We start from the raw sequence: 144,179 nt of genomic DNA on the forward strand, positions 1-144,179 counted from the left end.
TAGCCCCCAAACAGGCCAGCAGATCACACTCCGGTGTCCTCTCACCTTGACCTTCACACACTTATATCATTCTTTTCAATCTCTTTTAGTAGCATGCAGCCTTTCGCTTACTGAAACACAGTGTGTGGCTAGAACATAAAGTACCAGTATATTTAAATCCCAACGTGGGTTGGGGCTTTGTAATAGGCCCCATTATTAGGGCACCCAAAAAGTAGGAGTATTGAAACATGTTTTTAAAATATTTTTTCCATTGTTCAATTTGGAGCGATTCGGTTCAATTTATTTTTATAGAGCGCTAAACAAAGGCAGTTCATAATATTCAAGCAGTCTTTAACAAATGATTCTGTTTCTACTGCGCAGATCTTTGCCGACCTGCTGCTCGAGCCAAGGGGACAAAAGCCTGGATGGGGGGGGGCGGCTGCGCAGACGCAGCGCAGGTGAGTCGAACCCTGGACTGTGGGCGGGGCCTCAGGCAGCGCTAAAGGAGACCTGCTTTGCAGTGAATTTGTAGTCGTGCTTTTACCGGCAGTGATGGAGTTTGCGTGAAGAAATGGCCGCTTGCGGTTCGGTAAGTAAACCGAATTTCTCTGCGCGCGCGCGCTCGCTCTCATTCCGCGCGCGCGCGCTCGCTCTCATTCCGCGCGCAGCAGACCCCCGTTAGGCGCCGCGTTATTTGCGAGGTCGTTTTTCTTTCGCACCCGTTTTCCCGACCGGCAGTTTGCTCTGGAAAGCCTCGGGGCTCCAGGGGAACTTTGCGTGGCTACTTCATCATTTCACGTGTTTTGTGTGCTCAGTAACAGGACGCACATGAATGATCATGATGAGGCGAGAGGCGAAGAGAAGAGCTCAGAAAAAGAGTACATTCCTTAAAGTTCCTGTAACGACCGCGTTCCCATGTTTAGGCGGGAAGATTTGTTTATTGTAAATAGTTGCATTATGGGAAAAATGTGAAATGTAAGTGTGCGAACACTGGGTGGGGGCACATCTGGGGGTAATGATGGGGTGATGTGTTTGCCAGTGTGTTGAGGAGCCCCTGAGGGTGCTAAGTAGGATGGGAAGGCTGGCTTGAGCGGTGCAGGTCCTTGAAGAAACGCAAACGGGTTCTCGGAGCGAGAGCATCATTTCCCTGTGTGCCGGTGTTCTAATAAAACGTTCGACATGAACGCTGTCTGTGCCTCCTTCGCCCCAACCAAACCCACAGCACTGCAGGCCACGTTCCCTTACGTCACACATACCTTAAGGTTCTGAAAGGGAGGTAGCACAGCGAGTAAGTTAATGAATAGGGAATAGCTGAAGAATCTGAAGAGGGACAATGGATGGTGCAGATGGAGTGATGCTCCCTCAAAAACCATGTAGTGGTGCATCTGCTTCCCTACCTTCAACAGTGCATGTCTTACTCTGGTAAAGTCACGATGGCTGTGGTGTGGGATCCTCTGACTGCACTTGTTGCTTTATGGTGTAATTGGAGTAAGGCAAGTCATCTCTGCTTGGACCTGGTATGTGTCTTGTTGAAGGGGGGGACTTCAGACTGAATAGTCAAATTTCCTGCTTATCTTGGAGGGAGGCGAGGCTTCTGCACAATTACTAGTCCTGTCTGTCCTCCCAAAATTTGGAAGTCGTCGCAAATATGCAAAGCGGTGTAAGCTTTGACATCCTGCAATACATCAGACTCGAAGTTAACGCTCCAATATGGTGATGTCTGCACGTAGCTTTGAGAACGCTATCTGCACAGAGGTCACACTCGGTCCACTGTGTTCTGCATCACCCCTCACAGATAAACGTAGGTGAAGGCTGCTGTTTTGCCAACCCATGTACTGTGGCCCTTTCAGCTGACTGTGAGTCTACGCCCAGTCATCTTGACACAGGAGTTTAACAAGCTGCAGATAAACTGTCTCTCCTCCCCTTTGTTGCAGGATGTTTTCTGAAGAGAGGGGACTGCTCAGAGTGTAAAGGGGAGCAAGAAGACCAACAGAGCATTGCTTGGGTGGTCGATTTTGTTGTACTTGCCTTTTGGCATAGTTCTTTGCACGTGTTACTGTGGGGTGTCACTACTGGCAGGGGACACGGTTAGCGGTCCGCGGCCACGTTTCTATCCCGCTCTCTTCAGTTGGGTCTCGGCCTGCTGACATCCAGGCCATGGATGGCGATGTGGGATTCCTTAATGCACAGCCGGGGTGTCTCTCTCCTTCGCCGGGCAGACAAGGCTCGGGGCAGTTGCCTGTGCCGCAGCCACCCCCGCCACCTCCTCCTCCGCCGCCTCCTGGACCTCTTGCGGCAGACAATAGCTGCGATGGGGGCCATTTTGCCAGCACTGTTCGTCGGCAGTCCAGGATGCGCAGCTTCAACTGGGACACCCTCCCGCGACACAGAGTGCTAGGCAAGCGCAATGTGTGGACGGCGTGCCGCGCCCTGGAGGACTTCCAGCTTGACACCAAGCGTATTGAGGAACTGTTCAGCCGTAGAGAGGCCACGCAGTCTGAGGATGGCACGGGAAGCCTCAGGAAGAGCATGTGGGGGTCCTCACTGCCTTCTCTGTCAACGGAATGGGTGAGTGGACCCCCCCCCCCAATTGGCTTGGTCAGCGTGTTGCAGGTTAGGTGAGCTCTGACTGGTCAATTTCCCACAATGACCAGGAAAACGGGTGACAATGCAGGATATGTATGCTAATAGTAGCAGTTTATAACAAATTAATGTACTACATATGTCTGGGCCCAGCAGATAGTGTAGTTAAGTCTCACCTTGCAATCTGAAGGTCCATTCCTGCTGTACTACCTTTGATTGAGATACTTACCCTGAACTGATAAAGTAAGCATGCCATGCTTTATAAATGGATCAATAAGTGACCCATTGTAAATAGTGTCTCTAGCAGTGTAAGTCACCTTGGTGAATTAAGTGTGTGAGCTGATAACACTACATGGTATCCATTAGAAGTTGCTTTGGAGAAAAGCATTTACTAAATAAATACATGTAAATAATTGTAAAAGCTGGTCTGTCAGCTTAGACAAAGGTGTCAGTTAAATAAAGGTTAATAGTAAATTATTTGCATGCTGCCATGTCCTGCCAGTTTGTGTAAAGGCTGAAAGTGTGGCTTAATGAGCAGTGGAGCTCTTTTCAATGCCCATTTCCTGTTGTCATACTGTCTCCTGTGAGGTGGCAGTGACCACTCATCCTAGAATGTGACATGTCTTTGTTCTACCTTGTTTCACAGCTGTGAGTGGGCCTTGACATTCTGGATATCTGGAGCTTTGGCATTTAACTGTGTGTTGCTTTGTATGCTTTTGATTTCTGTAAAAGTCCATTTTAAAAAAGCCATGTTGCTGCACGTTTCCTAATTTTCAGGCAAAAGTTAAGCAACTGAACTCCTGCCTTGTTTACTCATAGGATAATTCTGGAAGGGGGAAGATATACAAATAATGTGCTGTTTTAATCACTTTATGTATTGGTTTGTGGAAATCCTTTGTGGGGATTGCCGTTTTTGTTGATATTAGTCACAAAACTAATTTTAAGTTGAAAAATATATTCACCATTCTGTGAAACACACACATGTTGCTGAATTGAACATCATTGTAGCAAATGCTAAATATGTCGTGCATTATATTCTTTTCTTCCCTGCAGATCTCCATTCTTAGTTCCAAACGGAGCATGAACATTGGGATTTTCCTGAAACAGTTCAAGAGGTAACAGCAAGTGTTCGGGCAATGGGGAGTAAGTCCAGATGGATAAAATATAGGCTTATATCAGAAGGTCAGACTATGGTCCTTGAGTGGCAGGTGACCCTCACGTCTACTGCAGCAAGTGAAAGCACATGGGGTTTCCCATACCCAGAAGAAAACCTGAGATTTCCTCAGTCACCCTTCTACATACCTGTTTCAGCTTTGAGATCAGTCTCTTGCTCATAATATCCAAGAAATTGCAATTATAGAAGCTATGGCACAAGGAGTTATCATTAACCTCAACTGGTAAATTTAAATTACTTTGTGCTTTGTACTTGAATCTGCAGTAGGATTAGATTCCATAAAACAAGAAAAAGCCTCTACAACCCATGTGCAGCTTCACACATCTCCTAATTTAGATTTACTTTGATCAGGGTAAACATGGCATTGCTTTCTGAAGCACTGTAGCATCTGAAATGATGACTAATCAATTCTAAATCTATGCTAATTTTTATGCTGTGCAGGCCAGTGAGGGATATGGTGAAGGACATCCGGCAAGGTAACTGGATGGCCTTTGGGACTGGAAAACTGAAGGAGCTGTGCAAGCTACTTCCTGAAGAGGAGGAGGTACATTGACTTCTGCTTTTGCTTTGTTTTAATCTGCATAATGAGCTTTTTCCTTCATTCGCTGTGCTACAGTCATGATTGGTCATAGTTTTTCAACTCCGTGTACCACTGTGTCAAAACATCAAAATCAAAAAAATGGCCTACATCATGGACTCTTTTACATATAAATATCAGTAAAGTGAAAGGATCTACATTTCAACTGAGTAGTCCCTTCAGAGAGGTACTGGTGTCAGATTGCATTGCGCTTGCCTACATTACATGTCATCTGTGAATTTGATGTATCTCTGATCTTTTTTGGATTTCAGGTGAAGGTGTTGCATGCATTTACTGGCAGTCTGTCCCAGCTTGCCGAAGCAGATCTGTTCATGACTATGTTGGTAAAGGTGCCGAAGTGAGTTTACTTTATCTTTATTATCATAATCATGGCCATAACATTACTTAAAAATCTCAACAGACAAATGAAATTACTTGATGTTTTGTACTTGAACAAAATGAATATGCTGTTGGTGACTTCCCATAATGGTGGCTTTGAACAATTGACTTATATGATTGAAAATGTGAACACCTGCTGATCAAAAATTCCACCTATGTTGCTTAACAAACATGTCTGAGCCTTGCTGTTGTGACTGGTGGGTTGAGTTTGTTGCTGGCTTTGGGTGCGACTCACTGTGATTACCATGGCTGATTACAGCTATGAGGAGCGGATCCATGTCATGGTCCTCAGGGAGGAATTCTTCCCTGTCATTGAAGACTTGAAGCAGGCCATTAGAACCATGACCATGGCTGCAAATGGTAAGATTTTCATTCTGGGGAATGAAACACTCAGGTTGTGACCCTAGAAACCAGTTTTTAAGCCAAGAGCTAGTTTTGTTTGTTGTCCAGCAAAGCAAACTGATTTGACATCAAACTGCTTTTGGGAAAATGTAACCCTGCTTGTTCATTCCAGACCATCTAATGTTTTTATTATTGTTACACAGCCCTTCACATTTGCATTTATCTCTTTAGCACTTGCACTGTGGTGTACTATTATCTTCCACTGACTACAGTTCACTTCATGAATTTTTTGTTCCTCCCTCCCCCAAACACTGATAGTATTTGTGTCCTTTACCAAATGTGTTTGTCCTATTCCCAGAACTGCTAGACTGCGATGATCTGCACTCTGTCATTCGCTTGGTCTTGAAGGCGGGCAACTATATGAATGCAGTGAGTGAAAGGACTGGGACTACTGGTTGTTTCTGTAGTAAGAGATCAGTTGCTGTGGTCCAGAAAATTTTGTATGCATAAAACTAAGCATGTGGGTCACATCTGTGATGCATTTAAAAAAAAAAAAAAAAAAATTACTTTGATGTTGACTGTAATATTGGAGTTTTATATTTGACAGGATTTTAATGTAAGCAAAAGTTAATACATGCATCATTGCATGTTTTTACAAGTTACATTTACATATTTAGCAGACACTTTTCTCCAAAGTGACTTCCAATTAACTCTGTGTAGTGTTATCAGCCCACACACCTTATTCATGAAGGTGACTTTCACCTCTAGATACACTTCTTACAATGGGTCACTCATCCATACATCAGTGCAACATGCTCTCTCCATCTCTCACACACTGTTAGGTTCAGTTACAAAATGCAGAAAAGCAATCTTAAAAAAAAAAAAGTCCCATCCTCCCCTATTCACTAAGTGCCTCTTCAATCCACAGTCATATTAAAAGTCAAACTGCTGCATGAAAAGTCATTTTAGAATATCCAAAGAATGCCATTCATCCCTTAAATGGTTGGTTTTTTTTTTTTTTTTTCCACTTCCTGATCAACAATGAAACACGTGATACTGCTACAAATGTGTGGAAAAAGCTGAATTGAGGACAACTTGTACTCCTGTTTTGGGTGTGTTATCCTGCCAGTTAACAGCTGGCTATGAAGAAGCAACGTGCTTTCCCTCTAACAGGCATAAATATAAAAAATGGAATGATTACAAGCTGGAAAATGTATTTTTGTAATTAAAATGTTTGGAACACAAGTCAATGTATGTGGGAGGATGTTGGTTGTTGCCCATTCCTTCATGGTCTGATTTTTAAACTGTTTTGGTACACAGGGTGGCTATGCAGGAAGTGCAATTGGCTTCAGGATGTCTTCCCTGCTGAAGCTGGTAGACACCAAGGCCAACAAGCCAGGCATGAATCTGATGCATTATGTGGCCATGGTAAGGTTCTGGAATTGTTGGCTGAGTTGTAAATAGCATGATAATGAATATCGTTCTCACTTCCTTGCGCCCCCCCCTTTTATATTTTTTATATTTAAAAAAACTTCAGCAAGCACAGGAGATCGATGTCTCTCTGCTGAAGTTCCCAGATCAGCTTCCTCATATTGGAGAAGCAGCAAGGTAAGCTTAGCAAAGGTGTCTATGTATTTAAATTGACTTTTATTTCTAAACATGCTCATAATGAGTCTAAAGCTGTAGTGCTGACTTTTTCAGCTTTTTTTGTGTGCTTCTGGATGATTAGTGAGCTTTGTCTGGACTTCAAAGCTGTCACTGAAAACACAGCTGACTTTTAGAAGTTTTTTTTTATATTTATAAACAGAACTGTTGTAGCTAAGATATGGTACATTTAGGCATTGATTACTTTTGTTTGTGAGAACTGTCATAAAGGCTTGCCCTGTCATTTGTGTTAGGATCAGTAAACAGGAAGTAGAGATGGATTTCCAGAAGGAGGCGGAAAAGGTTCTGGAGGCACAGCAGATCATCAGGCAACAGAAGGAGCTACAGGTGCAAATGGAGGGCTTCCTTAAGGTGTGTACCTAAGCAGTCAAGCTGTATCCTATGAAGTTGTTGATGATGTGTTGGGTCAGTGCAGTAAACTTTTAATTTTGATCTGCATTAAAGTATTGATTAATACAATGTGGTGATGGGTATGTGTCATTTATTTGGGCTGCCACAGAGAGCACAGTCTAAATTGGCTGAAGTGGAGGCCTCTCTCCAGACCCTGAGGTCAGTGAGCAATGCTGTGGCAGAATACTTCTGTGAGGACCCCACCCTCTTCAAACTGGATGAGTGCTGCTCCATCTTCCATTCCTTCTGTGAAAGGTTTGCACGTGCCCTGAAGGTGAGTCTGTACCCTGTAAGATCTTGAAGGGCTGTTCAGTTCTATTCAGCCATGACATTAACAGTTTGGATAACAGGAGCCTCATCTTACAAGATGCAGGGCCACCTGTTCCTTCCATTACAAAGAAGCAGAAAAGGAGTTGTAACTCTTTATAACCTTACAACTTTGGTATAATGGTTCCTAGAATTAGACTGCTCTAGTAAGCTACCTTTGGGTTATTTAGATTGACTGTATAACTGCTACAAACGCAAATTTTTCCTGCAGGAGAACCATGAACATCAGGCAGCAGAGGCTCGTAGGAGGCAGCAGGAGCGACAGCGCTCCATTGCCAAGCGCCGTTCCACAGCCACCTGCTCTGGCACAGACAAGGATGTGGACGGTATGGCCCTGGAAGCCCTTCTGCACAGCTTCTTGACCAACCAAGGATCTCGTAAGAAAGCAGGGCAGCACTCACAGCCTGTGGTCAGCAGCCTGAAAGAGTTCTGTGAGGTAGAGATGACTGCTGATAACCGGGAGGCATGGCTTAGCAAGTGGTGTTCAACCCAGGATCTAGCAGATGGACAGCATACTGGAGATACAAGTGAAAAGTGGAGAGTGAGTACAGGACAAGAGAGATTGTCCTCTATTAATGACAAGCTGACCCCTAAATGTCGTGACCCACGGGGTCAGGGTTTGCTGCCCAGGAGGAATGGCAATATGCCCACCTCTTTCTCTTTGGTGGAGGGGGAAGAGGAAGTGGAAGAAAATGTAGAGGAGTGTTTTTGGATGAGGGAGACCCCTAGCAAGACATCACACCACCCTGGGCCAAGCAGCTTGTTTCTTGAAGGCTCACCCCTTTGTACCTCAAGATCTCCCCATGGAACTGTCCTTTTTCCACTTTCCCATCACCAGCAGGAAGACAACAGCCCTAGGACCATCCTCAGTCCCTATCCATCCCCCAAAATCACTCCTAGATCTGCCCGACGCCACACCATTGCTATGACACTTTCGCCTTCCTGGGCCTACATTGATGAGCACCATAACCTATCAGCAATACCTTGTACCCCAGTTCGAGACAAGTCCCCTCCCCTGACACTTGTGGGGGAAAATAAGTCTGCGGATAGTCTCTTGTCTGTCACTGCAGTGGATTCCCCCTTGAGCCCCCCTACATTATTTCCAACCAGTGATGTCAACCAAGGGGGCCTTCCAGTGGATGTGGCAGTCTTGTCCAACCCCCAGGTTGAGGGTGGTGCCACAGAGACTCTGCCCAGTTCCCGCCTGGGCCACTTATTCCATAGACGCTCAAAACCACAAGTTCCAAGGACAGAGCGGCAGGAAAGCTCAGCCTTCATTTCCTTCTTCAGGCGCCTTGGAGAGCGAGGAAGCCGCCATGGTGATGGTGAGCTGGATTCCTGTGGCACTGATTTCTGAAGGATTGTGTAGGTTGTAGACCATAATTATCCCCCCAACTGCTTTTGTTTTAACTCTTGTGGTTTGGAATGATTTTATTAAAACCAGGGAAAACTGGACTCTGGTTTTATTAATCAGCGAATCATGTGGGAGGACATAACTGGATAGTTTTTACTATTGGTGAAGGTACCCAAACCATTCCGACTCCTTATTTAGACAGTTTTTAGAATATATTGATACAGCGTAGTTTACAGGGCACAAACTCATTTTTCCATGGATTCAAATTTATATCTCAGGTTGAAATTCCTGTTCATTACATTGTTCTTCATGTATTTCTTTTTGTGATGCGGTCAAAAATTGTTTTATATATGTATGCACAGATTTAAAAAAAAATAAAAGTGGTTTTCACCAATCTTTCAACTTAAATGGTTTTGTTACATGAAATCCCATTGAGTAAAATTTACACTTTGAAGGCTATAACATTTTTTTTGGTCAAATTCAGAAGCAGTATTAATTGGAACCCATTAAGTTGTGAATGAATCGTCTTATTTGGTGTAGCTCTTCATATGGAAGAGTGAGCCTGGAGCACGCGGTGGCCATCACTGCTTTAAATACGGGTGGGGGCCTGTGACCACTTCGGTGAACATCTGACCCGGACTTGTGACCACAGCTCAAGTGCACCTACTGGTGCAAAAATCTTGGAGGTGCAGCCAGTCAGCTGCTTAAGGAGGAGCTTCTGCTCCTGTGTGATGAGTTAACAGAGTACCGGCAGAGAACGTGGTCGTCCAGACAAGGCCTGTTTTCATTCTGCCTCATCCATTATTTCTCGTCCAAGGCAGATGAAGGCTGCTCTGTTTCCTTGGCTCCTGTTGTAAGCAATGGGGCTGGAAAGAGGACCAGACTTTTTTCCCAGTTGCCTAGGAAGTGGTGTTTATTTACAAGCCTGATCTCATTCAGGCTGGTGCCACAGTGAAATAATATCCTCTGAAACAACTGGCACCATAGAACCTAATCATCCCTGCCCAGATCTCTCTCTTACACACACACACACACACACACACACACACACACACACACACACACACACACACTTTAAGCAGAAGCCAAAGTGTTACTTCTGGGTAGCTACTGAAAGTACTGTCTTCCTGTTTTCCAGCAATATGGCCATGGCCACTTCATAACCCATGTCATTGTTACCATACTGTGGGGCTTCCATTCCTATGCTCTACCATGTTTGTCAAAATTAAATTTTGTGTTCAAATGCATTCCTCCCGGGGGGGCAGTACTCAATATTAAAGTGTGTTGTTAATGATGCAGAACTGTCCATGCTGGTAGACCACAGTTTCTCCAGCACCCGAGGGGTTGAGTAGCCTCTTGTTAAGAGCTCTCATACCCCATGGGATAGAGGTGTGTGTGTGTGTGTGGAGACTGGTGATGAGAGGAGGAATAGGATCTGGGAAGGAGATTGGGGGGGTGGAGCAGGCATGAGGATGGAGCACAAAGGCTCTCAAAGAGAGGGAAAGGGTGGAACTCGGATGAGAAGGAATGTGAAGTGTTCTCTAAACTGAATAGGAGACTCGAAAACCGTCTCTGCACAAGTGGACGTCCATTCACAGGGAGCCCCACAAGAACCGGGAGCTGGTGCTGCACCCTTACACCTGCCACAGGGTAAGCCCTCTTCGGCCTATTCGCCTCAACTGCTTGTGGGGAAACGGCCAGGGGCGGAGGTCAGAGATCAGTACTCTAGCCTCGAACAGTTTCTTAAGTTAATGGCCTGACTTTGTGTGACTCACAAGTACGAAATAAGATGTTTTCTCGCATCTAAAACAAGCAGAAATATAAATTCATTAGTCATACCTACACAGTTTGTATAATTTATCAGTGTAAAAAGTAAAAGGAATGTACAAAATAATTTTGAGAGAATAAAGGATTGAAAAAAGCTTTTGAGTAACACTACAGGTAAGAGCTGTAGTAGTGTCGTCGTAATGGACAATAGTAAGACATACAGTGTATAAAGTATGCAATCAATGTCTTGTTAATGTGTTGTACTGTATTAATCGGAAAAAAAAAAAACTAAGTATCTTCACAATTTGTAATTTTTTTTCAAGCTGTGGCGTTTAAAACGCAGGCACAACCAGAATTACACCACAATTACGCGGGTAAGTTGCGGCATGTAAAACGTGGTTGCTTACTGCCAGTATGTAATTTGAAGTGAAAAGTATGCAAGACCTTTAATGTAATGAGTTACTCCGCAAAACGCGAGCTTCCTAAATGAAATGTGGAAAAGAACAGATGAAACCAATAACAAAACAGAAGCTTGATGTCACAAGACAAAGTTTTCCGCGTAACACTGTTTTAGTCGTTCCTGTGGCCTTAAATATGAGTGAATTACGTCACCGTCGAATGCTGTAGGTGAGCTTCCAGGTTCGGCCACCAGGGGGCAGATGGCGGCTGACTCGGCATTTTATAACTTATAAAATGCGCGAGGGAAACGTTTCCTGCTTTACTTCCAGAGCTGATCATTTCCCTCCTAATCGGGATTCAGGCTGTATGAAATTTATTTGAATTTAATTCATCTTTGCGACAGTTAAACCACTAGTGTTTTTTAATCCCCCTTTGTTTAGACATCCTAATTCGGATGTGCCCAGGAATCAAACTGTACAGTGCGTTAATACCCGGGTAGAGATGTGTAGAAAAGCAGCATGAATCCATAAACCATCATCAGCGCCACCCTCTAATAAAACCTACCACAAGATGGCGCGCCTCAGAGCGCTGTAGATGGAGGAGGCCGTAAAAACGGATTGAAACACCTCACTGAGAACTCGCTTGTTGTACCTTAACGTTTTTAGAGATTGCGTGTTTTTATGTGAATGTTGGAGATAGGTTTTATGGACAAGTTCACAATCGTGTGACTAACAGTGCTTAATTTGTCAGAATACAACATTGTCACGCAGTGTTTTCCATGTTTAGGTGGAGCACGTCCCTGCTGTGAATGTCGAACAACAACTGGTGAACAGTGAAGTCGAAGCACGAACAGTCAAAATGACTCGGTAAGTAGTGAGGAACTTGGGGAAAAAAGAAATAAAATTCTTGAAACTACAATTCAACTAAAATTCATCCATCCCGCTTTTCTAAAATTGTCACAAAATGTGTTTTTAAAAGGTTCGTAAGTGCACATTAACGAGCATGGGTGAATAGGACAACTAAGATGTAATGACATGTTTAAGGTCTGCTTTTTTAAAAAAAAAAAAAAATTCTTAAACAGATAAGCTGATAAAATGGATGCCTTTGCCTTTGAGTATTGGGGACAAAGAAGTTCAATACAAAATTATAGGATATGTAAGTATTGTAACGACCCGCGTTACTGCGTGTTTGGGCGCGAAGATTTGTCTCTTGTACAGAGTTGTATTATGGGTAAATTATAAAATAGTGTACAACCACTGGGGGAACTTCTAGGGAAAAATGATGGAGTGTCCCACTGTATTTCACAAGAACTTAGGGCGCTCAAAAAGTAGTTCAAAAAAAGAGTCCAACTGAATAATACTGTTTTTTTTTTTTTTTGGATAGTTGGAAATTTTAAGTGGGGGTATATGTGCATATGTAAGTACTGTCTGTAGAGTACTATGAGATGTGGTCTGTTCTTGTTTTTATGAACATAACCTTGCACTTTCTTTAGAGAAAGAAGAGTAATAAAGAATTATTGTTAAATGAAGGGGTGGGCTATAGCGCAGTGGGTTTCACCAGGTCCTGATCTTTGGCGAGTCTGGGGTTCGAGTCCTGCTTAGGGTGTTGTGACGGCTGGTGTCCCACCCTGGGAGTGTGCCCTCCCCCTCCAGCCTTACGCTCTGTGTTGCAGGGTTAGGCCCCGGCTCGCTGCAAGTCCGCTTGGGAGAAACGGCTTCAAACAGTGTGTGTGTGTTAAACGAAGACAAGGGATAAAACCCAAAATTCCACATCCAAAGGTTTTACTTGGTTTATTTCCCAAAGCCTAAAACAGTAGTACAATTGTAATGGAATTATCTGGGTCAGTGTCAATGCAGGATAAAACCAGGGACCAGCCTCCTTTTTACAGAAAGTTAAGGGGGGTTGAGGGACTTAATCCTTGCATAGACATGCTTTGGGGGGGGTGGGTGTTCACTGGAGAGACATGTAGTGAGTCACCCATGCAGCATCCCTAAAACAAACTTGTACACCTCAGCTGTCTCAGCTTCAGGGCCAAGAGCTTGAAAAGGGAGACTCTTCTGATGGACCCCTCGCCTGTGTTATTTCTGCTGGATGTGCAGCTGCAGTAGCCTGTGAGGTCCAAGGACTCAGTCTATAAGGTCATGTGAATTCGAAGCTGGTATAAAACAAAAAAGCTCTAGGAGGGCCTGATCTTTTTAATCTGGGCATTGTTCTGTGCTTTGTGCTGCAGTCTTGAATAAAGGCTGGTGAAAGTACCATGAGTCTGCAGGGAAGGCAAACTTGTGCTGTTGGGGTTTGAAGCAATGTATGGGGTGGCGGTGGGGGTGCTTTGTTTTTTTAAACGGTGGTCATTTCTGTTACATACTAGAAATATACACACACATAAACCATGGTCTGCAGTAAATATTGTCAAATATAGTATTCATTCTCTAATGTGTAGCCAGTTATGAAACATCAATCTTATTAAAGGAACTTAATGTGTGGGAGATGCATTATGGAGAATTTAGTTTCATTGCCTCAAATATGTAATGAATGCTGGATAAGGAGTGGCGTGTGGGATGGCACTGTGTTGGACTGTTGCCTGTGAGCTCTGGAGAACCCAGGGGCGCGAATGCACCTTGTTAGTGGTTTCAGACAAACTGCTGATGGCAGATGTGCAGGTGGTGGAGTTAGCAGCGGGGAAGCTTTTGGGTGGATAATGCAGTGGAGAGGATATAAAACGGGCAACTCTGGATGCGGTTTCCATGGCAACCACTTTCTCGGGCAGTAAAATCCCAAGATGACGTCTGTAACGTGCCACTCCCCCAGCTCGTATCATTCCACAAGTCGATTTGTCAGTTTGTTCCTGCTCTCCTTCCTTTCTGCTCTGTATGTTTCCTATCCTATTGCTTTCAGTGTTGCTCATCCATTGGTTGAATAAATAATGAATGAAAAAACAATGAGGGAAGCTGGGAAAATGGCTGGAGATACACTGGCAGTGCTGTCCTTGCTCATCTCTTTTTCTTTCCCAACAGACTATTTTTAGCCTTTCTTCAAGCCTGGAACCCTTGTGTACTACTTCAGCCTGGCCCACACCTCCGACTCACTTGCACTCTGTCTATCTCTGTCTTTCAAGATATGTGAATTCCAGGTGGACCCCTTCACTGATTTAACCCTACTTTTACCTCACTTGTCCCTGAGCCTACTGCCTTCTCTGTTTCAACAACTCACTTCCACGTCCACTATAAGGGTCCTTCCAGAAGAAAATCTGCTTGACATTGCTTCCATCAGCTGTGCACATAATTTACGTTTCTCTTGTTTGCTTCAGCATAAAAGGTAAAACGTTAGGAGTTCATTTGCCGTATTATTCTTTGTTCTGAAATTCCACCCCTTTATGATTTTTACATAATCAGTCACTATTCTTCTTTCTGACACTTGTCAAGGTAAGAAGACAATTTTATTTTTAAAATGTATTAATTTATTTGCTGGCAGCTGAGCTTGCACTAGCTCAAAACCCAGTTGCAGCTGCTCTTTCAGTGTCACCATCATCACAGCACCTCTGAAAAGATGTGTTTGGAGCTGCCATTTTGCTTCTGCTCTGTGCCTTGTTCACGGCATTGGATACCCAGGCTCCTCCCATTTCTCTGTCTGACCAATGGGCTGCATTCTCTTGCCTTCTCTATACCTCTCTCTTTCTCCCTCTCTCTCCCACACAGGAGTGTAAGTGTGCGCGCGCACACACACACACACACACACACACACACACACACGCACGCACGCGCCCCAGTTCTTGCCCATCTATGTCTCTTCTGCTGTCACTCCCACTATTGCTGCATGGATCGGTGTTTCCGGGATGTGGGGATCTGACAATGGACTGCCCTCAATGTGCTTTGGGATCCTGAGGCTGCCATAACCCCCAGTCATCACCACCACCACCACCACCACCACCAGCTTTTCCCTGAGAACTCGCGTGAGTAGAGGCATTGCGTTTCTTCCTGTCTTATTACAGCACCACTATGCTCTCCCCCCCAAAGGGTGCTTCGTTGCCATGGTGTGCGACACTGCATGCTCCAACAAGATGTACCCGTTGAATTATGTAGATTAATAATTTGCTTTGATCTTTCATATTTGACAGCTCTCTATAAGACAGTTAAAGGGTAAAGCAGTTGTTATAAACCATTTAGGGCTGTCATGATTGTTGTGGTTTACTGTGAAGTTGTGAAAAAAGACTATGTGTGTCCGTCCATTTGCTCTTCTGCATTATCCCTGTTTTGGCTTGGTTGTGACTCTGATGCACCTGCAGTTAGGGCTGGGCGCAGTCTGACTCCTTCTCTCTCTCTCTCTCTCTCTCTCTCTCTCTCTCTCTCTCTCTCCGAGACTCGGGTAGCAGCAGAGGTGACGTTTTGAGGAGTGTTATCACATGTTTCACACATTCATCAGTGTGATGGGCGATGTTGGTGAGGAGGGTGAGGGCTGATATGTCCATGGTGTGACTGGAGATGCTGCTATCCAAACTGTAACTACTCATAGATCTGTTCTTCCTTGTCCCTCTGCTATCTCTATATCCGATGTTTATATCTGCAGAGTGTTTGGTGTGCACCCGGGCTGTAGTGGATCCTTTCTTGTTTCACAGAGAAACACAGGTTTGCGGCATCTGGCGATTAGAGAGATAAGCATGGATTATGTGGAACAAGACATTGAAAAAATGTGGAAATAAATTTCCCAGGAAGGCGGCCGCCCACATGTCGCCTCAACTGTCATGTATGCATTTCTATCAGTGCGCACCCTCTGTGGGAGTGATTATAGAGGAATGAAGCAGCGGTCAGAAATCACTGCCTCCTTCAGATCAGATTATCAGTGGCACTGCAGCTTGTAGTCCTCCAGTTTTTAAGTTTACACAACACATTTTTTCCAAGTGACTACAGCCAGAGCACACTAAAGTTATTGGGTTAACATTCCAAGGATGTGATCATTCAATATTCTGACTTGGCATGTCACATTCTAACTGTTTTCACATTTTGAAGACCAGTTTTCCAGTTTTTTTTTGCATTAACACTGAAAAAAAGTCTGTTTATAGGCATGCAGTGGCTTATAAAGTGTTCATCCTTTGACTCTTTCACATATTTTAGTGTGTCCAGTGTCTCCCTCTTGGCTGTGGGTTTACCACGGTTGTCAGAAACAGTTCTCAGTGGCAGCCTAGACAAAGATGGGCAACATTGTGGGGTGAACAATGAATGGAAGGTAGTTTTGGCCACAGAATATGTTGCAGATGTAGTTTGAAGGATCATACAAAATGAATGGCTGTATTCTTCGCTCTTTATAAGGGTGTCAGCTAAATGAATGAAAAACAGAATGTACAGATTTTACAAGGACCAGTAGGAGTTTGGTTTAAAGGTAGGCTGGCAATCAGTCTGCATGTGGAGTCTGAGTACTTTGGTAGACTTGTACATAGTCCTTGTTATGGGTGTAGCAGTATTCAGTGTTTTTACCTTGGATTCATAAGTACTTGTGAGGTAGCAGGATGGGTGGAAGTTATTGCCTGTCATCCCATGGCTTTTCATCAGAGCTGTGATTTGATCTTGTGAGTGAAGAATGTTTGCTGTTCAAGGGCAAAGAGACTGCTCTCTGCTATTTTTCTAATCTTGCTTGACCAGTCACATGGCTTTATGTGGAAGGAGGAAAGCGATTTAAGAATGATGCAGTGTGACTTGCAATCAAAAGTGGTGTAAGACCTGTTATGCAGCAATTCCAAGCAAATGCTATCTTAAGAAGATTGCACAGCTTGAATTAGTGTGCTGGCTCTAATTCCAAATCAGGAAACTTCCATCAAACTCATTTTTTACACATGACAAAATTGTGGATTTGCTTTTGCAAAGGTTGGAGGATCTCACAAAACTAGGGTAGATAAGTTTACCATCTTTTTAGAATGAGAGACTGATTATGGTGAAAGGACTGTTTCCTTTACAGATATCAACAAGTGTCACTTTACACTAGTTTTGTCAGTGCTTTGTCATTTTTTATACATTTACATTTATTCAGCGCTTTTCTTCCAAAGCGACGTACATCTCACCAAAAAATACAATGTGTGAATTTTATGTAATGTATTTTTTGTATACCAATGACATTTCATTACATATGCCTATTAGATAACTGTCACAATAAAATAACAAAGGACCATGTTCTGCATATCCACACATGGCAGGAACACCAACAGAATTAACTGTAGCATCAGAATTGCAGTGGTTTCATGAGATCCAGAGTGAGACTCATGCTTCCTTGCTTCTACGATAGTGAGGTGGCAGGGGGATCCACTCCGAGGGCCAAGCTCCATATTGAACACCGCTTCCAGGTCATATTAATGGTGGGGCATATGGAGGAGAGAAGTTAAGCAGGGGTGCTGAAGTATACCCCGTATAAATCGCAAGGTAGAGAGACAGACCTTCTCTTTCACAACGGAGTCAATTTTAACTGCAGCTGCCTTCAGCTTTATCAGTCAGTGCTGTTACTGCACACAGTATTTACCCTTAGCAATAACTGCTGTGGTGGTGCAGTGATGCTTCTGCTTGATTCTGCAGGCTGGAACACTTCTGTAGTCTTAAAAGAACATGGACTGTGGATGAATGTGACAAATTCATCAGTACACTACTTTTCACTGCTTGCAAAGTGCCCAGAGCATTTGCTCGTGTGAGAACAAGAATGCCAGTTAGAGGTTGAGAATGAAAATAAAAGGTTCATTTGCAATGGTGGTACCCAACTAGGTTTTCCGGTTTTGGGATTACATTTTTTTTAAAGTATCGGGTTGCAGGAACCATTGCCTCAGGCTGTTTGATTTGGTTTGCAGCGCTGTCAGCCTCTAAGCAACATCTTTATCCTTTAGTGGCAACACTAGTGTACAATTATACCATCAATATTTTCACCTCGTACCACAATTTTAATTCAGGGTATTTCGACTACAGGTGAAATCGTTCTTCCTACTGTTCAGAATCTGCTCCATCCAGTGGCTAATTTAGCCAGTTTTACTTCCCGAACTCACACCTGGTTTCTAGTTGAGATCCATAAAAGGGAAAAAGTCAAAACATTCTGATTTCTATAACCCAAGTAACCCAGCAGTGAGTCATTGCTCAAGCAGATCATCAGAACTAATCTACAAGCCTTTCTGTAGCTCTGGCTGCCCTCTGGTGATTTATCAGCAGCAATTGCGCCACTGGCACTTTTGTGGAAATCAGTTCTGGTGGTATAGTCCGTAGAATGCTTAGGGTTCAGCGCATTTCGGAACAAAGGCTCAAGATCCTTTCCCTTCTGTGCTGTCATCCAGGAAGTCATTATATCAAAACAGCTAACATGGGCTCCCACTCAAAATGTGTTCATGAAAGACATGAGTCAAAAATAAATACAAGCATGGGTTTCATTTGTCATGAATGGATTGTTAACTTTCCCAGTTTGCTTTCTTTAGAACTCTTATGCCACCCATAAAGCTAGTAATGCAGAAAAGATAGAAGGTCTGTGTATATTTCCCTTTATTTCGCCATCATGTGTCATGGAAAGAGAGAACAACATACTGTAACTAGTCTGGTTAGGAGCTGGCAAGCCAGGCTGTGATTGACTCATCAAGCTCTGAGGGAGTTGACAGACGTGTCGTGTGTACTTGACAGCAGTTCCCTGGATTTTTCCCTAAATGCTGCTGTATGCCATGCCCAGGATTTTTCACATGGTCATTTGTGTTGTGCTTGTACATTTGGCTGCAGAGATTTGCCCTAGGTCAGCTGACTAATGGCATGAACCTGGTTCTTGTGGGTGGGGCTCTGCTGATGGGCAGTCCTTTTCCTTTTATGAGTCTCTTCCTTTGTACTTGCTTCTGGGCGCACACATGCACATATCCCCATGTACTCTTCATCTGTCGGAGTCAGTCTGTATCTGCCATACACAGATTCACACTTATCTCTCACAGACACACACACACACACACACATTTTACGTTGCCCATCCATTTCATCTTCTTAGAAATAAAGCATGGAAAATGCAAAGTGCAAAACCCACTGAAATTGCCCATTCCTTTTTTACTTTCTTTTCAGTGTTTTTAAACCCACAAAATCACACATGCTACTCCCCCCTCCCCCTCCCTTGCTCCTTCTCCATCTCTCCTTGTCAGAACTGTCCCTGCTAAATGTGGTTGCTGATGATTACTGTCTGTCTTTGTCTTCAGCTTGGATCTTTGGGAGGTCTTCGGTAATTACTCAGCAGCTGAAAAAAAATGGAATAACCTGTACCTGCCAGGCAAGCAGACAGTTGAGGAAAGTGTTGATATCTCTGGATAAATCCTTCAATTGATGCAAGCATCACTTACATTTTGAGCAAGTGTGTCTATGTGTGTCCAATTTACCTTGACTAACAGTATTTCTGCTTCCGCTTTGTGAACCAGTAAAACCTCCTCACTGAATGTGTTGGATTTCCACATGTGGGCTCCCTTTGTTGTCCTCTAGTGCAATAATAGTGCCTGTGTGATGCACTACCAAGTAGGACATCATCTCAGTAGAACAGATCTGAGCAGGCGTTGCAGTCCAGTGCTGCCATGCTCTGTGTAGGGTGATGACTGTATTCATGTTTGGTAGTTTTTCATGTTTTACTGAAAGGAAGTCATTTTTGTCATGCTTCTGTATCTCAGGTCACTTAGACTCACTGCTGCTTCCTCTCTCTGCCCATATCTCAGTTGTAAAAGCTCTCATGCAGAATATGCCAGTAGTGTGGACCCCCCCCCTTCCTATGTGTTAATTGAATGATTTCCTGTTGGTCATGCAAACCCCATTCTTGTTGCCAAATAAGGCTCTTTTGTACTTATTTTATTATCTTTATATGTAAAAAAGCATAATTTAATATAAAATAGATTTTTATAGAGTGGCTGTGATTGTTATACTTGATTTGCAAAATGTATTGTGTAATCCCACGTGTATTAGTATTGTAATGAGTATATATTACTTGAAAAGAAATTAATTTTCCAGTGCTGTACTATATTTTTAAATATATAAAGCATTCTTTTCCTGAAGACTTTAAAAATATTGCTTTTATATAAGGGTGGTTTTTTCTTCTTTTGTTTATCAATGTTGTCATAACTCTGAAGTCTGTTGAACCTTCCCAAAAGATCAGAGTTTTTTTTTTTTTTAAAAGAAGGGCCACTTGACCTTCTTCACTAATCCTTAGTTTCTGGCTCTGCACCTGCTGGAACTGGGGTTAGATGTTTCTTCTTTGTTGTTTCTAATGTCTGGTTAGAATAACTTGAGGTGGCACGTGAATCTCAAATCCAGTGGTAAGAAGTGAAGCCACTGGCTGCCCCTTATACTGAGAGGTGACAGTGATGATGATGGTAAGGCTGATAGAAGAAACCAGACACCGTCTGGATTAGACGTGTGTTGAACGTTGAGGTTTTCAGATCTGAGTTTCTGGTTTAATAAAAGGGAACGTGAGACAATTGAGATGGCGAGAGTGTACAGCTGAAGTTCTTCCCCTTTGATGAGGGTCTCCCAGTGAACAGGTACTTTATCAGTTAAAGTTCTGTATTTGTGCAGCAACTTTCCAAGTACTTGCATCATGCCCAAATGGTCCCAGGAAAGATGTATTCCACTAACTAGTTTGCACGTGGATGCTTCCTTAGTATGGATATGCAGTCCCAGATGATTTTCTCCCAGTAGTGTGGAATGAGTGTGAACTGCTTTGGCTCAGGCCTGTGAAAAGCTGCAACCTTTTAGACATGTAAATATTTATCATGTACAGAGGGAGTGACCTTTATTTTAAGGGCATGGGGAGATGTAGTGCTTACAGAAGAAAGTATGAACAGTTAGTATTCCTTTCAAAATACTTATGTAAGAAGTAATGTTCTTACACTGGTACACATGTACACTGATGCATTAACCATTTATGGTGCATGTGAAACATGACTAGCGGGTCATCAGTGTTAAAAGCTTCATTCAGACAAAATGTGATCACTTCTTATTTTTTCTTTATGTTCCGCTACATTCAGCTTGGGGGCACGGTGGCGCAGTGGGCTTGGCCGGGTCCCGCTTTCTAGCGGGTCTGGGGTTTGAGTACCTCTTAGGGTGCCTTGTGATGGCCTGGCACCCCATCCTGGGTGTGTCCCCACCCCCTCCACTCTTGCTCCCTGTGTTGCCGGGTTAGGCTCCGGCTCGCCATGACCCCGCCCGGGACAAGCGACTTCAGCCAGTGTGCGCGTGTATACTTCCAGCTTATATTCAAGAGCCAGGTTTCCAACACAAGGGGTTCATGCATGGGTGCAACTGCCCATGAGAATAGTGCAAATCAGAACAGAATCAGTGTCTTTATCCTTTATGTTCCATCGGGAAGTGTGTGCGCCTATGCACGTGCACTGAACTCTTGTCTTTTCTGAATTATAGGCATGACTGCACAGATGCATATGCTGTAACAGACTCAGACCTGAGGGCATGCACATGCAATCACGACCAACCACACAAATGTGCCGCAAAGTGTGCACCCCCTTCAGTCACAGAAGAGCCGTATTTGCAACCAACTGCATGTGAACAACAATGAAAAAATGTATCTTTATCACAAGCAAAAGGGAAGCTTTCAGAAATAGAAAATGTTGTAGTACAATGGGTTTTTGTTTTGGTGGGCTAAGTATGGTAAATGTGACCATTTGACTGCTACTGTAGAAAAGGAAGTAATTTTTGTGTGGTTATTGATGTCGGTCTGGGTAATAAAGCAGAGTACATTTTCCCTCTGAGGTAATTAACGCACATTTTGTATCTTATTTCATAATGTCAGTCGTCTTAATCTCATCTTAAATCAGCTTTCAAAAAGCATCTCCCAAAAAACCAAATGTATATGTGCCTAGTAAGCATCACCAAATCTTGTTAAAACAGCCTAACGAGCATAAAGCCGAAGCACCACACCGTCAACTTTGTTAATGCAGCCAGGCTTTTTGGAGTCTGTGTGGTTAATGTTCCACTTTTTCCTTTGTGTACTCCATGTTCTCTGTCCTTTTGGTCCTTTCTCTCTCTTTATAATTTCTTCACCTTGTCTCTCTTCCACCTTCTGTTTTCCTCCTCCATTGTCCTTTTCCCCCTCCATTTCCTCAGTTTCTTTCTCTCACTGGCTAGAGTCTCCACCCTCAAGCCATCTCGCCTCAATGCCCCTCTTGGTTAGAGCATCTCTTGCACTTCTGTGATGCCACATTACATAATAAATGTAATGTCATGGTGTGTCCAGGGAGATGGCTGCACACACTTTTCTCTGTGTAATGTTTTGGCTTGAAGCAAATGCTTATTCCTGAAATTATTCAAAATTTTCTGTGCTTGTCACCCATTATCTCATGAAGTCAGGAAACAAAAACATACCAGCCAGCAATAGTGGTCTGTCCCATCAACTAAAGGACCTGAGGTTGGATATTTTTTTTAAATCTTTGTCCTAGTACTGAGTCCATCGATTAAATACCCATCACCTTTTGTACAGCTGTGAAAAATGTATTGACCAGTCAGCTGCTAATTTTCTTGTACAAACCCATTAGATGTTGTTTTCTATACAGATAACTTTCATTTTCCTTTTGACCATGGGTATACATTCCACTTCAGATGCTGCTCTTGTCTTGTTCTGCATGTTTGTAATTGCTGAATTTATAGGTTCTAAGATGAAAATATTTCAAACCCTTTGAATAATTACTACTGCATTTACATGCAGTTACAGGACAGCCTTAGCTAAAGTGATTTAATAGGTGTAACTGTTAAATTTAACTACAGACAAAATTATGTAGTAGAAATCAGTCCAAATCAGTAGCATTGCAAAGGTTAATGAATACCAGAATGCAAAGTCAGTGCCTGGATGGTAAAGCCACAAAAAGCAATAGAAATGAAAGTTACTCCAAGGTCTTTCTCAGCCTCACTTCCTCTCCATAGACCATGCAGCTGGACTGTGAGTCAGTAACCTGGGGAGGATTTGGATTGGGTGGGGGCAGCTGACTGTCCTCCTTTTGCGGCGGTGAAGACCCATCAGTCTTCAGGGGCTCTTATACAACCCTGCCCTCATTAAGACATTAGTAACAGGCATTAGAAGCTGCCATGTGGTCTGGGATGGCCACCTGAATCATTACAATGCTGAATGCAATTCTCACTGTCAAATAAATGGGAGGCTTAGAAAAGGGTCCAGAAAAGAAACTGTTAAAAGATGTCATAGATTAAGGAGAAAGTTGATAATTTCATTATTAATGGCATTGTGAATTTAATTTCACTGGAATTCATGATTTGTACTTTAACCATCAGAGTCAAATCAGAGGACAGATGAAGGGGCTAACCTGTGGGAGCTTTGGTTGTTGCTCTTTTTACCATGGTATAGATTAGCTAACATGGTCATTAGCTAACATGATGGGGGCAGCGAATCAGAAATACTGCAGGGAGCTGAATTATGCAACTGGAGCAAATCTGCCATCTCAACCTGAGTGGTCTGTGAATTTGATCAAGGGAGTAGGATGATGTGCTATGCGCAGTTTTGTAATATATTTCATTGTGTTACATAACTGCAAAAATCAATGGAATGAATAAGTATGCATGTGCAGAATGGCGCTTGTTAGTGCTGTTCTTCACATTGAAGAGCTCATCCTGGAGTGCCCGGAAACAAACCAGCAGACTCTGACCTCCATAGATTAACTGCACATTAATGTTTTCTCATAATCTGGTCAGATTAAGTTCAGTCCTGCTGTGGGGATGAGTGGTGGAACATGAGTGGTAATTTACGACCGTTGTTTTTCCAACTTCTTTCAATACTGGGAGCCATTTCCAGCTGTTTGTCTTGTCCCAGAGTATTCCTGAGGGACTATAAAATTACTGTTTAATGGAATCTGTTTTAATAATTTTTCAGATTTATTAGATTCGCCCCATCTGTATTTTCAACATTGGTGGTCATCGTGTAAAGCTGAAGTGTGACTTATATGCTCACTAAATGCGTTCTATAATGGGAAATATGAAACAGACTTATTTGTTCATGTTTCTAAGGAGCATTTTGTAATTTTTGTAATTTAGATGATCTTTTTTGTATTCCGTACACATATATAGTGATGATCTTGAAAAACAGATGTGCTTTGAGACTACAAATCACCCAGGACAAATGCAGCTGAACTGGCAGAAATTACGGTTTCTGAATCTGTCTTGACATGTAGATCTCTGTTGAAAGGGCACATCATTTTCACATCGTTAGATGCCTGCTGTGACTCAGACTGTGAAGGCGCCCCCAAGAGTTGAGATGTTGCTGGTTATAGTTTCCATTTGTCTGTCACTGGTGAGACTGGAAGTTCTGGAATGGAAGATTTAGAACAGCAAAGTTATATCAGGCTGCCCACTGAACCTCATGTGGATTTGTTCAAATTTGGCCTCAATCCTGGTTGAAAGGGTGATGTTTTGGCTCTAACTAGATGTGATGGTAGTGGTATGATTTTCTTCCAAAAGCAGCTAAAACAGTGGGCTGTAAGCACTGACTATCTCGATGACTACTGAAAATTAAACGTGAAAATCTTAATGAAAATATTAACTAGAAAAAGAAATATAACCTTTTTATTTATTCCTGTGAATATGTATGTATGGAAGTGCCACCGAGTTGAGTCCAACTCATAGCGACCACTCGCATGGTTTCCTAGACAAGGGAGGAACTGAAGTGGTTTGCCAGTGCTGCCTTCTGTGCATATTTGCAGGATCCAAACATGGGGAGAATATGCAAACTTCACAGACAGTAAGATGGATTTGAACTCCAAGTCCACCATGTAGCTCAAGAACTACCTTCCACTGGCAGTATAGAGCTTATGCTTAAATTGATCAAATTGAAGCACTTCATCAAACAGTAGTTACTGATATTGAATAAGCAAATTAAAAACAGTTATATGCAAATTAATATACTGTAAAGCAATAACATTTTGGTTATATTTGAACAGTTCTTTTCTCAAACATTTAGATATTAACATGCTGAAATGTACAAAATGCCACTGTCGTAGCATAGTCCACACACTTACATTAATAAAATCAAAGCACCTCACAAAATAACATGGTTCAAGAATAGTGTTTGTAAATTCTTGCAGTTTGGGGGGGGGGGAGTATTTTTAAACATATTACAATATTTAAATTCATATCTTCAGAGTCCTGCCAACCCTTTCCACACCAATGATAGAAATAGGTTGTCGTTTATGGTGGGACAAATTCAGGGCTAAATCCTGACTGGTCAACATCAAACCTGATTGGTCTCGTTTTACAAAGTAATGTTACAGCTTTATGGAAATAACATTATGTTCATATGATCATTATGATATGCTCATCATATGATCAGCTCATTCTGTGTGTAGTTTGCATGTTCTTCCCATGTCTGCATGGGTCTCCTCTAGGTGCTCTGTTTTGGGGCTGTGAATTTTCACACTAAACTGAGCTGCTTGGCAAGTCTTCTGTGGCATTCAGTGTTGGGGAAAACTGTGACTGAAAGCCAACAACAGCCAATGCAGTCCACTGAAGAACATGGTGAGGAGTTGTTGTTATTGGTGTGCAATAAAACTGTTTTGATTGGCAGAAACTGTGGGTAACAGCTAACAGTTTCCATAAAATCCACTGATAGTAAGGAGAATATGCAGTAAAAGTATACTCAAATACAGGTTTATAAAAAAAAAAAAAAAAAAAAAAAAACTGATTCCATACACGACTGTGCAAAGTAGAAATTCTCCAAAGGAAACTTAAGTATACGTAACAGAGTAAATATGATGCTTTACTACCCACCTCTGGATGGGCAGCCGTCAATTATTTGTATTTATTTCATTTATACCTTTCTGCAAAGCAATTATGATTATCCATTTTTATAACTGGATGATTTTTACTGGAGCAGTTCAGAAGAAATGCTTTGCTTATGGATATGACAGGAGGAGCAGGCATTCAAACCTGGGTACTCCAAGGTGACAGTTCTAACATCTTCACTACCTAGTTATGACATCACTTTTGAACTATTTATGCATCTGAATATCCATCAGAAGCAAGAAAGGTAACAGAGTTCAGTGGAACAGCAAGACTGCTCTTGGGTTTGAAAACTTTTGGTTCACATCTTACCTTTAGACTGGAGACATTTTGTGCACGCCTCTTTCTTTTTCTGTGGGCATGCCCAGGAGGGCCTTTCTGTCCCTGCTGAGTCCCCTGTGTGTTGGTGTGAATATTTTATCTTGTAGATCCTGTTTATCAGACAAAATATATAGTGGAATTGGAAGACATTTAAATTGCTAAATTTTAGGTGTAATTCTTTTTGGGATAGGGTTGAGATTTCTATTTTTCTGATTTGTGGGTTAGTCATAAGTTCTTTTTCGCCTGTTGTTCTCTCTACCTTTTTCTTCAAACCCTCTCATGTCAGTTGAAATTGTTCTCCTGTGAGGCAATCTGTTTCTCAAGCAGGTCCTTTTACATGCCAGGATCAACGGAGCCTGTTGTTAGAGTGATCTCAGAAGGCCTAGAATAGAGCTGTGCAGTAGGGGTGTGGCCTCAAGGTTTGGGCTCCACCCTCTGCCTCTTGACATCACTGCTCAGCTGTTCCCATTCAGCGCGTGTGTTTGTGTATGTGTGTGTAAAGAAACTAGGCGGGGACAGGCAAATCGGGTGGAGGATATGGAGCTGGAGCACAGGGAGTGAGCAGCGAAAGGATTCTGTGGTGCTCTTCGGTCGCAGGGCCCTGAAACCTACGAGCAAGAAACAACAATGGGGGATTCCTGAAAGATCACAAACACTTGTTGTGCTTGTAAGTGTGCCTTTCTCTCTTGCCATCTTTTTCCATTGTTCGCTATGGGTTTCTGAAGGCTTTGCTTGCTGTTTCCTGCCACTCTCTGTGGTAATGTGCATTTTTGCACGTGTGTGTGAGAGAGAGAGAGAGAGAGAGAGAGAGAGAGGAAGGCCATTGTTCCAGCTGCTGTCAGCCACAGGGACAGCAACCCCGGCTGGCGATCTGAGCTGCAAGAAGGACTAATTTCCTGCTCCCTCCCTCTCCTGCTTTCCTCCCCTTCTCCCTGGCAGGGCCCTTCTCCTGTAGCCTGTAGCAAGGCGGCAGTTCCTCTTTTCCCTCTCTGCTTGGCCAGCTGGAAGTATGGAGAGAAACTGACTTGGAGATGAGAATTTTAGGAGTGCCATTTTAAGTGCCCCCCACCCTTGCCACTGGTGCTTTGAGGTTGGTAAGACATGCTTTGCTTGCAGTGTCATTGTACAGCATAGACCACTGTGTGTATGTGAGAAAGAGAGGAGTAAGGAGAAACATTTAAGGATATAAGGACCAAGCGACACACAGGAGTGTAAGAGATCACTGTAAAGTAACTTGTGTAGTTTTGTCACTTAGAATCAGTGAATTGATGAGAATTTAGTTTTCATCATTTGCTGTCAAAGAATTGCTCTTTATTATCACTTATATAAGTACCAGATAAAGTAGTACAACTATGATGAGCATGGAATAAAGAGGTTTGTCTCCATGATGAATGGGCCTTTTTTTTTGTGCATGGAAACTATTTGTGTCTTTGGAAGGCATAACTACACCAGCCTGCAATGCTCAGAAGTACCACAACTGTGAGGTACCACATGTTTGGTCATTCTCTTTTTGAGGAAATATCTACAGAGTTGCTGGGTCGAGAGCTGTCAGTTGTGATCACATGCTCTGGTGTCTCTTTGTGTCACTGTTACAGCAAACACTACCTTCTTTGTGTCCGTATTGGGCTCCATTTTCACCGATAGCTGGCTATTTATGTATTATGGCTTTTCGATTGTAAACTATCTTCATGTAGTCATTACTGTAGATTTGTGCTTACGCAGTCAGCAAGTGTGAAAGCGTTTCCTCAAGAAGGCTGTGCCGTCTTTACTGTGTAAAAGGTGGGTGTTTTAGGAGCTTGTGCAAACATTGCATCTAGTTTTATCTCGGAGTCTGTGACGTGCAGCTGTGTATCCATCGCTCTCTGTGTGGTGTTGGCTGAAGGTTTAGCATGTTTACCAGGTGTATTCCCCACCTGAAGGGATGACCTCCACTCCGCTGCAGTTGTTTGGCAGGTGTGAATGAGTTGCGGCTTCCATGGTGGTGTACACACTGACTGATGCTGGCACTGTGGTGGCAATATGACTGGTACTTGAACCTCTGTTCCTCATTTGCCTGTAGAAATTAGACAACGCTGGTTTTGTTCACTTGCTACTTGTAATGTCCTTCAGGAGACCGAGAGACTCTGAATTGAATTTTGAACTATGAATTCTGGTTCATGTTGAAGCTGGAAATACTTTAAAAAGAAAAAAAGTCATATGTGTTTACCAGTGTATATCAAATGACAGAGAGAATGTACTGCTGGCTATTTTATGGAAGTATTTTACAGTGTACTTCAAAATGTACCATGTAATATAGCCATCCCATAAATTCAAATTGTGTTCAGAAGCCTGTGCTTAACTCACGTAGCTTGTGGCATTGCAGGACAGTCAGTGTCTGATCTCAATTCATGTCTGATTGGCTACATCTAAGCAATCCAGGTTCATGCACTTCCTCTCCATCTGCTGATCTGTCACTATCAGCCAACATGGAACACAGAGTCTGTGTGGAAATTTGTAGCAACCTGCCAAATGAGATTTTATGCCCCCATTTTTCAGTGTAGACCTCATAACCTACCTTAGAGGTTTCACTAGCACCTCAACATGTGTTCGTACAATTTTGTTTTAACTGGCTTTCATTGAACAACATGCCGCTTTTTCAGCAAAGACAAAGGCTTACAAGACACCAGCATCCATTAACAACAGTGTGACCGAGATGACCAGTACTTAGGTGAAGATGATGTCAGAACCACAGGATGTCAGGGTGCAGCTGGAGCAGGAGGATTAGAGGTTCCCACTGGTGGGTGCTCCACCTGATGTACATTGAGGGAGAAAAAAGTGTGTGGGATTACACTTGGGCAGACGTCTATGCAGGCAGACTGGTGACTCAGCTCCCACCCCCATCGCTGGAGAAACGTGACACTTTGTATGCCTTGAGCGTCTGCGCAAGAGAGAGGGGCAGAGAGGCTGTTGCAACTGTCATTTCAGCAGAGCTTCATTTCACTGTACACGCAAGCCTCTGCGTCACAGAATGCACAGACTACACGCTGTTATTCCTCCACGAGGGATTACATGCAGTTTTACACGTCTCCCCTCTGTAACCCCATCTGGATATTCAACAGAAAGTATCTTAACACCAAAATAGTCATGTGGTTCGGAAATAGTGTATTAACATCAGTGCTGTCTGTGTAACAGATTAAGGGTAATACTTTAGGAACTACTATGAAGAAAAGCATAATTTAGCAGAAATGGGTTTGCTTTCAGCTGCTTTGAAAAGGGGGGGCTTACAGAGAACTCACACCTAGCCACCCAAGAACCATGGAGATACGGGCAACCTTCCACATGCTAAACGTAACGAACTGAAAACGAATGTTTTGTAAACATTCATTCAAGTGTCTCTGCCTTGACTTCTCTTTAAGAGTTGGTGGTGGTCTGCATGTGGCAATGGCTTCTTTTACACACAGGCTGAGAGCGCTCTCTTGGGCCCCATTTGCCTGCAGACTCAAGAGTTGTTTTGAAGTAGAGGGTCTTGTGGTAGTTTGGGCATTAGATCAGACTTCTTATTTTAGACTGTTCCACCAGAGTGCTGGCAAACTCTGACTATGACACGTGTGTGACAAGCTGTCACCACTGTGGTAACCACAGTTGTTGTGTCATGGATGCAAGAACATATCTGGATGTGGATGTTTTTAAAACTGACTACACAGTCATTGCATGATTTGTACCTCTGTTGGTGTTTAGTCAGGTATGTCGGTTGTCACCAAAATGTAGTAATACCCAGGATAATGTAAATACCATTATTTTTAGACATTGCTCTTAAGAGTCATGCTGCTATTCGGATAGTAAATTGGAATAAATTAGAGGGGATGCCATGCTTAAATTTATAATCTGTTAGTGTTTGTGTCTGAGATGTTGGGGTTCTTGAGTGGTCTTCACAATGCCTGTTTAATGTACCTTTTTATACAAGTCTTTTGGAAAAATGAATGGAAAGTGAAATTAATAAAATTACCATTTTCATCACGTACTTTAAGGGGTCAAGTTAATTTATAATTCACAGGAAGAAACAGTTGAAATGAGGAGTAACTTAGAATACATTAATTGGAAACAGCTTCCTTGTTAAATATGAGGGGTAATATCCCCTCTCTTTTTAGTTCCCATGGCTATTTAGTATGATAATTTCAGTTTAAATTATGTACACCTGAATTTTGTCATCCTAGTCTTGTGTGCATCTGATTAGTGCAACACATAAAATCATCCCAAAATAATACAATGAGTGTAATGTCCTCTTGTGTTCTTTCCTTCAGAAAACCATTTGTATTTGTTTCTTTTTGCACATTTATTACTATTAGTACTTTTTCACATCTGCTGTGTTTTGCGGTGGGGCTCCGTGGGTGTGACACATGCCCAGATAATAGTTTTCGCTGTGACTTTACAGCATAGCCTCACCCTGGAAGTGGTACTGTCCACAACCTCTGAAATGCTCCCGGCAAGACATGGTCAATACAATTACTACGTTTACTACTTGAGTTAAGAGTAAAGGGGTAGAGGCTGAATTAGATTAGAGGAGATAGGAATGTGAGATGGCGAAGAAATTCAGGCCCTGAGCCAGCTGCAGCTGTCAACCGTCTCTCTCACCACAACTCAACAATGTCGCCTCAGCATGAAAAGTGCACTCACGCTTTTGAATGGTGTGCTCCAACCAGCTATTATCCTCTTACAGAAGAACATCTTGCCACTGTTGACATTGGTTATACTGTTGTTTAATTTTTCCCATTGTCTGCTGTGCATTACATGACGATGGAAATCCCTTCTACATGCAAGGTGTGTGCTTTGTGAATTGGCTCACAGATAATGACTTGTGTAATCTTTGTATTAGTAGAGGAGCAGCCTTTCTTGAAAAACATGAGATTTGTCTATACAGTAAATGGTCTATCTTACACATGCTGCATGTAGCGTATACTTATGAAATGACACAGTGCGAGTACGCTTCAGGGTGATGCGACAGCACAAGTTCTGTTGCCATGGTGCACAGTGGAGAATGCTCCAGTTCAATCCACAGGCAGCATGTTGATAGTGCTTTGTGGGGTATGAAGTAACCAGTATCCCTGATGGAACCTGATGCTGATGACTTACATGTAGGCTGTTGTGGAGATTCCCTGTGTCTATTGGCCAGTAATAGTGTAATTATCTTGAAGAGAGAATCTTTTCAAGGTCACTGCTCACCTAACAGAAGCTACCTGCGTATTTGGTAATGGCCTGGTTTCTTTTTTTTTTTTTTTCCCCTCCCTTTCTCCTCTTGACAGGTTCCCTGGTGCTCAGACTCCTGGCTCTGGCCTTGAATGCCCATTGCCATGGCCAAGCGTGAAAGTGGTAGTGCCAGCCCTGTGGTGCGGCAGATAGACAAGCAATTCCTAGTCTGCAGTATCTGCCTGGATCACTACCATAATCCAAAGGTCCTGCCTTGTCTGCACACCTTCTGCGAAAGGTGGGTTTCTCCTGCCCATCTACACATCATTGCCATCTGTCCATGATCATGTAATGGGCTGGCTGTGAATGACACTGAGCCCTGTGTGCCTGGGCATGCACATTGATGGCCTGGGGTCGGAGTTCATAACCTCTAGGTGCAGAGTCCAGGGCTCTGGCTCCTGTGCCACAGGAAGGGAACTACAGCATGGAGCTGAGGGCATACAGGGTCTTGGAATCGGCCTACTTTTCCACCATAATGCAGACGCTCACGGAAGAAGATTGTTACACAGCGGGAAAAGTCTCCTCTTCAGTTTAGCCAGTCACCAGAGGTATAAGTGAAATCCATTTGCTGATTAATTTCTTTTTTGACAATTGGGAGATATGTGGAGGGTGGAGTGGGGGGATGCACTCTATGGTAAGTGACATTTTCTGTAATTTCTGTAGGGACAGGACAAAGTCCTAGGAGGTTATGGTTTTAGGTGCTTGGTGTTGTGCATGTATTTTGGACAATGCATAGCAATTGCATATTTTATGTCACAGTTTTTCAGATTTATAGACACGCATACTATGTCCAGCACTAGTATTTGTGTGCCCAAAAGGACAAGGATGAGTCCAATTTGTTCGGTGCCCGGGGACAGACTGGGTGCCTGGGATGCCAGTGCCTTTCCTAATTGCTCTATCTGCCACTTGACAGACATCCCCTGAGCGCACTGACATCACCTCAGATTTATCCAGTGTGAGGCAGTGCTGCCATCCTGCTTTGCAGTTACTCCCAGTGCTTCGCCTGCTCATGTGACAGGAATTCTTGCACTAGTTCAAGCCCGCACCCTTCATTTTCACACTCATTACCAGTAACTGGGGCATACCCCAATACCTCAATCACACCACATGGCACATTTTATCTAATTTACATGCATTTATTTCAAGAAGGTACATTTATTCACCTTGCTGGTGCTGCTGATGACATGTGTTGTCACTGTGGCCAAAATTTTATTATGTGTAATATTAAGTGTCTGTGCTACTGATACAAAAAATAGATTAACTGAAACTATTTATTTTGAATTACCAGCCAACTTTTTGTGAATTTTGTGTATTGAGAAACAAATGACGTGAGGAATATTCTTAGTCAATATCTTCTGTATTAAAGAAACTGAGATTAGTTTTAATCTATTGCACAACTGAAATGTACAGGTGGTCCTCAATTTACAATGGGGTCCATTTCAACAACTTTCCAAATTACTAATCCCCTTATACTGTATTATATAAACTGTAAGGATATACAGTTAACATGCATGAAAACTTCATTGTATAATAGGACTTTGTCACATTTTTTCACTAATTTCATACAATATGTATTAAAATAATGCTTGTATAGAATAATAATTTAAATACAGTATAACATTTTCATGTGCCACTGTTTTCATTTTCACAAGTTTTCTTTCACTTTGTGTGCCATTTTTTTAGTCATGTGTTTTGTTTTGAGAAAAGTTTGTTGAATGGAATCACAAATGAAATATTTCATAAATAAGAATTCCTGTAAATAAAATTCGATTTCTGATAGATACACTGACTGAAATATGGGTGAAATATGAATATGAGTGCCTTGTGGCGGCATGACCAGCCAATGTTAACATGTAGCAGGTGGAGCGATTGTTGTTGCATGTTACAACAAAACATTGGGACTCCAAAATAATTGATTGATGGAACAGCTTTGGTAAACCCTGGTTTTCAAAGTCACATATACTGTAAGTTGTGGCCCTCTAGTACATCATAAATGAAACCTTCATACATACTGGCTTTTGCTGCTCTTTACAGTTCTCCCGCTCTGTTTCCCACCTTGTGTTTTGCTGTGCAGGTGCCTGCAGAATTACATCCCTCCACAGTCCTTGACATTATCCTGCCCTGTATGTCGGCAGACCTCCATCCTACCTGAGAAAGGCGTATCTGCCCTGCAGAACAATTTCTTTATCACTAACCTCATGGAGGTACTTCAGAGGGACCCTGAATGCACGCGTCCTGAGGCCTGCAGTGTCTTGGAGTCGGTCAGTGCTGCAGCTGCTGGCAAGCCTCTCTCGTGCCCCAATCATGAGGGAAAGGTAGGTCCCCATTAATGCCTAACTGCAAGCATATGGTAAAAACCGCTTCTTGTTCAGTCTGTGTAAGGTAGCTACCATCCCAGAGGTAAGCTGTTCTGTTTCTTGGTCTGAACTCACTCTTATCAGATTCTATTTGCTCATAGTTTAATTATATTGAAGACTGCAAAACTGGAAGTGGACAAATTCCCAAATGTGACAGGTTCCCTGAACTAGGAGTATATTTGTTTTTTATGATTCGAAATGTTACCTTACAGCCGTTTAGTAGCAGAGCTTAGTTACCCCTAGAACTGTCCCCCCTGCAGGTGATGGAGTTCTACTGTGAGTCCTGTGAGACAGCAATGTGTTTGGACTGCACAGAGGGGGAGCACCGGGAACATGTGACCGTCCCTTTGCGGGATGTCCTAGAACAGCATAAGGCTGCGCTCAAGAACCAACTGGATGCCATTCGCAGCAGGTGGGTTTCCACTGATGCGAACCGACAGTTCTGCCAACAGTGTGTCACATAATGGTTTGGCAAGCAATCCAGAGATTCTGATATTGGACTGAATGAAAAATGATATCCATGGCAGTTATTGTCTTACTGTGAATGGTCACGGAATGTTTAAGATGAAGTATTGCTAGCATCACATGTTGGTCTTGGGAAAAGTATATTGTATGTGGCTATTTGTCTGGCTAGACAAGTGTTCTCTCAAACCCCAAGGCTCCCTCAGCTAACGGCCGCCATAGAACTGGTGAATGAGATCTCCAGACAGTTGACAGAGCGCAAGAATGAAGCAGTGAGTGAAATCGGCGCTACCTTTGAGGAACTTGAGCGGGCACTGCACCTACGCAAGTCTGCACTGATCACTGACCTGGAGAATATCTGCAGTGCCAAGCAGAAGGTCTGTACCATTGTCATTCCAGGAACTGTCTGCCCCCTTTCACTTCTTGTATTGGAAACCCGCACCTCCTTTTCCTTCCCCCTTTCTCAGCCTCCTGAACTGCTTTCTTACCAATAACCTCTTTTCTCCTCTCTGAGATTTTCCACCCTGTCTACCAGTTTTGCATTGTACAAATTGTGCTCTATAGAACATGTAGGTAGTGTTAGAATGTAGCTTTTATAATCAGTAGTAGTCACACACATATGAATGCCTTGAGTATGGCATTATGACCCCCTCTTGTGCCTCACATTCTCTGTCAGGTGCTGCAAGCCCAGCTGGCCTCACTGCTGCAAGGCAGGGAGCACATCCAGAGCAGCTGCAGCTTCACGGAACAGGCGCTGAGCCATGGCAGTGCAACTGAGGTCCTACTAGTTCGCAAGCAGATGAGCGAACGGGTTGGGGCTCTGGCCAGGCATGAGTTCCCTGAACAACCTCATGAGAATGCCCACCTGGACTGTGTGGTGAGCCCACACCTCCCCATCCTTTACTGGATCATGCTGCAAATCCATTACCAGACTGAGCCCAGCCATGGGCAGTCAAGCATTGGTTGCATTACTAGTCCATTAACACTGGAATTGGTCATATTGCCATTCTTTGGAAATAGGAGCGGTCATTGTCATGAGTTATGCTAAAATCACACACGCTGTCCGAAACCGCTTGTCCCAAGCGGGGTACGGCAAGGCAGAGCCTAACCCGGCAACACAGGGCGCAAGGCTGGAGCGGGAAGGAAAACCCCCCGAACGGGACACCAGTCCATCGCAAGGCACCCCAAGCAGGACTCGAACCCCAGATCCACCAGAGAGCAGGACCTGGCCAAACCTGCTGTGCCACCATGCCCCCCCATCACAATACTGTATATTTAAATATATTCTAGTATATTTCTTTCTTTATCATTTTATGCTACCTCACTGTGCCACCTCGCGCCCCTGCTATACTAAAATCGTTAAAGTACAGGGCAATGCCAGGTTTTAATGGTCACTCTAATCTCTCTCCTTCAGGTTGAGACTGAGGGCCTGCGTCGCTCCATCCAGAACCTGGGTGTGTTGCTCACCACGGCTGCTGTGGGACACACCAGTGTGGCCACAGGCGAGGGGCTGCGTCATGCACTGGTAGGCCAACCCTCCACCATCACAGTCACCACCAAAGATAAGGATGGTGAGCTGGTGCGCACTGGAAACGCAGTGCTGCGGGCTGAGCTCACAGGACCAGATGGTGCTCGTATTGAGGCTGAGGTGACAGACAACAAGAATGGCACCTATGATGTTGGTTACACACTGCGCTGTGAGGGCGAGTATTCCTTCTCACTGCTCCTCTATGGGCGGCCCGTACGAGGTAGCCCCTTCCGTCTGCGTGCCATCAAGCCCTCTGATGTGCCGCCATCACCAGACGACGTGAAGCGTCGAGTGAAGTCGCCTAGCGGGAGTGGCAGCCATGTGCGGCAGAAGGCTGTCCGTCGACCCTCCAGCATGTACAGTACCAGTAAGAAGAAGGAAAACCCTATTGAGGATGAGCTCATCTACAGAGTGGGTGGGTTCCATCATGTATTCCTCTCCCCTGCAGTGCACTTCACTTGTTTTACCCAGCGTGTTCTTCCCTCCTCTCCCCTTGTGCTCTTAAATTTATTGATTAGAACTTTTTTCCAAAACAAAAGTCAGTTATTTCAAAGTAGTTTTTTAGCTGACATTTTTATCCTAGGCAACTAAAATGCTAGAGACAAATTTTTGCTGTCATTCATCCATCTGTATAACAGGTTAATGTAACATACACACAGTATAGGCAATTTAGATTCCCCACTTTACCTAAAACCCATGAAAACATGGGGAAAACATACAAACTTCATATAGATTGAGCCAGATCTGAGTCCATGTCGGAGCCCATTAGCTGTGAGATAACAGCATTGGCCACTGCACCAACATGCCACCCACTTATCTCTGCTCTCACCTATTGCACTCCAGTTGCACAATATATTCTAAACAGCCATCTATACTCATAAATTCTGATGCTCGAAATACAAAAGAAATGGAAATTTGTGCCATGAAGATTATATATAGTTTAATAGTCCACCCTACCAGCTGATTCCCAAAAACGTATACAATTTCTTTAAAAAAAAAAAAATAAAAAAATAAATAAATAAATAAATAAATAAATAAATAAAAATTAGAGCTCCCTAGAATCCTCACACATATTCTACAAAGTTCTTTGCTTATGAATTCGGTTGATAGTACCTTAATATGCTATCTTAATTGACAATGCTTTACACTCTTGGTCTTACAGGCACTCGAGGGAGAGAGAAGGGAGAATTCACCAACTTGCAGGGTATTACAGCCTCAAGCAATGGGAGGGTTATCGTGGCTGACAGCAACAACCAGTGTATCCAGGTGAGTTCAGCTGATGGTTAGAGTTAGGATTCTGTAATTGTTAATTCCTAAAAAGAGAAGTGACCACTGTGACACTTTAGGTAACACAGTACTTTTCAAACAATTTAAATTTAGAAAACATTAATTTTTAACTATGAGTTTTTTACACTTTCAAAACTATATTTTAAAACAAATTTTTTTTGGTTATTGTTTGGAAGGTGTTCTCCAATGATGGACAGTTTAAGCTGAGGTTTGGGGTCAGAGGTCGATCTCCTGGGCAGCTTCAACGCCCCACAGGTGTCACTGTGGATATGAATGGTGACATCATTGTGGCTGACTATGATAATCGATGGGTCAGCATTTTCTCTCCTGATGGGAAGTTCAAGGTGGGGTCTCACTTTTCGAAACAGCCCATACCAGTTGAGCACACTTGTGTGCAATCTCAGTGTTTTGCTGTTTAAATCCACATCTGAGGTTGAATGAAAATCTGCATGCTTTGTACATCTTAGATCTCTTGAATCCTGAGATTATTCATCTTGATGCAGAGGGTCTTCATTAGTCTCCCTGTACCTTTAACTGATATTTTTTTTTTCCCCTTCACAGAACAAAATCGGAGCAGGTCGTCTCATGGGCCCCAAAGGTGTGGCTGTAGACAGGAATGGTCACATTATCATTGTTGACAACAAAGCCTGCTGTGTCTTCATCTTCCAGTCCAATGGGAAGCTGGTGACAAAGTTTGGTGCCAGAGGGACTTCCGACAGGCAGTTTGCAGGTACACAAGTAGTGGCGGAGAGGCCCTAAACTCGTCCTGTGGTAGATAGTGGACCCCGACACCTGCTGGTCCCTTTATTGGCCACGACCAGTAGTGATCATGATCATGTGATCAGAGTGATCATGTGACCTCTGCATGCATGATGCTCTCAGGTGACAATAAGCCAAAGCATCTCCTCACAGCTTGCTGGCTTGGCTTTTCAGTTTCTGCCTGTAGCATTTGCATCGCTAATATTTTGGGCCTTTGGCACCAGCCTCGCGCTCTACACATTAACAATACACATTAACAGTTTGACATGCAAAGTTGTCCTCTTTTTACCAGCTGACCCAGTAAATATTTTTTCTCCAGAAATGCTTTTTGAAATGTCATACGTGCTATTTACCTAGCCAAGGACATTCCATTTTAACTTAAAGATGTAGTTTTTTATGGCCTAGATTACCCATTTTATAAAATAAACCAGGAAAGGTTTCTTATTACACGATATATGTGGTTTGCCAGATTCACCAGACCTTGAGTTCCAGTGTTGAAAGGATTAAAATGTTGTTTTCTTCTTCTAGGTCGTCCATTTTTCAGTTTTGTTCAATATAGTTTTATTTTGCACTCTGCATTTGTTTGCTCCCATTTTCGTTTGTTGTTGGTCATTTGTTTCATTTTATTTTATCAGTAACAAATTCCCTACCTTTGTCATGCCAAGCCTCTTTAGCTGGCTTGTCATGCAGTTTGGGGGTGGAGAGCAGATTGTTGGTTTTCTCACCAGGATCCTCAGCCCATCCTGCCTTTCCCCTTCTCTCTCTCTCTCTCTCTCTCTCTCTGTCTCTGTGTAAAACCTCCATTAAGGATCAGTGCGATTAACTACTGTCCTACAATCGCCACTGCCCAGGAATGTACACACTTAAACCCTGTGTGTATGCTTGTTTTCACACTCTCTCTGTCATATATCTGTACTGTCTGCTTTTTGCAACCCTGTTTTTGCTGGCATGCAGTAAGCCTTACACACAATATGCAGCCCCCCCCTTCTATGGGCCTCTTGAGGGTGCCCTGGATTGCTGATACTCTGCATGGAAGAAGTTGCAGCAATGAGGAGCACTGAAGGTTTGCAAATAACCAGTCCTGTGCTGGATACAGCAATATTTTGAAGCTCCTGATTGGCTGAGAGGTTGACCAATGAGGATTCTGCTAATGCTGAAAGAGGGCCTTCCCCATCCATTTTGCCCCAACCATTTTGTTTTCCCTCTTTTGTTGATGTTTAATTTCTTACCATTGTTTTGTTTTTTTTTTTTTATATATATTTCCCTTTAGAAAAAAGTGGTGCAAACATTGCACTGGAGCACAAGCTCGGTAAATCTGGTCCCACATTCAGTAAGTATTGTGTGAGTTTCTCCAGAAGCGCCCAGCTAACCTACTCTGAGTTTGCTCCCTGATGGTGCCAGATGTGTGATCAGCCTGTCAGTCCTTGGTTTTATCCTGGCTCCTCAAATCTTGAATTATTCATCACTGTGATGATTTTCTGAATCAATGTCAATAAATTACGAGACTCAATTATAATGGTATATTTTAAATTCTTAGTATTTGATCTCCATTCTAGAGTTTTCTCTTGTTTTAGTATAAATTTGTTGTAAATTTCATTAAATTAATACAAAGATCAGTGTCATGATTTCAGATCATTAATGTTTGATTTTTGCTGCCAACTTCTCTGGCAGAATAGAAGACTCGGAAAACAGAATCAGCTTAAATCTGACACGCTGCTTTCTCTGACAAATGTTTCAAGATTTTACTCAACAAAAAAACAGCTTGTGGGAGGAAGTCCAGCCAGGCCCCACTTCCTATCACTCCATGTGATGTCACCAACTATTGTCTTTCTCTTTCTCCACCCCTTTCCCTACTCTATCTAAAGGTCCACACTTTGTTGCTGTGAATAACAAGAATGAAATTGTGGTTACAGACTTTCACAATCACTCTGTTAAGGTAAGGGGGGGTCATTTTTATGTGTCTATGACTGATACATGTGAAATTAATAGCTCAAGAATATTGCTTCTTTTTATATCTTTTCAGTTCCTTAAATATTGATACATGAAATATGTGGACCTGTGTAGATGGTCTTTCATGATATAAGATCTGATATCTCATGAAATATACTCAAGTAAAATATATTACGTTTTTCTTGTCAAATATTAAGGTAAATTTATTTTTGTAGAGCATTTTTTTCACCAAGGTGACACAAAACACTGAACAAAGTTAAAAATACGGTACAGAATACAAAAAAGATAGAATACAGAGTAGCAGCAGTTAAAGTTAGCTATTAGCAAAACCAGCTGGCAGCTGAGGAGAGGAAAACAAACCTCTGGTGGTCCAATTACCACTGGTTGTCAACCCATCCTGGGCATTCTAATGTGATGCCAGGGGACCTGTATAGATACATACAGTCTGAAACCGCCAGTCCCAAGCAGGGTTGTGGTGAGCCGGAGCCTAACCCGGCAACACAGGGCATAAGGCTGGAGGGGGAGGGGACACACCCAGAACGGGACGCCAGTCTGTCGCAAGGCACCCCAAGCAGGACTCACCCCAGATCCACTGGAGAGCAGGCACAGGCCAAACCCACTACGCCACTGCGCTCCCTCTGTGTGGATATGCTGAGAACAAAAGACTGGTATCTCTGTTAGACAGAAATAAATATACTCCATGGAAGGTAAAGTAGGTGTCTAGGCCCCTCATTGCTGATCTCATTGGTTGAGGTTGGCAGCTCCTGGCAGTAGGTCATTTGTCCAAAGGGCAGTAATATGCTAGTGCTACTGAGGGCCTCATCGGATTCCTGGTGTTATCAGGAAAAAAGAAAAAACAACAGCTTGTGGCATTAGTTGGGATCAGCTACCGAAGTAGAAGATTAAGGAAATGTGTTTTTAATCAAGCTTTAAAGACAGAGACACTGGGGATGTCTTTCATTGTATTAGGCAGTTTAGTGGCACTGTGGTTAAATGCTCTACCACCTGGAGTCTTCATGTAGATGTCCATTACCACAAGCAAATCAGCATCCTGTGAACGCAGGGTGTGATTTGGCTTGTAGTTGGTAGGATCAGCAATGAAACCTAATTCCAAACCCTTGAGCTTCTTGTAGGTTAGAAGCAGTTTTTTTTAAGTTGGATTTATATGGAATGGGTAGCCAGTGAAGAGAACAAAATACTGGAATAAAATGGCAGTAGTTCTGGGCTCCAGTGATACTCCTGGGTGCAGCATTCTGGACGAGCTAACGTAGTGAGATGATTTAAGCAGGGCAGCCAGACAGCAAGGAGTTGCTGCAGCCAGGCCTGCTGGAAATGAAAGCACAGACTAAGTAAGTTGTAAGTATCTGGTCCAGAGAGAAATCAGTTTAATTTAGAGATATTCCTCGATTGCAGGAAACAAGCCTCTGTAAGTGCATTGATATGAGGTTTGTAAAACAGCTCTCTGTTGAATAGAAGGCTGAGATTGCTTGCAGATGATGGGATGCTGAAATGTAGGACCTTGATATTCATCTGAGGGAATATGCTCCTGGGAATTTTTGGTCCCTGAAGGATTATCTCTATGTTCCATTTTGGAAACCCACGATATCATAAGCTCCCTATATCCTGGCGGCAGTTTAACGTGCAAAAGATGATTTTGATGTTGGTTTAAAACTTTAAGCTCGGAAAAGTTGTTGAACATACGTGGGTTTCATCTGCGCTCGAGTACATCATTCTGTCAATGCTTTTAATAGATCACTCATTCTGGATTTAAAGGCAGTCTTTATAACTCCTGATGTAATTTGTATGGCTTGTGTAGGGTAGTGTCGTAGTCATAATAAGAGAAAACGTAACAACCAGTGAAAATTACTGTTTTGTAATTGTCAGGCCCTGTATGTATTTTGCATGTGCAGGCCTTTCAGTAAAAAATACCAGCTGACTGGAAGTCCTTGCTCTCATCCGCTCAGGTCTATAGTGCTGATGGTGAGTTCCTCTTCAAGTTTGGCTCCCACGGGGAGGGCAACGGGCAGTTCAATGCCCCCACAGGTGTGGCCGTTGACACCAATGGGAACATCATTGTGGCAGACTGGGGCAATAGCCGAATCCAGGTGAGTGGATCCCACACATCCTTGTTGAGCTTTTATATCAGGTCACAAAGCAGGGAGTTCAAACATCAAAACATCTTCCACTTCTCTCAACCAACAAATATTTTTATTGAAGTATTTAATCTGACTACACTTCCATTGTAAATTTTTGCAGTCACCCATGTTCATCGATGTCAAATGAGTTTGTGTGTGGTGGCATGCTGTGCTTGGAGAGTGGCTGATTTATAAGGAAGGTAGTGACAAGTCATGATAGGGGTACCTAAGGAGAACTGCAGCCAGTCACCAGGTATAGTCAAAGAAGTGGCAAAAATCATTTCAAGTAAGCTCTTAAGATTCAGCAGTTGGTCATGCTGAGCTTCATGGATGGTTGACTGCTAATAGCAAGTCTCTGTTTCTCCAGGTGTTTGACAGCTCTGGTTCCTTCTTGTCCTACATCAACACCTCAGCAGACCCACTATATGGCCCCCAGGGGCTGGCGCTAACGTCTGATGGCCACGTGGTAGTGGCAGACTCTGGGAACCACTGCTTCAAGGTCTACCGCTACCTGCAGTAGGATGGGCCATGCTATGGAGAGCCGAGATGTGGACGTGGTGCATTTATGCTTTGGTCCCTTTCCATCTTCATTATTTCTTTGCACATCAGTGATGCAGATCTACTGAATTCCAGCCAGCACTCCAGTAAAGGAGACAACATGGGAAAAGGAGAAAAGCAACAAATCAACATCCTTGTGCACTGTCAGTTTTTGGCTTGCTGTATGTAAGAAGGAGACAGCTCAAGGACACTAAAATAAAAACAAAATTCATGTAACTGTGCATCAACACCACTGGGCTGGAAACGACAGAATGTGTATAAAATGAACCACACCTGTCAAGTGTGAAACGAGGAGAGAAAGCACACTGGACATTACTGGGTGGCAGTTGTCTTCAGATGCATGATGTTGTAGCTTATTGGAACAATCCTGTTGAGAACATGTGCTGTTTTTTGGTTGCTTTTCCAGGTTGTGAAAACTTGTTGCCCTGGACTGTGAGTGCAGCTTTTGGACAGAATCCCCATTTCTCAGCCTTTCCTCTATGACAGCACATGTGAGTCAGCCTTTGCAATAGTCCATGATTCTACACGACCATATCACCATCTGTGCATTTTATTCTGTTGTATATTTATATTTATATACATGTACATGTGGTTGTATGCTCACACACAAGCACAAATAAGTATGTATGTATACATTGGTTTTTGGTATATATCCATACATATTTAATGAGTCCCCTGTAAAAGTAAGTGGTGACTGAAGGTTCAAGCACGCCATTGAGTTCAGTGTTTTGATTGTCTAGTTGATAAGCATTAAAGCACACATACCCAAGTGGGGCGAATATCAAGTGATTCTAAGGGTTTTGGTGCTGAACTGACCAGCCCTGGTGTTCCAGAACAGGTGTTTGTAGTACTGTATTTATTCTGAACTGCAGCAACACAGTTGCTCACATTTTTGCTTATGCTCTTTTAAATGAATAAGATTATTAAATCAGTTTACTTATTCTTAATTTATTTTCTTTTTTTACATGATTTTACCTTTTACAAATTATTTTTCTAAATTGAGACATTAGATCTTATCTGCCAAATATCAAGCCCATGCCTTGACACAATCCAGCATTCAAGGTCATGAACTCTGCCTAATGAACCCACCCTTTGTGCTTATCTATTTCCATACTTAAAAGTGGAATTCATGGCAGATGCTGTCCCATTAATTTGCCAGTTTTTAATGGGTAACTATGATGTTGAATATAATATAAAATAATTACTGTGGAAATGTGTAATATCTATATACCCAATTGGTTATGTAAATACTATCATACTGTATATCTATAGAATATCATTGTAATTAATGCAGTAAGGACATTGTTGCCATCAGTTCAACAGTATTTATGTTTGTTGCTCATTTGCATGTGTTGAAGAATTGTTTTGTGTTCACGGCCCAGCAGTTTCCAGGATTGTTAAAAACCTCTTTTAATATCTTGTTTCTAACAAATACCCCCTATTTTTTTCTGTCCAATGGAAACTGAGTGTCCACATAATATAAGGTATCCTGTATCTACAACACTATCATGACATTTTGTATTAGATTTTGTTTGGCTATAGGTTTCAGAAGGATGGAAAAAAATACATTAATATGAAAAAGTCAGTATTTTATTTCATTTTAGAAGGTTTTTTTTTTTTTTTTTTTTTTGGCATGTTGACTACATCCAAAATCATCCGGAATTTATTGTTGTTGTGTGATCTCATTATCCTGATAATTTTGTTCCGTACAGCAGATATTTCTGTGTTTAAAAATGTATCTCTTTAGCAATCACCATTTAAGTTCCACTTTCATCTTTCCACAAGTAACTGAACATAACGCATGAAACAGCCCTTGGGCTGAAAGCTGTCATCTATATCCCAAAGGCTCCTGTAGAACACATTAAAAACCTTCACTGTACTTCTGTTTGCGTCAGTTGATTTCCATTATGGAGTTAAAACAGTAAAAATTAAAAACTGCTGGAAAGCCCATATGGCGCTGTCTTTTTGTTTTTTTTAGCTTGTGGTTATTAGGTAAAGGTAATTTATTTTAAAGGAGATTAAACTATGTGTGACATACACATCATGTAAATTGCTTTAATAGTAAGATGTTTCAGCTGGATCACTGTTCTGTTATTGGAGGAATATATCACAGTTTATTCCTGTGGTAAATATACTTTAGCATTATAGGACACATTTCTAAAATTGCGGTTTTCTCCAGCCAGTGGTGCACTTGTCAGTGAAACTGGGCACTATTTAGAGTGCTGTACAGGAAATTTGTGGGCACCACAGAAAGTAGGTACTAGCAGTCATGGGAACAGCTGTAATGCACATACTTACACTTGCTCCAGCTGTGACTGTCAGTTGTTTACATCTGTAAAGAATATGGTTTCCCTTAAAATTGGTTCGAATTTAGTTTCACAGCTATCACAAAGTCACTCAAGGTGCATCTTTCATGCTGTTTGAGAAGGTAACGCTGCCTTTCTGTAAAGCAAAAATCAAATATCGTGTTTTCCTGTCGTGTACTTTAAAAACTTGCTTCAGTTGCCCTTTTTAATTTATATTCGTTTTTTCAATTTATTTATCTATTTACTAACTGTAAACGAAGCTCAGAAAAGAAACCACCATTCTTCAAATGATATTCAAGCAGTGCAAACGACGATACTCCTGCTGCACGATAAAATGGCCACAGCTGTCTCCTAGTGGACAGCAACCTAATACCTGGACAAATGTTTGTGGTTTCACTGAAATTATGTTCTGAACAGCACTGCTATTTGCATGGAAAGTAATACCTTTGGCATGCATAAAGTAGAATATTTTTTTTTTTTTTTTTACTTTCCAGAATTCAGACTTGTGTCCACAATGTGATTTATACTTGAAAAACATAATTAATACCAAAATATGAGAGTTGAGCACACACAGTGAGCACTCCTGGAACATCCCCGTGCAGTGAAAAACTGATATAGCAATCGCTTTGTAAAAGTATATAGCCTTTTTATTTTTATTTATTTTTTCTGCCTGTTGGTGCTGTCATTTTGGTGGAAGAAGAGCTGGAAAGAGTAGTCTATTGTTTCTACCAGAGGAAGAATTTAGTCCCAGTACAGTGCAGCTGCTATGTGGCTCTAAGGCCACCTTGTCCCTTGACGGGAAGAATGCGTAAATAGTGCAGGCCATAAAAATGATTAATAAACGAAGGTCAGTTTCCCGATTTGGAGTGTTTCAACCGTTAGTTTTTCGAGACTTGTCTTTTTACACTTGTGGGCAGCGCAGTTGTTGTGCAGCTTCCAGGCTTTCTGCGGGATGGTATGCGCACAGCGCAATAAAACAAAACAATTTAGCAATGTGCTCTTTTAAAAGCCAGTAAGAGATTTTCAGTGTCTCCACTTGTGTTTTGACAAAAAATGTTATGCACTCACCTTGGATGGCTACTGTAAAAGCATCCCCGAAAACACAGTTTAAAAGGAGCTTTTAAATGGCAGACGGGAGATGCGCATCTGCTGCGCAAAAAGAGCCTTTCTGTAACTCGTTTTACTTCAAAAAGAGGGAAAAGGGACACAGGGGTGAAGCACATCTTCCAAACGCGATACACGGTGTAAAACCCAGGCTCTCGTGGTACAGGTTAAATGAACAACGTTCTTCAAGACTTATGAATAAGGTGAACAAGATGATAAAAGGAGACTTTTACCACCTTCCTTCAGCTGGAGTTCAAACTGCATTTACTAAGTCATAAAAATCCAGGCCAGTCTCTCCTACTGGAGAAATGGTAACAAACGAATGAAGATATAGAGTTCAAAGTCAAGCTATAAATAATTTTTCTTTTAATAAAATATAAAAATATGTTGTCATACAGAAATACCTTTTATTTTTGTATCTTAATTTAGGTGACACTTTTTGTGGGAGAAACGACGTCGGCAGGAGCCCCATACAGTTTGCTGTGTGAGCTTTACCAAGAGGAGGACAAGTCACAACCTGACAGGAGTAAATGTGTAAAGAAACACAGTTTTGCATCTCCGCATGAATTAACAATTCACTTTTAAGACTTTTATTACATTTGATGGGAACATTTGATTTGCTCAGGTTGGCTCTGAGCGCCCTCTGCTGTTTAACTTTCAGCAAAATTTCACTTCATCCAGTTTATTCAAAATTTCCAGAAGTATGACTGTAGGTAGAAATATGAAGAAAGCAAAAGAGAATTTTTTTTCACTTTTATACTGTGTGGAAATACAGCATTTTATGCCAGCCCTCCCCCTTCTTTTCCTTCCTTTCCCATTTTGAAGATAAGGACCCAGATTGGTCAGCATGACGTATATACAATTTGAAACTTCTTATCTGAAATTTACCCACCAGTGTCACAAGAGCAGCCATCTCCCCTGGAGTGAAGTGGTTTATTGTTTGAAAAAAAACCACAAAAATGGTGTTTTAAACATCATCATACCGTAAGTGCACCTACAGTAGCAGCCTTCGCCTGCTGTGCCACTGTGCCACATTTCTACTAAATAAAGAATTAAACCATTGATTTCCACCAACCACAAACATACTGACAAAGGAGTTCTTCAGGAGGGAAGTCCTGGGACAGGCACTGCTTGATGTCCCCAGTAGCCACATCTATGATTCTAATGTCATACTCCATCTTCTTATCAACCGAGGAGACAGACACCACCCGATCAGCATCCAGATTCTCCTGGGTTTTATGTGTTTGCATTCAGCAGGAACTGAATCATCTCAGTTTCATTCTCTTCTCTTTCAGCTCCTCGTTCTTGAGTTATGTTCATCACTGGACTGGTGGTGATGCATTTACACTTGAAATATAAGACTTTTTGTCTTTCTTTCTTTTTTTAACCATTTTCTTATCCTGGTGAGGGTTGCAGTGACAACAGGCCCAGCAGGACAGATTGTATTTCCATTTCAACACCTCTTGAGTGGTTCCCATGCACTCCCAAGATACAGTATCTCCAGCATGTCCCAGGTCTGCCCTAGGGCCTCCTCCCAGTGGGATGTGCCTTGTAGACCCCCCATAGTTAGTGTCCCGCTGGCATTCTAACTAGGTTCCCCTATCAAGGGGCTCGTCGGTGTGGAGGAGTAGTTCTCTACCTTAGAACGAGCTCTGAACTGTGTCACTGAGTGTGAGCACCACCACCACCCTGGGGAGGAACCACCAGGACAGGCACCGACCACCTCCCACCTCTAGCCTCTATAACTGCAGTGTTAAACAGAGTACATGTGGGCTCCTCCTGAGGTGAGTTTAACTCATTGTAAAATCATATATCAATGCTTAGGCTCAGTTAATCCATTTTTCCTAGTTACAGCCTTCAACCAGTTTTCCAAGGATGATCCCACTGGGAGTCCAAGGCTACAAACAACACAGCTCTCAGGAGCCCCCCGCCACAGGAAGGTTGCAATCATCCCCCTCGGCTCACTCCTCTGCGTTCTGCCATGGTGCGTTTCTCGATCATCTCTCCTGGTATGTTTCTCTCTACTTTCAACTGGTGTAACTCGGCTGTCCCGTCAAAGTGCACCTAAACTGGTTATACACTTCAAATTTTGAACAATTATAAAATACTTGAACTACATTCAAATGTGAAATGTACTTTATGCCAGGGAGATATATTAAGTGAGCACCGCAGTGGTGCAGCGGGTAGCACTGCTGCCTCACTCACCCAAATGTTCAGGCGTAAGTTGAAATCCAAGTCTATATGGAATCGTGTTTTCTCTCTCTGTCTGCATGGATTTCCTCTGGGTGCTCTGGTTTCGTCCCCCAGTACATTTGAGTGAATTGGTGATGCTAAATTGGCCTTTGTGCGTGCGTACGTGCGTGCGTGCGTGCGTCTGTGCGTCTGTGTCTCCCATCCAGAGCATAGCCCTCCATCCCGTGTGTCCCATCCAGAGCATAGACTTCCTAGCCTAGCGCCTAGTGATTCCCGGATAAGCAGTTAACAGAAGTGAGTTGTGTAAGTGAGATATACAGTATGTTTTAAGTGTTTTACATGGTAAGTAGTGCGTAGTTTGCAGGACAATGATAGATTCTCAGGAAGGTATAGAATTTCTTTAAGTACTGTCTGGTTTGGCGCTAAAAGAGGTGAGCTGCTGGAGCTTTTGGGACCACACTCAGCCCTCACGTAATGGGGTCCTTCACAACGGAACCAGTGCAATCGCTTTGGAAAATATATTCCCTTTTAAACCAATAAGCTTATTGTTCATAACAACAACATTTTGGCCTGTTACATGGTCATTTTACTTCCACAAATGTTACTTGTGTACAGTCGCTTGTATCCCTTATGATCTTCGTCCTCCTGTGGTGTCCCTGTGGTGTCACTCTGGTGATTTTCTGGACAAATTTAGTGTGTCATCCTCTACATATTGCTGGAAACAGTGACTGCTAGTGTCCAGGTAGAATTTAAATGGTGTTAGCTGGTCTCCCCTCTTGTGGTACAGGCACTGGATGGAGACAAGTATTCATTTCTTACTTTTACTGGAGCAATTCAGGACAACTACCCTTAGCCTTGTGCCCAATGCTACTGGATAGGCTCCGGATCACCGTGACCCTGCTCAGGACAAGCAGTGATTGAAATCAGATAAATGAAATTCAAGATAACTACCATGCTCAGTGGTACTACAGGAGCAGTGGGGGCCAGGCCTTCATTATCAGTGGTGTACAGCATCTCTTACAGCATAGTATCCGTGGGCTTGGCAGCATGAAAAACAGAGGCCGTGATATTTCTTTTCATCTTAAACATCAGTGGGCTTAATTTTCAAAATTTCTCCTCCTAGGGTGTTCCCCATCTCATGCCCTCTCCTTTCTGGATATACTCAGGACTTCCATGACTGTGGATTAATTAAAATATAACATTAAAAGACATTCTAGAAATAATTTTATACAAATATAATATGTTGATATTGGAATTGTCATACATAAAATATATTCTGGTATTTTACTTAATTTTAGGTGACAGATTTTTTTTCCAATTTTTTCCATAGAAAATAATGGTTATTTCTATCCATTCACAGTGGGAATTTTCCCAATGAATTGATTTCATGGAATAAATTAACACCATTATGTGAGGAAGAATAGGTTGATTTTATCAGAATGACATGTATAAAAGAGTTTATTTGTCACATGCCAGTGTAACCCACCAAAAAAGGATACAATGTCAGATAGAAGTATGTGCTCTGTGTTGTTTGTTGGTGAAATAAATCTTTATTTTGCAGACATGAATTTTGTGCTTCAGAGGTCTATGTTACAGATACTTACAGTACGCTGGCAATATTCAACACTGACCATTTCCCAAAACACTTATTTCATAATACGTATATATACATAAATACACAGACATATATAGGTGAAATTCAGTTTTGAAATTCTTAATACATGACAAAGACCTCTATTTCAGGCCTTAGCATAACAGGGGAAAAAAAAAAACAGTGACTTGTGACTTAAAACTGTTACGTTAAAATTGCATAGCATTCATATTCACAAGAGGTGAGAAATGTTCAGCTTCTTTTTGGCATGCAACACTTCAAAAACTTTGCTTTGTACGGAATGGCTCGCGAACGGACTCCTGTGAACATACTCCTGTGACTGCATTCTGATTTGGCTGCACATGTCAAACTGGCCTTTGTGCAAAGTGTTTTACAAGGTTGACATCCTACATCCTATCCCATTTCTATGTTGAGTGACAAAACTCATTACTACACTGCAGTTTTTTTTTTAATGTTTGTTTTCAGATGGTAAAATGTTGAATTTAAAAAAGTAGTTAAGAGGTGAGGTTGTGGGGAAACCTGAGCCCACTAGTAACTCAAGAAAGCTTCTACTTTAATATGAAAGTGCCCTGCAAAGATACTGTGTTGGTTTGCAGAGAAACCAGATCCCTCTAAATGAAATAAGATCTCTACTGGGTAAACCAAAACTGTTATGTAATAATTGTTTTGATGATGTCCAAAGTTTGTGGCCTGGCTTGTAGACTTTTATGGGGCCAGCTGGAATCCCCCCTAGATTCAGATTACTGTCAGTTCAGAAATGAGTAAACTGTTGATTTACAATGATTATTAATAAACACTACAATAATAAAGACTAATAACAAAAATTAAACAACAAAGGGCTGTCAGGAAATATTCTGATCAGCTGTCGCTTCTATCCACTTGGCCAGTTTACAGTAAATCATGGCTACTCTAAAGGTACCACCACCATTTACAACAGGTGCTTCTTTAAATTTATAAAACAACAGGACGTGACTGCCAACATGCAACTCCCTCACTTAATGGAAATGTAGGGACTTATGACAGAAATGTGGAAAAATTGTTTGATAAAACGTTTTGATATGTTTCGACATGTTCGTATCTCACTTTTGAAAAAACCTCTGCTACTGATATACTTCTGATAACCTGTAAAAAAAAAAAAAAACAAAAAGTAAAATAAAAATATAAAAAGATCATGCAGAGTGGTATACGACACAATGCAAAAATTTGTGTTTGGAAGTGTGACAGCTGGTGGTGCATAATATTAGGACAGGAGGGAACAATAGTTTTAACGCTTCTGAGGAAAGGCTTAAATAAGGCATCTGACAAAACGCAGGAATTCAGAACAGGACTTTGTGCCATATTACAACATGCTCTTGATTTAGGGTATAAAAGGAGAAAGGAAATGAGTGCAGATAATGGTTGAAGAGACCAAGAGTACAAAAATCAAGTGTTTCTCCATGTAGTGGTCACTCTAATGAGAATTATTTGAAATCGTAGACTACAAGGACACAAAGCCTGACCTTTATGTTACAAACTGTGTACTTACATGAGAAGTTCAGTGTGCACTTGCAATGTAAATATTTTGTCACCACTCTGGCATAATTAAGAAACATATATAATTCACTGGATACGCCTTACATGACGATAAAAGAAGAACCCTAGCACCTTTGGATGAATCAGAACATTCTGCCTGGGGATGACAAACACTGTAAAACAGAAAATGACTGACAGGTATATCCCTCTTTTCACAAAGGACCTTTTTCCCCTGCTGGACCGCTGGATGGCAGCCATGCCTTGCTGCCCAATTTGCAGTGGAGGATCTGTGGCAGTTTTTTCAAGTAAGTTTTTCAGGCAAATAATTAGGCACGCGCTGGAAGGACCCTATGCCTTCTGAGCTGGTGCTGTGACACATGTCCCTGTATGCCTTACAAAACCAAAGAATAAATGCTAGACTTTCCCAACCGCCACCAGGTTCTCCAGTATTCGTCAAACCTCAGAGCTGTCAGTAATGCTGCAGCCCTGAGTCATTATGGGCTGCTGACTCCCAGAGCCCTTTGGCTTCCCCTTCTTCTCCATCTGTCTGGAGCGCAACAGCACAACGATGAGGATGACAATGAGGATAAAGAGCAGCAGCCCCACCAGGATGCCTACCACAGTCAGAGTCACAAAGCCATCATCCGTGTTCATCCCATCGAGCTCACGTGGCACAATGCCATCGGCAAAGAGCTCCCTGTCCTCTTTCGCCCGCCGATGGCTGTAGTCTAGTGCAATGTGCATGATGTTCGTGCCCCGGCTGTTCTCCACCCCAATGCCTTCTGCTGCTTCTGGTACCACTTGGGCTGACCTTCTGGAACGGTTTATGTCAGCAGGCTGGTCGACAGCCGGGACCAGCGAGTGGTATTCTAGACTCCTCTTCCCGATGCCGCGGTTGGCGTTGTCCTTGGAACGCACTGTGTAGATAGCATGGATGTACCACTCCCGTCCTGATGACACCTGTTGCGACAGAGAGGGTGTAAACATGTCCATCTGCCTAGTACAATTTGCCAGGTGAATGAAGCCACATGCTGAATGTGTCACATTAGTAACTCGATCTTGTTCAAGACTTTGAGTTGTCTTTTGAGTTCAAGTAAAGAGAAAATTCTTAGGCATTCTTTTCCACCTTCAACCAAGGCTAGAAAAATGTGGACTCATGATGGGTCTAGGCTTTGACAGCATAGCTTTGTACATGCTAAAAATGTCAAGTACATGGAAAAATGTACATGGAAAACCTCCATTTTGTAAAGGTGCAATTCTAGAGCTGGGTCAGTACCTGTGGGCCTGGTACTAGTGAAGAATCAACCCTTATGGGCCCTTGAACATAAAGGACTAACAGCAGTTTGATTCTTTGGATACCATAACTGTTACACTGACTTGAGCTGTTCCTACAAGACAAGGGGCAACATTGTGGCTCATTTATGGGCACGGCTTGCTAGACAGTTGAGGGATAAACCTGGAACAGAGGGGAGGAGTCCACTTGGAACCCATCGGAGCCTGGCTGCCTCACAAGAGGAAGTGCTTGAGGATCATCCACAGCCAGGAGCGAGTTGAAGTCCACGCTGCCAAAACTCCTTGCCTGTGTCTCCGGTTGAGCTTTATCCTATGGACAGAGGGAACAGCACCATATGTTGTTTTGTAAGTGCTTCATAAAGTCACAAACAAACCTTTAATATCCTTTTATCAACATAACAGATCTTACGTTATTTATTGTGAGATATATGTATACCTCTGAAAAAAAAATCAAACATGCAGCACAATAATTCTCCAAGAATCCATGAGTTTAGACCACTCTTGATGCGATCAAATGTGACGGAGCGTGTTGTTGTACTTACAATGATCTTGAACCTATAAAGCAGGGAGGGAGAATCTGCCAGGCAGCCATACTCAAACTTAGTGGGGTTGTATTTGGGGATGTAACCATCAGCCCCGGTGCACAGGAAGACCTTCTCAATGTTACAGGTGAAGGAGTTGCCTAGGTTCTGCACTGGGTCCACCATCACTCGACCATAAATTATATCTCCTGCAACAGGTAGAGGAGAGGACTGATGCACAATTTTATGTCCATTGTTTTAAAAAGAATATCATATTTTCTACAAAACAAAACTTGAATTAATGAATTTGATTATACTACAAATTAGATGCGTTAAAAAGCAAATCCTGGGCAAAATCAATGGTCTTTAACAAAGATGTTATACGTCAGCAACAGCATTTAGAGTCCAGCCATAGGTGCAGCTAATGAAGTATGAAACTGTCCACCTTTAGAAAAAAAAAGTTAAAATAAACCTAATTTAATCTAAATTACTTGAAAATGGAAAAAGTGGAAAAACAAAATTGGTTTGAATGTCACTATTACTATGACTTATTCAAGCACTGTTACAGAAAAGGATTTCATTTTTCAATCATTTTTCAAAACAATCAGGCATTTATTTTGATCTAGATCTTCAGTACATTCGAGTTCAACCAATAGGTCAAAGTGAACTATGTCCACATCTCACATCACAATTCTTCCTCTAAGTTAATATCCAGCACTGTAAATCTAGGAAACATAGCTCATACCCTCTGAGAAAGCCGTGTCGCTCTCCTGACCGAAGCCCATGGACCCATCTGATAGCCAGAGCATGCGCTTGGACAGCAGGAACATCTGTGTGTTCAGGCTGAATTCCACAGCTACTGGATCGCTCACCTAGAAGTGGACAAACAGGTGGATCTTGTCAACTAACAGCTGTTAGCCGATACAAGAATAGTCACAGGCATAAAACCAGGAAGGAAAAGGTGCTTCTTTCATGAAGGAATGCTACTGGTGCCAGAATGCCTAGATATATGATGGGGCCTAAAATGATGAAACATGGTGGTCTAGACTTACCTGCTGGAAGCGGATGTCCAGGTCGAAGGTGATGGGCTCCCTGGGACTGCAAATGGGGGGGAAATTGTACTCCAGATAGGGAGTGGCGATACAAGGGACCAGCTTTACTGTATAGGTGCCTGAGTAGTCACGCACCTGGAGGCAGGAGGGTTAGGAATCACGTTTGGAAGGTTCTGTATGTAATTACAAACTCCCTAATAACATACATCAGGAAGTGCACTTAGAGAGTACTTCCAGCTGTTCTGCAACCTGGTTCAGAAAAACATTAGTCAACCACATGAGCAAAAATATTATCCCTTTATGATAAAGGAAGCACAGTAATCTGTGGGCTGTCTTACCGATACCTGTACGTCCCTAAAAGACATTTACTGTACAGGTGGTCCCGGCTTACGACGGAGTTCCGTTCCAACGACCATCACCAGCTGATTTTGTTGTCAAAAATCCTCTTACGACCCATAGAGATATATAAACATGCATAAATGCTACATTTTATAATGGGCTTGGTTACATTTTTTCCTCACATTATTTGTGCTACAGAAATACAGAATAATATTATAAATATATTACAGTATTAAATTTTCATGCAGCGTTATCATTTTCACTTTCTTTTCTAAGTCTATGGTTTTTTTTCAACACCACCAGAGCACTCACTTTTTTGCTTGCTAGCCATTTTACATAAGTACCCTTAAGGGAATCGCAAACAAAAAGTTCTGTAAACAAGAAACAGTTTCTGTTAGAGACCCAAACAATGACAAATATAGGATCCTTGCGACAGCACGGGTTAGGGGCTGGAAAATAATTTAACAATTTAATGGGACAGCCGTCTTTAGTCCGGGAGGTCATAAATTGCATGTGCTGTAACTCGAGGACTGCCAGGTAGCAGTCTAGCATGCACTGTCAAACTTGGTTGCTTCGCCAGTTGCTAAAAAAACAGGCCGAAGATTTATACAGACGTGGATGACAGATGATGAAATTCTCGAAACGGCTCCTTACAGCAAAGTCAGAGGTGAAAGTCCACTGCTGTATGGGCTGGTTGTACGTGGGCTCGCTCCGCACCAGACTCAGGTTAAAGGTCAGCCCCGGGTGGTCAGCACACATGACCACAGAAGATAGAGGGGAGGCTGGAGTGAAATGGGACACACAGGCAATAAAGCCACAGCAGGACGCTTGGCAGCTTCTCTGCTTAACTGCGTATTCGGTTTACAGCAAAGTATGTTTTAGTGATCAGTCGTGCTAAAACCATGTCAGAACACTGACTGATTATGTAAACTAAGGCAGGTACTCAAATGCATGTACTTTTGAGGTGACCACATTAAAGTGGGACTATTCCAGTTAAAGACTGATTACAGAATATGTCCATGATGTAGGTTATTTCTTCCAGTACAGTTAGTTACTCTTTCTCCGCAGGTCAAAGAGACTGGTAAACTGACCAGAATGCGATGTGACAAAGAGGCCTCGGAAGCGGGCTTCTGTTCGGAAGTTGACCACGAGGCGGCCCTGCTCGTTGATGCGCATACTGGTTGGGTAGAGGGCACCTGCAACACGGTCCATAGTAACAGCACTTTTATTATTAACCTTTATTTAGCCGACTCCTTTTTCCGAGAACACTTGAAATGTTAGACAACTAAAAAATTTGCTGCAGTTTTTTTCCCCCCAATCGTGTATTCTTACTGTGTCCGCTGAGCACAAGTGTGTTGTGCAAGGGTACCAGAGCAGGAGGAGGATTCAAAGTGAGAACCTTCAGATTGCAAGGCAGCAGCCCTAACTCTACACGAGCTGCAGTTGAGCAGTATGTCGCTCCCCCCGTTCCCCTGTTTCCACCCCGAACCCTTAACCTCAGACTCGCCTTGGAGCTCCGCTTGGGGAGGGCTGCCGATGCCGTCACGCCACAGGATGGCGGTGTCATACACGAAGGTGAGGCGCAGCTCCGACTGCAGATCAAAGTGTTGCCAGCCGCCCATGCCCACTGGGGAGTGGAACACGTAGGAGACGTACAGCGGGACCCGCAGGGTCACGTATGACTGGACGAGGTTCAGCACCTGTCAGACCATCAGATGACAAACATGCGCCGGTAAACGTCTCCACGGAGCGCACAAGATTCTGAACAGAGCACTGCTTTACATTCACTTTAGCTTTTATTTTTGGCAGCCTTTGCGCTGGCAGGCGCTACTGCTCCCCTGGATACACAACCGTTATCTCACACTCAGGCGACCATCGGAGCGGCACTGATGTGTCACTCACAGTGGCTGCGCTCCAGAGAAGCTTCCGGTGACAGGCAGAAAACAAGGCTGCCAGCAGAGCTGCTGATTGATTTACAAGGCGCCCCAGCACTTGTCGCCACGCTGCTAACCTGTCAAAGGCTCCACCTGCCCCAGCTGGTGCAAAGGCTTCGTAGAGCCTCACCCTTGTCTACGGGTACAGACAGCAGGGTGATGAATGACCCACAGTCTGAGCTGTGTGGGGTGAGCGGGGCGCCGCGGTCGCTCAAACCCAACCCTGCGCTGCGTCAGTCCGATGTGCTCGTCTCACACTGATTAGTAGAGCCTCCGGCCATTATGAAGGTCAGTGGGTTCCTCCAAAGCACAGATACCGTAGTATTTACTCACAAAGAAAACCATGGAAGCTGAACAATAGTTGAGCCTGGGGCTGAACCCCTGCAAGGACCCCAGCAATAATGGAGCTGAGCACGATTCAGAGATTAGCGGAGGAAAACACAGATGTGACAGAAAACTTCTGAACTAAAATAGCAGCGCAATTGCTACCTATGACTTATATTTAACACATGTTAGCGCTGTGCCCACGTATAACTGCTCTCTGGATGCTTGTACCCCGGTGTGACACAAGTACCTAACTGGAAACAGAATAAAAATGAAAAATAACCCCCCATTGTCGTTATTACCTTGCCCATAACCATGGTAACAAAACACTCAACAACTATTTGTTCAGCTTCCATAGGGTGGCAAAGAAGCTTGCTTAAACATTTCCTTTCTCGAATCTTTACTGACATGCTGCCAAAAAGGGAATACTTCGGCACCTTTGCAGGTTTAAAACAAACAAAAGCCTTTCTATCAGCTATCTGTCTGCACTGAACAAACACTTAGGCAGCGGTGGTTGGAAGATGGAGATTGCTGGGGGAGGGGACCGGGGCTCCTGCGGTGCACAGGCCAGTGGGATACCCCAAAACTCCCAAATATTTTTCGTATTTTCCGTGCTGTGTTTTATGTTCTGGCACAAAGCCAATAGGATCAGTCTACCGCTCACATCTTTACCGTGCTGCTATGTTTGTGTAATGTCTATATACTAGCAATCAGTTATTAACCAAATTTGACTTACAGCTCCCTATAGTTTACAGATATTCAACTAACTAAGAACTTAAGCTTTTCTGTTTTTCTGTTTCATATCTGTCCTTCAGCTCAGTACATAAAGAAAAACATTTGCATGATACAGGTGAGCAGACCGACAAGCAGTAACAGAACTGGCCGATAGAGGGCAGTACTTACCCACTGGCCATTTAGACTCAAGAAAAATACAGGCTTTGGCTCATCAATAAATGTGAACAATTGTGGTGATCTCTGATTTTCATTTTCAGTCGTTCTTATATTCAGTAATAACTACAGAAACACAGTCCAAAACTGAGCCCCAGGAATAAGAAAACAGCATTAAATGGATTTAGCCTTCTATGTAAAATAATTCAGACCAGCATAAAATAATCTTAATTGTCTACAGGAAGGAGAGCAGAGTTCTAAGGGTCTAGAAAATGAGCGGCACATACAGAAACATGAAGATGGATTTTCCCCGATAAGCTGCTTTAAAAGAAAACATTTACAGGACAACCTGTTAGCATTTTACATGCAAATCGCTGGTAATGAACTGGAGGTAAAACAGAGTGGGTTTCCAAGGTGAAAGCAGTGCCTTAAGCAACAAGGGACATTTTACAGGGACACAGACACACATTCAGTGGGAACCCCCTGCTTCGAAGGAGCAACAACTGAGAGGAAAATAAACCGTCATACAAAAGGTCTCATGGCTCTTAGGCACCACTGTGGTGGCTCCCAGCACATGGGACTAGAGGCTCTTTGCCATTGGAGCGACCCTAGCCATTGTGAGAAGAACTCAATGATTAGTTTGGTCATCACAGAGGACGTTCATACAACACACTGCCCCACAGCAAGACACATTCATTTCTGACCTTTCCTGCTTCTTCCAGAGTCACGAGTCGAACTGGGGAGATTTTCTGTGTCACAGTTAAAGGAGGAGTAAACAGTGCAATGCAGAGTACCATAACCCTACATACAGTATGGACTGAGCATGTAAATATGACCTGTCTGATCGACAGAAAGATTATGTAATCTTAAATATAAAAAAGGTTGCGTTTTCCATTGCAGTACACAGCTTGCAGTTTCATGGTGAGTGCAGATGATAAGCTGTGCCCCTCAGTTCTGCTATCTTCTTTCACAACAGCACGTGGAATTAGTTTGACTGTTGGGGTGGGGGGAGCTCACACCATTCACTCTGCGCAACTTCTGGCCCACAGGCCATAATACACCCGCTCACCTGCCCGTCAGTGCCGATGGTGCCCCCACAGTCGGTCAGCAGTTCAGACATGTCATAGTAGCTGATAAACTCCCACAGGCAGGCCTCCAGGTTCAGGTTACTGTAGAAGCGCAGTGCCCCAGAGCCCCGCAGGGCGGTGCTGTACTGGTAGGGCACTGTCTCCCCGATGGGGCCACCGGCACTGATGCGGTTGGTCAGGAAACCGTGTCGGGTGGTCACCTCATGGTGGTCCAGCAGGTTGGAGCAGCGGTGGTTGCCCACCCGTGTGCCGTCGGGACTCAGTGTCAGTTCGAAGTTGGACAGTGGCCGTGTAGACACCACGGGCAACATGCCTGCAGAAACAGAAGGGACAAGGGGTTAGGCTCTGGAGACAGGCTTGAGGAAGAAGGCAGCAGGATGCAAATAGGGACACGGACTAGAATGAAAGAGTGCAAGGAAAAAAGAGAGAACTGGTGTGAGAGATAGTGGAGCAACGATCTTTGCAAGAGGTTCATGAGGAGCGGGAAGAGGGCTGTAGATATGGGACAGCAGAGAAGTCCTGCTGGTGCACAACATGGGGAAGAACAACTGGAATAGCACCAGTTCCAATGGTTTCAAAGCACCCATCTCTCCATGTGCACTAGTGGCTAAAACAAGTTGTTTCTGCATGGGCTCTGCTTTGGTTCAGGTGTGCAGATCCCCGGCCATCACAGTTCACTGGATGAGGCTCCTTTCTTACCGTCGATGTGGGGCATGGTGACAGTCAGCTTGATGAGATTGGCGTGTTCGGGGTCATCGGCTCCTGTGTAGCGCAGCTTGGCGGAAAAGGGCTCTGCGCCCACTGTGCCCACTCGGCGGGGCTGGCACATGCCTGCAAGGACAGGTTAGGCCACACAATGACAGCTTGCAAGATACACTTCTGACACTGTACACATGGCAGACAGATACATGGAATACAAAACACAAATATGAAGAACACATCCATTGTTTGTCTTAACACGAAAAGTCAGCATGAATAATCCATTACAGAACTCAGCCTCCATGCTCAGAAATATAAAATTACTGTAAAATATTAAAATTTAATATTATTATTTTATGCCAACAACCTGTCCCTGAACGTGGACAAAACAAAAGAGATTGTTGCTGACTTCAGGAGAGCAAGGAGTGACAATTATCCGCTGGACTTTGACGGCTCCTCCATGGAGATCATCCAGAGCACCAAATTTCTAGGTGTTCACCTGCCGGCAAACCTCACCTGGTCCCTCAACACCAGCTCCACAGCCAAGAAAGCCCAGCAGCATCTCTACTTTCTGCGAAGGCTGAGAAAGCCCATCTCCCACCTCCCCATCCTCACCACATTCTACAGAGGGACTATCGAGACCATCCTGAGCAGCTGCATCACTGCCTGGTTTAGAAATTGCACTGTTTTGGATCGCAAGACCTGCAGCAGATAGTGAGGACAACTAAGAAGATCATCGTGGTCTCCCCCGCCGCCCCCCCATCACAGACGTTTACATCACACGCTGCATCCGCAAAGCCACCAGCATTGCGAATGACCCCATGCACCCCTCACACAAACTCTTCACCCTCCTGCCATCCGAGAAAAAGTACCAAAGCATTTGGGCCCTCAGGGGCAAGCCATCAGACTCCTCAATACCCAGGGCCTGGACTGATACCAACCCACACACACATACATGCATCCATATACACACAAACTCATACTCCACTGAACACCATTCCACTCCCTTTGCAATATTTTGCATTGTTCTTCACTGTACTGACCAGCTGTATTTTTTTGCTGCCAATTAGTATGTTTATATGTATGGTATTTATTGTTATATTGTAATATCGTCTGTTTTTTTACTGTGTTTATTGTTTTGTGTAGGTAGCTTTGTGTTGTTTTATTTAGCACCATGGTCCTGGAGGAATGTTGTTTCATGTCACTCTATACTGAACCAGCTGTATATGGTTGAAATGACAATAAAGCCACTTTGACTTGACTAAAGCACAGAAATTTCAATGGAAAAACCTTAATTCTACCCCTAAGACTACAGGTCCCCACTACAACGGCGAGTGCAAAACAAGTACATAGGTCCCTCTTCAGTAGTAAGAGAGCAGGTAGTGTTTCAACAACTTCTTGTTTCTTAATAAGAGGGCATGACTAAGTGTCAATAACTTCCTAGGGGATCACTCACCTTCCTCAACACTGATAGTGACAATGGGGCTGCTGAGCTCCAGCCCTTCGTTGCCATCAGAGTTGACGGCACGGGCGGCGCACTGGACCCGTGACCCAGCTTGGAAGTAGATAGAGTCCAGGGTGATGAGCTTGGAGGAGGTGAAAAAAGTGTCGAAGTCCACTTCACGCATGGGGCTGGTGACCCCGTCAAGTCCAGCTGGGGCGCTGACCAGCCAGCGATACTTGGTCAGCGTGTTATTGATGTTCTCGCTGGCGCAGATGGACCCCGTCTTGTCATAGTCGGAGTATTTCTGGTTACAAGCCTGAGGGTGTTGAAGAACATCTCTCAGTAAACGAGATGCTATTCATTATGATTTCCTGCAACCACTGCAACTCAGAGCTTCAACTGACGCTTTATCCACTTACACAGACACCCACAGACACAAAGAATGCCGTACTTCAGCAGATCAATAGCCGTGAAACTGTGTCTGATCCTCCTCCCTATGGACCTCTTAAAGAGTAAGCTGCTCAGCCCTCACAGGGAGCGCCATTAAATGTTCTTTCAGTGGCACTTCTAATTTAATAATGCAGGGAAGACATTAGTTCACCTGAGTAGTCCAGGCTTTAGTGGTTTAGGAACACTTTATAAGAGTTTGGCATCTAGTGGGTTTACCAGTATTTATGATGATTGTCAAAATTCGCATTGTCTCTCCCATAATTGTTCCACTCATAAGTCTCTTGCATGTTGCACTGGCAGGCCAGTGACAGACACACCGTAACACAGACGACGGGGTACCCAGCTACAGGCTGGGGGTGGTCCTTGCTCCGTCCTGGGTGGTCATAGTCTATCAAGGACACCACCTCTGGCAAAGAGGGGAATGTGACATCTGCCATGCTGTTGGTCTCTTCAATATAGACGATGGCTTTGCTCATCTGGAAGGTGTCAAAAGGGTCAGAAAAACAGTAGAAAACATTAAAACGTATTTATAGATGATGCACAAAAAAAGGATTTAAGCTTTAGGTGAAATGGCACCTGAGGTTCTAGCAATTATCATGCATGAGAGGGGCAAAAAAGGGCATATAATTTCAGTGAAATTGTCTGATGTCCCACAGACCATTGTATTTTGTCTCTAGGCAACACATGTAGGTATCTTCTGTACCTGAGTTTCTGCTACCATGTTCTCATCAGGCTTGAGGTGGACAGTGAAGGCCTCCCTCATCTCCCGCACTCCATCAAACAGGACCTCCACCTGCACCACATGCCGAGTGTCCCCCTCTTTGAACTCGATGTCTGCCAAAATATGTTCTCATCATTACCTCCTTCTACAAACTCGGCATAGCAGAACAGAGCATACCAATTAGTTATGGATTATTGGGGAACCTCAGCTTTTAAGTCAGTCTGCAAAGTATACGAAATATAAAGCTTTTTTCATGGACATAACCAGAAAGTTACAAGGTTATCATTTTCTATAAGTTGAAAAAGAACTGTTATTTGCTGTTTTTGTTTTTAACTAAGAAAATGAGAGAAACCGCAAAACCAATGATTATCGACTGATCAGAGCTGAGCTTTCTCAGGACTGCCTGGTTGCGGTTTTAGAAAAATGCACAGCTATTGCTTAACTCATGTGGGCTAAAGAGGCACAGAGATGTCCTCTTGATGTGGCCAATGAGCCAGACGTTTGGCTCTGCTGTGAGGCCTGTATGTACTTGACCAAAGCATGGCTCACCCTCAGATACAGGGTGGTAGTCTTCTCCAGAGATGGCAGAGCCATCCTTAGTATGGACTCGAACCAGCGACACCTTGGAGGTGTCCCCCATCCGCAGCACTGGAATCCGGACCACTGACACCTGGCCAGCCTCCCATGGCTCACTCACGCTGAATTTGGTCTCGCCAAACTTGATGATGGCCTCTGTCAGATAGGGATGATGGGCAAAAGTTAAACCTGGGTTCAAAGATAAGGCCGAAGCATGTGAGCCAAAGTGTTTATGACCAAAACAACACACAAAGCTTACAGCTAAAGGTTGCATTTGTTTCATACAGCTTTATTTTTTCAAATCAACTACTGTTAAGCAGCTGCCATCCCGTGACTTCAATCCTGAAACCTTCTTTATCTCTAGACTCTACAATAAGTTGTCTCCAATAACAGCAGTATCAAAAGCGTAAATGTAGAGTCACAGACCTGTAGAACTGGCCAAACAACCAAGTCTCTGTATATCAGCATCTATGTGTGTCTGCTCTTACTGTCTGCGTCATCTTTTATCTTGACAAGGGTCTCTTTCTGTGCCCCGATGGATGCCCCGAATGCGGAGTCACCCTTGGGACTCCCCAAGACCAACCGTAACTCTTCATCGTCCTCGTGGATTGAGTCATCGGCCAGCAACAGCACACACGGCTTCTCCACCTCCCCTGGGGGTAGGAGGACAGTGCTCTGTCAAGCCCACCATTCACCTACGGCAAGGATCTCAACATATTTCCATTTGATTTGGTGATCACAAAGCTTAATGTGTTGTGCTTGGTGCTAATGGGGAAAAAACAGGTCATTAAATTCATTTGTCAATTTTTGGCACAAAAGCAAAGCAAATTTGATTCAGTCAGGGCCTGAGTATGGTAATATCATTTTAATTACATATTTATCTGCCTGCTGTGCTGACAAATATGTAAATCAGCTGGTGTATTAATCATTCATGCTATCCATGTATGCATCAATCTACCTAAACAAAGATTTATTTGCAAATTGTGTGTATTGGTGTGCACTATAGGGTTCAGCTTTCCTTCCTGTTTTTATTTGTTATCAATCAACATTATACCTGGGAGGAATGTGATGATGGAGTCATCTGTGTTAGGCCGCTCGTCGAAGTCCATCATGACTTGAGCAGAGCCTTGGCGGGTATAACAGCGCACACTGGAGCGGTGGCTGATGTCGCCACTGCGGTACACCATGGCCAAGACTTGACCTTCGTGCTCGTTCCCTATATACATAGGGCTCCGAAACTGGACCTTCGGCACTAATTGGTGAAAGCAATTCCATAATCAATGGACCTGCTAAGAGGCAAGCCCTTCAGTCCTAGATTAGTGAATTTACTGCGATTCCATCGTTCATTAATATGACAAAAATGTATGTGAAGGGTAACGCGCTCCTTTGGTCTCTGCTGTACTCACAGTCTGAAATCGAGTCATTTATGAAGACGATGGCCTTTGCAGGCTCTCCCAGGATAGCGTTCATGGGCATGCGGAGCACCAGCTCGAACCTCTCCACTCCTTCCAGTACGGGGTGGCCCAGGTCATCCAGGATGGTTACACGGAATGTCTGCATGTTGACCCCTGGGGCAAAGTCCAGGTTTCGACTGATCCCCACGTAGTCTGAGCCGGCTGCAGAGGGGCAAGAGGAGAAGAATGTCAGGACTTGTGGGAGAGGAACGTTAAGGGGATTGTAGCAAAGCATGCATGAAAGCCCTGGTTTGTTGCTATTTCCCTTTAAGGATAGATCACGCAATATCGCCAACTGGATGATGGGAAATAAGCTACATAAATGGAAGAATCAGATGAATACTTTTAGAATATCACACAACTAGCGATGACTGCTTGGAATTTGTATTGGGATTACAAGATCAGCATAGAGCCCATTGGTATCTTTGAAGACACTGGCAGATTTTTTTTAATGAAAGGCTAGGGTATTAAGGGTGTTGCTTTACCCTCCTGGCACATTGGGTAGGTCCTTAGGCTGAAGAGCTGGAGAAGTGAAAGCACTTACAAAATGCAGGAATAAGCAATTATCAAGAAATGAGAAGGGAAAAGCGAGCAATGCAAGAAAAATGGAGAAGGGATGATGCGGTGAAGGCTATATAAAACAAGATATCCAGGAAGAAGTGGGAGGCGTGGGTAGATAGACCTCCTGATGCGTTGAGGTCTTTGTGTATGTACCTGTCTGAGTGTGTACGCATGAGCTTCGGTTTAAATTGTGGTTTACATTCCTCAAAAACAGTGTTCATAACAACCAGTCGGACACCCTCACTACCCCTTGTTCCTCACCAGAGACACCTCCCTGGACCCATAAATGCATTCCTAAAGCTTCTCCACCCGTCTCCTTGCTCATGGAACAACAACGCTGTTCCGAGTTGATTGAAATTTAATTCATCCCTTAGGGGTTACCCACACCAGAGGCCTGGCTTTGTTCACAGGGCATGCATATTTGAAGGTATCTGTTTTGTCAACAATAGAGACATTTTTCTTGTGAAATATGAGGATCCTTTTTGAGGTGGTGAATCCACTTACAGCAGTCGTTGCACCTATCACTATAAAAAAACCACTTATGAGAGAGGAACCCACCTTCAGCAGAAACGGGGTCTGTTTTCCGGGACCTCACGGTGATGGTGGCTGCTTTAGACAGGTCAGTCCCAGTTCTCCACACACGCACCTCCACATACCCATCACTTTCATCCACGAAGTACTCCAGGTCTCCGAAATAGAAGACAGGTGCTGTGGAAATGGAGGACTCCTAAGATGTTGGTCTCTACAAATACATACACTCCAGAGTCCACCCTCCAAAGAAACTGTTACAGCAATGTACAATAAATGTTCTCTCTCCTGTCACATGGTATCATGTGGTTTCATGATTATCTTTTTGACAGGGAGTGAAGAGAAAGTCTATCCTTTTTTTTTTATTTATCATGATATTCCTTGGAAGTTCCCAATGGACAGGAACCAGGAATTTATTTCGATCTGAACATATAGGCAAAAATAATGCCTAAACTGTACATTTATGACTAGCAGGAATAAGGAACAGCTGAACAAGTTTAAATTTAATTAAATTTATTAAACTATGAGATGTATGTCGTTTCGAAGAAAAGTGTCTGGTAAATGAATAAATGTAAATGTAAAATGCACCTTTCATGCAAAGATCCCCCCAGAATTCTGGTTTCTAATCACTGTGCCATACTGTTGAAATTCTGACCCTCCAAATTAAATGATTAAACTCAATCTATTTACCCCTAAACATAATACTACAGTGCCACAAACCACTAGTCCCAAGAGTGTCCATGAAAGAAAAAAAATACTATTAGAGTAGCAGACAGTGAAACCAAAGGAGAAATGATACAGAGGGACACCTTTTGATACCCACCTTTGTGATGCCTTATGTGTGTGGTATTCTCCGAAAATAACTGGGTATAGAAAAAAGCTAGAACTGTCTTTTTTACTTCTACCTGCCTGGGCACATATCTCGGATGTGGGGAGAATCATCCAACACAGCACCACTGCTTGGTTGACAAGCACCAACAAGTCAGTGCTGTGCCTCTCCATGACAAACGACAGGGCAAGTTGCTTACATTTTATTTTTTTAATAACAGACTAAGAATGTCTCCCTCTCTGCTCTGAAGATGTTCCAGTCAAAAACAACCCACATCCTGCTCAAATGTTCAAGAACTTCCATCCTAGCATTTAAACCTGCAGTGTTTCCACAAGTTCAGTCCCTTAACTACCTTATCTCTTTCTGGTGGTTCACATGCCCTATTGATATGTCTAAAGCTTTGGTGTTAAAGCTGAAAAGGTTCAAGTACTGGAACGAGATGTGTTTGAAAGCTTCTGCTTAAACAGCTCTTGAATCTAAGAAGCATGGCACCATACTCCCATCATGCAATATGGGCAATAAAACCAATGGTGATCTACGTTGGTTCAAATACAGGTCTTGGAAGCCAGGGAACAGATAGGTATGATCAGAGGGTAGGCATAGAAGAAAATAGGAATGATTGAGGAATGACAAGAACCTATGATCAGATAGGGTTAGAGTCAAAAGCATACAAATGGCAGACTTCAAACATCCATGGCTCATTAGCTGAGAGACAAAAAAAATCTACAAAATCTCCAGAACTCTGACCACAGCCCTGCCCAGGTTAACTGAAGGGGTGTGACAGCCATCCACCAAAGGCCCCAGGTGACCTCTGCAAAGTTTTACTAAGCATATGTAAATAATGATCTTCTACCCCTGTGCAGCTGCAATCTCAACTGATGGAGTGATATGGTGTCTACTATATAGTAAAAGAGCAGAAAAAAAGCAGAGTTGTGGTCTGTACCCTTCTTCTTTGCTCAATAGGATACCTTGTTCTAGAACCCACTCATTATAACTCGTCATTTGGTGCAGTAAAACTGAATGTCAGCAACCTTGACAGATGACTGAAAGTTCATGACCGTATCCATGGCAGGGCAACCCTATTCTTTTTCCTTCTCTACTGCTCAGGAGATAACCAAGCTGATGACAGTTTGAAGGAAGGGAAAATTGCTCTGTTTTTTCTCCTTTTGTAAAGAAAAAAAACTTATTTTGACCCATGCGCTTGTGCCAGAAGGTGGTCTATTAAGTCAGTCAATTTTTTTGTTTTTGTGACAGCTTTCCAAAACCGTCTTGTTAAAGGGTTGGCTGGGAGGAAAATTTTTGTCGCCAGAGTTCTGAGTTCACTTCTGTGGTCTTAACCTTCAGTATTGCAAAGAAAGCAAAAAACAAAAATAGCAAAACTTTTATTTCCTCAAGTTTCTCAAACGTAATGTGTTTTACAGATATTTCAACCAACCGTTTTAGAGCACTTTCATGCCTCTGAGAAAAAACAGAACAGGGTTTCCTAATTGTTAATTTTAAATTGCGTGGAAAATGGTTGTCAACCTTTATTTCCCTTTTGCAAAGCGATAAATTGAAAGACTCAAAACTCACAGGATTTAGTCACACATCAGTTCCTTCAGCCTGACAACAAAGGTTAGTCTGTGGAAACAAATCGATGTTTAATCCAAGGAATGGCAAGGTGCCTAACAATCAAGTGCATATTTCGATGTTGTAAAATAATAGATCCATCACTTTGGGATATCCATTCCTGAGAATAATAGATTATTGTCCATAAAGCGGATACCAAGGGTGCTTGACTGCAGGCTGTAATTAAGTTTTTAATTAAATGTGGATCTGTGTTTGATCTTCTTTTTTATCTATAATCACTTGGGGGAATTTAGCTTTTAGCTCAGTAGCATTACTATTACCAGCAGAATGCTGTGACTTTGCATATTTTGGAAAACAGAGGAATCATTGTAATGATACCACACTAGTTAGTCAATAGTCCTCTGCCAACACATGTGCCTCACTTGGCCACAAACTATATTTTACCCATTAATACAGCTGGATATATTTTACAGAAGCAATTCAGATCAAATACCATGCTCAAGGCTAACCAGTATGGCCTGTCTTGGTACATGAACCAGCAACCTCCTGATCAAAAGTCCAGTTCACCGACCACAAGGTTACTCTCTCCCGACTGCCTGTTCCATTTAGAGTGGGAAGCTCCGCTGCAGTCAGCCTGAGGCTCGTGGGCTTTGACGAACGCCTCTGCCAGCTCAGCTACTTCTGCTTTGGCATTTGGTGCACATCTCCAAGTCCTTTTAAGCTCCTTAGTAATATGTCTGTCAATGGTAGTGGGTCAGGTTTAAGAAAACAGCTTGAGGAGATTCTAGCCTCCTGCCAACAGCTGTTGAACTGAAAACTTGCTCATCCTGTGAAATTTATTCTTGATAATTATTCTACCAAAATTATGGGTCATAATTCTGCTGTATTCCTTAAAGATTCTAGCTCAAATTAATATGAAATTAAGATAATGTGCCTTGTTAAAGATTTAAATGAGCAGCAGGGATGCCTAAACCAGGTATGCCAGTCCTACGAAAGTTACCCCAGGAATCACTCATCTCTTCTCTTGGTAATGAAAGGGTTCCAGGCCCCTTGGCAACTCTTGGATCATCCGGCACCCGGAACCTCAAGCCCCGCCCACTGGCATCCAAAAGGGATTGTAATGACAGGTCTGCTAAGACTGTGGATGTTCCCAGGTGAGCAACATCAGACAGCAGACATGACAGTTTGAGTGTGTTTGAGTGTTTCCTGTTTTCCCAGAGGCACTTGAGGCTACTTAACCTATATTAAAATGGCAATTACATCTGAGAGAGTCTGCAGGAAATAAGTTCTCAACTTATCAACAATTGCTCTAAGTATGTGCACATGTGTGGAGAAGCTTTTAACATATTCTTATAGGATCCAAGGCCTTGAAAACATTAGGTGTACTTTCTGAGCAATATCTCCACGTATCATTCGACAACGTGAAGAGTGACGGCTTAACACAGCCTCAAGACACCAAACCTCATGTGGAATTTTAATGTGTCTTTGTTTAAATATGCATGTGTGAAAGTCAATGTATAGACCCTAATGAAAAGGACATTGGTAAAATGCCTACTTATTCAGAGATGGCAAAGACCTTCCATCTTTTAAAAAACCTTGGACTAATTTGACTAATGCGCTCTTTAACAAACAATTTTATTACAAATTTAGTTCTCTTTTTCTGTTTTTTTATTTTGGATGTGTAGCTCCTACTTGTTGACCATATGTGCTACATTGACCCTACAATGTGACCCTGCATGCTGAATGTACTGTAATGATCTTAAGTACTGGATCCCTACATGCTGGGCATATATGTTGGCCATAGGTACTGCCTGACTTCAGCTGTCTTAACATCCATCACACATCATGATTCCTAAACCAGCTTGTTTGCAGAAAGGAAGGAGGGAGTACAGGGATAAGGGACATAATGTGCAACCTGTCAATCTGCACTGTTTATCGTGGAACGAGTTATAGAATTAGGGCTCCTCCAAATGTGAATTTCCCTGCCTCCATCTCTCCTCAAAACTCATGTCCTCAACAGCGTGTTACAGAGTTCTCCGGTTGGATGACAATGGGGCCAAACATAAAAGCAGGCATCTACAAAAATGTGTCTGTTCTCTACTGATCTGATTCACACCACGTTCAGCCAAACTTATAAAATAGAGTATATACTGCCAAGCTATGTGCTCACAAAGACTGCCTGATTGTCATTCTGTTCTCATTCTTCCCTTTAAGGTGAGACTCCACAAGCCCAGTGTCTACAGATAAGTAAGTTCGCATGGTTCCATCCACTGGAGTCGGTTGGGTTGCTGTGTTTGAGCTGTGCACAAGGTTCAGATTACAGACAATAATCTCACACCTCAGGGCATGGTTCCTTGACACAGAGATTTTTCAGATAACCAGGATTCCAAACAAAACAGCTGAGACAGGATGTTTAAGAATGATAGCACCTTCATACAGCACTTGTGCATTGTGTTCTTGGAGAAATGGGTTAAGACTGGCAGATTTCTTATTGGTTTAGTAAGCTTCTGTCCAAAGACCTCATCACAGTCAGTCATTTTTGATCGCCCCTGTACGGTATTTACAAAATTTCCCAGTTCTTTGTGAGGCCTCACTGATTTAGCCGGCTCTTCCCCAGGTATTACTGAACCCATACTGTTCATCAATCTCATGGCTCATCTTCAAATAAGGGATTCATTTTGGGAACATATACAGGGCAAATGGGTTTAAATTCTGTAATGTTCTGCTTTGGCTGCTAAACATTGCAGAAAAAAATCATCTATCCCTTGGGAAATAGTTTGTGTTTTTCTGAAATCCATTTTCTCTTTTTTTTCACATTCATCTTCTCTTCTTTCATACCTCATAAATCAATTTGTGAGCAATAGTGTTGGAAAGCTATCACAGTCAGATGGTTTCTGTTAATGGAGTGAAGGCCAATAGCTCTGGCTCTTCTCAGTGGAATTAACTCAGTGCATTTCACACGTACATTTTAACAACCGGCACGTGAAGCAAAGGCTTGTTCAGAGTACGGAGGGTCACATTCAAAACAATTATAGAAAAGATTCAAGCAAAGGCCAGGTGTTTACCATCATCCAGGTCTGGCAGGATAGTGACACGAGAGGTGTGGTACTGCTGGCCCAGGCGCCCACCCATAGGCATGCTGAGTGTGACGTTGAAGCTCTCTTCATCTTCATAGAGGGAATCATCAATGATGACCACACGGCACTGCTTCTCTGCCTCACCCCTGTCAAAGCGCAGTATACTGGTGTGCTCCTCAGGACGGGAGATGTAGTCTGAGTACGAGAGCACTGTGCTGGGGATTGTGCCCTTAGCAGTGCCTGGTGGATGGGAATGGGCACAGAAGTCAATCAATCAATATCCAATCGATCATAATGCCACTTAAACTGCACCCAGGGATAATAGTGAATGTGGTTTAAGGGCTAACTTGTCCTTTGTTGCTAATTAAAGGTTAAATGTAAGTCCTGGGGAATGTTCTTCTCTGGGGAGTAGCTGTCAGTGCTCACCTTGTTGGGTGTAGCAGATGACCATGAGTTCTTGGCTGATGTCTCCACTCCGACGAACTGGTACCAGCAGCTCACCCACATCTTCCTGAATGGCATAGCTGTACTCAGGGATGAAGACTGTGCACTCTGTTTGGGGTACAGGAGCATTCAGAGGACTATATGTTTGGTGGTAATTAATAAAATTTTATACAGAGAAAGTTATACTGCTTTAAGTCACTCATTACATTTTTAAACAATTGGAAGGTTACTTAAGATAATTAGGTAGGATATTGTTCATCCATTGAACAATAGCAAGGCTTCTTACTGGGACCAGAACATGCTCCATTTCCTTAATATCAGGAGCATCTGCAGCTGCAAATTCACCCATGAAAGATACTGAAATGCATTTTGGCACATCATATGCCCTCTCTATATCCTATATTCTAAAACAGGTGGGAGTTTCAGACATTTCAAAACACTCTGGGTCATATGGTATGCAAGAACACTCGTTTTCTGTGGGACTTGGAGATGATTGAGGGGGAGAGTGTCAGCTTGTGAAAGGGCAATCTATCAAAGACAAACTCGCCAGGGTCCGTTGATGTTTTAAAACCAACAGTCCAGGAAACAGGCAAAGTTATTTTATAGCGGGCACACTGGGACCAATAAGGCAATAACAGGCTTCATTCCTTTTTTTCCACTTCTCTTTTTTCTGCGTATTTATATTCTTCTAGCAAACTGTGCAGTCTAGCCTTAACTTATCTGGAGACAATAAACCCCTCCATAGGATGTAATGCTAGCTGAAATTATTCTCTCTTAGACTGCATATAAAACAGAGAGAGTGGAGAATTTATGTTCTCCCCAAAGACTGGGAAAGTGTGGTCACACTGGGCTGTGACGGGTCCAGTATAGCCTTGAAATCTTCTAAGACTGCATTTATAGGGTCTACCTGTTACCCTTGGAATGAAATAAGGAAAAAAAAACATTATGGAAAGCATACTAGGTACTGCTTCCTTAATATTTCAAATTATATATACTAATTCAAATGCATTTAAAATACTATTCCATGAAACACAAGACAAATAAAAGCCACATTAAACTGTTAAAACCATAGTTCTTTTGTGTCAATCAGTACAAGTTTTCTATAGCTGCACCAGTCAATTGTCCCTGGCTTTGGGAACATTGGAAAAAGTTAAGGCAATGGCACCTTCCTCCTATAAACTGGCCCAGCTCAACAGATGAGACCAGATGAGCTGGCAAGAGAGGTGTTTAGTAACCTTCTTTTAAAAAGGTATGTAGAATTGTACTTCAGTCACCTTCATGTCCCTATCCTTGCTCTATGCGGGACCCCATCCCAAGCATTTACTGTGAAAGGTCAACTTGGTGATATATCAGCTTTGAACTTATAGTACAACCAAGGACCACTATGCTGCACTACACTTTTGGTGACATGATAATGAATGAAAACACTACAACACAATAAAGCCTAATTTGGGATTCTTACAACAATGCACAAATCACTTTATGAATCATTCTCATTTACTCCACTTCTAACAGACAATGGTTACATCCCTATTAGGATGGTAAGTGAACATTCAGCTCTTAGGTCCATCATACAAAGCATCTGGTGATTTACAAGCCAAACAGATAAAGGTAGACCTCGGTAACAAACTGGGACTGAATTTCTCTGATTCTCTTTTCTCGATGGCACATAGTCCACAAGCCACTGTGTCAACATTTGGAATGAAAATGAATGCAGTGGTTCCCTGTCAACAGAAATCTTGAGGTAACTGGGTCAGATTAATCTCCATGGGCTTGGATTAAGCAAACAAACTCTTGGCTATGACTGAAAAATTAATGGTATAAAATAGCTAAAAATAAATAACACGCCAACTTTACGGCAGCTTTCTGTGAGAGGAATGCGTAGTACAGAGGGCCGTGGCTGTCTCTTTCATACTTGAAAATCACGTCGGAGATAATTAATCTGCAACTTCAAAAGGCACGAGACCAAGCTGCACAACAGTGGACAGCGCAGACTCCCCCAGCCTCCCAGCTCTTAGATAGGAGCTGTTCCTGCACATTAACCATCCCACAGAGACTCCCGATTTAGCCAAACAAATGCTCCCTTCAATAGCTTTTAATTAACAGGAGTGTAGAAGCGAGCACCCTGTCCACTGTGCAGAAATCAATCAAAGCTGGGGGTCCCATTATTGAATTTTTTGAACTCCTCTTTTTTGGAAAAAACTTGCATCACCATTATAAACAGCCAGTCTGTACAAAAGTTTTTTTTTATAAAAAAAAACTTTTTTAGCTTGTTTCTCCAGCATAGCTCTCCACTTTGTTCAGATAGCGGGCGATTTCATACTCCCAGGAAAGACTCTGCTATGTCCTGTCAGTACTTCCTTTGTGTATACATTTTTATTTGTTGAATCAACAAGAAGAATTGCAGTATATTGAGGATTTTTAGTTCTGGTCTGGAATGAAACTCATTTAACTACTAGAGATGTGTCTGCGCCACACAGAGCAGGTAAACCTAAACCTCACTATAATTATTATTTGAAGTAACATGGGAAAAGCGTGCAGTAAAAGCAGATGATGTCATGTGCACTACAGTGAAGTAACACAGCCAAGAGGCAGACAGACAGATGAAAGAGGTAGAGGAACATGGCTTTTATACTCCTAACTTTTACAGGTTCACAAAATTCAGCTGTAGAAAAGTTGATATGACAATTTGTGATGGAGCTTTATGTAAGGTCACAATATGTCCTTAGTGTGAGCCAACTCTGAAAATAATAAAAAGTGCAATAAAAGCGAAGTGACTATTTCATTTTAAAGGTGACAGTGAAGCAAGGTTTTAAAGCAAGCAAACATAGCAGATCCTGATGTGGGGGTGGGGGAGTAAGGAGTGAGAGTCACTAACCATCTCCAGGGTCCACAATCTCAACGTTAGCCACTGATGGGAATTCCAGAGCTCCCATGACAGGCTCTGACAGGACGATCTGGAAGGTTTCTGACTGCTCAAACTCTCCATCCGGTAGGATCCGTACACGCCATGAGGCTACCGTTTGGCCAGGGTTAAACTGGACTTGTTTCTGTGCCTTGCCCCTGAAGTCCTTTTCCCGCTGGGCAGTGCCATCCTTGGTGCTGATACCTGCAGGAGAAAAGTGGGATTTCTGCATCTTCTGCCCTGGTTCAGTCTAGAATGACTTCACAAGAGAATGATTTTATTAAAAGCCCTTTTGCAATCTATCATTTTTCAAGGAAATATGAATAGTTTAAAAATACACTTTTAAATTGCTAAGCATAATTAACTATAGTGCATCATTCTCAAATTCCCAGTAATAAAACAAAGTATGTGTGTGAGTGTATGGGTGTATATAAGTATCTGTGTGTGGGTATATAGGTATAACAGTGTTTGGTTATGTTACAGCTACTTGAATTATACCCCCTCCGTATATATTTATAAACCAAGGCAAAATGAAAGAAGCACACTTTTTCAAATCGAGTGAAACACTTGCTCTGGAAATATCAAACCTCACTGTTTTTTGTCTTTACTGGCATGCAGTCAACAGAACTCTTTGTTGTTTCTGTCTTCACTGGCACATAGTTTTATTGTAAAACATTTCCATAGTTTTAGGCTAAATAAATAAGGAATGAAAAAAGTTACTTAAAATTCTAAAATGAAGACATATGTACAGTACATGTAACTCAAAAAATACCATGACTAACTTTTGTCAGTGAAATAGTGACCAGATGCTTTAGCAAAGCTATAAATATGGAGGAAACAGAGAATGACAGAATATACATACTATTCGGTTTTTAACATGATTAATAATTAATGGCTTGTAGACACTGCAGAGAAAATAGGGGCAAATCCCCTTCTCTACACCCGTGGAAATGAAATGGACAAACAAACGAAATTAAATCAAGCAAAAACGAACTCAGGGATCTTCAAAGTAAGCCCTTGAGTCAGAAAAGAATGATGTTCACTTTCTGTTTCAACTCTCACAGCAGGGTGCTGAGTTACGTCCAACAGTGGGCTCTGGAGCTCTAGTATTCAGCGAGCGAGCGAAGGACGGATGTGAAAACGCCAGCCAACACTGCTGTGGCGCATGGCTTCTGATCATGGCCCTGGATGGGTCTCCTTGAACCCACACAGCGCTGGCATCTGGGCTGACCATGATCTTTCATCATCTCGTCTCAGAGATGAGAAGAAGGAAAGACAGAGAAAGAGTGGGGGGGGGGGGGCATTCGGATTGTGTAGCGGCACCGGTGGACCCTGATGTTCCTCACTACCTGCTCTTTGTTTTCTCCTCCCTCCTCTACACAAAGACAGCCAAATCAGGGCAGAGAAACACATTGTAGGGCACTGAATATGTACAGCCTGTCAGCCTCAACTAACTGTTGAGCCTCAACAACAGCCTCATATTTTATAATAATAATAATGAGTAAGAATAATAATAATAATATGCTACCTGCTGCCCCATAATGTTAAGCTTTCATTAGGAGATGTAGTGATTGGCTGTTAAAATCAGAAAGTAATGAATCAGTACATAACTTGACTTGTGACTAATAACCCTGCAGATGTATCTCATTTGTTTTACTAAAACATCAAGCTATTATTAAGTTTGTAATGTCTGAAAGCTATAAAATAAAAAAGTTTCTTTGCCTAAAAATCTTACAGTGATGTGAGTAATTAATTAACTAATTGTGATATAAGGTATCGTTCCTCTGCTTCGGAGAGACACAGCTCTCGTATTTCCCTACCAATAATACAAAGGTACAAAGGTCATGAAAACACTAAAAGTTTTAAAAAGCATACAATAACCAAATTGGACACAGACAACATATTCTCATATCCCTGGAAAGTTCAGAAATACTAAAAATGAGAGGAATGTACAGTAAGAGTACAGTACAGAATACAGTACAATCATTTCTTCTGGTTTAAGTGCATGGTGTTCAGTAGCGGCCTCTGTACATAAATACTACATAAAGGAGCAGTGATTTATATTAACAGACTCTGCTCTTACAGTGGTAAAGTCAGCTCCAGCCCTTGTGCTTAACTGCTATGTTGGGCAAGAAAAACATACAAAGTGACTTTCACCCTGAGCTCGGAAAATAGGGAAATACCTCAGTTAATGGGGGGGTACTGGACCACCAAGCTGAACCTGAGCTGTGAAAAAAGTGTAAAATAACTTGGGAAGTTTATCTATCAGTATTTTGAAGTAGGCTGATAACTGCAAACAAACTCAGGGTCAGGACAGAGCTCTTAGCAAAATCCTGAGGGAAGCTCTCCCCATCACCGAGCTGGAGAGGAGAAAGATCAAATGAAGAAGCAGAATGAGCCATAACTAGGTCAACATGACCTGGGAGGCTGTAAAAAAATACCCCATGTCAGGGTATCAGCAACCTTCCATCTTTCTGGAGCAGAGAAATAGCTCAACTGGTTCAGCATGATGCCACACAACAAACGAAACTAAATATAACAACCGATGGACATTTGAAGGTATAAACAGGTATTGGGACTGAATGGTTAAATCCAGTAGTTGTGTTTGTGGGTGCAGGTGTTTGAGGCAGTGAATTTGTGTTCATTTAGTCAGGGGCAAGAAGGATGCAGGAGGCAGTGCACTCACTGACAAATGACGTCTCCCCTAGGTAACCTCTGCGCCTCAGTGCCACTTCCAGGAACTTGGTTCCCTCGTCCACCATGTAGTACTCCTTCTCCAGGGAGATCCAGGCCCAGTTCAAGCGGAACTGCTGGTTCTTCAGCTTGTTACCACCTAAGAACAAACCCGATTTTGTTAAATACAGCACAACACAGCCTAACAGTGTGTCATCGAGAACCTCTTGAAATTAAGTAGTTATTCCACTCAGTGCAGTACGGGTACATGATGATATATTCATGCTGTCTTTTATATGGCACTGCAGAGGTCATGGCTCAGGTATAAATAAGTGTGTGTAAGAAGATTTACTGCAAATACTCCACTCTGTACATATAATCTACATACACACGCATTTAAATGAAAGTCAACGAAAAAAAAAGGTTTGCTTGGTTTACAGGCTCTCTCCAGATTGCCAGCCAAGTTGATTGACATCTCCTCTGCGCTCTTTCTGGACTGCATTATTTCATAAGACAACATGAAGCGTCCTGTGACAATATGTGAGACAGCCTTTCAGTGGGTTGTTCAAAGGCACCATTTATTATCTAAACACCGTGAGATGTGGGTTTAAGTAAAACCCGATGAATTTGACAAACACGCACCAGTAATTTTGCATTACAGTAAGCCTTGTGTGACTGGGGGGGCTTAGTTCATTTCCTTCCACTTTCACGGTGAGAGATCACACCCGGGCTCTGACGCTGTAGAATGGTAGTGTGCTGTTCCGAGACTGGCTGCTCTTTATCTGAGGGCAAAGGTGACTCCTTTCTAATGTACCTGCATAATTCTCTCCCTCTGTTTATACTGAGGTCTAAAGCAGGTAGATTCCCTTGAGGCACTGCTGTCTGTTACTGTTTGACTACAGTGAAAAACACAAGCATGAGCACATAGGCACACGCTTGCACGTCCGTAACACGCACACAGGCACACGGACATATAATTCAATATCACAGAAGGTCTTGGGGGGGGGGAAATCACAGAAGCAAAACGTCCTGATTAAGTGAAAGCCACCTGTTCTGTGACCATGAGGACAGAGAGCGGAGAGAAACATTTCCAGGTTGCTGAGAGAGTGAGGTTAAACAGTTACAGGAAAGGAATTAGAGAGGGCAAATTATAGGAGGCCTCCACTGCCTTGCAGTCACAGTCAGTCCAAGACCAGGCCCTTTAAAACAGCTCACCAAACTCGTTCACCTTACTTCCACCTGTGGGAAGACAAACAACCTTCCAATAAAACATATTAAATTACTGTTTGTCTAATTTCCGCCTAACACTGAGACAGGAATAAATATGAACAGAAAGCCATAGCAGGCAGAGGTGAAATGTCTCCTGTCACGTCTGGGCCTTCCTTTAGATGGGCTCTGTCAACAGAAGGATGCCGATGAAAGAGAATAACCAAAGCGGCACAGCAGTCTTCCAGGAAACGCATAAGTGAACAAAGATCGGTCCTTGGGGCCGAGCGCTTCGCAGGCATGAAAGACTGTCCTGCTGTATTTATTCACAGCATGCAGGACTCCTCCTCTGAACTTTCCACCAGCGTGTCGTGGCGGCGAGCCGTAAATGAGCCCAGTGTCACTGCGTTTCCCAAGGTCCCGCAGCGCGCGAGGAGCCGTCCGGCGTCCTCCATCAGAGGGGTCGAGACGGAGCTTGGTTTGGAAATGGGTTCAGTGCTCTATTTTAGATAACCACAAGGAAGTCATTCCCCAGAGTATCCACCTGAGTCCCACAGAACAGATACCTCCAGTAGCTCTGTCCTTGGATTTTATGTTAAGTCATTTTTTTGTGACCACAGCTAAATCTGATGCGGCAGCAAAACGATACAGTGGCTAAAAAATGGGGAAGCCAGTGCCATTTATTTTTGTGCTACGTGACATCATTTGTATGAGTTGCTCATGCGGCACGCTGCAATTTCTTATATGTAGCTATTTCTGGAATAACGTGACAAGAAGTCGTTATGAAAGCATTCTTATCCAGAGATAACATTAATAAAGGAAGTGAACTAGATACCCTTAATTGTTTCTTACATTGCAATATAATTGCTTCACCGTCCTGCATTCTGCAGCAAACTGTGCATCATTTGTTTAACCTGTATGCCAAGCAGTAGAAAGAGAACATTATCGATAATACGCATTAGGAATTGAAAGCATTCACAGTACGCTTAAACTTTTTAATGTAGCACTGGATGGAAAACTATGTAGTTTAATATGCAAAGGATCATTTGTGATCGGTGGACAAAATGAGTTTCCATACAGGAGTTAGGCCTTGGAATACTCTCATAAACAGCAGCTACAAATGAAACATTTTATGCTGTTTTCAAAAGTTAAATGTTTAATTCTTTAATGGAATTGGCCAAATATTTAAATATCATTTAACTAATGAGACTTTTTGTCACTCAGCAATGGATCCGTGAAGAGACGATGTTGGTTAGACTCCCACCGTTTGTAGATACCTTATTTGTGCACCTCAGTGAATGTTGTTGTCCCAGGGGAACCAGACTCGGGAACCGTGAGCTTATTGCCGGCTCATACCTCTGTGACTGCGTGACTCACAGAGGAGAGCCGGAGGCGCAGAGCAAACCGTGTCTGCAGCACAAGGCCAGCAACATCAGTGACTTTACAGAAGCTGTATAAACGCAGCAAACTCCCATTTAAGTACAAATTATTTGCTTTGCAGAAACTTTGCTAAAGTTACTTTTCTTACACTGCTCGATACTTCCTGAATCGATTCAGTTTAAATAGATTTACCAGTGTTTCCGTATCTCCTCTGCTGGAATTTGAAGCCGTTACATTTTGTTCACGAGGTCTGCTCCTTCACCGCTCTACCACCTCTCGCCCTAACACTCCTATTTGTATGATGGAAATGGTATTGAGTCGAATCCAACTCACAGTAACCACTCTCAAGGTTTTCTAGGGGCATGTCTGTGTGGTACAAACACGGAAAGAACATGAGAACTCTGCACGCCTAGAACTGGATTTGTAACCAGAGCCATCGAGCTACGCTGTTGTGTCTATGCAATTCAGAAAAAATTGAAGTTGCACAGTATGCTTCAAGTCATTTCCTGAGAGAAATTGGTTAGCCTGCCTGCTGTGGTCCATGGACATGGGCATAGGTTCAATGGCACAGCAGTAGAGCAGACCGGGGATTTAAATTTTTTTTTTTTGACTTTTTTGTTCCAGGTATTCTGCCCTCGCTTGGCCTCATGCCTTTTCAGACTCCCACCTGTGTTGCAGGATGGAGGGTTTCTGACACTCAGGAGCAGATGTCCAGTAACCAACTGAGTGGGGCCTAAATAGACACAATGTTCTCGTCCTTTTCATGCCACTCCAAGAAAGGCCAATTTTGGCCTCCAGCAGACCTTTCAGAAACTGCATATAAATTCAGATCTTCCTCACAAAACTTTTGACATCTTCCTCACCTTTATTTTTTCTAGATTACACCCATCGAGCTACACTGTTGTGTCAATACTCTATTTTAGCCTTTGTTAACCAAGTTGTATTTTATTAAAAATAAATTATAAAGATTGTGCCCATCCTTGCTGGGAAGCCTAACGGCTAAACTACTATGCCCCCTAAACACACCAGTTTGAGGGATCAAGTCTGAGTTAAATGACCCATGCGCTCCAAACTAAGTTTTCTTCCAGTGAGATGTGAGTGCAATGGGGCTGACTCAGCCATCTCAAAGTTGTCTGAGAAAGAAAAGGAAAGTTAATCATTAAATCCAGAAGGTTCAGCTCCAAGTGCTAAGCTGTCTTTTAGAATTGTGTCTTCACCATTTAGGTTTGTTACCATCTTATTGGTTTATCATTCATCCAGTGAGCCCATGCCTTTGTCTGCGTCAACTTACAATGTTAGGCATACTATTTAAAACTACTTACAGTTATTTACGTACTTACACAGCTGAACATTTTTGCTGGAGCACCAAGCTTAAGGCTACTAAACTAGGAGTAAGGATTTAAACTCAGGACTCACCACTAGGCAGCACTCTGCTACATCGCTGGCCATCATCACTGAAGCTGATGACTCCAGTCAGTCAAACATTACTTTCTAGAAAAGTAAAAGCTTCAGCAATGAAAAATTCAGAGCCAATCAAATGTGCTGCAACCTGCTGACCATGAGTGCTTTGTTTTTTTTTCTACTCAATCTCAGGTGAGCTCATTTCTCTGAGATTGCTTTTCTTAGCCCCTAATCTTCAAAAAGCCACACTTGGTGTTTCCCTGTTTGATCCAAAAGGTTTTTTTAAATGGCCAGAATTTTACATTTCTTCTTTTATTCACTTCCAAAAGAAATAAATGTTTAAAAAAAGCCCTTTGTTTTTTTTTTTTAAAAACTCATTTTTAAGTTGCACAGAGATACAGGAAGATTTTGTATCCACTTTTAATATAATTGCTGGCATTCACCTTGTGACTGCCAAATAAGGTTCAATATTGGTTTTAGCTTTTTATCTTTTTAGTGTCATGAAATTGTCAGAAGGACTGCAGAAATTGAAATAAATTACTAAGTTATATAAGCAGGATTTACATAAACATATTTGCATGAATACTTTAAAATACCATAACAACTTTGTCTATATTATCCTGAAAGCCTTCTTTCCCCTCACAAGGACTTCCTCTTGATTTTACACTGAAAAAACGTGTTCTGTCCTTGAACTGTCTATGGCTATATTTTCACTGTCCAGTCTTTTGAAATCAGGCCAAGAGTGCAGAAAATAAAAAAGAGAATATGCCATCTGCACTTTCAGAGAAGAGCTGTTTACTATATCTATACTCCGGTACAAGGAAGGGAAGGATGGACAGGGATGGAGTGGTGGCATTGTATGGGGTACATACTATGTCACTGCTCGACATTGCTTTCCATAAGGCAAACACTGCAAATTGCCCATATTTGGTCACCCCTGAGGGTGTAGGCTTAGATTTGCTGGTGTGTGTGTGCGTGTGCGTGTGTGTGTGTGTGAGAGACAGAGAGAGAGAGCTCAGCAAGTTCAAATTCCATCCCAAATACACACACACACACACACACACACACACAAATACAAATGTATGAAACATTCTGTTTACCACAGAATATAAGCTGTGTTTTTACACTTTTCTGACCCATTACTTTACTCCAACAGTTGAACACTCCCACATGGGTGGGCAGAAAGCTGGCACTGCACCCCAAATTATTTTATCCCCTAAAATTCACTTTTTCATTATGTTTCCTCTTGTTTGTTTCCATCTGGCTGTTTCAAAATAACATTTAAATGTTGCCACATAATTCTTTCAAAGCTACTTCTAATGCAGCGAGTAACAGCTAGCGAGTCTTTTTGTAAAATCAATTTGGTTGTTTCTACATTCGGTGTTAAGTGCTCTAGGCCAACCATATAACAATATAAAAATAAATTGAATAGAGCTGGAAAAAAATCTGAATTACTTTTAATAGCTGTTTGTATTTTATTTACTTCCCCACTGCTTATTTCTAAGGATAATTTTTGCCTTTTTACAGTTCAATGCCAGAGGGAAAACTGCCCATGAGCCTCCATGCATTCTCAAAGCAACTCTAAGTTCAGCCCTGTTGTCTGGCCTATGCTCCTACGAGCTCTTTGCCTGTATGGAAACAATGACTAGTTTTCCACTCTTTCAGTCTTGCTCTTTGATTCCAGCAGGAACTACAAGGTTGTTGTGGAAACCATCAAAAGGCAGCCTTTCTGGGTCACAAAAGAAGGAGCCCCTCAGAAGGGGAAGCAGTCTACAATTTGCCATTTTATCTGCAGCCCATGCCATGGGTGATTTCGAGATGTTGAAAAAAATGGGGGTGTGGTTTTCATAAAACTAATTTTTAAAAGTTAAGTGAACATCATCAGGCCACTATGTCCAAGGCTGTTCCAAACATTGACGAGAAACCTCACCAAATCACAATCAAAAGTTAGCAGGTAGGACTGTCATTAGAGTGGCTGTCTTGCACTCAAAGGATCTGGGTTTGAATCCCATATTCTGCTGTAATACCTTTGATTACGACACCATGAATTAATCTAGTCACAATTATTCAGCTCTAATAATGGCTAAATCACTGGAACTAGCTTAACATTTTCAGTTGCTTTGGACAAAAGTGTCATCTAAATAAATTAATGTGTGTGTCCTCATGAAACTCTCCTGCTAAACCGTTGATGTCATTTATGGAAAAACCAACACAGCTGAGGTGGTGATGTTTCTGCTAAAAACATCTGGAAAGCCTGTCTGTATTCCACTGCCTTTAAATCAATCAGAACAGAAGCATTTTCTCTACTCTCTCCCCTTACATGGAGCAGACCTCAGGATTAACTGAAATTTAATTTATTTTTCACTAACACTGATGAGATTATAATCTGCATTTAGGTCAGTATTTTCCAAATGAAAATAGAGGAAAAAAATGACTCAGTTTTCAAACTAATCTTCTTATTCTTCCCAAAGAGAATTTGCTCTTGTCATGGTACAGTACCCCTTTGGCCCGGCAAGCTGATGTTCACCAAGGCCCTCTATACGCCTTTGATCAAAGAAGCTACATATAGTCAGTTTCAGTAATTAACAAATATTAGAAGAAAACAATGAGCACAGCATAATTTTTACACTTTTGACCTGAGCACCATCTTTTCACCACAATGCTTTCTTTGCTCAGGTTCAGTGACTTTTGTGGACAACTTAGCTTGAGTATTTGCGCTATCTGTGGATATTGCAGCAATGTCGATGGCAACCTGCATTATACAGGCATCACAGCTAATACACAGTAGCTTTTACACAAAGGAACTGTACTTGCATTAATGATTGGTGTCCATGGACCCATTACTGATAAATCCCTTAAAAACCCCCTATTCTAGCCTTAAGAAGTGCAGAGTCAGGTACTAGGTTCATGTGGGCAATAAGTACTCTTTCTCAGTCGGGGTAGATGCCGGATTTATTCATTACTCTTTGTCACTTTGGATGGAAAGCACATGGGAATGAAGAGGTTAAAAGGTACTGCACACTGGTCCTCCAGAGAAGGAAATCAACATTACTTTCTTGTGCCTCATGAGACCAGGCAGGCAGTAAAGGAAATAAAAGAGTAAGGATTATGGGAGCAGAGATGTTACAGTGGCAGTATTAGGAGGAAAGAATAACACAATGAGATGTTATAAGGTGGGAAAGAGGCATGTCATAATGAGGGGGGCATGCCCAATGTTTATTTTTATCAGGGGCAACAATGGTGGGCTCCTTGCTGAATCGATTAGGGTAATGAGGAGAATGCATGCGCAACCTCCTAAATATTCATGGACACTCCTTGTAAAGGGCATATAGTTTTTGTTGGCTCTTTACATGGCACATACCAACTTCTTCTTCATACCCCATGGATCAACTGAATCAGAAGGACTTAATTGCAGGCTGATGAAAATCGACATTTCCACACCTCCCGGAGGCAAACTTCAATCTCTGTATTATCCCTGAAAATAAGCAGTAAACACAGCCACTATTGATGGAAACAAACAACCGATGGAGGATTCAATGCAATTATACATGTCTGACTGAAAGTAACATAACCATCTTGACTTTAGCAATATATTACAAATAGAGCAAAGATAATTCCATCTCCTAAACATTTTTCTAGTGAAGCTGCCAGAAGTAATGTCTGGTTGGGATGCTTCAATCATTTTGTTTACATCATGAATTAAAATAGACATTTCTTGTATTGTGTTAATCTCAATCTTTGAGCATTTAAACCCTTCAACAAGCAATAAAGCGGACACTCCAAACCATTATAAGAGGAGAAATTTATTTCCCAACAGTTAAAGCAGATGAATGCTATCTCAACAACATATGTCAAGTGTCCGCAGGACCTCACTGCCTCCAATGTAGGTGTGCAGAATGTCTGAAAAGCCCCCCCCCCCCCCCCCCCCCCCCCCCGGTACAGGAAAGCTGTAGACAGTACCAGTTAAGAGCATGACCTGGCAATGGCACCTGTAACAGTATCACAGAGGGACCTGAGAATGGGCTTGGTACTGGATTTAAATCAGAAGCATGTAGAATTTTAGACTGAGTTCTTCAGCCTTCTGGCCACCACTGCTTTCATTTGTGATCTCTAGGGGTGAAAATATTGTGGTTACCTGCCCCTAGGCATTACAATGAACTTGCGTGTAGGGAGTATCTCTAATTAAGAAGTCTACTTCACTGAGGTGATGGGGAATTGAAAGTGAAGACAAAACTGTAATCCAGTCATCAGACAGCCAATGTAGTGTAAATTTGCTCCCAGAAGCTTCCTAGCAAACATCAAGAGGTACTGGTTGAACCTTTCTCCATAATCTGCTAATTGTAGTTCACCCAAATTAACTCTACTTTCCCTCTGATCCTCAAAGACTGTCTGTTAGCATCTGACTTCCCCTTCTGACCCTGCCTCTTCTCATCTGAGCAAAGTTTTAATGGAGTACTCAGTAGGCCTACCAGATTATATTTATTTTGGCAGAGGACATCCCTTTTTCTATCTTTGTCTGGTGATCTTTAAACCTCTAAAGGCATTAATCCTCCATTCCACTAAATCCATGACCCGAGTCCTTCACCTCTCATGGACCCACAAAGGTCCAAAGTCCATTCGTCACTTGTCCAGAGGGCACCCAAAATTTTGCAATTAGGCTGTTAGGGTGTAGGGCTTAGGCCAGGAACTCACCCATGACTCTTCTGCCCTATACTGGTTTCTCATATCTAACTTTCAAGGGAGAAAATTTCTGGGCAAAAAACTGTGGGGGTCAGCATGTTTGGCAGCCTGCTCCTGGCCACTTTGCTATCTGCCTGCAATGGCCCACCTCCCACCTCAAAGGCAATGGGAGACTAATGGATCAGGAATGTTTAGGTGAGGATTAGAAATGTGGGGAGGATTAGAAATCTGGCTTCATTCAGAGGGGAGGACATGACAACAAAAAGAGCCTAGGAAAGGAACGGCTTTTTGCAAATTAACAGAAACAGTGATGTTTCTGTGTCACAATGAGATGTTTGGCTAATACAAGGGAATCAGAATGGAATCAAAATGTGTGCCACGTTTATTCAGTGAGAATCCTTGAAAGGCAGGTATGGCCTAGTTCATTGTGCTAATTGAGGTGTGTGTGAGCAGAATGCTTGAACTGAAAATGTTAACTACAAAGAAGTCACAAATGAGATAAGGATGGATGTGGTAGGCAAGTGAGCGATTAAGAATTCACAGTATGGTAGGTAAGAGCCAGGATTTAATACCTCTTTCAATGTGTCACTTTCTCATGAGGGAAAAAAAAAATCAGAAATGTGAAAAAAATGCAACAGTAATGAAATCAGACAACTTACCCCCCTGCGACTGTCGGATCTTATGATATGTGATATATGCCCATATTTCTGCTGTCTACTGTCTTAATACAAGGATCTTCTACACTACTTGTAGATCTACACTTCCTGCAAATCAAAAGACATCAGCTGTCAGATAGAAATCTGAGCAGTGTTAAAAAAGATTATGAATTCAGTATGCTCTGCAAATCCATACCAAGTATCGTTATTTTGTAGAGCTAGGACTTTCTGCCTGTATCTCTTTTTTCTGCACTAAAAATGTTCAACTATTCAGATCAAGTCACTTTGTCACATCGATATCTGGGGCTTTATTTTGTGTATTATACTGGGGGAATGGAGTTTTACCCAGTAGAAAATAAGAAAAAAAAAATGCTACCACTGTGTTGTGATGAGCAAAAAAAAAATCAATATGGAAAGAACTGCTCAGGTTGGAGGAAAGATGTTTATTTGTCTCTGTGTATCCATGTCTGTGATTGTATGTGTGTGTGTGTCAGGGGCTGCTTTTGGTAATGTTTGTGTGCGTGTGTGTTTGTGTGTGTGTGTGTTCTTATACATCTATGCATTTCTTTTTGTGCCTGTTTTTTGTGTGTGTACTTGTGTTATTGTGGCTGGGGCATTATGTTTAAGGGTGCTACTCCTAGTTGATTTTAGGGAGCATCTACTGGTGGAATTGATTTTACTTCTGCTCTTCGGGATCGGCAAGCATGAACAAAAGTAGCAGGTTAATGAGTGTGTTCCAGGTTTGACTATTTTTTTTTTACCATGAACAACAGACAGTTGTCCCCTCATCTAATGAGTGAAAGAGGCAGGTTTACCACTAAAACCCCAAGGCAGTCATCAACTGCCTCCTGCAGAATCACGTACCAGTCATGGCCTAATACACTCCACATTTCACAGCTGATCAATGGGACAGTTATGATCAAATTACACAAAGTGCACATTTAGTAAAAAAGACTGCATTTAAAAAGGTACCTTCTAATAGTAATGGAAGAGAAAGTGTTCTAGGTGCTAGGAGAAAGGAGGACACTCCAACTCTGGGCCACTGCTTCTCTGACAGGATATCACTGTAGCCCTGCACAGCCTGAGCAGAGGCACAGACAAGAGGCAAAGACGGGAGACAGGAGCAGCAGGAATTAATGGGGAGAAATCCTGTTTACGTTGTCACAAAATGGAAGAGAATCCCGGATGTTTGAAATGGAGGTGGCAGCAGACTGTGCAATTTTCCCCTAAGGCTTCAGCCCATGTCAGGCAAAGACCACACAGGGCCTACAATGGAATCATGGTCCTTGATTTCTGTCAATCCCAGCTGTGAATGTGCTTCAGAAAGGCTTTGATCTAACCCTGCAGTGATGCCAAAGGAGCCACTTTGTGGACATAGAAGCTGCCGCTTTCTGTCAGCCACAGAGGCAGTGGGGCAATGTGGGACAGGTGCCACGTCCACCACATCTGTTTAATGAGATGTTTTCATAGGACACTAATTTTTGTTGCCACGAAGAGCATTCTAAATGAAAAAGTATTTATTTCTGGAGACTGAGAGTAGGACAGGCTGCCCCTCCTGCCCGGATGAGGGAAGCCAACAAACTGAACACAGAGATAAAGGGAACTCCCCTCATTCTACAGCAGCTGTCGGTTGTGTTGAGCACCTGCTATCGCTTCCCTGAGGTTCCCATTTAAAAAAAATGCCTTCAGAAACAAAATCATCACTCGAACAGTCCTCTGGGTGTTTTGTCTGAAACAAACACAAAGGGTACCATGGGGGTGCAGTGATACGGGGGATGTGAGTGCAGTCCCACTACAACAATGCACAGCAGAATGTGCCTGAATGTGCAAAAAATGTTGGGCCTCCTTTGCCAGATAATCTGGAAAGCATGACATACTCTGGACATACTGTACACAAAAATGCACAGCTACACACACACATACACACCCTTTCATACACACCAGTACAGCACTCGCAGTCCATTCCAACAAACACAATTGGTGTCTTTATTATTTACATATACACATAAATGCCAACAAGCAAACACCGCACACGCTCACTTATACGACTTTCACTGCCGAGAACAAACCCTACCACCCACGGTAAATGTTTCAACAAAAAACCAGAGGAGTGCCAACACACAACCCAGCTCTCTTCACAAGAGAAATGAAATACATGTAAAAACATGTAGCTGGAAAACTTTGCTCAGGACAATTTGAAACCACCCAACTGCCTCAGCCCACCAGGGCTGGTGTTAACCTTTCTCCTTTAAGAGTGGGGAATGTCACGAAATTGGTCAATCACAGTTTCTCAGTAAAGATGCCAGCATTCAGCATAATAAAACACTGAGTAAAGACAAAACTTTGGTCTCTGTCACAGTGGAGGAGAGGAATTGCAAAGGATGGTGTGGCAGAGAAGGAAAATCTATGAAAGGGAGAACAATACAAGGAGATGGAAGGAATGTAAACAGGTCATCTATGGTAGAAGGTGTAAGTTGAAGGCATCCCAGTCATTGACTGACACAGGATTAGTGTCTGGAGACTGAGTACACTCTCAAAGAAATGCAATCTCAGGACAGAGGGTTCAAATAAGGTCCCCTGAATTCTACAGAGGTCAAGGAGGGCAAAATAGAACAGCCTCTTGAATGCATGCGAGACTTCATCACAGACACAGACACACATACACAAACAATTCTTCCAAATTTTCAAGTTTTTACTACATTTTAGTAATTTACTAATTCTGAGTCAGACACGGTTATCCACAATATCCCTGCACACACCCACCCATATGCCCGGAAGGTAAGGTATCTGCATAGCTGTGATACAGCCTCTGCCAAGTGGATGTCTTGCTTTACATACTACTGCCTCATGTCTCACCGTCTTCAACCAGAAGTCTACAGGACATGACAGGTCTGTGGGAGGCACTAAGTCAGCAGCCAGTTAAGATAGCCTGACTTAGACCCCCTCCCCTTGGCTTTTCCTCTGCTGTTTCGCCCCCACATGCATCCTGGTACACAACAATACTTTTTAATGCAGAGGCAGAGTAGAACTCATCTGAGGCTTTCTTTTCTTAACTGGTGAAAGAGTTTTACCAGAAACAGACTGTGACCATCCCTGATGCACCATACTATGCCAGCACCAATTCTGCACAATGTGGTGAACAAGCTGAATAGGTACATCAAGTAATTTACAAGGGTGAAAGCTTAGTGGGTGACATGAAAGCAAATTTCTTTAAACTAAATACTATGACCCAATGTAAAGAGGAGGAATTTTGTTATTTATTTAGCTGACACCTTTGTCCAAAACAAAATGCAAATTTAGTTGTACTAGGAAGCCAACAACATCCACTCATCCATCCTTGCATTATCAAGAACCATTTGTCCAGCATAGGGTCTTGATGGTCTGTAGCCTATCTCACAAGCATAAGGTACGTGGCAGGGTATATGCTGAATGGGATACCAGTCCATTGCAAGGAAATCACATTCATTCATTCATTCATTCATTCACTCACACAGACACATACACTGGGGGGCTGTTTAGAGTTATCAATCCACCTGAAACTTGTCTTTGGATTGTGGGAGGAAACAAGAGCATGCAGTGGAATCCCACACAAACACAGGAAGAACATGCAAACTTCCTACAGAATGAACTGGATTTAAACCTATGTCCAAACCTACAGGCCACGAGTGTGAGGCTCTTGTGCTAACTGCTGTGCCACAATAGCATCTCTACCTTCAACAATTCATTCATTTATATATACACACCTCACACACACACATTTTCTGAACCGCTCGTCCCATACGGGGTCACGGGGAAGCGGAGCCTACCCGGCAACACAGGGCGTAAGGCCGGAGGGGGAGGGGACACACCCAGGACGGGACGCCAGTCCGTCGCAAGGCACCCCAAGCGGGAATCGAACCCTAGACCCACTGGAGAGCAGGACCCAGTCCAATCCACTGCGCCACCGCACCCCCTCATTTATATAACTGGATCATTTTTACTGGAGCAAAATCAAGATAAATACTTTGCTTGAGAGTACTACTGTAGAAGCAGAATTCCAATCCAGGTGGACTGATTAGAAGGCAACAGCTTGATCCACTATAATACCTGCCCTTATCACAAGCAGCAATAGAAGTGAACAACTAAACACAACGGAAATACTGCAGACAAAGAGAATTGGGCAATATTTTTTCCTGATAGTTAAATTTAAGTCTGTTTGTAATGTTACTTTATTTAAGGAGAGACTCTTATTTAGGTCTGCTATGAGCAAAAAAAAACATCATTCCTTATAAATATTGCATAAGCCACAGTTTTGTAATGTTCACCACATCAAAACTTTCAGACAAATTAAATTGTGTGTTAGCAAAAACTATACAATACTATAACCATAATGCCTTTTTTAAAGTTTTTATGGTGAGCTAAACAGTGGCCTCTCCATGCTCATCCACAACCTTTTGCTTAATTCAACAGTTTCCATGATCTTCCTACTTGGGGGGTCATCACCCAAGCACCAGACACATCCACGCCAACAAGAGAAGTTCCCAAGAATTAATTGAACTATGATAACAGTCGAGCGTGGTAATACTGCCGTCACCCTCCACTGCCAGGCAAAATGGATCTCCCCAACAAACCAATCACACCTTGCTACAGTACACTGACCCAGCTGAGCCAGGAGGGATGTTATCATCCTTACATCATTTACTAAGTCCCAGGTTGAGCAATTTAATTAAAAATGCATTTGGAAGTGAAACCCAATGTAAAGAAAAGCACCGGAGGCATTTAGCCATGTCAGCTCAGCTCTAGCACAGGTAAGACAACACTGTGTGTTAGAGAGATGGCAGAAGACAAGGATGGACTCTGCGTACAAAACACAACGCTGTCAAAACCCTATGTAGCAAAACAGAAGGTTGGCGCAACAGAGACAAATCAATGTGGGAGAATGGCAACCACACACAGTTGCTTCACAGAATTCTGGCTGGCACACAACTAATGCACATGAACACACAGTAATATAGATACAGAGACGAAGATGAAGGCAGGCACACACAAATTAGATCAAACACACATGTGCGAATGCACATTTTGCTAGCACAGCTGTATGCACTGTTTGCTGAATTCATCCACACTTCCCTACAGAACACCTCTGCTGCAGAAGTTCTGGGAAGAGATACGGGATAAACGTGGGTTTGTGTGACACACTCCCTCTACTGGCTATGGGGGAAGTATATGAAACAGCAACCCCTCCACACCAACAGAGCACAAACAAATACTGCTTTCCATTCATATCTCCTAACTTTCAAATAAAAAAATCCACAGAAATGTAGTTTTCAACCCTAGGGTGACCCTTGCCACACCTTCATTGATCATGACCACAAAGTGCTCACACTGCACAAAGAACCCTGAAAAAACAACACAACTGACCAGCTGACATGTTTTAGAAGACATGAGTGATGGGCCTGGTCTACCAACAGCACTATGCCTGACGATGAATACACTCCACTGATGCTGCCACCCTGGATCAGAAGCCCTTCCAGCTCGGAAGTACTGTGACTCATGGCCTTAGTGGAACCCTCATTAGCTCCAGCTTTTCAGACTTTAAAGGCCCTTATGGTCATGGCTAACCTTTGGACTGCAGTGCTGGACCTGCAGACAATCATGTATGGGCCTGGCAGGACAGAAAGAAGCGGGAGGGGTGTAAGAGGCTTTAAGAGGGCACCCCGCGGTACTTCTGCATAGAGAAGGACGTCAGGGGGAGTTTTTGTGTTTGATTACTGGCATGAAAAACGAGCAAAGGCAGTAGAGGGCAGCTGGGGGTGCAGGGTGGGGGGGTGGCTCTCAGAGGTAAATGCCACCGGTATTGCCAGCATGAGCTAACCTAAGTAAGGGCACAAACATGATCAGGAATGAGCCACCATATTACTGGGCTAGAGTCAAGGGTCTCACTCTTTCAGTTCCACTTGGACAGGGTGGTCCTTGTGGCACATTACAGAACACAACGGCTGCACTGTCCGACAGCCGAGATCTGAGCGCTGTCTTTTTTTGCTCGTACAAGTCCTCTCTGTGTAAAACCTTAAGATTTGCTTGCCTGCTGCCAATACTCATTGTCTCAAGTTCCAGCTGTGTACCCCTGACTGTCTCTCCAGAGGACAGCCAAATTAGTAAATACAAATCTTGGTCTTTGCTAGACATGAAGAGGAGATGTTCACAACCAGATTCTCCTCCCTTTGACAGAATTCAGCCCCCACATTGGGGAGGGTCAAACAACTAGCAACAATATGGAAAAAAAAGACCTACGCACAGTGAAAAAGCACTAAATACAGTGAAGCCTAAGCCAGCTGTTTTGTCTTTACGTCGTCTCGTTCCCACAGTGCCTGTTAAAGTGAGGCTTCTAGTATTCCTCTTAATTACCAGTCTGGACCAGACGAGAAACCACCGCACATTAATCCAAAGGCTCTAATTATTTGCTTTCTTGCCTCTGGTCTTATATATCAAACATGTCTTTGTACCGAGTGGTTCCTCTGACCTCTGACCTCTCAGGCTCACAGCCAATCTTCTGTAACTCAAAGAATGACAATTTAATTCTTGGGACTTCCTGGTAAAGAAAAAGGTCTCCGATAAGTGGCTAATTGGACAATGTCTATTCATCTGCATCAAACCTTAAGAACAGCTATTTCACCCACACACACAAAAACAGGCAAAAAACACGTTAACTCATACACAAACATTCTAGGCACATACGCACAAGTTTTCAAATCATGATCTTTCTCTCTGCATTCCATTCTCTTGCAGAGATAAACAAGTAAATGCTGAAAGACATGCTTTTTGGAAACTGTTCCTGAAAAATATATTGATCTGAAACCACATAACGCAGCATGTGCTCTGCACTGGAAAAAAATGCTGTTCTCTTGGAGACGCAGCCTTGAAATGATCGTGTTAGAACAGGCAAAAGCAAGCGAGATTCCTGCACGATATGCTCGTCTCTGTTTGAAGCTTTCCTAGCCTTACTTCAAGGCAACTTCCAGGTTAGATCCTGTCTGCTGAAGTTGCTTTGATTATCAACAAAAGCCATCAATTCTAGGACGCTGCATTTCACGCCTCTTGCACTTACTATAAATACAAACGTCTTCGGAAGGAAAAAACAGACAAAGCAAGTCCTCAGTCAGATATAAGCTCTCCCGTGCATAAGCGCTTTCATCAACAATATTTTATAGCATTCAAGTGGGTTTGATAGTCATTATTCTGTATCAGTCTACGTTATTTTTCCAGCCATCCTGAAAGGGCATCAGCATTCCTGCTGTAAGAAAAAGCAGTCATTCCCAAAGTGATGGCCACTTCAGATGTTGTCAACCACATCAGACATACAGTATATATACTATAACAAACTACATTTAAACAGAGGTTGTATTTCACTCCAGTAGCTTCTCTGTTCCATCCACAGGTTATATTTGTGTGCTCGAAAACAGAGAGAGACCCCATAAATGAGAGGTCCAGGACACACTTACCTCCATCCTCAATGGAGAAGTGGAAGGTGTCTGACGTAGCGTTTTCCTGCCCCCGGAGCACATAGCAGATCTTCATATCATCCACATCAGCTGGAGGAAACAGGCCACATTGACATTCTGTTGGTTCCTACTATAGTCCTTATGTTTTCAAAATTTGTAACTTATATCCCAGCTGTAGTTTCCTTTAACATACTACTTAACCTGAATTCACTCACGTATTGATTCACTATCCATAATTGATTACCTTAAGGCAGAGCTGCAGTGGTTTGAAGCATATCCTGAAAGTATAGGACTACTCAGGGTAGACCCTAGACAGGGCAGCAGTCTATCAAAGAGCAACCACACACATATAGTCACTCACACATTAGCACAGTGGTATACTACAGGATATTTAGAGTCACAAATTCAGCTGAAATGTGTCTTTTGGTTCTGAGAGGAAACCAGAGCACCTTGAGGAAACCCATGTGAACATGGGGAGTCCATGCAAACACCACACACTGAGTAGAAATCGAATGCACTGATCATGAAGCACAGGTGCTGAACCTGAATTGCTCCAGAACAATGTCCAGTAGCAAACTGATTGAATCATTTTGAATAAAAAATTGTCAACATTATAATGTTTGCTAAGAGTAGCTGAAATTTTGACAAAAAGGTTACCCATTTTACTGTTTCGCAACACTTCACATGGATAAGTGAAACATACTCTAGGTTTCAAACCAATAATGGCTTTCTCCCCAAATGCCCCTTGAACTCTGGATCAAGTGACTTCTCCAGTTTCTTCCCTTACCTGTAACATAATATTTAGCGACCAAAACAGTGTAATTCTTGGCCCCATTTTCTGTCACATACAGTCAGGACTCAAACTTTGTTTTTTTTCTCTTGTAGATATATTTAACCAAATGAGGGCAAGACACATTCCGTCGCACTAACACATCTTTCATGTTTTCCTGCAGGTGTTTATGCTTCACTGTTTGCTCAGTCTGAGATTTTGTTACTTTACCATTATTCCCCAGGGTGTGGGGAGAAAGCAGGGTAATGTATTAAGTAAGAGGGTGGATTGATGAATACGGTATTGTGGGAAAACTGTGCCAGCAAAATTTAGAGTAGTTGACTGCCTAATGGCAGGCAACAAGGTGAGGTGATACATCTGTTTTCTCCTGTATTTTCCAGAACTGGTAGTCAGGAATTTTTAACAGCCCCAGCAAGAGTTCTGTGTGAAGTGTAACACCTCCATCTCAACATCTTTAGCTCACAGTGTGAAAAGTGGGGGGGAAAAAAAAAAAAACCTAAAATGAGTAAAACCCTAATTTTCCACAACCATCTGAAACCCCACATTATGACATGTACTTCTTTTCCCGAGGGATCTGAGGGCCACTCTCACATGTCAAGTGGGTGCCCAGCAGGATGTAAGGTGAAGAATGGATTCTGTAAATAAAGCCCGGTGACTGATCCCCCATGGTGTGCCAAGTCCCCTCTTGTTTTTATTTCTATTCTCATCTTGCTGATTCTCAGATGGCCTGTCACCTATGGTGAAGCCAATGTGTGTTTGACACCCTGCGTGACCGTCTTTCATGTTCTTGTTTTTCTTCTAACACAGTTCACCTCCACGCTCTGTCTATCCTGCTCATGTTTACAAAACACTGTTAATACCCTCAAGCTGTGGAATTAGATGTAATATTGGTAGGAAACACAATTGGTTCAAGGCACTTATAATACCGTTGCCCTGTTCAGGATCAAGTTTTATCAGAAAACCGTTCCACTTTTACTCCTATGGTCTGAGCCCATCCCCCCGTACCATTTGAATTCTAAAGTTGCTGTACTCCTAAAGATCCGGACTGTGTCCTTATGTGAATCTACTATTTATAAAGGGCCGTATACCATTTGAAAAGACAAGACTTAACTGTGGATAGCATAAGGCATATTTAGGATTAAAAAATCATAATGCAACATTTTTTCCCACACAAACACTGCCGATATGATCAATGAAATCAACTGTATACAGCCAGTAAATGTTGTATTGGAGCTGTAATGATCCACATTTTTTAAATAACTAATGAAGATACAGGGCTTATTCACCAGTATTATGAAAACATTTTCATGGTTCCTTCAAAACATAACTTGTGATTTATTGCTTATTAGACAATGGGGGAATAACAGCTTTGTGTGTCTGTGTGGTCAAAGTGGTAGCAGGGCAGTACTGGTTTCACAGCTAAGAGATTAAACTTGATGACTGAAAGGTTGCAGTGTTAAATCCCAGAAGGGCAACTGCTGCTGGTGCCCTGATCTAGGCAATTATCCAGATTTGTTATAGGAAAAGTACAGCTGTATAAGATGAATAACATGATTAATTTGGACAATCTAAAAACACATTAACAAGTCACTTTCATTTGCTAAACAAATAAATACTACATTTTGTCTCATGAAATAAAATGAAGCAGCTCTCTCTAGAATGTAATTTATGACAAGAAACTGTGCTGTAGTGCTACTTAGTATTTTTTACAACAAAGAATCAAAATTAGCTAATATTGATGCTTTTTTTTTTTTTTTACCTTGTGTGAATGAAGTGATGGTGGCATTGCCTTCCCCTACGTTGATGAGGTAGCCATGTTCTGGGCCCACAGTAATCCTGAAAATCAAAGAATTCTGTGTGCTGTCTCTGTCTTCTGCCTTCAACGACTTGCTGGTAATAATGAACCCCAGATGTCCCGTTGACAGAACCCTCAAGGTTGGGGCAGCCTTGTTGACCACTATTTGCGGGATGCCGTTGTCCACAGACAAAATGGTGATCTTCATCACCTGCGGCTTTCTTGTCTCAAATACGGTGTCAGGAAACACATAAAAGTCAGTATGGGTGCCATCTGTGACAGTGAAGGAGAAACTGTCCTCGGTGGATTCTGTGCCATCATGTTTGTAGCTGATCATGTTCTCATCAAGGTCATGCTTAGTAAAGGAAGTGACAGAACGGGTGTTGTTGAACATCAGCCGACCATGGATGGGCACCTGTGTGATGGTGAACCTCAGTAGGTGGTCTGCTGTATCCTGATCCTCCACAGTCAACTCAAAGGGTGTGATCAGTTTGTTTTCCCCCTCAATCACCGTCAACCCATGCACTGTGAGGACAGGCTTCTTGTTGTCAACATCTACAATGGACACTCGAAATGTGCGGAAAACTGGATTGTACCCGTCTGTAACCTCAAACTCAAAACTATCCATTTTGACCTCATCATCTGAAGTGTGGATGTAGTAGATCTTGCTCCCTGCCAGCTGTAGCTGAGTGAATGACACAATGGGCATACCAGGTGTGTCTGTGCACTCCAGGTGCCCACGCACAGGTGCTCTGGTTATGGTGAAGACCAGGTTTTCATCTGGACTGTTTAGATCGCTGGTGCTGAGCAGATCTGTAGTGAGTGTCACTCTCCCACCTTCTCTGAGGGAAACACCTTTGCTCACCACGTCAGGGAACACCATGTCTATGCTGCTGATTGTGATGTAAAAGTACCGGTCTATGAGCGGGTTGGTCCCATCAGTCACGTCAAACTTGACAAGATCCCGGATGCCCTCTTGACCATTATGAGTGTACACAATAAGGTTCTGATCCACCTCTCTTTGTGTGAAATTCATACCAACAGTGATGTTCTCTAGCAATCCAAAAGGAGTTTTCTTTTGCAAGAAGCCTTGTCCAGGTCCAAAGCGAATTATATAAGTGAGAGTGCTGTCGTCAGAGTCCAGATCTGTTGCCTTTAATACTTTGTTGTTAATTATTTTTGTTTCCCCAATCTCAGCTTCCAGGCCATCATTGATTGCCATCCTGGGAGTTTCGTCATCTACTGGAATGATCATGACAATGACCGTTTTCTCCACTGTGAACTTCCCATCTGTGAGAATGATGTCAAAACTGTCCTCTGAGGTCTCTGAGTCGTCATGCTCATAAATTATACTTGAGGCCTCACTTATTTGGTCAAGGGTGAAATTAGTGACAGATACAGAACCAGTGGCCAACTGGTTAATGATAAAGCCATGTTTAGGAGGTTTAGTAATGATGAATGTCAATTCATTGGGAGGGACATCAGCATCTGCACCATTGAGAATAGGTGTGTCAATAAGAACATTCATGCCTTCCATCACAACAAACTCTCTCATGTACATCTCAGGCTTTTCGTCATTGGAGGGTATGATGACGATGGGGAAAAAATGGCGGTCAGAGAAATTTATCCCATCTGTGCACCTAAAAGCAAACCTGTCTTCGACAGGCTCGACTGCTTGGTGAATGCTTTGCACATAGTAGATGTGACCTTGCCTGATGTCTTTAATTGTAAATGCACTGATAGCTGTTCCGGACCTGGATTTCTCTGAACCAGGAGCAGGTGAGATGTTCTCCACATAACCAAATGTGGGCTGGACAATGATTGTGCAAAGAAGATCATTGATGGGTGTGTCAGCATCTTTGGCAATAATCTGGTGGCCTTCAATTACATTTTTTTCACCTTCAACCACACTGAACATCGGTCCAACTGTGACCTCAGGGACCTGGTTGTCCACCGGGAGTATGGTGACCTGTACTCGAACCCCATTCACTTTATTTCCTCCCACTGTCCAGTCATCTGACATATCAGTGAGCGTGAGATTGAAGTAGTCCTCCTTTGTGCTAAGGCCAATCTCACCACTGGTGTGGGCATAAATTACAAATCCATTAATGATATCAGCCTGCGTAAATCTCTTAGAGGGTGTTCCACTTAGCAGGATCTCCCCAAAAATTGGGGCATCTTCCACAATGAAGGTTAACCTGAGGTCATCAGTGTCCTCATCTTTTCCTTGGATAACACTGGGTGTGATCTCTGTGGCACCATTTTCCAACACATCTATGTGGGAACCAATGGTTCCAGGTGGCAGGCTTAAGGTTGGTGCTTCATCATCTACGGGTTTAACAGTCACCTTGACCGTGATAGTCACCACATGAACACCATCGCTGACATCTAGCTGGAATGAATCTCTTGTGGACTCATCCCCATTGTGAATGTAGGATATCCTGCCATTTGAAACATCCTCAAGCTTAAAGGCATCACCTGTGGTCAAGTCGGTAAACTTGTACTGGACCTGACCGTGGAGTGGAGGTTGACTGAGAGTGAATGTAATTTGGCTGCTGTCTGTATCAGCATCTGTAGTATACAGCTCAGCATTTGTGATAACGTGTGACCCCCGCTCATAGACAGAAAAACCAGTGTTGGTAATCTGAGGGGGGTTGTTGTCAACAGGTTGCAAAAAAATTGAGAACACTCCAGCAACTGTATTTCCAGCTGTGTCTTCAACAGTGTAATGGAACTGCACTATACGGGCTGTGATTCCCAGTTCCAGATCAGGAGGCCTATATGCAATTTTATGATGGTTTATTTGTGCCTGTGTGAATTCAGTCACCTCAGTGTCAGGGCTCTCTGTTAGAACAACAGATCCCAGTAAAACAGGGCTATTCTCATCTGTATCTCTGGGTGGCTGTAGAACTGTGTATTTTAAATCTCTGTCTTCAGAATCCAGATCAGTGTACCGCAATAACTTTTTATGCAAATGGGTTAACTGGTACTCATGTACCATCATTTTCAAGGTTGTTCCAGGGTAGAGCTCAGGTGGAATATCATCAATTGGAAGGACCTTGATAATGAAGGTGCTTTCCTCTGACTGGTTTGGTGGGTCATTGTCATCTTGAACGTGGAACACAAATTGGTCCATCACTGTCTCGGTACTGTGGGGCCCCAGATGTCTGTAGAATAGCTTCCCATCTGTAATGTCCTGCTGCAGCCACTCTGTCACCACCTTCTCATACATCTGGTCAGCTCCATTGAACTTCCACGAAGAGGGATCCTCAGGAGCCTCTGACTGTCGCAACAGTACCTCACCAATGTTGGATAATGGGGGCATGATAGTGAACTTGATGGTTGAATCTTCTGAGTCAATGTCTGCAGCACTAAGCATCAATGGAGAGATAGGCATCATTTGGTTCTTGAAAAGCACCAGTCCAGTGTTGGCGTTAATTATAGGTGGCTCATCATCAGTTGGCACAACTGTGATAGGAAAGAGGAATTCCACTTCATGCCTGCCATCCGTCATTCTGAAAATGATGTTGTCGCTATATGTATCGCTGCCATCGTGCTGATAGATGACAGTGCCACGACTGAGGTCTCCTGGTGTGAAGAACTTCTTCTTGGTGCCCAGAACAGTAAGTTCTCCATGCTGTAGTCCATCAACAACTGTGACACGGACATCGTCCAGATTGTCCTCGTCACTGATTTCCAGGTTTCGTGAGCTGAACAGCGGCCTGGATTGACCTTCATACAAAAGCTGGCCTGTGTTTCGGGTCACTACTGGGGCCAAGGTGTTCATGGGCTTGACCACAATCATGAAAGCAAAGGTGTCAGAAACAGCTCCCTCGGTGTCCACCACCTCAAACTCAATCTGAAAAATCCTCTCCGTGTCTGAGTCTACAGATGGAGGCCTGTAGGCAATTTTAAGATCTTTAAGATCACCTTGATAGAAAGATGTTATTGGTAAATTCTGATCGTCAGTGCTCACGATGTAGCCCTCGTCGATGGAAAGCGGGGAAGTGATATTAAAGATCAAGTCATCTGGATTCGACTCGGTGTCCTCTGCAGCAAGCATATCAGGCGTTATTGCTGTCATGACAAACTGGTCCACCTCCATCATCATCATGGCTACAAAGCTGGGCTTGGGTGCAGTGTTTTCCTCCCCCTCTCGTATCCGCACCATTATCTGAAAAAACTCCTGCTTGATGAGGTTTCCCTCCCTGTCCTGTAATTCCACCATCATTGGAATATAATCCCTGTTTGGAGACCTGTGACTGAACGTGTGCTGGTAGCGTATATCCGACCTAATGAACTCATGGCAATCCATCATTTTCCCCAGTTTGCCCTTACCAACAAGTTTTCCGTACCTGGGCAACGCGCTGGCGCTGGCTAACAACGACACCTTGCACTGCTGCGAGTTTCTGTCAAAAGTGAACTCGAGGATCTTTCCGTCGATAGGGTTACTGACTCCCAGCAGTTTTTCTACAGTGAGAGGCATGTTTCTGACTAACACCTCCAACTGGGTGAAAATGACCTCAACCTCTATCATAAACGGGATAATAATGGTATCGGTCTGGGTGTCATACCTGAGCTGTAACCTTACCCTGTCCTTTGAAGGGCTCCTCGACCCGAAGTGTGAGTACTTCACATCGTTGGGACCGAATTCACACGGAAACTTTTTCGGGGACAGGTGTCCGGGTCTCTGTGACAGCGGATCGTTATCCAGGACGGTTATACTGCACCTGTCTCCCGGCTGCACCTGAATGACCAAGTCGTTGATGGGATCGATGTAGACAGATCTTCCGAACGGGACCCGTATTCCATTGTTTGCCACCAGAATTGTATCCTCCGAAAGTTCCGACCTGAGGGCGTACGACAGCACTGAACTGTCAAAGCCCTGCGCCGCCGTCCTACCTGTCACAGCCAAGAGCTTCAGCGAGAGCAGAAGAAACCGACAGAATAACATGGGAGCTGCTGTGCAACGAGTCCGGCGCCACTTTGAAATTGCGTTTCCATCCATTTGTTACCAGGTGCCACCGCGTATATATCCCCGACGCCGTGCTGCCAGAGGAGAAGGTTAAGAAAAGATGCGCTGAAAGCTAAAAAACCGCCACACACCAACCTGTACCGACAACACACATTCTCCCCGCCAAGCGCCACTTCTCTGTGTTATAAACTCCAAGCACTTGGGAACCTGTGGCCAGAGGTACACGCCCACTCTCAGAGACGATTGGCCAGTTTTTACGGCGGAATTCATTTGTTTCCTCCCAATTGGATGGGAGAGATGTCGGTCCGAGGGGGAGGGAACAGTGGCTACGGCCACAGTGAGGAGACTTGAGAAATGCCGAACTTTCTCATTGTGTGGATGACAGTAATAAAACAGGGTTGTTGTTAATTTCTGAAAGCGAGTTTATGATCTTTTTGAAGGCAGATCTGTGATGCGGATCTTTTTTTTCTGTATTCTCGTCATACAGGCTCAAAAAGGTTTCCATTACTGTTCCCTTATTCTAAGGAGAGACATTAATTTAAATAAAACATTATGAGGTGTGTATACTAGAGTGTCCGCTAAATTATCATGACGTACTACAACTTTATCATCAGCAATGCACATGCTTTGACTTTGTTCAGTTTTTTTTTCTAAGCACATAACCTGAGAAATCCTAAATAGCAAATGTTATTTACTCGTATAAAAGTATAATATAGACTGTAATATTCTGAAACTTCACATATCTCTTGGAATACTATTAAAATATGCATACACAACGTATTTAGGATGTTTCCAGTTCAGTGTATGCGAGAGAATCTTTCAGACAAAACCAACGAAACGTGCGCCTTTGTGTCGGAAATACACGAAATGAGCAGATATTTTGGCTCCCCCTTGTGACGAATCGTATGAAATTAGCGTAATGAGTTTAAGTCGGGCTGCATAAAATATAAAACAGCAGCAATATAATAATAATTATAACGTGTGTATTTCATAATATATGACGTTTTTCCATTTAGACATAATGTAATCTGTTATTGCACGGCCTATTTTTCCGGTAGATTTTCCCATCAGTTGCTTACAGTCGGATTGTAACACAAGCGTTAAAGTTTCTAAAGGGGGAAAAGCCGCGTTTCCAGCCGCCTTCGCGCCGGCTCGTGCGGACGGCTCGTGCGGCAGAGAACGCGGCGGGGTCTCTTCGTCTCGCGGCCGGTGCCGGAGGCTCTGTAGATGGGCTTATTCTTCATTGAGCCGCCGGCTCTACGTCTATTTTCGTACGGCGCCAAAAACCAAGCAGTCTCTGCCTTCCCTCCCTCCCAGTTCACTCGAAAACCATGCAGAATGTGTACTTGTAAATCACTCTTTCTACACGTACGGTGGAAGGCTGTGAATATCGGGAACTGTATTCACACACTAGTGACTAGCCCAAACGTACCTGATAGCTACACAAAACTAATTCACCAGAGAAGGCTGAATTGTTCAGGGGGCCAAAATCTTTGTTACACCATATCTCGGGTATGAACTTTTATGGTATACGTATTTTACACATAGGTGTAACAATGTGTCCCCCAATATTTGTGTGTGCAATAGCTACTATTGTGTGCACCATTGGGAGTACCACTGATAATGTTTTTTTTAAATGCCTGACAAGTCGTTACAGACCTCTTTCTACAGGCTTATGAACACGTAGTGTACTGAAAGGAGGAAAGCACTCGCACAGTGTATATTTCTTCATTTCTATGGTTTGCTTTTCTGTTTCCTGTCTTCTGTATGAAACAACATGTTGTAAGCGTTGAGCCGCATGCTACCTTGCTTATAAACTCCGACAACCTACATCAATGCGCATTAATCATTAAGAGCCCCAGCAGAAGCCAATAGTAACTCCACAGGACTGTGATAAAACCACTGGTAAAAAGCAATTAAAGTGGTGCTAAAGCAGATCCCCCAAGGCCTGTTCTTTTTCGTTGTGTTTCCATAAAATGCGCTAACGAGGAATATTGATGGTGTGTGTTAGAGCAGTGCTTGACACCCTGCACTGTGAAATTGTTAATGATCTTAGAGTGGAGGAAGGAGGATTCCAGAGCAGGATCCTACAGTGGTGTCAGTGCAGAAGAGACAGAGCAACAGAGACAGATAGGGAAAGGGACAGCGATAAAGAGAGGAGAGAAAAAAGTGCGGAGATGCGGGTTAGAGAGAGAGATGACAGACAGAGAGGCGAGACAAAGACAGGAGAGATGAGGGAGAGACAAAGGGAGAACTGACAGAAAGGGGAGAGACGAAGGGAGGTGAGACAGGATAGACGAAGGACAGACAGAGAGGAGAGACAAAGACAGGAGTGATGGGAGAGAGACAAAGGGAGAATTGACAGAAAGAGGACAGACAAAGGGAGGTGAAACAGGGGGTAGACAAAGGGCAGACAGAGAGGAGAGACAAAGACAGGAGAGATGGGAGAGGGACAAAGAGAGAACTGACAAAGAGGAGAGACAGACAGAAGAGATGGAGGAGAGACAAAGGGAGAACTGACAGAAAGAGGAGAGATGAAGGGAGGTGAGACAGGATAGACGAAGGACAGACAGAGAGGAGAGACAAAGACAGGAGTGATGGGAGAGAGACAAAGGGAGAATTGACAGAAAGAGGACAGACAAAGGGAGGTGAAACAGGGGGTAGACAAAGGGCAGACAGAGAGGAGAGACAAAGACAGAAGAGATGGGAGAGAGACAAAGAGGGAACTGACAGAGAGGAGAGACAGGGTAGACAAAGGAAGGGACAAAGAGAGGAGCGAAAAAGAGAGTGAGATAATAGAGACAGGGAGAGACAAAGAGAAGTGACAGAATGTGGAAAGACAGAGGGAGAGACAAAGACAGGAAAGACAGAGAGAAAGGAGGCAAAGTTGGAAAAATGGACCCAAAGAGGAGACACAATGGGGAGAATCCAAGGGGGATGCAGAAGAGACAGAGATAGGAGAGATAGACTGAGAGATACATGTCTGGACAACATCAACAAAGGTGTCTGGAAAGAGCACCATGGCCCTCCAGGTAAAACACACAGACTGACAGATGGCTTGGATCAAGTGTATGTATGCTATATGATCCTCGCCAACAAATATCACTTTTCAGTTCTGCTTAAAATATTAAAAAGTTCACCCAATAACTTAACACTGGTGAAACGTGGAGTTTTGCATGTAAATGTGAAGCAGTAATGTGTAGGTGTTCGGATTACCGTGGAAAACACATTTCTCACAGAGCAAAAGTGTTTTTCTGCCGTTTCATTCTTTACAAAGTCAGCCCTCAAGTCTGTGCATTAATTCTCCTGGGCAATCAAAAAGAGAATAAATAAATGCATAAAAAAGGATACATGCAGTTGCGATAGAACTTGGGCAGAGTGGAAGAGCAACAGTGAAGACGGATTATTACATGCGTTATCAGGTAGAAAACACCAATCACAAACGTGGCAGTTTTTTTTCCTGAAATAGATTGAGATGAAGGTCACTGAAACGGGATCTAAATCAAACAGTTAGATAAAATCTGTTATTCATAACATTCAGATTACACCTCTCAAAAAAATTAACACAAAAGAGAAGAAACAGTAACTGCGTCAAAATTTTTATTGTGGGAGCTTGTGAGGTGAATGAGGTGCATGGATGCTATGCAATATTAGCTCTGGCATGTGATGTGGAGTTTAGTAATAAATTATCCTTAGATTTTACAGAATGCCTGTGACATCTGAGATGGTAAAACAGTTGCTATCTGTAAGAGACAACATGTAGACACTGCACAGTCACTGGAACTAAATGTAATGACTAACAGGTACATGACTTTAATAAAACTGTCATATATATTATACACTTACCTAGAAGACTTTTGCCCAAAGCAGTTTACATATTTTGTTAATTTTCTCTACCTCGATATTTTATGGATGTAGTTTGAGTTATGGAGGTCTTCCCCTGCGACTTGACTATGCAGCGGTGTGGACACAGTTGCTTAGGAATAATACAGAGCCAAATATTTAAATAAAAGTTGAGTGGATAGCCAGTTGCCTCTGCTTTGGATTTGGCCTCCAGTTGTGGTACTCCCTGCCTATTGTTTGTAGTGTTACATGTGCACATTTGGTTTGATCTTGTGAAGAAGTATGCAGAGTTTGCAGTAAAACAAAAATCTGGGTTAATCCTGCCTGTATGTGGTTTAGTCTTAGACTAAAATGGTACATTTTCAGAATCTCCTTCCCAGCATGGACAGGACCTTTCACCTCTTCGAATCTGCAAAACTTCAGCACTTTAGCGTGACTGTCGAAAGGCAATTCGCAAAGCTTCCTGTACTAGAAGGGTATATTTTCCCTGTTATTTCATTGGAGAGAAGAAATAACACCCTTCCGTCCTTCCAGCACTCAGGTTCTGACAGGCCCAGTAATGAAACTTCTGAAAAGGACTGGAGGGGATAACCTGACAGCTGGTGTAATCTACATGCCGAAGACTGGAAACACCTTCCACTAGGTCAGGGGTTTAGAATTTGGGGCAAGTAAGGACTCTGTGGCTGTACTCCTGAACAGAACACAATAGCGCGGTTTCACTTGGCTGAGGTATCCCTTTATATATTGTCATATCCTCACTGACTTGTAATTTCAGTGAAGCTGGTACACTAAATTGCTTTCGTAAAAATATCCAGCTAAAACTGTAACTGACTGGGGGGAAAAGCATCAGTGGAGTTGCAAAATATTCATAAACAAGCAAGTGTGACTATATTAACTAATACTAAATTATAAAAGTGATCTCCAAGCAGAGGCTAATAGGTAACCCAAATGCATGCTTTTCAGGGATGTTAAAGAAATGTAAAAAGCTGGCTGCAGACTTCAGGAAATTTAGAAGATGTTCCACGAATAGCTAGTTTAGTTGAACATGCATAGGAAGAGAGGGATTAGAAAATATTTTGTAAAGGAATTGGTCACCACTTCTCTTAGTGAAGCTGCCCTAATCGTGCCCTGAGTATCATTGCTGAGGTCTGTAAGCCTTTCAGATGTTCATTGTGAATTCTGTGATATGTGCAGTCAAGAAAACATCCCTGCAGGCTTTACAAACAGTTTTTCGGTGATGCCAAAGCAATTGACACCACCCGCTTGAGAAGCACACATTTAATTATCCTGCAATTATTCATAAATGCCTTTCATAAGCTGCTTAGCTAGTCTTGAAAGCCCATTTGAAGGTGTTCAGAAAACGGTGTCTGCAGATAAAAGGTTGTCAGCTTGAGCCAGCCATGTGTTTAATAATGAAACTTTAAAAATCCATTGGTGAAGAATCCTGGAGTTTGGGCAAAGGGCAGGTGAATGACCTGTGGCAGTGCTTGAAGAATCTTACTTCTAAACACCGAACACTGTGTGAAACTAGACAGCAAAGCCCTCCGAGGCAGCATGTTCCATGGATTCTGGGTTCTTGACCCTGGAGTTGTCATGTGAACACTAAATGTCTTTCTCCAGTTCCATTCTTCCATGTAGCGCGAACCGAGTGTGTATGCCCGAGAGACTTTGATGCCAAGCAGTTCAGGCACCCAAAGAATGCAACAGTGACGTTCTGCTCACCTCTCCCTTTCTGGCATGAAAATTCCCTCTCACGACCCTGCAGTCCTTATGCCCCTCCTTCCTTCACTGGTGGGAGAGGATTTGGGCAACGCACAGAGCGGATCAAGCATGAGCCTTTGGCGAGCGCAGCTGCTGGGAACCGTCTGCGCTGGCGACGCATGTCAAAACGCAAGTCCCTGGAGGCAGTTAAAGTGTCGGCTGGCTGGGGACCTGTCTGCCAGGGGCATACTGTGAACGCTGCCGACTGACCCCTGAGCCAGACCCTTGGATAACAGACGAGAACAGACGTGAAGAGACCAGGAGCTCCTTATAACAGCCCTCTCAATGATGGTATGCACAGACCTGCAAGGAAATGCTAAAACAATCAAAATATCTTCATTTATTTCTGTGCTCAGAAAACATTCTGGAGAAGCACAGGTGTAACATATTTCAGTTCATTTTGCCATTATCAAGAACTACCGGTGCAGTGTAGGGTCACGGTGGTCCAGAGCCTATCCTGAAACTTTAAATTGCAAGGGAGGGTAAGCCCTGGTGAGGATGCTGGTCCGTAGCAGAGCAGCAAAACACACTTGTTCGCTCACACATAGACATACTGTAAGCAGTTTAGAGTTACCAGATCACCTGAAACACATGGACTGTGGGCGGAAACCTACATGAACACAGGGAGAGTGTAAACTCTGCACAGAAGGAACTGGATTTAAATCCATGTCCTAACCGACAGTACAGGAGCTGCAAGGCACCCGTGTTACCCACATTTTAGTCTATATAAGACAAATACCATTGTTTGATACCAGTAATTCTTACCTAGTGAATTTGTCTATTCCATACATTGTAAATTCTAACTTTTACATGATTAGTGATGTTATTCTAGCTGCTAACCAGCATACGTATAATAAACAGACACGAAAGGTATTTACTCAATCGCCTGCCTCTGGCCCGTCCTGGGTGTGTCCCCTTCCCCCTCCGGCCTTACGCCCTGTGTTGCCGGGTAGGCTCCGGTTCCCCGTGACCCCGTAAGGGATAAGCGGTTCAGAAAATGTGTGTGTGTGTGTGTGCCTGCCTCTGGAAGAATTAAACATTTTAGAATTTGCAGGAATTCAATAACCCTAATTACCACAGATATTATCAATAGGATCATACTGAAATAACTGCATAATTTTGGTAATTTACAAATCACTACAATAAAGTAATCAATCTCATTCTGACAATTCCAAAAACATTTATTAATTATAATCCATAACGATGTATGATTGAGTGACCCATTGTAAGTAGTGTATCTAGCAGTGTAGATTACCTTGGTGAATAAGGTGTGTGGCCTGATAACACTACATAGTATCAATTGTTAATCGCTTTGGAGAAAAGTGTCTGCTAAATAAATAAATGTAAATGTAAATGTAAATGTAATCCATGAATATTGCTGAAGTGGTATACAAATCCTTTTCACAATTTTCCAAAGTATATTCTATACGAAAGGATGTTTACCCACAACATTCTGCCGCAAAGTTTCTAGAGAATAAAAGGTTAGTAAATTTTGCTTGTGATGTATTTCTTCTTTCACTGTTTACTCTTTTGTCTCTAACCCATTGTCTCCCTGAGACATCTAGCAATTAGATAAATAAAAAATAAAATATAAATATAAACATAAATATAAGAATTAAACAACTAAGCTAAACAGTACAGAGCCATCAAGAAGAAATAACGTATGGTTAACACAACCTTGTTCCTTTTAGTGTCGAACCTTAGACGTACTTTATTCTATTTTTAGGCGTGAATGGAACAATCTTTGAGTGCGTTCCAATTCTGACAGCGCACCCTTTTTAATTTAACAAAAGAATGCAAAATTCTAAAGCACCTCTACTTACTGCCTATGACAGTTTCCTACCCACTTTCCTGTGCTATGCCTATGGTGTAAATCCCTTGATGAATTTCTCCATTATAATTATATCACAGCACCTTTTCTGCTCCTCTAAGAAAGGTGTTGTGGATGTGGGTGTTGATTAAAGCCGCCCTGACAATGTTCTCTGCATATCTGAGGAGGCTCCTAAACTGTAGCTCTCTGTGACTCATCAGGGGTCTCAAGGCCAAGTTCAAGAATGCACTCCTTAGAGGAGCTTTGAGAAAGAAACCTTTGTAAAGAGGCAGAAGCTGTGAGTGAAGGAATACCGTAAAGAGAACAATGTGCTGATTACGTACAACGGGAATCCGAGGCACCTGCATCGTGCCCTGTGTTCGAGGAGCTGCGGAATTCTGTATCTTCTAATGGACGCTAGAACATGTTCATTGACAGATGAGATACAGCAACATGCTGTTGGGCATTACTGTATCCACCGGTAGGTTATAAGAGAACTAACTGTGTGTGCCAGAGTCAGACAAGATATGAAAACAGCACACTGCTCCGTAGCAGATGCAAAGTGTTACACTTTATTCATCCATGCACCCTCCCTTGTCCTTGAAAAATACTGTGTTTCCATTCTCATGTCATTGCTTGTTTCACTGAAGCTTTACAAGGCTGTTCCTTTTGGGATTTGAACCTGCGACCATCTGAGGACATGCCCAGCGCCCTTATCACTCTGGGACGTGCCGCCCCATACGCAAAGGCACATGGAAGAGACACCGAGAGCTCTGGGATGCACTTCGAGCCTGCTTCCCGAAAGAGCCAGTGCAAGTGCGTACGAGCTAACATCTGTTCCACCTCCATCCTGCCCCCATAATCAGGGGCTGCGCTGCTCAGCAGCGGATTCAGAGACAAGACGGGATCTATAATTATGCAGACGGAACAGAAGACGGAGCCCCGGTACCTGTTTGGTTTCTTTGCTGACAACTGCCTCACCCGCAGCCTTTTTAATTGAGCACAACTGGTATTGTGCCCCATCCAGCTAAATCATCCCTGACACATGCCAATTCCCCTTACATTTCACCTGTCATTTGGGGAAAGCACTTAGCCAACAAAAGGTCTGGACCGTGTGAGAGGAAAAGAATTAAAAATCTTAGCTCAAAGTGCTTCTGTTTCATGGGTTGCCTGCCCTACTGAGGGTAGTGGGAGTGCATGGTACCAACGGGAAAGCAACAAAGGAAGGAAAAAAAAGCTTTTTTCTTTGAAAGTGCATTTGGCTTTCTGGAAAAGAAGGGCACAAAATAATAAAAGCGCTGGAGTTAAAATTACAGACATAAAAAATCTCCTTAGAAACCACACAGGTGCGTACGTGCCGGAAACCTGACGTGGACAACAACACATTCAAAAGACCAATTGTGATGAATAACAAGCATCCTCCAAGAATTTCTCATTTCTCCCCCTTCCATTCCAACCAGAGATGCCTTCTGCTCAGTGCAATACTGCACTGCTGGATGTTTCTGTATTACCTGGGCAACGTGGCTCTCCATTATCCTCCCTGATGTGCTGAATGGCCGTCTTTGTGCGAAATGAACCTCGGCACCTGGGCTGTCACAAGCTGCTGAAGAAGAGCAGCACTGGTGCACCTGTGAGGTAATTGCTGCACAGAGGTTGGGTAGTTTCTTGTTTGATGATGTGCAGTAAAATGAATCCAGCACTATATGTCTGGAGGGTACCCGGGCTACTTTGATGATGACATCACCTCCGGCCCTGAGGTTCCTCCTGACACTGAAGAATAAGGGAGGTCATGAAGTGGAATGTCTTCCCATTAAGTGAAGCTCTAAGTTTTTGACCCTTGACACCTGACCTCATACACATCCTGGGGGTTTCGGTCTGAATCGACAGATTCCTTTTTAAGACAATAGAAGCTCAGAATCCAATAGCAGCAAAAAGGACCACATTCGGGGTAAAGACATAACAACCTTGAGATGTATACGTATCAATGTGTGGCTCTGTGTGTCATGGCATACGCAAGAATCCAGCCGACGGACTCAAATGAAGGTGCGTCTTTATTGGATGGGACAGCCAAGGGTCGGTTGATATTCGTTTGTCGTTCGGGGGACACTCGGAAATCAGAGTCAGGAGGGCGAGTAGCGGGGTATGGAGCACACAAGAGCAGGGGAGGAGGGATCAGGGAGAGAAGCAGGGCAGGGAACTTAGAGCAAGGGTGAAGCGCCACGGTTTCTCGAATCAAGGTTCCGCAATCTGGAGCATCCAGACAGCCTCTTTATAACCTGTCTCCTTGATTAGTCGCAGGTGCAGTTGTTGGGCACACGGTTGGGGGCATGACACTGTTTTTTGTATTTGAGTTTCTGTCTGTCTACATGCATCTGTGAGTGCTATGCAGAAAAACCTGCATCAGAACCGTTAACATTGTCTTATTCTGTGTACCACACACAGACATCTGAACAACTTGTCCCATATGGGGTCGCGGGGAGCTGGAGCTTAACCCGGCAACACAGGGCGTAAGGCTGGAGGGGGAGGGGACACACCCAGGATGGGACACCTGTCCGTCACAAGGCACCCCAAGCAGGATTCAAACCCCAGAACCACCGGAGAGCAGGACCAGGTCCAGCCCGTTGTGCCACCACACCTGGTGTGGGCCACACAGGTATTCTGTGTACCATAAATATCAAATACAGACGAGAGGAGGAATCATAAACTTACAGAGACGGAAGATGTTCTTGTGGCTATGCTTCATGGAATGTAATTTTCTTAAAGAAAATTGTCATTAAAGCCAAAGCACACATATTTCTGGTTGGTGCTTTTGCCTTAGGGACATATTATCCGTATGAGGATATTAAGATTCTTTGCCATTTCATATTATGCCTCTGCACTGTTTAGTGTAAGATGCTGACAACCTGCCTACGAGACACATTTGAGGACAGAAGCCTTCGCTTGATGCCTGGGTTTGCGCTGATAGAATAGGGACTCTGTCCTGACAAGCAAACCCCTTGCAGGGCTGATCAAGCTGAGCCCACCCGAGAGGGCTCCCAGCAACCTTAGCCACCTGCTAGGATTTTGCCTCCTCACCATGTTTACAGCAAAGAACAATCTCTCTAAATCATGTCTTTAAGGCAGTCGTAGCCAAGAATATCTCCCGCTCAGCATGAATCTTAATCGTCTCGTGTCGCCATATCTCTTTGTCGGTTATTCCCTTAAACGATCCTATATCCGAACTGTGCTGATGACATTATCTATTTAAAGAACTGTTGCAAATGCTGGTTGACAACATCTGTTCCCTGCACGTGGTAAAAGCACATCAGAATAAAAAGAACACAACAGTACATCTTTGCAGATGTTGATGGATTAAAATTGTTTGTGCACACAATGTAGGCATATTATAGCATGTGGCATATTGAGTTCTATTCTTAGCAGTACCAAAAAGGAAGGTGACTAATGTTTAATTCGACGGGAGTTCAGTTGTAAAAATTAAGCTTTAGTGACCAGAAGCATCCGTGCTGCAGTTTTGCTCTGGCAGCTGCCTCAGCTTATCGGTTCCACTTATAGTGTCGACTCCTTCTTTTCTCAACGGAAAACAATGTCCACTCAGCGCTTCTCTGATGCAGCGCCCAGGCTATTCTCAGGTCTGGCACCATCGGTCTGGACCTCCTCTCTATGCTGTGCTCCAACAATGGACGAGCGACATGTTATTGGCAAGAAAGGTCAGATGGAGGGTGACGCAGCACTGAGGACGTACAGTAATTTGTTTATCGGCAAGCTGTTTCTCTGCGTTGTTTGCATATTGAACTGAACAGATGAATTAACTGTTTGTGTATCTTCGCATTTTGGCAGATGTTAAATTTTATTTTCGGGGAAGGTATCCTTTCAGATGGCACCATGTTGGCGGGATTGGCTCTTTTGACTGTTCTTTTCCAATAGCGGCAGGCCGGTCCAGAGGTGTCGACATATCGCCAGCGGCAAATGTTCCCAGCGGGTCCGGATTTCGCAGGCACTCTGACTCTAATCATTCTTGTCAAAATAGTACTGAAAAACCCACCTGCATCTTTCAGCAAGTCCACACCAGTCATTCTTCTCCCAGACGAAGCCTGGAGAAACATCCCACTAAAGAGACTTCCGGACCAGCAACTGCTCACTGACCTCACTGGGCATTAATTGGTACTAGCAGTACCCTCATGTCACAGATCATATAAGGCCTGAGAGCACTACAGCACAGAATGCCTGCCAGATATATAACATCTGCTAGCCCAGTGACCCACGCAGTACTTGCACAGGGGACTGAGGTAAATAACATAGGTTCTCCCTCCACTGATACAGAGTCTGACATGTAGAGGCAGCTGAAGACCCCTATGTAGAAAAGGTTTTTAATTATGTAAATTGTACCATATTTTGTGCATGCAGCAAATATAGTATATAAAGTGAGAAAGGGCAATCCTCACTGTGTTGGAATTAAATTTTAGGAACGTGCAGCTGTATAACGTCAGGCATAACACTGAATAATAAGGCATAATGTGGTACAGTAACCACTGATGCAAAGCACTGATTGCAGTGTTAAAAGAATAAGACACTTATGACTATTAGGATGCTTAATGGAAAACACTGCTATTAAATTTTAAAAATAGTTTGTGTGTGTTTGCTGCTAAAGCAGGCAAAGTGTAAGGAAGGGAAACAGCATTCACCGAATGCAACAGGATTAGGGGACCAAATGCAATGGCCAAGTGCAGCTGTGCCTGCTAAATCATGGCTGTGAAGTTTAATGACCTGTCCCAGCCGACAGGGAGTCTGGGACCTCGACAATCCCCGGTGTCCCATGGGGAGAAGATATGCACTGCCCCCAGCTCTTTGGCATGGTTTCCCATGTCTTCACCCTCCGCTCCCACACATTAGAAACCTGAAAGGAAGCTAACAAACTGAAAAAGGGCCAAAATTCTCTACTGTTCCCTTTGCAGCTTTTGAAAGAAACGGAAGGGAGGTTTGGGCAGAGTAGCTGAACATTCCATTAGAAAAAATAACTCGGTGTAGCTACTTGGCCTTTTTGGAGAAAAAATAAAATAAAATAAAATAACTAAAACCCAGTGCAAGGAGTGGCAGGAAAAAGTAAGCCAAGGAATGTCAAGTACACATCTTCACCATATAAGTGCAGCGAGAGGTTTCTGGCTGGAAAGCAGAGGCAGACCGAGAGATAAGAAGCTTTGAGTGGCGTGTAATTGACATTCACAGCCTTCACTAGGCACAGAAGCAGCAAGAATATAAATACCAAGAGCTACGTGGCTGTGAGGCTTATAGGAGCAACATCGGAGTGAGTCCTGAATCATCCACCTGTAAGGGCTGTCAAAGCCTATCCAGGTATGAAAAACACATTTTAAGTACAATTTACGCATATTTACCGGTAATTTTCGAGGCAGAATGACACATCAAGCAGCCCTTACAAAACCCCACAGACCTGCGAGATTTATGACCGATGCTGCTTTAGATAAGTATGCTACAGTAAGACATCCAGCTGTGTAAAAGCACAAGCTGAGGAACTGTGAGCCACGCGAGTCCTTTAGCTAATTTAGTCATACACAGCTGTCACAACTTCATCCGTCTCCCAGAGAATCAGAAAAAAAGACACTAAGAGTATTTCTTTTTTTTTTTTGTTTCAACAGAGGAGAATTGCTCGTCTCAAATCTGCACCGGTAAATCCCATTCCAGCTGTCTGCTTGCTGTCAGATTGGGTTTGTGCTCGGTGTGAGGTGTGAGGAACCTGCGATACCTTGTATACATTAACGTATAACTGTGTTGAGCTGCCCTATTAATGCAAATCCACGTCGTTTCCCCTGATCTGAATCATCTCTGAGGGCCAGTTATGCAGATGGATTCCAGGCTTCTGAAACTTCCTTCAAGAGAATTAAACGTCGTGGAGGTATCTGAGTAGAGAACAACAGTGTCACGCCTACGGCTGGGAAACTTAAGCGAAGCTCAGATACGTAGCAGTTTTGATACGGAGGTACAGCCTGGTTTTTCAGGATCCCTGGCGCTGAGATATTTTTGGGTCAGGCTTTCCCCAGCGAGCCGAGTCTGTCTATGCACAAAGTGCAGTATTTTCATATGAGCAATCGGAGGCGCTGTGCAATGGTCTACCTGTCCCTACCAGGACACAGCGCCGTCCCACCGATGGACAAATCCCTTCTTGGAGGCGATCCTTGAGGAGGTCACTGGAGAGGACCTGATGACAGGAAAGCCATCAGGACAACGGAGAGCTCTTCCCTACCGACCCTAGTTCCAATCCATGGAACTGTGTACTCCGCCCACTGCATGATGTCCCACATGTCATACCATAAGCACCTCAATGACCTGGATGTGTCCTGGTGTGGGCAACAAATTACAAATAGCAATCACAAATAACTGGATCTAGGAGTATTATGAGACCGTGGTCTGTGGTGTCTGCTTCCGTGGGACCAGCTGGCTGAACTTACATGAAGAATCTGGCCCCTACTTATTAGTACTGACAATCTCGAATGCATTCTTTGATTACAGGATGAAGGCTTTCCTGTAATTTGAGAAATAAGTAGATTACTTAACTACTAGTAGTAAAGTCAGCATAGCGCTCCTAAACTGTGGAATAGTCATTCGGTAATTTTTAAGGATGCCTCTTCAGACTCTCCTGCTTTCCAACATACCCATGGAGAAGCTCACCAGGAGGGGACGTGTGAGTCCTCACTGTTTGACCCACTGTACGTGACTGATGGGCCTCTGCATGAGCGTCTGGTGACCGTTCCAGAAATCAGTTAGAAGCTCCAACATATTTGCATAACCCACGAGGGTGGTGCTGCCAACTGGTCTTTGATCCCCAGAAGTTATGAGAATTGTTCCCTCTGTGACAACGTGGTGGGGTGAACCCTTTTCAAAAACAAGCTGAACTGAACGGAATTGAATTTAACTGTGTTCTGCAACAGTACAAATAAAAAGTAATTATGGACACCATAATTAGCAATAAAAACTACTGTATCTAAAGAGCTTTTCATTTTCTGAGCAAGACCTCCGGCACTGAATAAGTGGATCAGAGGTAAGCGATGATTCAGCACTGCAACCAAAGCAAAGACTGTGCATAATATTCATACATGCATTTTAATTCATTACATCGCATTAAATCAATTCATGACTCAAATCAGAAAGGTGTTTATTGAAAATGGGTGGTTATAAAATATCCATGCATGATTTGTGTAGACATAAATCCCAAGACAGCATGGTGGAGTGCTGGAGCCGCACTGGACGAACAGTTCAGGAGTTCTGAGACACCGGTGTCGTCTCGTATGTCTCAGTGCCATTCCTTGTTGGCATTGATTTGGCAAATTCTTGGAGCCAAAGAGCCCTGAAATGAGCTTGACAATGTACACAACCAATACAATATGTATTTTCTCATGTTGGAATTTTTAACTTAAGGGTTCTTAAATGACCAACAACTTATTTCTTTCAGGTTTCCAACAGTTATCTTACAGTCCTGAAAACAGCACTACATCTACATTTAACAAAAAATGTTCAATTTTAAAGCCTATTATTCAGACATCGTGGGTTCACCCTGCCTTGCCTTACATTTATATTTATATATATTTATTTTAGAGATGCTTTTTTCCAAAGTGATGTACAACTCAGAGGATACAGAAGCACATTTCACCAGGAGATGGAGAAATTCAGATGCAGACACACGATTCCGAGTACAGCCAATTAGCACAATACCAGCTTTTCGCCTGTATATGTTACATGAATACTTGTACAGGAACTGATAGGGAGTGCCAGCCCACTGCAGTGCAATTGCACATTCCTTAACTCACCCATACACACACAAATTTTCTTTTATAATCACCAATGCACCTAAAAATGGAATGGAAAATGGGGGAAACACACACATGGAGAACATGCGAACTCCAGACAGAGGTAGAATTGAAAAGAAAACCAGCACTACCCACTGTTTTGCAGTTCTTGTTTTTTATTATTATTATTATTAGTTTGATGCCATTTTTTTATGTCTATGTGAACTGGTACCTGAGGATGTGGAAAAAAAAGGTTTTATTCTGAGCCTGACAACAAAACTGACCTCTACATTTTTTATTATCTGAGCATCAGTTTGATATTTTTCAAATGTTCTTTTGTGTACATATTCATTCTTTGGCTCCAGTAACTGGTCTATATTAATAAGCGGTTTATAACAATAATAAATGTTGACATAAAAACATTAAGCAGAAGTTGAAAGAGGCAGGGGGTGTGGTGGTGCAGTGGGTTGGACTGCAGTCCTACTCTCCAGTGGGTCTGGGGTTTGAGTCCCGCTCCGGGTGCCTTGCGACGGACTGGTGTCCCGTCCTGGGTGTGTCCCCTTCCCCCTCCGGCCTTACACCCTGTGTTGCTGGGTAGGCTCTGGTTCCCTGCGACCCTGTATGGGACAAGTGGTTCTGAAAGTGTGTGTGTGTGTGAGAGAAAGAGGCAGAAGTGGAAGTTGCAGTATAATTGCAGCCCCAGGAGGTGGCGGCCTTGATCTTTTTGGACTCATATTTCTTCCACATGTCATGCAGGAGAGATGTGCATTTACAGTAAGAAGGGCTCCCACAGACTCCTCTTCATCATAGTCACTTCCTTTCTGTGCTGTTCTGATGGGTTTTGATCTGAGAACAACAGCCTGATGAATACAGCTGAGTTCCTGTGGGAAAAAGTCAAAAGATCCAGATAAAATTGATCAGATGGACTTGGGCTTGTGGGTAAACTCCCCGCATACAAAAAAGGGACTTACAGGTCTCTGGAGAATTTTTTTTGTGGTCCCTCATGTTGAGTTGCACATACATCCCTATAGATAACTGATTGCTTTTTTACATTTTGCTGATGCTTTATCTTCAATGCAGTTTACAGTGTTTTAGCAATTTAAATAGGTAATTTTTACTGAACAATTTAGGGCAAGTACCTTGCTCAAGGGTGCTACAGCAGGAGATGGGATTTGAACCTCTGACAAATGTATCCAGACAGAGCAGCTCTAACCCCTACACTACATGCTGCCACTGTTTCAAAAAAAAAAAGAAGCTGTCAATGTAATGATGCCATTCACTGTATATTTTACAGGCATATGTCAAATAATTAGAGACTAAAAACATTACTTGGGGGTGTGGTGGCACAGTGGGTTGGCCTGGGTCCTGCTCTCTGGTGGGTCTGGGGTTCAAGTCCTGCTTGGGGTGCTTTGTGATGGACTGGCATCCTGTCCTGGGTGTGTCCCCTCCCCTTCCAGCCTTTTGCCCTGTGTTGCTGGGTTAGGCTCTGGCTCCCCACAACCTTGTATGTGACGAGCAGTTTCTGATGTGTGTGAAGTATTGATCGGACAATGACCTCCAAAGTGTTGCCTAAGCTTGGCACACGTTACCCCAGACCAGCACTGAGACCCCCAGTCAGGAAGATCAGGCCCAGAGAGAGAAGCATGTTTTTGGCATCAACGTAACAGTCTCTCATTTGAAATGCTTCCAATCATGATAACAGAGAGTTATTTTGACCATATCACCACATGGTTGAATTTGGGTAAAATGATACCCATTATACCGCGGTTGTTTCCAGAACCAGCGGCAAAGAATTACAGGTATTCTGATGGTTGGAGAAAAAAAAAAAAAAAAAAAAGCCAGAATGCAGTATGGGCTTTAGTACGCTCCCATCAGGTACACCGCCGAGTAGCTCTGTCAGAGCGACCACACGTTGGTCCTGGAGCGCTGGGATTATTTCTTTTCTCGATGTTCAGCAGAGCGTTCAAGCAAAAAGCCGCCATTACTGAGCGAATCCCCTCCTCGTTCCCTCGGCTCAGCTGAGGGACAGACGAGTCAGACTAATTGCTGGCCTCTGAAATGGACACTTTGTCTTCGCAGGATGCGGACCCACCTTTTTGATTATGGTGGTCCTTTTCCTGCAGCATACAGTAACCTCTCGCTCTCGTTCTCTCAGCCCAAAGGTTTCCGTACAGGATTGTCAGGAGGATGTTCAGATGGCACTTAATGATGCAAAAATGCGTTGAAAGCCGTTAGCTTTGAAATCAATCCTTAATGGCTTTTTCGAGCCTTTGGCAGATATCTAAAATCTACGGGTTACCAATTTTAAAAGTGAATTATCACCTCCTTATTACTTCTTATTTCGTTTCAAATGACAAAATCTAGTTCAGAAGAAGAGCAGATCAGTTGTGTTCCAAGTGGACACCATAATGCCTGAATTAGTGTGCATAGAGGGTTATACATACTGCACCGTAGGAGCATGATTGCAAAATGTTTCAGTAAAAAGCAGAGCAAATATTTTCGGATCTCTGTTTAATGGATGAGCTGCTACAATGGAGATTGAAAATGCGCATCGCTACTGTTGAGAGCAATATGGAAATGTAACGACTCCGTCTAATGTATGTGAAACAATTGGAGGAACTTGAGCTTGCAAAAGGCAGTAATGACAATTTTATTACTTCCCATGGGCCTGTAAATATTTATAAAGATGTTGTTATATAACATTTTTCTAAGAGAGCCCCTGCTGTTACCTGAACTGTGAAATGGCGCTGCTCCACAGATTCCTGCAGCAGCAGTCAAATTGTGCCAAAGTGCCTCCCATCAGTTGGCCACAGGACCACGAATCCGGAGAGGAAAATATGCTTGAATTTAGGCATATCGTTGAATCTGACTTTCAGGGTCATTTATCTCTAAATACCATAGATTGACCAGAAATTTAATAAACCATGCTGTGCACAAAGGGCCCAATAAATACCACCCTTGTAGCTGCAGAAAAGTTGATGTTCACTAAAACTTTTGGTTCAGGAAGACCGGCAACCTGTGCAAGGCTGAATAAGACATATCTTCGACACTTAAATCTATTTGACAGAAAAAAAGAATAAGGGGACTGCAAAGGGAACAAATCTGGACCGCTTTTCAAGAAGAAGCCACAGAAGAAATGATTGCTGAACCATGACCGGTCTCCCTCGGTCAGTATGAGAGCAGAAAGAAGTAAACGAGCGAAAGAGACCACAGCTTAGACCACCAGGTGATCAGTGATCCCCTCATATAACCACTCCGCTCGAGCCATAATCACCTCTCCTTGTATCATTGGCCTATATTAATAGCTCAGTGTGGGTCAACAGCAACTTATGAATGCATTAAATACGTTATCTGTATGCACTGTGCCCAAAGTACTGTTAGCAAAGGCTGCTGGGTAGGAACTGTTGGTTTAGTTTGAAGGTGAGCTGCTGGATCGTATGTGTTAGCCCATGTGTGTGTGGGAGGGAGGTGGGTTATGTTGTGTGTTGCAGATCACTAATGTTACCGTGCGGAGAGGTGGGGCTCTGGTCAGTCTCCTGTCTGCGCCCCCTTCCCATTGGAAGGCTGTTGCCAGGCGACGTGGAGAGAATTTTCCTGGTACACCGTGTCCGCATTCTAGCACGTTGCCTCCGCGGCACGCTGCTCCGCTGTGAAGGCAGTGTGCGTTCGCCACCTGATGCAGCCTGCAAAGTGTACCGTCCCCTCGGACCTGCACTCGTCACTTCAATTACACAGCCAAGCAAAAGGAAGTGGGAGCAGTAGCCCACTTACCCATCCAGGGAACATTAAGAGTTAATTATCCTTCACACAGCTCTCGAGTCGAACCCTGTCAGTCAAGTCTGGGGCTACGTCAGGATACAAAGCTTGATGTAACCGACAGCTGACATCTCATTAGCAGGAGTTCAAACCAGACAAAGCAGTGGAGCCCCGGTCTCAGTGGTGTTGAACCTCGTGTGCCTCAGTGTTTTTCACTGAACGTAGTGTTAAAGGCTAACAACTTCTCACTGACACATAAGTAGCAAAGGATGCCACTCATTGCCAGGTAACACAGGAATTTCCAGAATGAACTGAAGTAGGAATAGACCAGAGGTCCTCAAATTTTGGAATAAATTTTAATGAATGCCTGATTTACCCCAGCTGAGGTAAACTGCTGTTAAAAGATGGAATCTCAACAAAACAATTAGAAATTACACTGTAAAGAAAACCAGCAGACCCTGGATCCAGCCTTAGTGTGTAACTGAGCAGGAATGCTACAGCAGTGTAAAGCTGGTCTGGTAAATCAAAGTGAAATTTCTCCCCAAAGGTGAACCGACACCACCACAGACACAAAGTCTACACCAGCAGAATTCTGGAAAAGTGATGGAGTATAACGAATTGCAAGGAACCTGAGGCTGGCTGTGAGCGAATCGCTCCTTGCACTGCCCTCACACGTGTGTCTTCTTGTTGCTTGTGAGCGTTTACAAAAGCAAATAGCCATTAAGAGATGAGTTTCAGAAGAATTAAAATTTGAATACGGACAACCCCCTGAAAGTTACCTGCTTCTGTTCAAATTCAACAGGTTGCTCAGTAAGAAGGATGTGGGTGGGAAAAATTTCAAATATGCCACACACACACACATTGCACAGCTGAGTTAGATGGTCCCATGTGCGGTATAGGTACAAATGAAGTTCAGTTCAGCTCTTGAAACACCCGTATCCACAAACAGCAAAGTGTACAGTGTTTTAAAAAGGATAACTCATTACCCAGCCTGCTGTCATTCAGGTACTTCCATGAACCCAAAATACTTCAGCTGCTCTGTCAACTGAGCTAATGTTTAATGCACTTCCCAGCATTCTGTTTGTGATACAAAGCTTTCATATGGAACATTTTTTCCTCCCACTCAGAGATAAAGTGTAATTGAAGATCAAAGTGAAGGGAAAAAGACAAAAATAAAAAAAATAGATGCACAAATGTTCCTGATTTTCTTTTTACATGTGTTGTTACAGAAACACAGAAGAAAAACAAAATTGTGAGAGGGCCCATTTCAGATCCAGCTGGACCTTCGAAAAGCAGCTATACAGCCCACCCACACCTGCAACAGCTTGAGGGGCACAAAGGAGTAGAAACGATTAACGTTAAAGACAGCCGTCTGTTAAGCATTCGCTCAGGTCTTCCTCCATGTGTGAGAATCAGCTGTTGAGGTGTAGGAGTAAGTCCGGTTAGCTGGACCTGGCTCCCGGTGAAATGTTATGATGATGCAGAGACTGGCGCCGTCTCCTCCCACGCATGGAGAGAAGTCACTTCAGGGTCAGGTAATAAATAAAAGGGTTGTTAAACGCTGACGTGAGACATGTTCCCTCCTCCATTCCGCTCTTGCTTCTGTGATGGTCACAACGCAGCCAGTCAGCAGCCTCCCACTCTGTCCCTGGGAATGATTCGAAGCTCTGATCCATGCTTCAGGAACACATTTCCTGTCATGAGAAAAATGAGAAAAACATTTAAAATGAGAGGTGAGAAACTACAGCAAGGAAGACCTGAGTGAATACTTAACAGACGGGCCGTCTTTACACTTTACACTGCACTCAAGCTAAAACACACAAGTTTTAGAAAGCCAACATGGAACAATTGTCATTTGGTAAGAAGACAGTCAGTCATCCTCAATCCTATATTGTCATTTGGTAAGAGGACGGTCAGTCATCCTCAATCCTATTAAATATATTACTGCCCAGTTATCTGAGAGAGTAAACAACAACACAAAAATGGAGCATCAGTCACAGAGGTAACCACACACATACACACGCTGTTCGAAACCGCTTGTCCCAAGCAGGGTCGAGGCGAACCGGACCCTAACCCGGCAACACAGTGCACAAGGCTGGAGGGGAAGGGGACAAACCCAGGACGGGATGCCAGTCCGTCACAAGGCACCCCAAGCAGGACTCGAACCCCAGACCCACCACAGAGCAGGACCCAGCCAAATCCGCTGTGCCACTGTGCCAGAGGCAACTAGTTTTCTCTGAATTCAATCAATCCAGCACTTTCTCCAACCTCACAATTAAAAGTAAATAACTAAACAGAAATTCAGTCCATATCTGTGGGCTCCTCTGTGCACTTTTTTGTGGTGGTGACATCAAACATTAATAGACACTTCTGAAAGTGGTCATTGAAAAAGCAGCAACAATCTATTCTAAGGAAAAGAAATAATAATGCACGTCCTCTAGGGGGCAGTAAAGAGCTACTTAGTATGGAAAGCATGTTAACACAAGAGGCTTTCTCTACCAAGGGTGAGATTGTATATTCCAATTGGGCTACAATATGTATATAGTATTTGAAATATTAATAATCATAATACTTGGGAAATGGAATCTCAAAAGTCTCTTTTTCACCAGTTTACCATCTTTTATATTTACATTTATTCATTTAGCAGATGCTTTTGCCCAAAGCAACGTACATCTCAGCAAAAGTACAATTTATGCATTACATTAAGAGAAAGAGAAACAGCTGCAGACATGTGACTCAAGTAAACCTAGTTTGTTGGCCATATTTAATCATAGTTTCAAAAAAAAAAAAAAAAAATCTTTCAACAGTAGGGTTTCGTAATCTATTCATCCATTTTCAGCACTTATTCACAGAGCCAATAATGGGGAGTGTAGCGAAGCGAATAAGGAACGGCACTCTCTGGATGGGACTCCAATCCATCACAAGGCCATTACACACAGACACAGTAAGGAAAATTTAGTGTCACCAATCCACATGAAACATGTATTTGGTCTGTGGGAAGAAACCAGAACACCAGGATAAAATCCATTCAAACAAAGGGAGAACATGAAAGCTCCATTGAATGAGCTGGACTCAAACTGGACCCAGGTGCAAAGTTAGACCCTTCACCCCTGCACTACGTTGACACCTAAGTTATATAAATTCCACCACTGATTTAATTGTCTTAAGAATTCTGCCAAGAATGACCAGACATGTTCTGAACATCAGCTCCTTCACATTCTGCAGTGAGCCAATGATAGGAACTATGAGGAGACAAGGGCAGCGGAGGGAGCAGCCGCAATATGATCAGAGCATCTCGGGGACCTCCTCCTCATGACTGCCTGGCTGGAAACCTCCCCAACAAAGGCTACCTTCTTACAAAAGCCTCCTAGCAACAAAAGTATGGAAGAGCCATGAATAAATGAATGAAATTTGCATACAAGACTGTGAGTAACTGTGACAGAGCTGTGGCATATTATCTAGTGTCTTCAAAGGAAACAGTATAAACATTCATCTTCTCTATGTCTGTGTACAGAGGAATCAGGTTGCTAACCATAGGTGGCTCAGCTTGTATACATATATGCACCCAAATATATATTTGTACATCCAAGGCATTGAAATGTTCATAAAGTGAGGATATGTAAACACATAATAAGACATAGTTAGGCACAATAGATATCCACACAGAAAGCTATGACTATCTACTTGGTGATAAAAATGCTCATATCCATAATTCATGTGCATTTACAACACATCTCAACTTTTACAACACATTTCAAGCTGCTAACCCAAAAAATAAACAAAAATTTTGGCTACAGGGGTGAAGAAAATACTGAGAGCAATGCAATGCAGGGGCTGATGAAGGGGCAGGGTGTAAGCAACTTCATTACCAAGACTAGAGGACACCACCAACCTGCTGTCTGGGCCGGGTTGATCCCGATGCCATCTGCAATGACAAAACGACAGACCCAGAACATGAATAAACATGGATGTGGGGGGGGGGGGGGGTGGCAGCCCTCATGTCGGCACAGCAACGCCGTCCTGGCAGGCTGGCAGAGGAACAGGCAATGGCGCTAATGATTTTGTGTCGCCGTGGCGATGAAGAAAAAGCCATCCACGAATCTATATGTCCATTTCTATTTCACTGCTCATTATCTCTCCTGTAGTTTCCTCAACAAACATTCATTCACTGCCCTTTTTCTTTCAATAAAGTAGACTTAGTGATGATGGTGTGCAAGAAAAGCACATGCAGTCAACTGCAGTAAAGGCTGTTTATTGTGGGTGCTGTAGACAGTGACAGCTGAGTGACAAACATCTTTAAGCTGACAGTTATGCCATCTGATACAAAGTAATGGAGTGAAAATTATGTGAAAATTCACAACACTTAAGCGCAATTACAGCTTGAAATCGGTGGATGACTAAATTTTTGTCCACATTCACTCTGATTTATCTGCCCTTTTTTTCCTTCAGTAAAACTACAACACCTTATAGTTTGCAGAAGCACTAAATTACATTGAAGTACACAAAGGTCAATGACAGTGGTGTTTTTTTTTTTTTTTTAAAAAAAAAAGGACACTCACCGTTTGTGATGATGGCACTTGTTGCTGGAGGTACCTTAAACTGTGAAAGAAACAGAAAAATCACTACAATAAAAACAAAGTAGTTATCACAACAGTACAACAGAAGGAAAAAAAATGGACAAAGGCAGCACTTAGAGGAAAACGAGGACAAAATAAAGGCATCCTGGTATTCATCCAAAAGATGTGCTACAGTTTTCTTTATTGTGCACCTTTCAGCTTCAGTCCATTTTCTGTATGAAAGACTGCCTAACAATATGTGTCCTTTAAACTAGATGTGGATTATTCAGTCTCTCAGCCATTCTTTAACTCCACCACTATATTATACCTAGAGGCTTTCCAGCTTGCCTCCTACTGATCCCAATTATTCCTCTGTTGAGGTTCTCCTCCCTATATCCCCTCAAGTCTACAATGCCAAGACTGACACCAGTGGCACTGTACTCAGTACCATGGGGTTTCTGAAAGACATAGGAAAGAAAAGGGGGGGGGGGGACCCACTAGGTGTTCAGATCATAATGAAGTGCTCAAATTAGTTTCTGCTTTAGTTATCCCCACCAGCACCAAACTGATTCAAGATCAAGCAAAATGATAAAACTCTGTTTAAATCAGATAAAGAGTCACAGAAGAAAAGCCATTAAGAACTTTGGTTTGGAGAAAACCCTAACTAGGAGTCAAATTGGGTGGGAGAGAAAGAGAGAGAGAAAACTAGATTATTTCATGACAGCTTTTCATGGCACAAGAGAATGATCAGCAAGGTGAACCTAGAGAGCAGCAGAGACAGCTTAAATGATGATGAAATGTAGAAACAGCCTAAAGGTGCCACGTTTCAATGTGCAAGACCTTTTCTGAACTTGGTGGAAAGCTAAAAAAAAAAAAAAAAAAAAACAATATTAATCACAGGAGTCTTATCAATTCTGACGTGCATAAAATAAATCCTCCTGCACTGAAAGATACGGAGACAAGGAAGAGGAGAAAATGAGCTTCCCTTTCATCAGAAGTGAAGCACTGCACAGGCATCGCTAAGCAATTACATGTGAGCACAACAGAAATGAGCACTTATGTAAGGACATCACGTTTGATGGAGAACAAAAAGGAAGGACAAAAACAAAATACATGTCTTCAGGCGATCTTTGTATCTCTGCTGATCCTAAGAAGTATAATCATGGAACCCACATGGATCCAACAATCTGTGCTGTGCTCAAACTGATGAAAGTGGTTTTTCAAGCAGGAGTTCATCTTTGAGACATGACCATACCTCCTCCGCTGCAAACTTCAGCACCGCAGTGAAAGGTGTGCTCTCAGGAACACTCAGTCTGAAACACAATTACAGTATTACACATCTGGACACCCCTTTCTCCTGGGACCCCAAGTGCCTGCAAAACAAATGAGCTTTGACTGGATTATCAAACACGTGAAAATGTCATTTTGTTTTCTGACATGTACTGGCAAATAGACTTTGATCACAGAAAAAGGTTTCCAGTGCAGTAATCAACAAATAGAACAGGGAACCAACAGGATCCAGATTCTAAGACCAGCCTGATTATCTTACTTGCAAATACATAAACTTTTAACCTGTCCTGCTTCACTGAAAGATCCAGATGAGCAAATACATATGAGCAAAACTAGTCTAAGGTAGCAAGTAGCACTGCTGTCTCACAGCACCTGCGTGGTGCAACAGGACATGGGTTCAAGCCCCGCTCAGTCTGTGTGGAGTTTGGATGTTCTCCCCATGTCTGCGTGGGTTTCCTCCAGGTGCTCTGGTTTCCTCCCATGCTCCAAAGACATGCTATTCAGGTTCTCCCATAGTGTGAGTGACAGAGAGAGAGTGTTCCACTGATGTATGAATGAGTGACACTGTAAGTAGTGTATCTAGCAGTGTAAATCACCTTGGTAAATAAGGTGTGTGGGGTGATAACACATAGTATCCATTGGAAGTCGCTTGTAGAAAAGCATCTGCTAAATAAATGTAAAGGGCACAGTAAGTAAAAAGTCAAATACTTTTACTAAAAACTTGCTCATATGTCTCACAAAGTATTTCACGGTGGAACAGAGCATTTTCAAACATTAAAACGTTTAAAGTTGTCTGATAATTTACATCATTTTCTAAAATGAGACCGCACCGAATATTGATGACGTAACGCACAGCAAGTCCGAGACCGCGGCGAAATTACGTCATATTTCCCGCACAGCACGGTAATAGACATGTCATTATTAAAGACCAAACAATTAATTAAACTTCGGGACCTCAAAGAGCGGACTGGACTACGATCACTTACACTTTGTAGGGCAGCCTGGGGTCCGAAGTCAGGGTGATTTTAAACGTTACCTTCGACCTGGTGGAAGAAAGTGGCACACAAATAATGTTCCTGTCTGCTTCGCATAATACGTAAGCACGATTTAAATTTTTTTTTTTTTTTTAAATTAAAAAAAAAGGAACAGAATGCGTATAAACTCACATTTTGTTATTACTACCGTGTTGTCGTCGGCACAATCGCACACCTCAGGACTCCCTGACCAGGAAGTGAAAAGGACCCGATTCAACACGTCACCTCAAAAGGACTCTAAAATTAAATTTACTGTCTTTACTTTTCTTCTATTTCGAGCGACAATTAATATACCAGTTACTATTTATTATCTATTTTAAACTGTCGAAGATTAATGTCTGAAATGTGTATTTATGAGAAGGCAAGGCGGCCACTGCCCAAATGGTGTTTACCGTATTTTATCACATATATGCGCATTTCTTTAGTTTAATACCTTCATTGGTGTTACCCTCTCGAACTGCGAACTGTGTGTGGAAAATGTGTATCTTCAATTGAATTTAATAAAAAGACTATATTTTTTAAGCTTTTATAGTGACATGAGGCGAAATGCCAATGAAATTACTGTTTTTCCATGATGAGCACATGATCTTGTTTTAATCTTTTTTTCTGGTCACATTCTCAGAACATTTTTCCATTTCAAAATGCGAACTGTAATTTTTTGTTAAAATAGTTTTCGATTTTTTTTCTTCTTCACCGACGCAAATGTCAGACATTTCTGATCGATAAATGTAAATCTCTGCAGTAAAATCAATCTCTTAAGTAAAGTTACATAAATTTAAATTAAAGGATTAGTCTGAAAACGAACATACGTGCTATACGCTGACAACCTAACCATACATTTTAACTGCAGCTTTATTAGAAGTTTATTTCAAAGAAGACACAATTTAAAAATAAAAAAAAAGAATTAATATTTAAAAGAAAACCAACGACATTAGCCTAGCTGGATTTGAAGGGGTAGAGCTCCTGATCTGTGTGGCGGTAAAGTTCGGAAAAATGGTGGACATGCGAGTAGCCTATAGATAAATCATTAAAATGAAAAATTTAGAAAATTCGAGGTGACATGAAGTGTCCTGCCAGTGTTCAAGCAAGTCTAATAAGCCTTCCAGTATTTGTGTTCTATTATTAATATTCTCCCCAGTACCTGATAAGTTGTTACACCCCTGCTGCAAATGTTAATTCACCTTCTTTAAGAAAAGACTTCAAGTAATATTCTTTATATAACGAAAACTGTACATCTGTTGCTACAAAAGCCTGCCACTGTTTATACTTTCCCCGTGTTTTGATGCCTTTTTCAAAGTCAGATGCGAGTATATGGGATCCAGGGTTCGTTTTGCTCATTACAAGTTGACTTCTTATTTGGTCTGTTTATGTGATTAACGTGGCAACAGGGTCAGAAAGAGCAATGCTGGGATTCTTGCCAGTTTGCTGGTTAAGGTGCGATGGCTGGTAAAAAACAAACCAACTCCGTTTGGACCTTTCAAGCCTCTGCACTGCAGCGCTAGGCCCTGGTCCTACACGGAGCCAACGTGATAAACAGAAGGACCAGAAGTGTGACACTGTGCAGATCTCCGGTGCTTGAAGCGTTAGGTTGTACTGAACCAGCAAAACAGATGCAGTTTTATTTCCAAGTCAGCAGACTATATGTCTTTGTGTTCCATGTGAACATAAACGGGGGGCAAAAAAGGAACGCAAACCAACTCCCCCCCACTGTACCTCAAGAACATCCTCCAAAGATTGCTGCTTTTGTGTAGTTACATGAGCAACACCTGAGCAAAAAGTATAGGGTCTTTATTGGTATTTTGCTTTACTTGCGACATCCGTATCCTGCCATTCCTTCTCGTCTGCCTAGAACCTGAATTGTTATCCAAGTGGCATTGAGGTTCATGTCAACAAACATTGTCTAGGACAAAGAAAAGATGACAGTGCAATTTTATTTTTCTTTATCCCTGTTAAACAACTTTCAAAGCCATTAGCTAGGGCCCCTGTTGGGTCTTATGTGATGGGAACATCACATAATCACTTTGATTTAAAGGACAGTGTTTCTGTTCATACCACAGATAGGAGAATTACTGTGAAGTGAATTCTCAGCCCTGAATGTTTGTAATACATTGTTTTCTTTGGAAGTATTATGTATTTTTTTTGGGCCCAAGTCCTAACTACCCCTAAAAAAAGCAACATTGCCTTGTGGCATTGGCATTGAAGGATTTTTTTGGCGTGACAAGCAGAGACCATTCAGGATGACAGTAGAGACTTCCTACTCTTTTTTTCTCAAGGCTAAAAATACACTCAGTGGCAGCTTGACTCCCAGTGTCAACATTACCAATATTGGTCAATATGATGTTTATTTTATTTTATTTTATTTTGTTTTTCATCATTTGTAGTGACTGAGGGAATCTGTGTTTCATGTTTTGCAATTATATTTAAAGATCATAAACTCCCTTTTCACAAAAAGGGTCAGAAAGACTGATGCTAGTTATAAAAGCAGGTCCCTTAAAAACAGAAAAAAAGAAAAGAAAAGCAAAGCTATAAATAGCTTGTAAATTACACCCTGTGTCAGTTTGCTTCCTTGTTCAGTTGGCTGCAGATTTAACCTAAGTAATGGCCCTTTTACAAGATCAAACTGATTGCTTCTTTGCTATTATTTATCTACCAGTCACTTACAAAAATTATCCCTGCTACAATTTTTTAATGTAAAATTTTGAATCACTTTTCACAGATGATATGAAAGATTACAGAAATTTCTATGGCCTCAAAAATGTGGTGTAAAATATATAAATGCACCAGAATGATGTGGAGTAAACAAACTCACACACACACACACACACACACACACTGGCTGAAACCGCTTGTCCTGAGAGGGGCCGTGGCCTAACAGAGCGGAAGGTTGGAGGGGGAGGTACACACCCAGGATGGGACACCAGTCCATCACAAGGCATCCCCAGGACTCAAACCCCAAACCTACCAGAGAACAGGACCCAGCCAAACCCGCTGCACCACCGTGCCTCCCAAGTAAACAAGCTCCAACAGGAAAAGACAGACAATAAGAAACTTCAAACAAAGCCAAGGATGAAAACTAATGAAGTGGTGGAGCACTGAAAGAACGAAAGAAAGAAAGAAAGAAAGAAAGAAAGAAAGAATATATATATACATATAATTTTTTTTTTTTTTTTTTTTTTTTTTTTGAATGGGGGTGCAGTGGTGCAGTGGGTTGGACCGGGCCCTGCTCTCCAGTGGGTCTGGGGTTGAAGGCCTGCTTGGGGTGCCTTGCGACGGACTGGCGTCCCGTCCTGGGTGTGTCCCCTCCCCCTCCGGCCTTACGCCCTGTGTTGCCGGGTAGGCTCCGGTTCCCCACAACCCCGTATGGGACAAATGGTTCAGAAAATGTGTGTGTGTGTGTATAATTTTTTTTTTCTAATAAAATAGAATACGTAAGGTAGTCAGGGGTGGCTAATGGCACAGTAGTTAAAGGACTCAGCTTGAAAACCCATCTCCTGCCATAGTACCTTTGAGCAAGGTCCTTTATCCTAAACAGGTCCAGAAAAAAAATTCCTCCTGTGTAACATAATGTATGTAAATAATTATAAGTAGCTTAACAATTAATGTTGGAATCACATCGGAGAAAAGCTAAACACTTCTTTATGAACATTGATTATACCAGTCAAAATTTTCTTCCTGTTTTGAAAAATGGTTATTTGCGTGCATATACTGTTTGTGTATTTGTTTTACGTCCGGCTGACATAAAAGCCGTAGTTATGGAACCCCCCCATATACCCATAAAGCCTACGATATTAAAAATTCCAGTTATATACAATGACTTGTAATAAGAAATGCGTTTGCGACCCGGACCTACGTACAAATCCAATTTACGTACATATCCAACTTAAAGACAGGTTCAGGAACAAAACTCGTCCTTAATCTGGGGACTGCTTGTATTCTGATCTATATATTACATACATAAGGATAAATAAGAAAGACTGAAAACAATTTATTGAAATGTTTTTAGGAATATTGTTTACTTATAAGGGGGGTGCGGTGACGCAGTGGGTTGGACCACAGTCCTGCTCTCCGGTGGGTCTGGGGTTCAAGTCCCGCTTGGGGTGCCTTGCGGTGGACTGGCGTCCCGTCCTGGGTGTGTCCCCTCCCCCTCTGGCCTTATGCCCTGTGTTACCGGGTAGGCTCCGGTTCCCCGCGACCCCGTATGGGACAAGCGGTTCTGGAAATGTGTGTGTGTGTGTTTACTTATATGTTACTGTCATCCCCCCGCCATCAGCCCAAGCAACCGCACCTGTACTGAATCAAAGTAAGAGGGTATAAAAGCATCATGTTGACTCACTGGGTTGCGGAACCACTTTGGAGCCATCACTTCGACTACGCAGCCACAGAGCTCACGAACACCCTTTCCTTCTCTTTCCGTTTCGCCCCTTTGTTCCTGATCTCCTGGTTCCATGTCCTCGGCACCAGACCCCAGCTTCACGACATCGACCGTGGCTCCCGTTTTATCCCCGGAGCAACGTTTGCCCCTTGACTGACCCTTGCGTGCTCCACGACAACGATTTCGGTTTGCGCTTTTGGTGTTCTTCATTAAAAGTTCCTGCAATTGGGTTCACCTATCCCTCTGTCTTCCAGCCTCGTCCCTGACAATTACACAAACAATTTCAGTGTTATCAGGTATCCTATTTCTATACACAAATTATTCAGAAAATAATACAGTCATGCTGTTTTTCCTTGCCATTTGTCATTTGTACCTTTCAGAAGTATAGTGATCACAGTGCTCACACACTTCCCTCCTGCTGTGACTTGAGGTACTCTTAATTGCAGACATACCCTTTAGTTCAAAAACCAGTCTAAGAGCTTTTGTTTTTATTTGGACAGCTCAAGCATTGACAAGCTGAAGAATTAAGCTGAATTCCAAATTCTTTTATGGCATGTCAAAAGAACTGAGCATACCATATAAACTGATATGTTGTGATATCCTGGATTCTATGATACTGCAATAAAAAAACAATGCCACAATGAAAATCTGTGTTCTGGAGCATTCATAAAAAGTGTACATTTTAGATGATGGATTAAAGCTTAGGGGCTCCCAAACAGCCCCTGTCTGATATTTAGTTTTATGTAAAGGTTTCTTCTCCTTCTTCTAGAGAGCTGTATCAGGATGACTCACTCTGTGTGGGGATGCAAGGATTGCAAAAAAAAGTGAGTGAGGAGCTGCTGATGAATGTTTCAAAAACCACGCCTGTGATATTTATAGGAAGGTGTCGGTATTTCAGCATTCCCTGTGGAAGATGCCTTGTCTTGTTGAAACTGATGAATCCTTATCAGAGGCAGTGTAGTTTTCAGGCGCCCCTTCCCTCATAGTGCTTTTAATGCTTTTTTGTTTCGTAGGACATGAAGTACCAAGTGGGTGGTTGAACCTGCAAAGTGATGCCCAGAGGAATGGCCTGATCTGCAGTTTCCACAGTGTGAGGAGACAGTTGTACCTCTAGGCAGTTAACTCATAAAAATCAGTTACCTTTAAGAATATAAATGAGACCTATTTTCATTTTATTTGATACAAGAACACTTTGCTAAACTGTATAGTATACATAGATTAGGTCTTGAGTTTAGTTATCTCTCAGTAGTGGTAATTCTACTCCTTCTCCTTGCAGGCCACTGGAAGATGGAAGCTCTTTCAATGAGTTGAAAACCAGCAACCAGGCAGCTTCTTTATTTGCTTCTACGCTTAGCCTCTTGCTGCAGCAGCTGTGGACAGTAAAGCTGACAGTTTCAGGTGTGCCTGGTCAATGCCTTCCATACTACCATTCCACTGATACACACACACACACATACACATTGACTGAAACCGCTTATCCTGAGCAGGGTCGTGGCGAACCGGAGCCTAACCCGGCAACACAGGGCGCAAGGCTGGAGGGGGAGGGGACACACCCAGGGCGGGATGCCCGTCCGTCGCTGGGCACCCCAAGCAGGACTCGAACCCCAGACCCACCAAAGTCCACCACGCCACCGCACCCCTTCTAATACAGCACAAACTGGACTCAAGAGTTTCTCTCTGCACAAAAAAATGTAAAATTTGATGTTTAAACGAATTAAACCAACTGCAGTATTGCCACAATTTCTACTGGAATATAGTACACAGGAGGGACAAAAAGTGTTGAAAATACAAGTATAAGTTATAATAAACAGAACTCTAACTTAAAATCATGTGTCATAATTTTGGAGAAATCCAGATTGTTAAATCAGGGTTACAGTAGCACAAAAGTCTGACTGGTCCATGAAAAGTCTAAGGTCAAGCAAGATTGAAATATTAGGAAATTAAACTTTTACATCTGAGGTTTGTTTATTTTTTCCAAATTTCCTGTTTTACTCTTGGGAAAAACGGACGTGTTTCAAGCCTGTGGACCTGCCAATGCTTTTTATGAGTACAGGATATCTTGGATTTGCCAAGGCAACCCCATAATCATTAATGATGGGCCTATAGGGTGTTGTTCGATATTCAGATGGACTGTAATTATTTCCATTGTACAGGCCTTGTGCCTCACACCAAAGGCTTTCATTATAATGAGAATAGACTGCGTTTGCCTCTTTATGCCACCAAATGCCTCATTGAGATGCCGATAACACCAGGCCCTGCACAGAATGCTAATTTGTGTGCATGCGATCGTTAGCGGAGGTGGTTCTCCAGCAAATCGTGACAAAGCACCCAGGCTAGATAAGCAAAAAAGAAAACAAAGGGGTTTAAACATGGCATTTACTTCATGAAAGTGAACAAATACACACACACAATGTCAGAAACTGCTTGTCCTGAGCGGGGTCACGGCAAGCCGGAACCTTAACCTGGCCACACAGGGTGCAAGGCTGGAGGGGGAGGGAACACACCCAGGACGGGGTGCCAGTTCGCCACAAGGCACCTCAAGCGGGACTCGAACTTCAGACCCACCAGAGAGCAAAGCCCAGCCAAACCCGCTGCGCCACCATGCCCCCCAGTGAACAAACAAATAAGTATAAATACCAAAAAATGCCTAAAACCATCTAGGAAAAAATAGATCAAGACTGTCATTCTGTAGACAATGTGAAGTGACTGTTGTAATTTGCAGCTATGGGGACCTGTCCTTGCACAGGTGTAACTGTCTCCAGAGGTCCACCACCAGAACTTTAAATTATGAGGAATACATTTCTTATACCAAAAAAAAGGAAAAAATCGATTTAACAATCTGGTGTACTCAATGAGCCCTTTCACAATAAACTGGAAATTTACTAGATAATTATTATTCCACATGTAAGCAAAATAGAGTAAACAACGGTATCAAATGTCATCTGTAAAGGAGGAATGAGGAAAAACTATGCATCAAAATCATTCAGTCAATAAAACAATGAGAAGCACTGTGGAACTACTAATAACTCAAATTAATTTGTTAGATTAAGGTGCATTACAACTTTTCAGGTAATGGGGAGCAAAAATAAAATCAATTGTGCACATAAGAGTTATACACAAATACACACACACACACATTTTCTGAACCGCTTGTCCCATATGGGGTCGTGGGGAACCGGAGCCTAACCTGGCAACACAGGGCGTAAGGGGACACACCCAGAACGGGACGCCAGTCCGTCGCAAGGCACCCCAAGCGGGACTCGAACCCCAGACCCACTGGAGAGCAGGATCTGGTTCAACCCACTGCACCACCGCACCCCCCACCATACACAAATATTTGGGGTGCATTAGGATTACTGGTTATTCCTATCCCTAGTTGAAAAATCACAAAGGAGAACAAAGCACCAGTTATTTCAAAATGTATGAAACTTCTGGGTCCCACAGTGCTTTTGTTACAGGTGCATTTGCATTATTGCAATGATGTGATTAGGTTAAACAGGAATGAGCAGAGCAGAGGCTGACATCTGAAAAACCTTTACACTCTTTCATTTAAACACTTCTTTAGAGATGTGAAAATGGGTACTTTATACACATGAAGCTCCGCTACACCATTTTTGTGCCCTTCAATTTATTTGCTAGAAAACCGGAATTTTCATTTTATACATGAATTGAATTTTTCTTTCCTCAGCCTTCATGGCCATGTTAAAGTTAAAAAGCACAGCCAAGCAACTGACAGCATGCTAGCTTGCCTGTTTTTATTAACAAATGGGTCTCAAACCTCTCCTGCTGTCATGCAGTTGATAACTTGGCTGACAGAATGTCACTGTATGCAGATGCAAAGAAAACATTTTCACACATCCATGTTATACAGAAAAACTGTTGTATAACAGGAGATGTTTCTCAGCTGACTATCATATGCTATAGCTAATGTCTCGCCTGGCTAGCAAGTGTATCATTGACTGGAAGGAGCACAAGAAAAATAGCTATTCCCTTTCAACATTATGTTTTATATGTATTATAATGAGGGGGCGCAGCAGGTTTGGCCTGTGCCTGCTCTCTGGTGGGTCTGGGGTTCGAGTCTGACTTGGGGTGTCTTGCGACGGACTAGCGTCCCGTCAGGGGTGTGTCCCCTCCCCCTTCAGCCAGGCTAGGCTCCGGCGCGCTGCGACCCTGCTTGGGACAAGTGGTTTTAGTCAATGTGTGTGTGTGTGTATTATAATTACTTTAATTTCTAGTGCTGACTGTTCCATTATTTTGCCATTTGTTTTCGTCAAACACCTGTGTTGGGCTGAGCAGTCATTTAAATCTTGCATACATACACGTAGACAGACACGCATACAGTAATATCGCTACCATTTTTCTGGATTCCACTTCCATGCTATCACAGTGAACCGACAGCAAAACCAAGTGGGATCCAAGCTTTTAAAAAATGATCAGAGCGTGGCCTCACAGAATGTATGAGATCCGCTCATTTCACTTTTTTGCTATTCCGTTTTGCATGTGGCCTGCCTGTCTGCAGCAACACCCCACCTGCCAGGGATCAGAAGACAGCTGATGTGTGCCGCTTTGATTCACACCCCAGTAACAGCTCCACTTTCTTTCAAATCACCAGTCACAGATGCGGAAAGGATGACGTGACTCTCACTGCTGGTAACTGGACGTTCCCGGGCAGCCGACAGAACCGTGAAGTTGCTTGAGGGCAGATACTGAGATACCTTGGGCCATTTAGTCCCTTCTTCCCTCCATAGCAAAGTTGGAAATATTTACATTGCATTTATTTATTCACATTTATTCATTTACCAGATGCCTTTTCTCCAAAGTGACGTACACCTCCGAGAACCTTACAAAAAGTGCATTACGCCAGCAGAAGCAGAGAACAGGATGCTGACGCATATTTCTTGAGTACAGTCAATGAACTCTTTGTAACCCCAGGCCAAAGGCATTTGAGTTTCACCTCACTCAATAACCATTTTACAGGTCTTAATTTGAAGAACTCAGATGCTTCTGTTTGATTTGGGAAGTTAGGTTCAATCTGGAGAAGTGCAAACAGGAGCACTGCCCCCTGCCCGGAGGGCAGAGTGCGAGAGCAGAGGGAACATGGCAGTCTGTGTGCTAACTACCTCCGTGTAGAGAGACAGACCCATCGTAAATCTGAGTGACAAGTGTCAGACAGGAAAATTTCGCTTCAGCAGATGGGTGTCTCTAAAATTGACTCTGCCACCCACAGTTTTTTCTTTCTTTTTTTATTCATTACATGGATTATCCCTGTTTGCCTCAGACACCCACCTGCCAAGAGTCTCTCCTTTTGCTATCTGTTAACTTCAGACCGATGCTGTCAGTGCCTTTCTTGAGGCTCATGAAGAGGTTTTCCATTAATTTGCCGTGAAGGTGGACCCTTAGTGTGGTTCTCTGGGGCACTTTATATTGCTGATGCAAGGGCCCAGGGTGCTATTTTATTAACTCAGCTCAAGCTTGGCAGTCACTCTGATGTGTAATATCATACTTAGCACAGGTCTTCAGAAGGTGGTGAAACGGATCTGCTGCATTAACGTGGGTGACCTGGGAATCCACATTTTAAATGTATTCATTTCGCCTAACAGATGCCCTCATTTAAATGGAGAGTTATTCATTCCTCGGATGGACTGGTGCCCTGTCCAAGGTGTACCATGATGAGCCTTGCTCCTTAGACAGGCTATGGACCACTAAAATCCTTTCTTGGGCAAGTGGTTAAAAAAAAAGTGAGTTATTCGTTTCTATCATTCATTTAGCGGAACCTTTAATGAAGACATTTCAGTAGAGTGCTCAAGAACAGAACAGCAAAGATGTAGTCAGAAGCACAGTCTTTAGCTACTCCACACATGTTTCAAGAAATAGATATTGGCTTTGCTACAAACATATACAAGCTTATGCTGGATGAGATGTTCAGCTCTCCTGAAACAAAGTTTAGTTCTGAGGGCTGCTATTGTAGTTGGAGTGGTGTACGGAAAACTGGCTTTCACAAGCCCTGTGGAACCAGATAGAAGAAACTTGTAAGTTCCAGAATTAGATCAAAGCTTTGACCCATTTGCTAATGTCAAGTTATTAAAAATGCCTTCTTTCTTATCTCCTGTGTCCTCGCTCTAATCTGAAGGGAGAGTTAAGATGGTGTGGGGTCCATACTCTAAAGTGGAAGGAGCAGTTAACATTTTCATTTTAATCACGTCCACAGTTTATAATGTTGAAATGTGTGAAGCAACATAAGTAACTAGTAGGTGGGCGAAAAGATCAAAGACAGACATCCACACCAGGAGATCAACAGGTCAGTACGGTCTTCTATCTGGGAATCTGTGCCGAAAATATCAGGAAAAGCTTCACTTGAAACTTATTATAGACTGAAATGTTTTAAATTCTGCAAAATATAAGTGCTTTTAAGATGGCATAGTGAGTAGCACTGCTGTCTCACAGTGCCTGGGTGGTGCAAGAGGCCGTGGATTCGATCCCCACTCAGTCTGTATAGAGTTTGCATGTTCTCCCTATGTCTGCATGGGTTTCTTTCCACAGTCCAAAGAGCTGCTATTCAGGTTCACCCACAGTGCGTGAGTGACAGAGAGAGAGAGTGTGTTTCACTGATGTATGGATGAGTGACCCAGTGTAAGTAGTGTATCTCGCAGTGTAAGTCACCTTGGTGAATAAAGTGTGTGGGCTGATAACACTACATAGAGTTCATTGGAAGTGGCTTTGGAGAAAAAGGTCTGCTAAATAAATAAATGTAAGACAGCTTTTGATTTTAGTTGTCTTGGTGAAGTATTCACATAAACAGAGAATACGTACTGTATATGTGTGCCCACATATAGTGTACTCACCTACTGCTGCTTATTTATGTAGGTAAGTGTTCCCAATCAGTTTGCTGACATTTACATTTATTTACACTTACAATTATTTCTGAAGCCAGATGCGTACACATGACGATTTACACATTAACACAGCTGAGGAGCAATGGAGCAATTTAAGGTACCTTCCTCAAAGGTACTACACCAGGAGATGGGATTCAAACCTGGGTCCTTCAAGTGCAAGATAGCAGTGAAAACCTCTACACTTCCTACTGGCAATGGCAAAACAATTACCATAACATTAATAAATACATTTCAGGGGCTGTTTTCTTGCAAGCAGGTAATTAGGGGAAATGGTAATATATTCCATTCAAAATGACTTTGAAAATCGGAGAAATCTGTTTGACTTCTGTTTCAGGTGTTTACCTTGCGTACCATGTCAGTGTCTGGTTTCATTCAATTGTTGCCTGTGACTGAACTTCCCTAAATCAACAATGAGCTCAGATAATGTCCTGTCACTCTGGACTCATGGGGCATCGACTGAGACCAAAATGAACATAAGCAATGAACCCTTTCAACAATGAGCAGTCAACGGAGGCAATCTAGTGTTTTTATTTATGTGGCAGTTTAATGAAAGCAGCTTACTTTCAATTCACATTAGATAACTCTCATGTGAACACCTGCTCTCTTTACATTGTAAATGCAATTATCCTTAACCACTATGCTAAAGCAGAGGGTTTAGAACCTCTTGATCTTGAATGCATCACCACTTGCCCCCCTGATGGATTTAAAGTGTATTTTTTGCAATTTTATTTCAGACCTAATTTCATACAATCCCGAAGTTCTAAATTTGGCACATTGAAGTTGTCTTACAGTTTAAGGAAATTAACAATAATAAATCCCTAAATAGAATAATAGTGACAACAACAGCACTGGCAAAAATCTCTCTGCCCTAGGTAAATACTAGAAGAAATCAAAATAAGACTTATTGTATTTAGAGTCCTGCTTCTGTGGGTGAAACTAACCACCTCTCGGGTCTGCCCTAAAATAAGTTAGCATAAGAACCCAGGTAATTAGGATGCACACATAGGCTGTAACACTACATCTGGAGGAGTTTCAAGTGAGGCTATCTCAGTTACAATTCCATGCTCACCCCCAGGCTTTACTTTGCACAAGAAAGTCTCTGTACTGAGAAGTGAATATATAACAAGAGACTGCCTTCTTTGCATTATTAGCCTGGCCCCCTGAGACTTTTTAAATTTTTGGATTATTTATTTAATATTTTTGCAGCCCTATGAGTTTCTTTATTTGCTTAATGGCATTTCACTGAAACGGGTACAGTACTTGCATTTGCCTAATGGAAAATAATGCAATGATATAATTTAGCATACTGTAATCAGAAGGGAGGTGGGTTATAATAAACCAGATCACATTAAGAAGCACTAGTTCCTTATATGTACAGGACAGGTACTGCTGCACTGTACTGCAGTGAATTGTTTTCTTTCTTGGGGGAACTAAAAGATAGACTAGATTGTGATTTTGAAGTATAATCGGGAAAATGACTCAGATTTTCCCTAAATGAAACCGTCAGTATGCAGTGAGAGATTCTGCATGAATGAGTAACATAACTTTGTGATACTAAGGCTGTGGGTATACATATCTAGCAGGAGAACTACCGGGAAAGTTTTGGGACATTTGCCCTCTGCAGGCTCAAAGCAATGGTGGTATGGTAAACTGTATTTTAATAAGTCATATTATGATGTGGGCAGATGGTAGAGTGCCTTGGAATGATTCATTTTCATTTTGCATATAATCTAATACAGGTCAACAATACATTATCATCTTATGATTTGTATGGTCAGAATGCCTTCCTTGACAATATAACAGTGCAAATTTAAGAATGAATAAATACAAACTATAGTTTGTTAGGAGACACTTTTATCCAATGCAAATTACAAAGCTTAAGGTTTTTACATTTATACCCATTGATATTGATATTTTTATTGATGCAATTCGGTATAAATACCCTTCATAAGGGTACAATACTTGGACAACTACTCAAAGCTGAGCCTGTTTGAAGTATATCATAGTGCTTCATAATGGAATTAATTTTCTGCCAATGGTCCATTTAATATTTGGGTATAGATCAAAGTCAGGAATTCGATTATGGTTGTGCTTACAATGTAAAATTCACAAATTAACATTGACATTTTTTATTTACTTGATTTATTGACTGGTAGTTTTATGTAGATTACATATAATCATCCATACAAAGGATGTATAATTCATGAATGCATGAATGAATGAATGCAATCACAGCTAATTATAGAAATGAGCAGCAGTTTGAAACAGAAAGTCTTGCCTGTGGAAACCAGCCAGCTGTTATTGTGCAAATGTCAAGTGTGAACATGACATGTACCCACAGCCAATACAAATGAATTGTAACTCAGAATGCAGAATTAATGTCCAGCTTACATTCTGTTGTACAGTAGGATAAGTAAAACATACGTAGCATGAGACTTGAGGATATCAGCTGGCTGTAAATATTGTAACATGTTTCCCGTTCTGCCTTCTGTCTGAATAAACCATCCTCCGAGTTTCTCCAAGTTTTCTATGACATATTTGGGGACGCCACACTTGCATGTGAGTCAGCCTACTGCAGATGGTTTTTTTGCATCTTTTCATGAGAAAAAATATTCAGTATTATTGTAGTGCGCATTTCATTGCATTCACTTCAGTGTTTGAACCAATATAATAACATCTGCAGTTCTTCACAACAGTTCTTCCACCAGGAAACATTGTGAAGAGATATAAATAAAGGACAATCCCACAAGCAGTTACAAACAGTTTCTCATAAAGTAAGAAACTGATGCATGCAATTATGTTGTGGAAAAAAAAGACAGTTTTTCTTTTGCTACAGAAGATTAAATATGCTTTTTTCAAAACAAATGTACTGCCTATTCAGTCACCTTATGGTCCTCATCTAAATCTATTGAAGGAGCAATTATATACTCTGCTTCTCATACCCCTCTGCCTTGAAAGTTCACTTTTAAAAGATTGACAGAATTCATAAGTAACCCATTAAGAGTTTCTAAGTATGACACATTTTTGATGGTTTAGAGAGCAGTTAGTACATTGTCGGTAAGAGGTCTGACGAGGGACCATATTCAGCAATGTTTAACAATTTCATTCCTGTTTAAAATGTGTATAAGTAGTGCTTTCTCATAAAACATAAATAAACCTTTAAATGATGAGTCAGTTTTCAAGTAATATTTGGAAGTGTTTCCAGAAATACGGTGCTCTGCATACAGCGTGGTAGGTGAATGATATCTTCCAGATAAAATTTCCATGTCAGTTCCACCAGCTGAAAATCAGCCCCTTCAAAGGCACCTCGTTTACAGACTGGACATCCTTCATTAAGTGCAAGTTTTGCTGTTTTAGGGAAGGCAGACAAGACCTAAAGCCTCAGTATGTTTTGTTATTGAATTGAAATCAGTTACAAAATCCATTGCCTCTTCCGTTCTGCCTTTTGATCAATTCTGATCATTATAATCAGTTATTATTAAATTTCTTACTTAAACTGAATTATAAGTGTCACAGGTTCTACATGTATTTAGACAAAAAACATTAATGAAGCTATTCTGAGTTATGCATATATATGTGCACAACACAAAATTCGTCCCTGGGATTTGAACCAGCGCTGATCTATGCAGTGACCGTAAGAACCCAAGAATGAACACACATGTAGTTCTATATATTGGATGGTCACATCATACATAACTGATGCTTGCTTGACTTCACTTTTAAGGGAGAGGAAGAGAAATGGAAATGCTTAACTCCCTTCCTGTGTTATGCCTTATTTGGTGGGTAGGGATCAGGAGGGGGCAGCTAGTCATTCTGTGTGCTCAGATTGTCAGGCCATTGTCAGATAACCTCTCCACCATCAGTTACCTTTTTCGAAAACCTTGCACAGTGTGCCAACTGAAGGCAGGCTATGTAACCCTAGCCATCCATACAAATGTGAGGAAAAAGCTAATTTGATTTGACCGGACCAGAAGTATCTCTTATTCTCTTCTGCAACTCGATTGCACCCCCGTCCTTTCTGTCCAGTATTATACAAGTTTTGATGAATGACATTTGGAAAAATGAACATGGTATGTCAATTTTTTTATCTGCTGAAGAGCAATTTCTGAAGATACTTTGTGACATACACGCGCGCACACATACACACACCAACACACCGCAGTCCTTACATTTCAAACTGTTTAGGTCTGTTAACTAGAAATGACGAACTTTTTATTCAAGTGCCTTAACCTCCTTTTGTAATCCTTCTCGCCCTTTCTCCAGATTGCATTGGAGGTGTTTAGAGGTGTGACACTAGCCATCTGCCTGTTGTTACTGAAAGTCAGTGCCGATGCATTTAACAAGAAAAACAGGATAAATCATTTTCAGACCAGTGCTCAGAGGGTGCCGTGTTTAAATTGGCCCTTTGCACAAATACAGTCTTACCACAGCTTGACCTGCTACATGTCACCCCAGGCCACCAACCAACAGTCAGAAGTAAACAGTTTAATAAAATTGTTAATTAAAGGTAAAGCCGCAAAGTGCCAAAAGCTGACAAAATCTAATCAGAACCATTGCAACCAATGACATTTGAAATCAAATTCGCATTGATGGAATGTAAACACAATCCTCCATGGCATTAACTGATGGTATGGTCAGTGGGATTAAACACTTGTGATTCCACGGGCAATCTCTGTCTGGTTCCATCCCTCCTAAAAGATGAACCCTTAGGCCCACTGGAGCGGTTCCTTCTAATTAGGTCCGGATGGGTGTAAGCAGAGCAAGTGCGCTCTGAGGCAACGGGAAATAATCATCCACAGCAGTCAAGCTTATCGCGATGGATGAGCCAGAGGATTTCAGGGGAATGTCAACCATTTCCTATGCCACCATATATGAAGGGTCTATCTCTCACAGTCCAACCAAACTGCTAAAGAATGATCATACTGTTAAACAAAGTCCCCCATTCCCTAAAGTCATAACTAAACTATCATTTGGGTTAGGCCTCAGAACAATTCAACTTCTCCACTGAGAGCTCTTTTCATAGGTTAGGCTGAAAATGTTTAATAAATCCTTTTATTCAGCTTCAAGCTGTATGCAGACTCAATGGAGCTCGTGATAATTTTCATTACCTTCACAAAAGCAGCAGCAGCAGCAGCACACATTTGTCAAATAAAAGGTCAACAAGTGTTACCCTTTCCCCTCCTTTTTTAATAAATTTGTGAATGTTAATCAATTGCAGTTTTTTTAATGCAAATCACAGTTTTAATGCTAAATATAGATTCTGAATGGCACTGTAGACAGAGTTAAGTCAGCAAAGTGAACCACAATCCAGAATCTTACTAATTAACAGTGTGGACCAAGCGTGCTGCGTAGGCAGCAAAGAGACATTCTCAGAACTAAGTCTCAGAACTTCAAAGCAGGAGGGGTGCTCCAAGTATGCATCTTTCACTGTTTTTCTCCTGCGTCTTCCATATTTATAGTGGTATTAAAACCTGTTGTATTACAGAATGAACACAAGTTAACACATGCCCTTGCTGACAAAACAAGTTGAAGACCATGTGACTATCCTTGAAGCAATGACATATGTGGCCTTGAGAGCATTTATGAAGATCTTACATCCCTGTGACACACCTTGGTTTGCCAAATGATGGGCGGTTCCCCAGGGTTATTTCTGATAATTGTGGCATTCTGCTTTAGGAGGAGGTCATGCGATGCTGTTGTCATGGCAGCTACCTGAAGATTCTGCCCTCCCCTTCAAGAACCAACATTGCAAACCTCTCCCATCGTTCCCTTCAGCTCCTGTCAAGGCTGATTTTTCATCTGCTATGAGAGGTGTTTGGGACTGATCGGAGAGTCACTTGTCATTAGTTGTTTCTCTCATGCATTTCCAGAATTAAACTGACTCAGAAATAGCCTTTTCTGTTGGATGTGTCAGTACATATTCCTGTAATTTCAGTGTAACAAAACTAAGTGAAAACCATATCTAAATCAGAACCCATTATCTATTCTTTCTCCTCTCACAGTAATAGTCAACCTGTCTCTAAGCTAAACTCACCTAAACCCCATCTCTTGCTTTGCAAGCTCTTCCAAGTCTGACTTCCCTGTTCAAACCAAATAGAGGGCCTTCTGGTACATACCATAACATAGCCAGGCTTAGTTAAAACTGCATCGAAAGTGAAAAAACGAGAGACACTGCAAGTAATTTCCCACTTCATTCAAATGTCACATTGCTGTCTGTTTTGTCCTTGTGATGACAGAAAGTGCCCTGTCATTACTGCTCCAACTTCCCTACCCCTCCATTATGCTGTGCCCGCTCGTTCACTTTTGTCCCATATTT

General features: G+C 42.7%; 4 protein-coding genes across 11 annotated transcripts; 2 read left to right on the plus strand and 2 right to left on the minus strand.

Moving 5' to 3' along the window:
* Positions 1–499: 499 nt before the first annotated feature.
* Positions 500–9,143, plus strand: fhdc3 (FH2 domain containing 3). Of its 2 annotated transcripts, XM_018755201.1 has the most exons (12): positions 500–568; positions 1,914–2,547; positions 3,616–3,677; positions 4,178–4,280; positions 4,586–4,671; positions 4,972–5,072; positions 5,413–5,483; positions 6,375–6,482; positions 6,592–6,662; positions 6,953–7,070; positions 7,219–7,383; positions 7,648–9,143. In XM_018755201.1, the coding sequence occupies exons 2-12, from the start codon at positions 2,137–2,139 to the stop codon at positions 8,791–8,793; spliced, it is 2,442 nt and encodes an 813-aa protein (XP_018610717.1). In that variant the 5' UTR covers positions 500–568; positions 1,914–2,136; the 3' UTR covers positions 8,794–9,143. The 2 variants fall into 2 exon arrangements, with proteins under 2 accessions (XP_018610717.1, XP_018610718.1); XM_018755202.1 differs by lacking the exon at positions 500–568 and having other exon boundaries at positions 1,880–2,547.
* A 2,531-nt stretch (positions 9,144–11,674) lies between these two features.
* Positions 11,675–43,857, plus strand: trim3b (tripartite motif containing 3b). Of its 7 annotated transcripts, XM_018755570.1 has the most exons (15): positions 11,675–11,822; positions 26,536–26,700; positions 31,313–31,494; positions 33,331–33,571; positions 33,874–34,025; positions 34,272–34,452; positions 34,752–34,952; positions 35,490–36,018; positions 36,766–36,869; positions 37,067–37,234; positions 37,452–37,620; positions 38,920–38,979; positions 39,515–39,585; positions 41,564–41,704; positions 42,102–43,857. In XM_018755570.1, the coding sequence occupies exons 3-15, from the start codon at positions 31,349–31,351 to the stop codon at positions 42,252–42,254; spliced, it is 2,316 nt and encodes a 771-aa protein (XP_018611086.1). In that variant the 5' UTR covers positions 11,675–11,822; positions 26,536–26,700; positions 31,313–31,348; the 3' UTR covers positions 42,255–43,857. The 7 variants fall into 7 exon arrangements, with proteins under 7 accessions (XP_018611086.1, XP_018611089.1, XP_018611085.1 ...); XM_018755573.1 differs by lacking the exon at positions 26,536–26,700; XM_018755569.2 differs by lacking the exons at positions 11,675–11,822; positions 26,536–26,700 and adding an exon at positions 14,663–14,905.
* A 5,521-nt stretch (positions 43,858–49,378) lies between these two features.
* Positions 49,379–100,915, minus strand: frem2a (FRAS1 related extracellular matrix 2a). Its single transcript, XM_018755450.2, has 24 exons — positions 95,742–100,915; positions 93,193–93,282; positions 76,402–76,548; positions 73,689–73,919; positions 70,793–70,918; positions 70,355–70,606; positions 64,922–65,071; positions 63,755–63,964; positions 63,403–63,600; positions 62,837–63,001; positions 62,322–62,504; positions 61,755–61,885; positions 61,369–61,527; positions 60,614–60,917; positions 59,158–59,289; positions 58,440–58,771; positions 55,732–55,924; positions 55,316–55,420; positions 54,879–55,006; positions 53,886–54,020; positions 53,579–53,705; positions 52,855–53,042; positions 52,476–52,622; positions 49,379–51,979 (listed from the first exon to the last, which is right to left on the minus strand). The coding sequence occupies exons 1-24, from the start codon at positions 100,783–100,785 to the stop codon at positions 51,473–51,475; spliced, it is 9,384 nt and encodes a 3,127-aa protein (XP_018610966.2). The 5' UTR covers positions 100,786–100,915; the 3' UTR covers positions 49,379–51,472.
* Positions 100,916–121,241: 20,326 nt separating this feature from the next.
* ufm1 (ubiquitin-fold modifier 1) lies at positions 121,242–126,961 on the minus strand. The gene is given in 6 exon segments (XM_018755039.2): positions 121,242–121,412; positions 123,611–123,643; positions 124,278–124,317; positions 125,530–125,587; positions 126,551–126,607; positions 126,731–126,961. Coding segments are annotated over 6 exon segments (273 nt in total). The 5' UTR covers positions 126,733–126,961; the 3' UTR covers positions 121,242–121,329.
* Between the last annotated feature and the right edge of the window lie 17,218 nt (positions 126,962–144,179).

The sequence above is a fragment of the Scleropages formosus genome, chromosome 4 (genome assembly GCF_900964775.1).
Source record: "Scleropages formosus chromosome 4, fSclFor1.1, whole genome shotgun sequence".
NCBI classification, from domain to species: domain Eukaryota; kingdom Metazoa; phylum Chordata; class Actinopteri; order Osteoglossiformes; family Osteoglossidae; genus Scleropages; species Scleropages formosus.

Excerpts from the sequence above, each read along its gene's own strand:
- fhdc3 (XM_018755201.1), top strand. The coding sequence starts at position 2,137 with ATGGATGGCGATGTGGGATTCCTTAATGCACAGCCGGGGTGTCTCTCT. Across the intron at positions 4,281-4,585 it reads TACTTCCTGAAGAGGAGGAG|GTGAAGGTGTTGCATGCATT; the intron begins GTACATTGACTT and ends TTTGGATTTCAG. Across the intron at positions 6,483-6,591 it reads TGATGCATTATGTGGCCATG|CAAGCACAGGAGATCGATGT; the intron begins GTAAGGTTCTGG and ends AAAAAACTTCAG.
- trim3b (XM_018755567.2), top strand. The coding sequence starts at position 31,563 with ATGACACTGAGCCCTGTGTGCCTGGGCATGCACATTGATGGCCTGGGG. Across the intron at positions 37,235-37,451 it reads CTCCTGATGGGAAGTTCAAG|AACAAAATCGGAGCAGGTCG; the intron begins GTGGGGTCTCAC and ends TCCCCTTCACAG. Across the intron at positions 37,621-38,919 it reads TTCCGACAGGCAGTTTGCAG|AAAAAAGTGGTGCAAACATT; the intron begins GTACACAAGTAG and ends ATTTCCCTTTAG.
- frem2a (XM_018755450.2), bottom strand. The coding sequence starts at position 100,785 with ATGGATGGAAACGCAATTTCAAAGTGGCGCCGGACTCGTTGCACAGCA. Across the intron at positions 58,772-59,157 it reads CACCATGCCCCACATCGACG|GCATGTTGCCCGTGGTGTCT; the intron begins GTAAGAAAGGAG and ends CTGTTTCTGCAG. Across the intron at positions 53,043-53,578 it reads CGACACGGCTTTCTCAGAGG|GAGATATAATTTATGGTCGA; the intron begins GTATGAGCTATG and ends TACCTGTTGCAG.